This window comes from Neophocaena asiaeorientalis, unplaced genomic scaffold (assembly GCF_003031525.2).
Source record: "Neophocaena asiaeorientalis asiaeorientalis breed wild unplaced genomic scaffold, Neophocaena_asiaeorientalis_V1.1 scaffold129, whole genome shotgun sequence".
In the NCBI taxonomy this organism is placed as follows: Eukaryota; Metazoa; Chordata; class Mammalia; order Artiodactyla; family Phocoenidae; genus Neophocaena; species Neophocaena asiaeorientalis.
In genome coordinates this window covers 3,050,751-3,170,148 of record NW_020172446.1, presented here as the reverse complement: position 1 = coordinate 3,170,148, position 119,398 = coordinate 3,050,751, and the positions used below count along the sequence as shown (strand labels likewise).

The 119,398-nt window shown below is 48.3% G+C and overlaps 2 protein-coding genes across 6 annotated transcripts; one reads left to right on the top strand and one right to left on the bottom strand.

Annotated features, from left to right (window-relative positions):
• The first annotated feature begins 56,151 nt into the window (after window positions 1–56,151).
• On the top strand, window positions 56,152–93,478 carry NOS2 (nitric oxide synthase 2). The gene is made up of 27 exons (XM_024737301.1): window positions 56,152–56,338; window positions 57,456–57,628; window positions 65,130–65,214; window positions 65,988–66,110; window positions 67,147–67,295; window positions 70,692–70,854; window positions 71,608–71,699; window positions 72,638–72,779; window positions 72,871–73,010; window positions 74,333–74,507; window positions 74,601–74,702; window positions 77,797–77,991; window positions 79,061–79,143; window positions 79,655–79,799; window positions 80,668–80,772; window positions 81,722–81,771; window positions 82,097–82,271; window positions 83,016–83,148; window positions 84,025–84,103; window positions 84,891–85,072; window positions 87,216–87,379; window positions 88,349–88,556; window positions 90,175–90,262; window positions 90,633–90,754; window positions 91,071–91,219; window positions 92,193–92,387; window positions 92,988–93,478. Exons 2-27 carry the CDS (start codon window positions 57,519–57,521, stop codon window positions 93,105–93,107), a joined length of 3,474 nt encoding a protein of 1,157 aa, XP_024593069.1. The 5' UTR covers window positions 56,152–56,338; window positions 57,456–57,518; the 3' UTR covers window positions 93,108–93,478.
• Window positions 93,479–94,857: 1,379 nt separating this feature from the next.
• LOC112394493 (galectin-9-like) lies at window positions 94,858–108,258 on the bottom strand. 5 transcript variants are annotated; one of them, XM_024737296.1, is made up of 11 exons: window positions 108,072–108,128; window positions 106,116–106,207; window positions 103,400–103,601; window positions 102,473–102,583; window positions 100,914–101,009; window positions 99,267–99,302; window positions 98,666–98,716; window positions 97,929–97,973; window positions 97,374–97,462; window positions 97,114–97,276; window positions 94,858–95,320 (listed from the first exon to the last, which is right to left on the bottom strand). In XM_024737296.1, the coding sequence occupies exons 1-11, from the start codon at window positions 108,111–108,113 to the stop codon at window positions 95,174–95,176; spliced, it is 1,074 nt and encodes a 357-aa protein (XP_024593064.1). In that variant the 5' UTR covers window positions 108,114–108,128; the 3' UTR covers window positions 94,858–95,173. The 5 variants fall into 5 exon arrangements, with proteins under 5 accessions (XP_024593064.1, XP_024593067.1, XP_024593065.1 ...); XM_024737297.1 differs by having other exon boundaries at window positions 95,157–95,320; window positions 97,929–97,970; XM_024737298.1 differs by lacking the exon at window positions 108,072–108,128 and adding an exon at window positions 108,187–108,258 and having other exon boundaries at window positions 95,174–95,320.
• Window positions 108,259–119,398: the final 11,140 nt, after the last annotated feature.

The window sequence follows — 119,398 nt, the reverse complement described above, 5'->3', positions numbered from 1 at the left end:
CTTTTACACAATGTTGCATGTCAATTATATCTCAGTGAAGCGAAAAAAACCCAAACCTCTGGTCAGGAGAGTGTCTTCTCAGTGAGAGCAATGGAATCATGACGGGAGAAACGAGCCACAGGAATGAATGGGCTCACAGGAGTGAAATCAAGGAGGGTGATGTGGGCAATTCCCTGGCAGTCCAGTGGTTAGGACTCTGTGCTTTCACTGCCGAGCACCCCAGTTCGATCCCTGGTCAGGGAACTAAGATCCTGCAAGCTGTGCGGTGTGGCCAAAAAAAAAAAAAAAGGATAGTGATGTGAACATAGCAGTGAAGAACCCCCAAAGACATGACTGGCTCTCTTCATGGGGAGCAGTAGTAAGGCATCAGACAGCTGAAACCAAGGCCACCAGATGTAGGCATAGAGATGGCTTTGGAGGCTGTCACAGAATATCCACAGTATGGCTGCCTGTGAGACCACGTGGGCAGCCTGGAACCTGGCTGGAGGCAGGAGAAGTACGTGAGGAGGCTGGACGCCAGCGATAGCCACTGTACTCCTCCCTCAATGATTCATCTCCCAACTGGGGAGCACATACATTTAGATTATATGTTTTTGGGGATCACCCTCCCACAGGGTAAAAATTAGCTAAGAATGAAGCACATGGCTGAAGAAATTATTTAAAAATACATCATTTATTACTTGGAACCAATTGCTTTGAATTTCACTAAGGCAACCTTCACAAAGAAATAGCACCAAGGATGTCTTGAGTATTCTCTTCAAAGGGCCCAAACATGGAATACTACTCAGCAATCAAAAGGAACTAACTGTTGGTGCATGAACCAACTTGGGTGAATCTCAAAGGCGTTACGCCAAGCGAGAGAAGCATAGATGACGTGTAACCAAGGTACATAGGTTATGATTCCATTTATATGACAGTCTCAAAAAGACAAAACTACAGCAATGGAGGACAGATCAGTGGTTACCAGAGGTTCGAGGTGGAGGGAGCATGTGACTATCAAGGGGTAGCATGAGGGCCATTTTGGGGGTGAAATGGCTGTTTTGTATCCTATTGTGGTAACAGTCACATGAATCGATACATGTGTTAAAATTCATAGACCTGTACTCTGCCCCCAGAAGTCAATTTCACTGTATGATTTTTCTTTAAATGGCCCAACCATCGTTAATAGGATTTGGGGTCCTTTATGTTTTAGCTTCCTCCGTGGTCAAGAGAGGGTGGTCTCCCAACTTATTCTCTGTCCTCAGGAACAAAAGGAAGAAAGACGAGGCATTGCCGCAGGCAGGGATTTTTGAAAATGCCACCTTTTTAGGTTTTGCAGGGAAAACGAAAGAAGGCAGAGGGGAAAATGGTAGAGGGGAAAGAGGGGCTGGGAGAGGTGTTCTGGAATGACTTTTATGAGTTAATGTATTTTTAATACTTATTACCTGTCGGGCAGTAAAGCTGTAAGTGCTTTACTTAAATTTTCTCTGAGAGGTAGGTGCTACTGTTAGCCTCACTTTGCAGATGAGGGAATTAAGGCCCAGAGAAGTAAAGGAATTTGCCCAGGGTCACACACAGCTGGTGGATGGTGGGGCTAGGATTGAATTCAAAACCAGTGCCCGTGATCCCCATGCCATTAATCCTCCCTCCCAGTTCATGTCATTTCAGCCCCATACCTTTGAGTTCCTTGCTCCCTGGGCTTAAGGTTTATATTTGTTTTCCCTTTCTCCTGAACCTCAGGATTCGGTATTGGATGTGCTCTCCATGTTTTCTTCCATCCCCGTCCCTTGCTGATATATCCCTCCTGGACCGGCCTCTCAGCAGGCCCTTGTGTGATTTGGAAGAGTTACGGGAGGCGACAGCAGCAGCAGGCAGAGGTGTGGGCTTTGGCAGACAGGAGATTTCTCTTGGCCTCCCCTGCGGGTCTCCTGCCTTGTGATGCAGGCAGCCATGATGCCTGGGCACACTTTCCTGCAGTCCCCGGCCTGGACAGCAGGAGCAGCTTCCTGCTCTCGGAAAGCTGGTGGCAGCCTCCCTGACCTTTCTTCTCCAGCTTCCAGATGGATTTGCAGCACTTCATTTCCTGTAGTGAGTCCCTTCTTGAGGTGCCTAGCGTGGTTTCCGTTCTCCTTACCAAAACCCTGGATGAAGCAGAGCCTGGGGGCTCTATCCCCTCAGGAAAACCTTTTAAAGGATTTATTCCTTATGAAATACAATTCTGGAAAATGAGGAAGTGGACTTGGGACGGAGACCCCATGGTAGGTGTCTCTGGGATGTCCTTCCTTGGAGTTGGTTGGGTGACTACCGGCAGTGACTGAGGGGCCTGGCCTTGGGGAGAGGAAGAAATTGACCAGAGGGAGACCTCCCAACCAGGTGATTCTATTCCAAACACGTTTTCCTTTTCTCTGGTTCTTGACTGCCCATTGCTTGTGTGAAGGAAGCAGCAGGAGTTATTATTCCCAGTGTATAGTGAGGGAAACTGAGGCACAAAGAGGCCTGAAATGGGGTAGTGTATGGCAGATCCAGGGAGAGCATCTCTGTGCTCTGTCTCCAAGTTCATCATCTCATCACCAGAAAACCAGAAAGATTCTAGGGGAGGTGAGGATGAGGCGGGAAGATGTATTAAGCACCTATTACGTTCACAGTGTTAAGCGCTTTCCATGCAATAGTTCATTTGATTGAAATTTCACAAAGTCCTGCTTTATGATTCCCATTGATGAGAAAAATGAGGCTCCGGGAGGTGACGTGAGTTGCGGAGGCACACAGTGGTAGACATGAGATTCAAACCCAGCACAGTCGAGCTCCAAAGCCCGTGTTCTTCCTCTGTACCACTACCCTTGGATAGCTGCGGCTGTAGGGGGTGTCCTATTGGTCGTTTTGGGGGCTCTCTCTGCAAAAGTGCCTGTGTGTGCTGGTGGCTGTGTTAGGCTCTATACATAAATGCTTAGATTTAGGTCCTGGCCTCTGAGATCTTCCAGTTTAAGATGAACATCATTCATTTCTAGGACTCTAACTTGCTTTTTTAGTGCTTTACGTGTGTTAGCTCTGATCCTCATAAACCATGCAAAGTGGTTGATTATCTTCATTTTACAGATGACAAAACTGAGGCTTGGAGAGATTAAGTAACTTGTCCAAAGCCACACAGCTAAGTGTCAGAATGCGATTTGGAGCGGACGCGGGTCTGCCTGACTCCAAAGCCTGTGCCCACCACTGGATACCACACAGCCTGCAGTGCAATAAGGGACACGACCAAGTAGACTCTCACATAGTCACGTGATCAAATGTCATGAGGTTTTTAAAAGATGATCATTAAAAATAATCTTTAGTGAAAAGAAAAATGCCTATGATATGAAGCTCCTGAGAAAAAGTAGTACACAAAAGTGTATGTACAGTGAGATCGTTTAACAAACACACCGTCAGACAAACTTGCCTATGTAGAGAAATGGAAATTGGAGAGAGATCCACCAAAATGTGAAGAGTGGTAGTGAAATTATGGGTAGCTTTCTAGCTTTCTGAATTTGTCACATTTTCCTTAATGGAAAAAAACTCCCATATATATATTTTTAAAAGATGGCCACTCCAACATGGATAAAATGAAGCATGGGTCTAATATAATAACAGAGGAAAACCACTCAGACCCAGCCTCAGCCAGCTTCTGACCATCTTTGAACATTCACTGTGGGTACCAGTCTGCGGTGGGCCCTGAGGCCTGTCTGTGTCTCCCCAGCTGTGCTGTAAGTTCCTATGGGACAGATTGGGTCCTATTCATCTTTGTGCCCCCAAAGCCAAAAGCAATGCCCTGTGTGTGGTAAGAACACAATAAGAGCTGAAATAGAAAGACTCTCCAAGGTTGTTTTTTTAGGACTTGTGCCTTGACTTGGAGACCTGACTTGCCATCCAAGCCTCTGGGACTAGACAGGAGCTAGATTTCACAGCATCATTAATGCACCAATATGAGAAGCATCCAAAGGACTCAGTTCTCCTAAACCAGTCTCATCGTTATTCCCCATCTTCTCATTATTCTGCCATCTTCTCTGATTAGAGAAGACAAATGTCTCCATCGTGCAGAGACCCTTACATTTTGGGGGTTTTAATATACGACATTCAATTTTCATTATCCAATTGCTATTAATGTATTGTGTACATGGCCCTTGCTGACAAGAGTCTCGCTATATTGTGGGCCAAACCATGTCCCCTACAACTTAACAATGACCCTGAAAGGCGCTTCTGATCTAGCTTCTTCCTGGCTCTGCCTTCTCTCCCAGGGTTCCCTCCCCAATCCTACTCTGCTCCAGCTGCATCCTGTTACCTGCCCCAGCGGGCCCAGTGCTTTGGGCTCTAGTCCCAGCTTTGTTCGTGCTGTTCCCCTGCCCGGTGTGCCCTCCCCTCAGTCCATCTGCCAAACTCCTCACCCTTCTTTCAAGGCTCTTACAAGGCTCCTCTGCAAAGTCTTTCTTGACCTCTGTCCACAGGCAACTCTGATCTGTCCCTAAGAATTCTACCGTCTCTAGAATGTTTCTCGCACTTACTCAATATCCACCCTTTCTGTGTGTATTTAGTGGGCACTTGATATGGAGCTAGGTGCTTGGTGTATGTTACCTCGAATTCTGGCAGCAACCACGTGAGGAAGCATTCATGCTTCCACTGATGAGGACACGGGCTCAGAGAAGTGAAGGACTGGCCCAGGCTCTCACAGACACTAATGGTAGAACCAGGATTGACGCTGGGTCTGTGTGACTCCAACATGCAGTCAGGTTTTGCCGGGTTGAATTGGATTACTCAGCCAGGTGGTGGCTGCTGCTGTGGGTAGTCGCTGTGCATTCTCAACAGTCCCCTGACAGGAGGGGCTTGGAGTGACAGTCTGATTGGAAGGGAAGCAGCTAAGGGATGGTCTGAAGCTGCATTTGGGCAACCATCGTACTGGTTTTTATGGACTGCATGTTTATGTAAGGCAACTTTAGAGTGGCTTGATAGAAATTATGGAGGGGCTAAAACCGCTTCACAAGCACTGCGGATGGAGTCAAGGAAAATTTGGGGGTAGAGGGCTGGGTCAGGGAAGCAGAAGGCAGAAATGAAGCTGGGGGAAGTCATGCGTTCATATCAATCACCCAACTTTATCATCCACGCTGAGGCAGACCCAAGAGGCGTTTCATAAAGGGTAGATGATACCATCCGTTCTCTAGAGGACTCTCCATTCCAACAGAGATGTGTAAAAGAGGAGATTCTATGGGCATTAATAAACAGCCGTTTAGAAAGCTCTCATTAAACAGCATTCCCATGCCCCTGAGAAGGATGCCGCAATTATTATTTTCTTTTTTCTTTTAAGAACAGGAAAGAAAAAATTAACTGGGCAACGCAAGAAACAATCGCTGTTGTTAACAGCAATAAAATCATGACATTTGAATATAAAACTTTCACCTTTTTCAAAAAGCTATCACATATCATTATCTCATTTAGTTCTCACTTCCATTAAGTGAGCTGTCAGGAGAACTTCTTACTCTTAATCCACAGGAAAAAACAAAAGTTCTCAGTGATGGATCAGAGCCTGATGGATCTTGTGGGGCAAGCCCTCCAGTGCTCATCATAGAAATTAGAACTTACTCAGTGAGCTGTTGTGGGCAGAGAGAGGGATTGGGCAGGTCCTTGTTGCCTGGAAGTGAATTGAACCTTAGGTCCTGGTAGACAGAAACCGTCACTATGAAAAGGCAGGTGAGCTGTGGTGCCCTTTACTTTCCTTGTTGGTCATTTCAGCTTTGTTTGGGTTGGTGAAGGCATTTTCAGTGGTCTTCAAAAGACATCACCAATAGTCCTGGGCAGTACCCTTGTGCACAAGGGAGAGTTCAGCATCCTCTGGGTTGACCAATCAGAGATGAGTAACTTGCTCATTGATGTTTGATCCCTGATACCCATGACCTTCATCTTTTCCTTTCAGCTTTAGTTAATGTCTCCTTTCAGGGTAGCAATAGTTATAGATGCGCAAAGAAACATTGATTCTATTATCTGTTTCTTCCATTCTTCATCCTTTTATTCTTGATTAGATTCTAGGTTCTGGTTTTGAATAGGTCATGGCAAATACAGTCAATAAATAATAGCACATTAAGCTTGAAGGTCATTGTTTCATTGGCGTCAATTTTTCAATTTATCTCGATCCAGTTCAGTGCAATTCAGTGTGTTTTTAAGCTCCTTCTCCTTCTAAAAATCCTGTTAGGCACTGAGGATACAGCAATGAATCTTTAAGTGCGGCTCCTGTTCTTATGAGGCTTACAGTGTAGTGGGAAGACAGACATTAAAGACATAATTATACACCTATTTAGAATAGTCACTAAAGGATGCTATAAGAAAGTGTAGCAGGAAGACCTAACCTAATCTTGATGTGTTGGGTGGGGAATTGACACAGAGGAGATGTCCTGGGGGCAGTAAGATTCCAGCTGAGAATTGAAGGATGAAATTTGTGGGGTTGGGGGGGGTTTGGTGGTGAGGGAGACAGGAAATGAAGAGCATTTCAATGGAGAATACAGCAGGGCAAAGATCTAGAGAGCTTGGCACATCCGTGGGCTTAAAGGAAGTCCAGGTGTTTCGGAGCACAAGGAGGAGAGTCATAGGAGATGATCTAGAAGAGCCCAGGCAGAGCTATGCTATGGATCTGGGACTCTACACCAAGGGACTGGGAAGGCTGGATTAAGTATTTGAGCTGTATTATACCAGGCAGGTGGTAGATGATGGTGATATGATCATGGTGGGGATAATAATGATAACAATGATAGCAGACACTTACTTTGTGCTTACTATGTGCCAGTCATTGTTCTAAGCACCTTACAGACGTTAATTAATTTACATAAAGACCCATTATAATCTACCTCTGTTTTCTGGTACCAGGAGGGCAAAGTCTATCTGGGAAAGTCAAGAGTCAAACCAGAAAACAGAGGTAAATCGTGCAGAGTGGTCTGTAGTCAAGTTCTCAGTGTCTGGCAGAAATGAGCCTGAAGAGAGGCAGGTTGGGAATAATGCAAGAGAGCCAGGTGACTGGCACAGACAGCTTTGGGGTTTCTCGACTCAGCTCAAATGGCAGAAGTTGCATCGCATTCTGAGCCCGGTATGCCAGGCTGGTCTATCCTCGGCCTTTGGTGTGAACTGCAGGAAATAATGGAGGTGACCCAGATGCTCCTGTATAGGTTATGTAGGTGGACAACAGAATCCAAATGCCAGACCAAGACATTAATAAGTAGGAGTATTTCTATGCTAAGGTCAAAGTCTGAATTTTAACTGGTACGAACACTGACAGGCTTGTCACCTGTCAATGACAGTATGGGTAATGTCCACTATGTGTACGTTTCAGCAGTTTGGAGTGGGCTTGGGTTTAGGGACAGGCATTTTTCTTTTTTTCTTCTTTTTCATCTTTATTGGAGTATAATTGCTTTACAATGTTGTGTTAGTTTTTGCCGTACAACAAAGTGAATCAGCTATATGTATACATATATCCCCATATCCCCTCCCTCTTGAGCCTCCCTCCCACCCTCCCTATCCCACCCCTCTAGGTCATCACAAAGCATCGAGCTGATCTCCCTGTGCTATGCAGCAGAGGACAGACATTTTTCAAACCATGTATGGTATGATGAAAAGTACCCTGGACCTTGTCTGAAGAGGTTGGCCTCTAGTGCTAGTTTTGCTATCTTCTAGCCATGTGAGCCGGTGCAAACCACTTGCCCTGCCCCAGTCTCAGTTTTCTCATCTATAAAATGGGATTTATGGAATTGTTATGAGGATAAAATAAATTCTTATGTGTAAGAGCACCTTTCAAATGATAACATGTCACTGTATCAGGGATGATTGGATGCTGAGGAAACTGTGCTCCAAACCAACAAAAACTGGCGTGTTCCAGAATGCCAGCTTCATAATATGGTGTCATTTGGGAAATACAGTTGGCAGATATCTGTGTGTGCCTTCATGGCATTCTCTTCCCAGAAGAGGGGCCCGCAGAATGCAAATGAGGGTCAGATGGTTGCATGTGGCAGGTTCTCGGCAGAGGGGACATGTGTTTGGTGTGGCAGGTTCCCAGCAGAGTAGACAGCTGTGACGGTTGCTGCTTCTGCTTCCCAGCGTCCTTTCCCCATCTCTCTGATAATAACCTGGCCACCTGACTTTGCAGGAACAAGAAGATCATGACTGAGTTCCAGACTATGGAGAATTCCAAGAGGAAGAGATTCACATGGGCTAGAGTGGGCAAAGAAAGCTTTGAGCAGACCCAGGGACTTGAGCTAGACCTTGATAGATAGAATTGGGGCAGTCAGGGAGAGGGAACGGCATTTCAGATGGAGGGAACAGCAAGAGCAAAGGCTCAGAGGTATAAATATATGTGGGGCTGTGATAAGACGCAGACTAGATGGCAGGGTGTCTCAGGAGGTAGTGAGATAATCAAATCGACCACAGTCCCCTGAATCTGGATTATATGCATGGCACCTGCCAACCAGTTTATTTCAAGACTGTCCTTTCTGGGTCACTCATTTTATGATCCAGCATCCCTTGTTCATTTGTCAGGAAGTTCTTCCTTATGTCTCACTCAAGTCCACATTGCTAACATAAGGTTGCTTTTCCTGGTTTTGTCTTCAGAAGAGGCAAAAGACACAGTTTATGGAAAGTCCCAGCATGGAAAGTATGCTGGTCTTGTCCCTGTGGGAAGCTTTTTGCACCTAGAATACCCAAGTGACTGGAGCAGCCAGATCCTGCCTCGGGAAAGGGGCTCTGGCTGCCCTGGGCCTCCTGGGTATTTTCTCTTTGTCTTCTTGACTGATAAAAGGATTTGAGAATCCCCTGTTCAGCTCATATGGATGAACTCAAGGTGAGAAGGAAAGAAGAAAGAAAGAATTCATCTTCTTTGTCTTTGGAATAGAAATAATGTACAGATGTCAAGTAGCACATTGAGATGCAATATTTAAGAGAAAAATGGCACAGGTTCTTAAAAGCTAAATGTTTATTTCTGACTTAAAAGTGAACAGGGACTTCCCTGGTGGTCCAGTGGTAAAGACTCTGCGCTTCCACCGCAGGGGGTGCAGGTTCGATCCCTAGTCAGGGAGCTAAGATCCCACATACTGCAGCATGGCCAAAAAAAAAAAAAAGTGAATGGGCTCTGGTATCAGAGAGCCCTGGGCTCATGCCCTGAGCCGGATGCTTGCTAGTTGTGAGAACTTGGGCAAGTTACTGCATTTTTCTGAGCCTGTTTCCTCATCTGTAGAATGAGGTAGGCAGGGGGCGGTAATCCTTTTCTCCATAGGGTTGCTATAGAAATGATCACATTATAGCACAAAGGGAGACGAAGGGTTGAAGATCCCCACCCCTCACCTCCTTCTCATTCTTTTCTGTTGCTCCTTTTGTTGTTGGGCCCCTCCTAGACCGGCATGCCTGCCTAAGCCTCAGGCCTTCCGGCAGGGACTCCAGGGCAGAGCCCAGCTGCTTTCCTTCATTAGTAGCTGGAGCACCTCCTGGTCCCAGAGGAACAGGGAACTCCTTCTGAAGGTGAGCCTGTTGCTCTCCCTTTAATCCTCCTTATCAAGCCCGGGTGATGACACCGAGCCGCCCAAGACACCAACTCGTGCTGTTCACTGGCCTTTCCACTGGAATTTAATCAGAACTCACAGACCAGCTCTCTGGGTCGTTGCAATTCGGGAGCTCAAGACATTCTGGAATGACCACTTTGCTTTTCTCAGTATTGCAAATAACTTTTAGGTGCTTGTTTTTATGCAGGAAGGCGTTAAATATCAGCCTTTCTGACAAGAGTTCCCTGTGGAGAGGTGATTCCATCTTTTGGGGCCACTTGGCACCTCGGAGACCAATGGCGCAGCTTTTCAGCAAGGAACCTAATTAAACAAGCTTGGCAAAGGCCTCCAACTGATGTGTCTCTGTGGGACCGCATGACAAGCGTGGTTTCAAGGTGAAAGAGGGAGGCCCTTCCTGGAAATTATGCCAATTGACCGGAATATTTTCCTCCCACCCGCCTTTCCAAAGGCTGCAAGCGATCCTCTGTTGGTGGATTCCCCATGGGGACTGTGCCAGGAATTAGGGAAGGGGCAGAAGCTAGGAATCCCTGAAACCTTTTCCTCTAAATAGCAGAGAGGAGTACTGGATGGAAGCCATTTGTTTAATAAATTAGTTTTCTAGTTCATTAGTTCTTTTAACCAATGAGTGCTTGTTATGTGAATTTATTAGTTTTAGAATAGGTAAGATATTCACATGGTTCAAAATTCAGAAGGTTCACTGTAAAAGTCTCCCTCCAACCCACTCCCCGGCCATCCGGTTTCCCTCTCCAGAGGCAAGCAACATTGCCAGTTTCTTAGGTCTCCTTCTGGAGATATGCTAAGCACAGAAAAGCTGTACGTATTTCTTTTCCCTGTGCCTGTTTTTTTGTTGTTGTTGTTTCGGGGTTTTGTTTGTTTGTTTTTTGCTTTTAACCCACACAAATGGTAGTCATTTACAAACTCTGCCCTGACCTTGATTTTTTAAAACTTAATAATGTGTCTTGGAATTCTTTTTTAGAAATGCATTAAAGGCTTCCTTATCCCTTTTTTATGGTTCATTTTAGTCCACTGTATGGAGGCATCACAACTTTTTCAGTAATCTCCTATTGAGAGACATCTGGTTTGTCTCCATTCTTCTGCTGTTAGAAACAACACTGAAGTGAATAACCCTGAGCAAATGTCATTTCATACATGGGCAAGTATATCAGTGGAATAAGTTCTGAGAAGGGAATTACTGGGTGAAAAGGCATATATATTTTATATTTGTAATTTTGAACGGTGTGGTGAAGTTGCCCTACATAGAAGTTGGATCAATGTACACTTCCACCAGTGTGGAAGTTTTCAACATGCAAGCGTGTTTTATTGAGTGTTTATTATGTTCCATGTACACTGGGTGGTTAAAAAGGTGGAACCAACCTTCAATGGCTTCTCTTTGCTCTTAAAGTAAAGAGCAGTCCCCTACTTGGCTGGCGTGACCTAGTCTGTGAGCTCCCTGCTCGCACCCCAGCCTCACTGCCAGCCTCTCCCCTTGCCTGACTCACTGCCACCAGGCACACCCATCTTTTCTTTAGCTCCTCAAACATGCCAAGCTCCCTAACCTCTCAGGGTCTTTGTACAGGAAGTGCCAGGTACCTGGAAGGCCCTTTCTCCCTTCTCACCTAGTGAACCACCTTTAATCCTTATTTCTCAGGTTGGTCACAGCTGCCTCTTGGGAACCCTTCCCTCACCTCCGTGACTAATTCCCTATGACTAGGTTAAAGCTCCCCAGCACCATGTATTTCTCCTTCAAGGCCCAGAAGCTACTATCCATTTCATTTCTGTGATTATTTAGTTAACGTTGGTCTTTCCTGCTGGTCTTTGAGCTCCATAAGGGTGGGGACCATGTTTGTTTTTCTCCCCGTTATATCTCCAGAGCCTAGCACTGTGCCTGGTGCCTAATAGGCACTCAGTAAATATTTCTTGTTTGAATTTATTCGGTAAGATCAACAACTTTTTATTAAGTATGCACTGTGTACAGGAATTGTTCTAGACATCAGGGATACAATAGTGAATAGAACAGAAAATATTCCTGCTCCCATGGTGCTTAATCTTCTGATAGCATTGGGGGAAGGAGTATATAGTCAGTAAGCAAATAAAGACAGACAGGTGAATAGACAGATAGATGGATGGATGGATGGATAGAAAGAATGTCAGATTGTGAGGCATGCTACGAAAAGAAATAAAGTGAAGCAGTAGCACAAGATAGGGTTGGGAGAGCCATTTTAAACAGAGTCTTCAGACCTTAAGAAAGTCTCTTAAATAAGGTGATATTTGAGCGGAGACCTGAATGAAATGGAGTGAGCTTTGTGGATATTTGGAAGAAGAATACTCCAGACTGAGGGAATGGCAAGTGCAAAGACCCAGCAGGTCCCTAATAGGCATGTTAGAGGAACAGCAAGAGGACCAGTATGGCTAGAAGAAAGTAAGCAAGAAGAAGTGGATGATGGTAGATGGGCAAAATTGACAAGGGTGTTCAACAAATGGTGCTGGGACAGGTGGATATCTGCATACAAATAATTGAATCTTGATCTACATCTCTCATCATCTACAAAAATTAAATTGAAATGGATCATATACCAAAATGGAAAGCCTAGAACTATAAAACTTCTAGAAAAGAAAATAAGAGAATATCTTTGTGATCTTGAGTTAGGCAAAGATTTCTTAGATACAACACCAAAAGTATGATCTGTAAAAGAAAAAAATGATAAATTGGACTTCTTCAGAAGACACTGTTAAGAGAATAGAGACAAGTCATAGACTCAGAAAAAATAATAGCAAATTACATAACTGATAAATGACATATATAAAGAACTTTCAAAATTCAACAATAAGAAAGCAAACAACGTAATTTTAAAAGGGCATAAGATTTCAACAGATGTTTCACCAAAGAAGATACATGGATAGCAAAAATATGGATGGCAAGATATATGGTAAGCACATGAAAAGATGCTCAACATCATCAGTAATTAATAAAATGCAAATTAAAACCACAATGCTATGCCTAAAATAAAAAGTAATGACAATATCAAATGCTGACTAACTGGAACTCTGGAAATGCAGAGTAACTGGAGCTCTTACACGTGGCTGGTGGGAATGCAGAAATGCTACAGCCATCTTGGAAAACACCTTGGCAGTTTCTTGTAAAGTTAACATACATCTGTCATATGTCCTGGAAATCCCACTCCTGGAGAAATGAATACTCACAAAACGTGTATGTGAATGTTTATAGGTGTATAATTAGTAATTGCCAAAAACTGGAAACAGTGTAAATGTCCTTTCATTGAAGAAGTAAAAACAAACTGTGGCACATCCATACAATGAAATACTACTTTACAATAAAAAGAAACACATAATAACACATAACATATAATATAATGTCAACTGCCTTGTGCTAGCGAAAGAAGCCAGGCTCACAAGGCTGCATACTGTATGATTCCATTTATTTGACGTTTTGGAAAAGGCAAAACTGTAGGGACAGAAAGTAGATCACTGAGGGCAAACATCTCTGAGATCAAAATGTGAGCCACATGGTCTCTCTGAGCTTCTGTTTCTTCATCTATAAAATGGGGGTAACTATACCCACCTCCTAAAGGTGTTTGTAAAATAGATGTAATATCTAGAAAACTATCTGTGATCAGGAAATGTTCCTTGTCTCCCCTTTCCTTTCTTCTACTTGGGGCAGATCTATTTCAGGTGGCTAGTCTCATATATTAAGTATTGATTTGACTGGTTTACCTCTTAGAGGGACCCCTTATCTTTATATTCTGGAGGTGCCTTGCTTGCCCTCTAGTACCGATTGCTGCCACTGGGTATATGGACTGTGACTTGAGTGGTGATACCAGCTTGAATGCACCCTCGGGTTCAGACATGTCTGAAGACCCAGTGGGATGGCTTTCCAGAACCCTATTTGCATGAAGAATGGAAAAACCCCAAAAGCTTGTTCTAAGTAAAGAAGGTGATACAACCATGGGTAAGAAGGAACCTTTAAGAATAACTGAGGGGGGGGGACTTACCTGGTGGCGCAGTGATTAAGAATCCGCCTGCCAATGCAGGGGACACGGGTTCGAGCCCTGGTCCGGGAAGATCCCACATGCTGCAGAGCAACTAAGCCCGTGCGCCACAACTGCTGAGCCTGTGCTCTAGAGCCCGCGAGCCACAACTACTGAAGCCCACGCGCCTAAAGCCTGTTCTCTGCAACAAGAGAAGCCACGGCAATGAGAAGCCCGTGCACCACAACGAGAGAAAGCCAGTGTGCAGCAATGAAGACCCAACGCAGCCAAAAATAAATAAATAAATAAATTTTAAAAAGAATAACTGAGAGGACATCCCTCGTGGTCCAGTGGTTAAGAATCCACCTTCCAGTGCAGGGGTCGCAGTTGGATCCCTGGTTGGGGAACTAAGATCCCACATGCCATGAGGCAGCTAAGCCCATGAGCTCTAGAGCCCAAGCACCACAACTAGAGAGGAGCCCGCACGCCGCAATGAAAGATCCCACTTGCTTCAACTAAGACCCGATGCAGCCAAATAAATAAATAGATGTTTAAAAAATAAGTAAATAAAAGAATGACTGAGGCAGGGAAAGAGGCCAATGACTGATGATCTCTCACCCAGATTTGTACATCTGCCCAGCCTCCCATGGACTGTTCAGGGACCTTCCCCCCCACCCCCCGGCAACTCAAAGGAGTATAATTCAAAGAACGGCTATCTTCCTCTTTGCACCAGAACCCCCTGCAACTTTCACATTTCAAGGGCTCCTGGGTCTTGGCTGTGACGAGAGATGGTGGTGCCTGGTGGCCATGGTGGTGCCCTGTGACAGCTCTGTGGAGAAGCCAAGGCTCAGCAGGGGAGGACTCAACCACGAGCGCACGTGAAACACTTTGGGCAACTCCCAGAAGTACATGAGTATGTGGCACAAGGGTCAGGGAATTTTGAGTTGTTACTGTTAATGGGACACCCTCTGTGTCCACAGGCTGGTAGGATCTTCTCCCTACTTCTCTGCTACCTTTCCTTCTGATGATTGTCATGTAATGTCTACAGAAGGTTGTGATCCCTCTAGTGTGGCCAGGTATTTGAGAATAAGCCCAAAGGAGGTCTTCATTAATAGAAATCTGGCCACCAGACACCCATTTAGCATCTACTGAGCACACACCATGGACAGAACCCCACTATGTTTCAGTGGGAGGCACCAGTCCTGTCCCTGGGGAGTTCCTTTTATGGGCGAGGTCACACACACATGAAACAACTTTAGAATAATTATAGTATAATAATATACTTGTTCTCACACAGGGTACTATGGCAACAGACTCTAGGTTTGGGAGTTGCTTGCTAACCCATATTACTTGCAGCTGTTTTTATCCCTGGCTACCCACTAGAATCACCAGGAGGGAGGGGCTTGAAAACTCTGATGTCAAGACCAATTCAATCAGAATCTGTGGGTAGAGCCCTGGCACTGATATGTTTTAAAAGCTCCCGAGTGGGACTTCCCTGGCCACGCAGTGGTTGAGATTCTGTGCTTCCAGTGCCGGGGGCACAGGTTCGAACTCTGGTCGGAGAACTAAGATCCCGCATGCCACGCGGTGTGGCAAAAAAAAAGTAATATGAATAAATGTTATGTGAATTAGAAAAAAAAAGCTCCCGAGTGACTTTTTTCCCTTCATATTTTTGTTAGCATTTTCCAAATAATTAAGACAATACATTTTAAACAGGGCACAAACAGAGGCAGATTGAAGAACATTCAGAATTTTTAAACAGCTTTGTAAATATTCAAAGGTGGGATTCTTATCCTTTTAGTGCTATATTTCTAACAGGAAACTGCTTTCAATATAAAATACTGTGCTAAAAAAAGTACTGTACTACATATAACTCAAAAATAAATTTTATGAATATGCAGGTAGATATTTTTAAGATTAGAATTTATATAATGTTAAAATGCTTGCACTTGATTTAGTCTGTTGTCTTATTTATGAGGTTACAAGAATCCTGAGATAATTTAAGACCGAAAAGAAAAAAGAATTTGACAGTGAAAATGATATTTTATCCTGAGACCACAGGCAAAAAATGAAACCATGATCTTCTTCCTAAAAACTTCCTATCCTTTGTGTAATTGAGGTCAACCACCTCACTTCAAAATACTATAATTCACTCCATTCTTCTTTTCATCAATAAACAGAAATATCAGAACAAATAAACTTTCCTGAAAATCTGTTTAAAATTATGCCAAAGATTGTTTTTTAATACTTACATAACTCTTCTATATAATATACATTTATGTATTATATATAATTATTTTTTTGAAGAGATTATCAGTGAAGTTTATCTCTACCTTATAATCTATTTTATATTATCAACATTCTGTTCAATTCAAAATAATAATTCAGTACAATTTTGGTGATTCTGTTTTCACAAGTGCCAGTCAAAATAGGTGCAAAGTCAAAAGAATTGTTTCTACTGAAAGAATTCAACATGTGAATTTGGTCTCCTGAGAATCAGGCAGGGTTCGTAAAATCTACTTCAGTGTGATTACCTCCTTAGGAGATTTATCTTAAAGCATTCTGAAGGTACTTACAAGCACTATAAATAAAGCACCATGCCGCCCGCCATGTCAAAATGGGCCCACCAACAGGAGATGTCACACTGGTGTGCTGGGGCCAGCTGCACTGCCCACTTAGTGCCGATGGTTGAATATTCAGGAACTTCGCGAGCAGGCTGTTCAACCATTGGTAGCTTGAAATCATCCATAGTGAGAGTACTTCACCATGAAAATCAGGGCACCCCCAAGAGCCAGTTTACCAGCACCCGCTGTCTAGGACAGTATTTGTGATTTTACCTAGGACTATCATATTTTGAAAAGCTGTTCCCCCAACCCCCAGTGCTTTGCCTGGGTACACACCCAGCTATGACTTTATGGCCATGACACTGAGCCTGCTGCAGGACCACGTGGCAGAGGCGCAAGCATCCCTCTCCTCCCACAGCTGTGCTGTGCCAACTCCCCCTAGTCCTAGAATGACACCCTGTGGGTCCGTTAGGAGCACTTCCTCGACAACATGTACGCCTGTTTACTTTGAGCCCGGTTATGTAACGTATTTATACATGTTAACTTATTTTTCCTCACCGTGAGTGAACAGAAGATATATAAAGTACTTATCGTCAGGCGTAGTATCAGGTAGGGAAAAGAAACATGAACAGAGAAACTGCCTTATAAGAAAGTCTTTAAATGCCATCGATAAGGCTCACAGATGCAGAAAGAGTCCCATATTTCCAGTTGTATAATGACGAAAGTCTGTGTTCCATTGGTAATTATTGTTCCCAGTAAGAGCATTATTCTGCCTGAGATCCTTATTTGAATGGTGTCTCCAGTGAATAACTTTGTGATCTTGCCAAGTTACCTGGCTACTCAAGTTTCCTCCACTGCTGTGCTGCAGACTGGGTCGATAATGAAATAGAGCTGTGGTTCTCAAACCTGAGAGCACATACAATCACCTGGGGCAACACAGATTGCTGGGCCCTACCCGCAGAGGCTCTGAGGCAGTAGGTATAGGCGAGGCCTGAGAATTGGCATTCCTAACAAGTTCCCAGGGGATGCTGCTGGCCAGGATAACACTCTGAGCACCGTTGAAACAAAGCAGAGAAATGATAACAGTTGCATAATTCTTTGTCTCCCCTGTTCCCTTGACGGATAAGTTAAGGAAAGGGGAAATAGCATTTATTGCGTATCTACAATTATGCAAGTCATCTCATTTTATTTAATACTCACAACACCCTCAAAGTAATTATTATTATCAGTTTATGGATAAGGAAACTGAAGCTCAAAAAAGTTAAATGACTTGCCCAGAACTTTAAAATGAGGACCTGGTGAATCTGGGATTCAAATACGTTTGTCCAGCTCCAAAATCTATATTCTATTTGTTGCACCTTGCTGCCTACCCACAGTGTTTGGCCATGGCAATTGCATTAGCTTAGGGGTTTAATTTTATTCTACTTCCTCCTACATGATAGTTTGTCTTCTACTTTGTCTTATTGTCTTTTTTCTAGGTATTCTGATGTACAGCCAGAGTCCAGTCCACTAGTCTAGAACAAATTATTTGGCTTTTTCAGCCTCTTTTTTTCTCATCTATAAAATGGGGAATCATATTACCCACCTTAGAGCATCGCGGTGGAATTAAAAGTCTGCATAAACCACTTGGCAGACGTTAGGTGCACAGCACTTGATGGCTGTTGTAATCACTCAATGACCTCTCGCTTCCCTTGCTTGCCATCGTCACTAATTTCAGAACGAATCAGATGATGTGTTCTTCTCCTTCTCCTCTTGCGTTAGCCACACTAACTGAGACTTTTTCTGACCATTTGTTTGAATTGTCTTCTCGGTACGTCTCCTGTTGGCACCTATTGAATATATATTGCAGAGTGTTGTGGATATTAAATGAGATAACATGTAAGAGGCATAGCAATCAGCCAGTCAACAAGCAAACGTTTATTGAGCATCTACTCTGTGCCAGCCATGGGGTATAACAGTGAAGCAGAGTCCCTGCCCTAAAGGAACTTGCATGATCATTTTCATTGCTTCTTTTTGGAGGTGGCAAGGATTAAATCTCTGATACTTTTGTAATGCTACTGCTGCTGCCGCCTTTTCAATACTGCTTTGCTTTACTTCCGAGTTGGTTGGTTGGTTGGTTTTCAGTATGTTCTAGGAGCCAATGAATTGGCTGGGAACTTGGAATCCTACTTTTGAACTCCCAGCAGCTCCCTGTCTGTTTTCACACAAATGCACTTGCCGATATCAATAAGATGATGCCTTCTGGTCTCAATATCTACGGTGTTGCAGGTATGGGTGTGACTTGCTGCTGTGACTCCCTAGACAGCAGCAGAAGCTGGAGTTAAGAGCTCAGTTTTCCTCCAGCACCTTCCACATCCCAGAACCTGAAGTTCCGTGCTTGGTGCAGTGCCTGAGAACTTCAGTAATTAGTGGTGCACTTGTCAAGGTCACCAATGGCTGTCACGTTGCTAAATCCAATGCTCAGCTCTCAGTCCCCATCTTAGCTGACCCACCAGTGGCATTTGCAGAGTTATCCCTCTCTGCCTTCTCCCTCAGACACTTTCTTCACTTGGCTTCAAAGACACCACACTCTCCTGGTTTGTAGTTTCCTCCTCACCTCTAGGGAGGAATCCACCATCTGACCTCCTCCCACTCTTGACCCACCTGCCATCTACTCCTTCTCAGCTAAAAGCACCTTCACCCTTCCAGCTGTTCAGGCCAGAGCCCTTGCAGTCACACTTTACTCCCCTCTTTCCTTCATACCCCGCATCAAGTCCATTAGCAAATCTTGTTAGCTCGACCTTAAAATATACCCAGAATCTGACCACTTCTCATCACCTCTGCTGCCACCACCCTGGTCCAAGCCACCATCATCTCTTGCCTGGATTATTATTTTTGTTTTCTTGACCACAATGGCCAGGTTCATTCTTCTCAAGTGTAAGTCAGATCATGCCGCTCCTCCACTCAGAGCCCTCCCGTGGCTGACTGTGTGTCTCAGAGAAAAGCTGATGTTCTTAAAATGGCCCAAAAGCCCTGTGACCTCTCACAGCGTCTCTTAGTACCGGTACTAGACAGTCCTCTCCCTGCCCCTCTTTTGGCCTCCTTGCTCTTTCCTGCCATTGCCAGGCCCACCCCGCACAGGGCCTTTGCACTTGCTCTTCCTTCTGCTCTTCCATGGTCCTCTACCCTCCCCGCCTACCTCCTCCCCCTTGCCCCAGATGGCGGCACGATTTCCCCACTCGCCTCCTTCAATTTCTTGTTCGCCTGTCTCCTGTTCAGTGGAAGCTCCCCTGACCACCGTATTTAAAACTGCAGCCTTCCACACTCCCCAGCCTCTTCCTGCTTTGTGTTCTTCCACGGACCTACCATCTCCTAATAGAGTATGTGGTTCCTTCTTTGTTTCATTTTCACCTGCATCCTCCGCTCTGATATAAGCAGTAGGAAGGCAGGGGGTTTATGTGTTCTGCCCACCATTCATCCCAAGCACCCAGCACAGTGCCTGGCACACAGTTAACCCTGAACAAATATTTGTCAAATGCATGACTGCCTGACATTTAACAAGTTCTTAGTATGTACCAGACCCTGTGCTAACTGCCTTCCTGGAGTCTATAATTTCATCCTCTAGCAACACTGAGAGGTAGACACTATTATTATTTTATAGATTAGGAAATGAAAATTCAGGCTAAGTTGCCTGAGGTGACATGGTTAGAAAGTGATAGAGGTAGGGTTTGAACCCACCTAGCTAAGCCTCCAGAGCCTGGGTGCCTGACCTCTTTGCTGCAGTGTATTTAAGCCTCAATGTGGAGCCTCTGCCTCCAGGGGCCCTTCCTGACCCCCAGCGCAGGCTGGGCCTGATGACTGGCCCACACCGTTGGTACTCACACAGCACCAGGCACCATCTCAGTCAGAGCTCTTCTAGGCGTCGGTCTGTATGTCTGCCTCTCCCTGTAGCTTGTGAGTTCTGCTAGGACAGTGCCTTATTCATGTTTATCTTCCCAGCCTGGCATGGCACATGGTAGGTACCCAGTGAACATGAGTGTAGGAGGTTGGAGCTGCTGTGTCTTCCAGGCTCCATGGACTGATGGCTGCTGGTGCCGAGCAAGGAGCCCCATGACCATCACACGCGTCTGACTTGCACAGGGTGGGGAGATGGGTCACATGCATGCAGTCTGCCTTCCTCCAAGCACAGAATAGACACTCAGTAACTTTTTGTTGGCTTGAGGACAGAATTACTTCCTTAAGGAATTGACTTGAGCCCTTCAGGCCACACGGGGTGGGTGGTGGGGTCGGGATTTTTTAATGTCTCAAGAAGAAGCATTTGGAAGAGATGCATTTGGGCAAAGCTTGTTTTGCTAAGGTGCTCATGGAAGAGACTGCTATGATATCTTGCTCTTCCTGGTTTAACTGAACAGAAACGCATGCTATCTTGATTGACACACCTTTGTGTCCTTTTTAAAAATTATATTGAAAGAGTGCTTTTGCCTTCAGTGGCTAAGGATGCTATAGCGCGTATGGGCTCCGTATAGCAAGGTTGCTTGCAGTTTGTGTACAGACAGCTGTGTAAGAGCTTGGACTAAGTCGAGGATGTTCCTTGGCTATTAGTACTTTTGCTACCTCTCAGATATACATGTAACTTCTTGTAATTTGGCCTTTTATGTTAAAGGTGGAGCACCTACACTTAGGAACTGGATGGATAAAGATTCCAGTTAACTGAGGGCACTAATTAATGAATTGTAGTTGATTGATTTTGTAAATAATGGAACCCTAAGGCAACTTTGTGTTTACTCATCCTATAAACCAGAAACAGTCACACCTCACTGTAACCAACCCTGAGCTCAGTCCAAATATTGTAACTGTTCTGCTACTTTACTAGTTGACAACTGTTCTAATAAGTGGACCTCTTTTAGTTCCCAGGGCTTAGGAAACTTCCCTTCTATTGAGAATGTTGCAGGGCTGCTATTTGATGTAGCAAGGTTTGGCTCAAAGATAAGAACATGGATGAGGGTAGCTGTGCCTTGCAGAGAGGAGAAAAAGTTGTTTTGAGTCACTGCACCTGCCTGTCTCCCTGGGCTGTGATGCAAAACACAATCCTTTCAAACAAAAGAATGTAGGAAGTGACAAGTCATTCAGCCTCACCAATGAACTCAAATCGGCTCCAAGAAAACAGATTCAAATCAGTAACCCAAACCCCACCCAGAGCCAATTCTTTGTGAACAATAGCTGTAACCAACGCCTCACTGAGCATTAGGTGATCAACTATTTTAAGTCGCATGGGTGCTTAACCCCAAAGTCAGGTTTAGTTAATTTTATTCTGCCTTTTTATAAAGAAAGGACATGAGGGGTTTTATAATTTTAAATACAGTGAAAATGGAGAATTTTAAAAGGGACTGGAAGCTGGTTATGGCAAAGTAGGAAATATTCTCAGTAATGTGGATAAAATAGTTTGAGCATGAAAGTTAACACTGAGCTTCCTAGCCCCCAAGGCAAAAACAGAAATGGTGGGCCGTGTGAGTTTCATCATCATTATCTGAAGGAGATGGAGAAGGAAAACAGCTGAGCAGCTGCATTTAGTTTTGTTTGAAGAAGCAAGCATTCACCTGGCATTACATTGTTGGAAAATTAAATTTTGTAGATTCTCATGTAAGGCACTTGAGATACTTGCTCAGAGATGTCTTCGGCTGTAGTTTCACAGGAGCAGAAATGGACCCTGTTTTACCATGAAAGCATAAATCAATGATGGTTCTTCCGAGGAGAGCAGTCATCTCATACTTAAGCTCCACATCTATGCCTAATTCTGTGTCACATTTATTTTTAACTTTGGTGCAGGGATGCGAGGTGGTTGCTCATAAAGAATTGACTTCCAGAAAGATGGATTCTAGAGACACAGCCAACACAGGTAATACAAACAAGTCAGCTTGAACAAACCACCAGAAAACCCTCACGTCTTCTTTTTCCACTGGTTGCTCTATACTGTATTTACCCCTGTGTTATGCTGTCAAGAGAGAGAATGAAATAACCAGGAGAGTCTTCGGGTGAAGGAGACACAACGAAGAGCACTGAGGTCATGCGCTGAGAGGAGTTTCAGCTGTTGGAAATTCCCAGTGAGCACATTTTGGCATTTCCACCTAGAGTGTGGACTTCCTGGGACAGTGGAAGAAAGCCCACCCTGCACTCTGTAGTAAGAGTGTCCCTGCCCAAGGGCAAGTATCCTGGTCATTAGCTTTCCCAAACTGGCCCAGTTCCAATGTTTGACTTTACATACAAAGGCAGCTTTTCTGATATACATTTGCAGGAGATTCAATTAGCTTGTTTTCTTGCCTTCTCTCATCTGGTTCTTTGGAACCATCTGCAAATATCTGCATTGCAAGTGTAAGTGATTAGCACCAGAGTGACCCCTATCGCTCCTGTAAGCCATTTCAGGGCGGTGGTGGTGGTGGGGCTTCCAGCTTCTCTGGATCAGTGAGCAACGTGCCTCACGAGGGAGTAGGTACAGAGGTGAATGGAGCCATTCCATCTCCTGGTTCCAACCCTCTAAATGAGGAAGTTTCCACTTGGGGACGGCCCAGGGATGGATTCTTTCTGGCTGTGCACCCTTTGGAAGACACAGGTTTCTTCCAGGGTGCCAAGTGAATGGCAGGAGTGATGAGTAACAGTCTTCTCTCTAGCACGGTGAGCTGTTTTATGGGCAACAGAGGGCATGAGTAAGCGGTGGGAAGCAAGGGGCTGGGGCTGTCCCCTTATGGGAGGGACATTAAGCCAATGTCAAGTCAAAGGACAGGAAGAGAGCTTCCCAACTTCCCCAGTTTATTAAACTAGTGCATTCTGAGGCACCCAGTTTAGTTCTGAGCATGGCAGCCGTGGGGTTTTCCCTGTCTGGGTGAGACAAGTGATTCAGCTCTTCGGCTAATTCCCTTTCTTGGCTCTTGGCTCTAATTCTTGAATTTGCAGTAGAAAAAACACTTCTCAGAAATAGGCATCACTTAGCTGAGCCACTGGCAAGGCAGCCAGACATCCATGAAGAAATCCTCTAGGGTCCCCAAGAGGTCTAGAAAGTAACAGTAGTAAAAATAATAATAACAGCCATTGCTTATATAGCACTTACTATATACCAGCTTCTGTTGTAAGCACGTCCCTTACATTTACTCATTTGATGCTCTTAAGAGCCCTGTGAGTTTGGTGGTGTTGTTATCCTCATTTACAGGTGAGCAGCTTTGGAAACAGAGAGGTATAGTAACTCATCCAAGGTCACACAGTGGTGAGACGATGTCTGCTGAACACAGGATACTAAGAAAGTGTCATGAGAAAGAGTGGTTTGAGGTAATGGTCTGGGTGGTCTGTAGCCAGCCTGGTGAGGCCTGAGGCTCTTGAATCTTCTTTGGATCCAGGAGCCCTCTGAGAATAAGTTGAAAGCATACACCTTCTTCCTAGAAATACGTACATATGCATTATCATAGAAAAAATTCCAATGTAGCTGCTTTACTTGAGGAATTGCAGCTCAGTGACTGTTTAACAAGGAATAGTATCACTTTTCCTGATATTTGCTGCCATTGGTGCCACCCTCTTTTCTGCAGGTAAGCTTCTGTTGATGAGCAACGAGCAGGACTTCTCGGTCTGTCCCCATAACATTAGTCATTTGCATTTATAAAACAGTCTTTTGTATACTTTACATATGTACAGTTTTATTTGCCAATTATACCTCAATAAAACCGGGGCGGGGTGGGGTGGGGGAGGAAACGGTCTCATTTAAGTTGTTAAGCCTTAATATTAACAATGTTATTTAAGTTTTCTCCATTTAAAAACTTGGATCTTGTATTCACTTCCAAACTTCCCTCCTCCTCCCAGGCCCATGAGGCTCCTTTCCGCCTAAGGGGTGTGTGTGTGTGTGTGTGTGTGTGTTGGGTGAGGTGTGTCTGCTCTCACTCAACCCCTCCATCCTTCTTGGTTACTCCCTCACTGATCTTTGATTGGGTTCAGGTCAGAGGAGGCACCTGCTAAGGGCCTAGCCTCAAGAACCTCAATGTCAACATCACTGTCAAGTGGCATATTGAGGGATGTGTGTGTTGGGGGCACTGTCCATACAGAATTTAAATGCAATCATAAAACTGACAAAAGCCAGTCTACGTTTATCCTCACTATGCCCAGAAAATACTAACCAACATAAGTGACCAAATACTTCTTCCCGCCTAAGCGGACCAACTCCCTTGGTATGCCATGATGTCAGGTGACTTTGCCAGGCCTTGGCAGTCCCTTGAGACCGGTATCCTCAGGCTGACTCCCAGCCAGAAGCACCTACTGCTCATGCCTCTGTGCCCAGCTTGCCTCCTCATCTCCAGCAAACCTGCAGCCTCCCAGCTCATCTTACTCGCCACAGCCCCAACTCTGGCACCTGCAGGTCCTGGTTGCTGGCGGGAACTTGGGGTTGGAGGGAGTATTCTTGCCCTCTCTTGACTATACCACTCCAGTAGCATCAGGGCAGTCCGGTGGCTCTGTGGGCATCAAATAGGCAATGAAGTGTCAATCTCCCCATTGTGCAGATACCAACAGATTTTTATCCACTCTCATCCCTGTTCGAACTAGTCAAAGTCCCACTCTTTCCCCCCATCCCCAGGGAGAGGAAGGATAGAATAACTTCTTTTCACAAACACTCTCCTCCCCCAAGAAGCATCTCCCCACTCACCCTAAACCATCAGCTTTATATTGACCAGGGTGGTGGAGAGAAGGGGGTGTGTCCTTGGTTCTCCCAAGTGTTACCTCTTGTCAGGCCTGGTGGGAAGGTGGCTTGCTTCCAAGCTGGTAGCTCATGGACTTTGCTACGTGGTATTGGGTTGGCCAAAAAGTTCGCTCGGGTTTTTCTGAAATATCTTATGGAAAAACCCAAATGAACTTTTTGGTCAACACAATATATCCAGTTCCTTTGATTCTCAGTTCCAGTCACAGTTTTGGGAAATCAGAAACAATTTCTCTCAGCATCTCAGGCCACCATACTGTAGTTGTATAAAATTTCAGGGGATTCTCAGACCAATGCCAAGATGACACAGATGTTAGAATTACCTGGCAAGGATTTTAAAGTAGTCATCGTGAAAATGCTTCAACAAGCAATGAGACAAATAAAAAACTAGAAGACCTCAGCAGAGAAACAAGTTATAAAGAAGAATCAAGAAGAATTTTTAGAACTGAAAAATACAGTAAGCAAAATTTTAAAACTCAGTTAATGGGCTTAAGAGAAGAGTAGAGAGGACAGATGAAAGAATTAGTGAACTTGAAGGTAAAAAAATAGAAATTCCCAAATCTGAACAATAAAGAGAAATAGACTGAAAAAAAAAGCCACAGAGACCTACGAGACTATAACAAAGGATCATTGGTGTCATTGGAGTCCCAGGAAAGGAGAAAGAGACTGAAGCTTAAAATGTGTTTGAAGTAACAATGGATGAAAACTTCCCAAACTTGGCAAAAGACACTGATTCAAGAAGCTGAGAAAATCCCAGACAGGATAATCCTAAAGAAATCCATGCCAAGACACATAATCAAGCTTCTAAAAAATTAAAAATTAAAGAAAAGAAAATCTTGCAAGTATCAAAATAGAAATGATACCTTACCTATAGGAGGAAAACAATTCAAATGATAGTATATTTCTCAACAGAAACCATGGACGCCTGAAGGAAGTGATATAACATTTTTCAAATGCTGAAAGAAAAGAACTGTCAACCCAGAATTCTGTAACCAGTGTTATAGAAAATATCCTTCAGGACTGATAAACATAAATGAAGACATTTGTAGATGAAGGAAAAACTAAGAGGATTTGTCTCCAGAATTTGTCTACCCTAAGAAATGGCTAATGGAAGTTCTAGAAACAGAAAGGAAATGATTAAAGAAGGAATCTCTGAACATCAGAAAGGAAGAAAGAACAAAGGAAGGAGTAAAACTATGGGTAAATACAATAGCGCTTCCTTCTTCTTTTAAGTTTTCTAAATTATATTTGATTGTTGAATCAAAAATCGTTAACACTGTCTGATGTGGTTCTCAATATATATAGAAGAATTATTTAAGACAATTACTTAACTAATTGTAATGGGAGAGGGTATAAATGGGAGAGGGTAAAAGACACAGAGGAGCACAGTATCATGTCTGTGTTATTCTTTTTTTTTTTTTTTTCTGGCTCTTAAACATAACACTGCTATGGATATTTTTGTATATGTCTTTTGGTAGATATCAGCACTCATCTATCTTGCTTGAAGAATTTCTGCTTCCTAGAGCATAAATATGTTTAATCTAGAAGACGGTGCAAAAATGTTCAAAATGCCTGTGCCAATTTACATTCCTAAGCAATATAACAATTTCTGCTTGTTTAATATTCTCGCTAATGTTGAGTATTGTCAGACCTTTTTTTTTTTTTAACATCTTTATTGGGGTATAATTGCTTTACAATGGTGTGTTAGTTTCTGCTTTATAACAAAGTGAATCAGTTATACATATACATATGTTCCATGTCTGTGTTATTCTTGCCTCAAATGCATGACCTTAATCTAATCATGAGAAAATATCAGAGAAATCAAAATTGTAGAACATTCTACAAAATAACTGACCAGTACCCTTCAAAAGTGTCAAGGTCACAAAAAACAGAGGAACTGAATCACATTGGAAAAATATAAAGAGATATCACAACCAAATGCAATGTGAGATCCTAAATTGGATTTCTAAAATCTTTCTTTCTTTAAAAAAATTCTGTCAAAATGGTAACAGCAGAGTACATAAAGTACTCTAATCTTAAATATATTATGTAATGATTCTTTATATATGGACAAAGCTATGTAACCACCACTCAGATCAAGACATATAATATTTCCAAAAGGAAAGATAAAACATAAGATTCATTTGTGTCCTTTTCCTGTCTATCCCCTCCCACAGAGGCAACCACTATTCTGACTTCTATCATCAACAATTAGTTTTTCCTGTTCTTGAACTTCATATAAATGGAATCTGTTTATGGGCATTTGGCTTGTTTCTAGTGTTTGACTACTATGAATTAAAGCTCCTATAAACAGTTTTGTATTGTGTATTTTTGTTTACACTTGAACTTATTTCTTTGGGTTAATATATAGGAATAGAAGTTCTGGGCCATATTTTTAGCTTTATAGATACTGCCAGGCAGTTTCCCAGAGTTGTACCAATTTACATTCCCTCCAGCAATGTATGAGACTTTGTCGTTCCATGTCCTTGCTAACACTTGGTATTCTTAGTCTTTTGTTTTAGCTATTCTTGTGGGTATGACCCTCCTTTTACGTATTTCCACACCATCACCGCAATCCATCTACTGAACTTTTCATTTTCCCAGACTGAAATTCTGTGCCCATTAAACAGTAACTCCTCATTCCTCCCTCCCCCGAGCCTCAGCAACCACCATTCTACTATCTGTTTCTATGAATTTGACTACTTCTGGGTGCCTCACATAAGTGAACTCATACAGTTTTTGTCCTTTTGCGGCTGGCTTATTTCACTTAGCATAATGTCTTCAAGGTTCATCCATGTTGTAGCGTGTGTCAGAATTCGTTTCAAAGGCTGAATAATATTCCCTTGTAAGTACATACATTTGTTTATCCATCTTTCAATGGATAATTGTGAATAATGCTGCTGCGAACATGGGTCTACAATATCCGTTTGAGACCCTGCTTTCAATTCTTTTGGGTATATACCCAGAAGTAGAATTGCTAGATCGCATGGTAATTCTGTTTAACTTTTTGAAGAACTGCCATGCTTTTATCCACAGTGGCTGCGCCTTTTTACATTCCCACCAGCAATATACAAGGATTGTGATTCTTCCACATCTTCACCAACCCTTGTTATTATCTGTTTGTTTTATTCTATTTTATTTTTTAATAATAGCCATCATCCTAATGGGTGTGAAGTGGTATTTCACTGTGGTTTTGATTTGCATTTCTCTAATAATTAGTGATATTGCTCATCTTTTCATGTTCTTATTGGCCACTGTAAATCTTCTTTGGAGAAATGTATATTCAAGTCGTTTGCCCATTTTTAAATTGTGTTGTGTTGTTAAGCTATGGAAGATATATTAGTCCCTTATCATTAGTCAGAAAAGATTAGAAATGCAGGTAACCACATAACACACACACACACACACACACACACACACACACACACACACACAGAGTCAGATGGTCTCCAACTTACGATGGTTTGACTTAATTTTTCGACTTGCGATGGTGTGAAAGCAATACACATTCAGTAGAAACTATACCTCGAATTTTGAATTTTGATCTTTTCCAGGATAGCAATATGTAGGACAATACTTTCTCATGACGCTGGCAGCAGCAGCAACAAGCCACAGGTCCCGGTCAGCCACGCGATCACGGAGGCAAACAACCGATAACACTTACAACCACTCTGTACCCAGACAACCACACTGTTTGCTTTCAGTACAGCATTCAATCAATAACATGAGATAGTCAACATTTTATTATAAAATAAGCTTTGTGTTAGGTGATTTTACCTGATGGTAGGTTAACGTAAGTGTTCTGGACACATTTAAGGTGGGCTAAGCTATGATGTTCAGTAGGTTAGGTGTGTTAAATGCATTTTCAACTTGTGATATTTTCAAATTACAGTTGGTTTATCAGGATGTAACCCCTTGTAAGTCGAGGAAGATCTATCTATCTATATATATTTATATATTCCATAAGGATCAGAAATAGGATTTGCTGCAATTATTTTCTCCCATTCCATGGATTTCCTTTCACTCTGTTGATAGTGTCCTTTGACACACAAAAGTTTTAACCTTTGATGAATTCCAATTTATCTACTTTTTCTTTTGTTGCTTGTGCTTTTGCTGTCATATCCAAGAAATCATTGCCAAATGCAATGTCATGAAGCTTTCCCTCTATGTTTTCACCTAAGAATCTTGTAAATTTAGCTCTTACATTTAGGTATTTGATCCATTTAGAGTTATTTTTTAAATAAGGTATAAGATAAGGGCCCAACTTCATTCTTTTTGCATGAGGATATCCAGTTTTACCAACACCATTCGATGAAGAGACTGTCCTTTAACCATTGAATGGTCTTGGCATCCTTGTTGAAAATCATTTGACCATATATGCCTCTGTGGGCTGTCTTGAACCTTCATACCCCCTGGTCCATTTTCCACACAATAGATCTTAAAATATTGTAGACAGCTATTGTGACCCCCAGAAGAGTCCACGGATGCTTCAACCATCTTTTGATAAAATTCTTCCATTTCACCCACAGTGCCTAAGTGGTGTTTTTTAGGTTGAATTGATGAATTCATTAATGAATAAATATGACATGGTATCAACTTTCCTAATGATCTTGGTCATCCTTCTTTGGAAATGCCCCAGTGTCCCAATGTCCTTAAAAATGTGGTTTCCTGAACTGGACACAAGGTTTAATATGAGGATGAGTCATCTGTAGGCCAAAGGTTGTCACCTCCTAATTTCAGGACATTCTGCTTCTCTTCATGAAGCTAAGAGTTGTGTTAGTATTTTTGGCAGATGTGTCTGTCCACTGTTGACTCATACGAGGCTTATGATCTGCAAAAGCACCCAACGATATATTAAAAGAATGGTTATTGCTATTTTCCCCACTTGATTATAAAAGAGTGGGACTGGGGAAATGTAGAAAGGTAAAAAGAAGAAAAAGAAATCAATCATTAACTTGTTTATTGTTCATTCTACCTTCTTATCTATTTGTGTTTGTTTAACTTTTTAAAAAAAATTCAGATCATATATTTTATGTCATTATCTATTCTTCAGAACCTCACTTTATAAGAAAGCTATATAAGATCATAATGACTATATAAAATTCCTTCATTTAGTGTGTATTTACCTTAATATTCTATTATATGATTTATGAACCATTTCTCTATTGTTGGACATTTCAGTTGTTTTCACTATCTGTTATAAATAATGCCATGGTGAACATCTTGGTACATAACTCTTTTTTAATCTCTCTGAATATAAATTGGACTTCACGATTTATCCACCAGATTTTACTGTCTCCCAGCCTTCAACTCATTTTTGGCTGGTTTTACTTGATTTTTTCATGTTTGTCAAAATCTCTATGAACCTCAATTTTCTCTCTTAATGTATTAGACATTCTTCTCAGGTTTGAGTCAATATAAGCAGGTGTTAGATCTTCACTTGAGACTTTACTAAAAATATTGAAGAGGGCAAGGCCATATACAGAGTTGTGTAGCTTCCCATTAGAGAGAACTTTCCCTCTGTTGACATTAACCACTTAAGGGGAAGGGGAGCTACATTTTATTATTATTACATTTTGACATTTTTAGAAACTGACATTAGGAGAGGTTATATCTCTTAGCAGCATTATTTACAATAGCCAAAATATGGAGGCAACTTAAATGTCCATCAACATGTGAACAGATAAAGAGGATGTGGTATATGTATACACAATGGAATACTGCTCAGCTATAAAAAAAATAATGAAATTTTGCTATTTGCAACAACATGGATGGACTTGGAGGGTATTATGCTTAGTGAAATAAGTCAGACAGAGAGAGACAAATACTATATGTTATCACTTATATGTGGAATCTAAAAAATAAAACAAACTAATGAACATAAAAAAGAAACAGACTCAGATATAGAGAGCAAACTAGTGGTTATCAGTGGGGAGAGGGAAAGGGAGAGGGCAAGATAGGGGTAGGAGATTAAGAGATACAAACTACTATGTATAAAATAAATAAACTACAAGGATAAGTTTTGCAGCACTGAGAATATAGCCAATATTTAACAATAATTATAAACTTTAAAGTATAATCTTTAAAAATTGTGAATTGCTATGTTGTACACCTGAAACTAATATAATATTATAAATCAACTATACCTCAATAAAAAACACATCAAAAAACAAACAACAAAATTAAGTCAATAAGAATTTGGAATAAAAATGGGAATTATATGCAAAAGAGAGAGAGAGAGAGAGAGAGGTTATAGCACACAAACTCAAGTCTGACTGGAGTCAAAGCCCACTTTAGTCATATGCCACATTTAGCTTTATAATTAGTCTTAATAAGGCGATATCTGGTAATATTAGTCTTTAATTTTTCTTTTCTTCCTCATGATTATCTTGGCCAGAGGTCAGCAAACTATGGCCCACAGGGCAAATTTAGCCCACTGCCTGTTTTGTAAATAAAAGTTTATTGGAACCCAGCCATGCCCATTTGTCTATGTATTGTCTTTGGTTACTTTACATAGAATTGAAAAGTTGTGACAAAGACCGAATGACCTGTAAGTCTAAAATATGTACTATCTGGCCCTTTACAGAAGAAGTTTTCCAACCCCTACTCCTGGCTATTCTAGGTCCTTTGCATATCAATATTTTAAAAATCCTGCTGAGACTTTGATTGAGATTGTACCGACTCTTTAGGTCAGTATCATCTTGCAATACTGGGTTTGCCAATACATGAATATTGTGGCTCTCTCCAGTTATTTATGTCTTCTTTAATTCCTCTCAGCAATGTTTTAGGTTTTAGTGTAGCTCTTGTGCATCTTTTAATAGATTTATCCCTAGTTATCTGATGTTTTTTGATACCATTATAAATGGCATTTTAAAACTTTTTATTTTAAAATAATTTCAGACCTAAAGAAATGTTGAAAAATTACTACAAATAATTCTATATACCCTTCACCCAGATTCCCTAAATGCTAACATTTTGCTACATTTGCTTTACTATTCCCTCTCCTCTTTCTCTCTCACACACACTGACACACACAGAGACACATTATTGGTAGATGGTAATTTTAAAATCTTATTTTTCAATGTTGCTAATATGTAGAAATAAAACTGATTTTTTTTTTTTGAGCACAGGTTCCGGACGCGCAGGCTCAGTGGCCATGGCTCACGGGCCTAGCCGCTCCGTGGCATGTGGGATCTTCCCGGACCGGGGCATGAACCCGTGTCCCTTGCATCGGCAGGCGGAGTCTCAACCACTGCGCCACCAGGGATGCCCCAAAACTGATGTTTTATACTGATCTTAGCTAGTGACTTTGCTAAATTCACTTGTTAATTTTAGTAATGAATTTTTTGACTTCTCTACGTATAAAGATATGCCATCTGTGAAAAATGACAGTTTTATGGCTTCCTTTCTAATCTTATTTCTTTTTCTTGAATTATTGCATTGGCTAGGACCTCTGGTAAAGAGTTGAATATAAGTGGTGATAGTCAACATCTCTGTCTTGTTCTCAAACTCAGGAGAAAAGTGTTCAATATTCTACCACTAAATTGGATGTTAGCAATAAGTATTTTGTTGCTATTATGGTAAAGGATATCAGCAAAATACCTACAAAACCCAAATGCCCATCAAATAAATTTACATAGTGATGAAAAAGAACGAATTACTGCTACATTTAACAATACAGTGAATCACATAGATAAAACAATGAGCCAAGAACACCAGAAACAAGAGTATATTCTGTATCATTCCACTTCCATAAAGTTCAAGAACAGGTGAAACTAATCAGAATAGTGGTTCCTGAAGCAGGGGATTGACAAGGAAGGGACATGAAGGATCCTTCTGGGGAGCTGGAAATGTGTTATATCTTGATTTGAGTGGTAGGTACCTAGGTATATATATGTAAAAATTAATTGAGCAGTATACATATAACTAATGCCTTTTTAAAAAACATCTATAACTAATGCATTTTTAATAAAAAATTTTAATTTCTGCTTAAATAGAAAATTCACGATTCTATGTGTTTTGCACAAAACTACATCGTGTTTCCATCAATAGAAGCTATTGTTATCAGCTGTCCCACACTCCCCCAGCTTATTTATCTATGAAGCCCTTGATAGGGGTTTTATCAAACATCCTTTGGGAGATCCCATCACTCTATGTCTGTGATAGTGCTTCTCAAACATTTTTTTTTCTTTGTCCATGCCCTGTGCAATGATTATTTATTCCAGTTTTTAAAATCGCTCTACCAGACAAGGGGATTTGGTGGAAATTCCCTCTGGAAACTCTGAGGGGTGCCTGCCCACACAGCTTGAGAATCATTGGTCCCCTGATGGGATAATTTTTTTGAAAAAAATAAAAGGACTTTCTTCCAATGACTTGTTCTTAGTGAATTTGCATTGGTCCCAAGAGGTCAAGGCACTAATAGATCATCCATTCAATATCCAGTTTAGAATTTTTCCAGGGTTGGGCGTTAAGCTTCCTGGTGGTGAGAATTACCACCTGCTCTAATTACATCATAAACTCTAATAAAACCTTATCTGGATTTTTACTTTCTTTGGCAAATTCCCCTTTTTTGCTTAAGCCAGTTTAAGTTTGTCTATCTGCTGTTTGCAACTCAAAACATTCTAACTGATTAAGAAACTAACCCTGAGATATTACCCACTGAAATTTAAATCTTAAAACAGCCAAATGAAGTAGATGCTACTCTGCCAACTTATAGATGAGGAAGCTGAGGTTCTGAGAGAGCAGATGACCTGTTGAACCAGCGGAGTCAAGATTTGAATTCGGATCCCAGTCTCACCTCAGTGCTCATGTTCTTTCCACAACTCATTATCTCCCTCTTCACCACCATGCCCAAATATGTTCTACACTTTGTGATTTGAAGACATTCTCTTTGATGGAGACTGGCATGAAAACAGATGTTGAATAGTTCTACTTTCTTCTAATCATGCCTGTTCTTTAATGTAGCATAGCATGTCCAGAGCTATTTTCCATGGAACCCTAATATTTCTCTAGGTGTTAATATGTATGCCATGAAAAACAAAATTGTTTAATGGTCAAATGACTTGGGAAATGCTACTCCATCTTAAGAGTCATGGGTGAATTAGCACTTTAAAGGCTCTGATGAAGCCTGCAGCAAATAACCTGCTTAATTTCACTTAATCAGCATTTCTCAAACTTATTGGTCACAAAACCCTGTGTTGGAGGAACATTTATTAAAATTTTGGTGAGACGTTAACTGTTCATTGGAACAGAGTTTGGGAAATGCTGATGTAATGGACCAAACCCTAAGCCTGGTATCAGAGAATCCATTGTCTAACCCTTACGAAGTCTATTTATCTAAACTTCACTGTATCAAATTAAAATAGGCCAATAGTCACATCCTGTCTTGCACAGTACTATTAGAATTCAAATAAGATACAGGAGCCATAATAGCTAGCATCTGCTATGTGTTTGTTCTGTGCTTAAACAATAATACCTTAATTAATTTAATTCTCACTATATCTTATATGGTAGATTCTGTCATTGTACATGGGGAAATTGATGCTCTAGAGGGTCTCACAGTCTCTAAGTGGAAAAACCAGGATTTGATCCCAGATAGCCTGGGCCCAGACCGGTAACCACGGACCCATCCTGCCTCTCATCTCTTATGCTCTGACAGTGACCAGGAGGCCCTTTGACAGCTCTTAGTGTATTTTCTAACCTTCTGCCCCTTCTGCACGTATTGCTTCTGCCTTGGAGTTCGTTCTCTGAACTCCTACACTGTACTGGAAGAGCTGCTGGAAATCCCATGTTGGTACACCACGGCATTTCCACCCAGGGTGTGGGCACGACCTCAAGACAACACATTCTCACCACAGCCTGTGGAAGAAGTGATGGAGGAGGGAGCAGTGAACAGACTTGGCTTGCTGCCTGTGGGCACCAGTCTGGCCAGCAGGAACCCTCTAGAGCCTGTGCTTGCTTCTTGCTCTGGAACAGCTCTGAACTCTGAACTGGCTTTTCAAGAACCAATGCCCGTCTATTACCCTGTTCCCTCCGTCCTTCCCTCCCTCTCTTCCTTTCTTAATTTAATTTTTTTTAATTTTAGACAAAATTTATGCAGGATAAAAAAACCCAACAGTATCAAAGAATATAGAATAATAATTAAGTCTTACTCCCAACCCTGATTCTCCCTCACACCCAGTTTCCCTTCCCAGAGGCAACCACTGTGCCAGCTTCTTCCCAAAATATGTAATGCATGAAAGTATAGATGTTGCTCCCCTGTTGTTTTTTCACAAGTCATATGATACTATTACATCTTGCTTTTTTTGCTCTTTGTAACAGCTGCTGAGGACTCCATCAGTTTACTTAATGTAATCTATTTACTGTAGACTTGTCTGGCCACATTGTCTGGCTTATTTGGCCTTGTGCATGGTAGTCAGGTAGGGGTCTACACAGGTGTCTGCATGCTCCCCTTCACAGATACCTGCCTGAATGTGGAGGGAGGCAGCTTCAAACCTGCACCTTTTGAAGGACACCAGAGGGTCTGAGGGGAATGACTGACCCCAAGTGCTGGAAGGAGGATGATACCTATTTTCCTGGGTGGTTATCAAATCTGGATGGGACCGAATCTCTGTAGACAGCCTCTTTTCTCATCCCGGAAAGCTGGGCTCAGCACTTTAACACACCTCGGAGGTGGGCACATCACAGCCTAGTAATAAGAACTGGGTTCTTTACAACACTTAGGTGGCGAGATGGAGAACAGGTGTTCCACTACACGCCACGCAGCCAGCTTCATAATGGTCCCCAACCCCATTTCCGACACTCATCCCCATGTTCCTGCACAATCTCACTCACTTCCTCTTCCACTGCCTCTTTCTCTCAGGCTCTCTTTCTTCCCTTCCTAGAGCAATTTGTCTCTTTCCCTTTACACCTTCACACCCCCTACCTCAGCCTGCACAGCAGAGTTTCTCAAAGTGTGGTCTCCAGATCTTCTGTATCAGATTCACCTGCAGGGTTTGTTGACAATGCCACCCAGGACCTGAAAGAACTAGAAACTGGGGGAGGAAGGGCCAGGAATCGGCATCACTAGCAAGCTCCCAGTTCATTTATAGTTGTCCTAAAGTTTGAGGACTAGATGTGGAAGCTTGCCTTTGGCACCATCAGTTGGATCCAGGTAGTTGGAGCCAGGCTGATGAGATCCAGTGGTACTAAGCATGGTGGCCTGTGGATATAAATGCCACTATCCTGGCACGCTCCAGTCAGCAAGGGGCCATGGTGTGGCCGCACTACTACTTAATTCAGTCTCTGGGATGAAGGAGGAAATCCCCCTCAATGTGCTTTGCACATAGTAGACCCTGCTTAGAGGCCAGCATTTTCTCCCCTTTGAAAATTGAAGAGAAGTTACATGTAGTAAAGTACACAAAACCGAATGGTGCAGATTGATGGGTTTTTGCATCATGACACACCTGTGGACCTCCACCCCATCAAGAGATAGAGCACAGGCTCCCTCCTGCTTCCTTCCTTGTACGCCTCTGCCCAGAGGTAGCCACTATATTGACCTCCATCACCAGAGATTAATTTTGCCTGTTTTTGCGCTTTAAACAGAATCATGCAGGGTGCACTCTTGTGTTTGGCTTCTTTTACTCAACATCTTGTCTGTGAGATTCATTCATGTTTTTGCGTGTAGTAGTCTTTTTCATTGCTGTGTACTAGGGGTCAGCAAACTGTTTCAATAAAGGGTCAGATAGTAAGCATTTTCAGCTATGCAGACCATACAGTCTCTTTTACAACTACTCAGCTCCAGCATTGTGACTCAAATGCAGTCATAGACAACACACACACACACACACACACACACACACACACACACACACACACACACCAGGCTACAGGTTGGCCTGTGGGTCACAGTCTGCCCAGCCTTGCTGTGTGAGCTTTCATTATATGAATATATCACAGTTTATTTCGTTATTCATTCTCCTGTTATGGGCATTTAGGTTACTTTGGGATACAATGATTAGCACTGCCGTTTGGTGAACATATGCACTCATTTTGTGGAGTGGAAGGAGTGGAATTGTTAGGTCATAAGATTGGCATCTGTGTAGCTTTGGTGGATATCGCCAAACAGTATTCCAACATTGTTGTACCAATTTGCACTTGGTCAGTAGAGTTTCTTTACATCCTCAGGAACACTTGATATTGTCAGGTTTTTTTAGTTACAGCCATTTGGGTGGGTATGTCGTGGTATCTCCTTGCGGATTTTAATTTACATTTCCTTGGTGACTAATGATGTTGAGCACCTTTTAAAATGGTATTTTTGGCCATGTGAATATTCTTTTTTGTGAAGTAAAAATTTTCTGCTGTTTCTAATAATTGAATTATTTGTCTTGTTGATTTATAGAAGTTTGTTATATATTTTGGATACAACTCCTTTGTTATAAGTATGGCAGCTATCTTCTTTTAGTTTATGGCTAGCTTTTTTACTTTCTTAATAATGTCTTTTGATGAACAGAAGTTTTTAATTTTAATGAGGTCCAATTTATCAACTTTTTCCTTTTACAGTTAGTGCTTTTTGTGTTCTGCCTCAGAAATCTTTGCCTGCCCCAAGGTCATGAAGATATGATCCTGTGTTTTCTTCTAGAAGCTTTATTGTTTTACCTTTTCACCTATAGGCCTGCAATCCATTTTGAATTAATTTTTGTGTTTGATGTGAGGTAGGAGTCAATGTTCATTATATTCCATGTGGAAACCCAACTGTTCCAGTACCAGTTAGTGAAAAGACCATACTTTCCACCCAGAGTAGGAGACTTGCACTTAATCTGGAGATCTAGTCTTTAAAAGGGATCTGGGCACCTGTAGAATGTTCAGATCAGAGGAGGGTCTCTGACCTATGCCTCAGAAGAAAGAGATGAAGGGGCGGGGAGTCTAGATGCTCTGTGCTGGAATAGTATGGAGCCATCAACTCTAAAATGGACAGGACATACAGGGAAAAAACGTTAGTCATTTCCACTTGTGAAATTCTGTCTCCATAATGCTTAGAAGGTTGTTGTACCAGGCCAAGATTTTTTTAGGTGTTGCTGGCAAACAGGATTTCCAAGAAATTACCCTCGGAAAAAAGAAGCCGGCTCTGCATTTTTAAATATTTTCATTAGTCTTCATATTGCCCAGGCCAAATTTTTGCTTCCAGCGGAGAACAGGCTCTAAACTGTGAAAGACTAAGTAAACCAGTACTGGCAGCAGCAGTAATCAGGGAAAGTCCTGAACATTTTGAGACCCAAAACTGTTTATTTCTGTAAGTGAAAGAGTGTCCCGGGCTAAGTTTCTGCAGACATCAGACTGAGGACTAATATTTTCCAGATGGATGACTACTGTCCAGAGCTTTCCTGGGCCACTCCCCAGGGCCTTCTCCCTGGCTACGTGAGCCCCAGCAGCCACTCTGCCATCTGCAAGGGACAAGAAATCTTCTGTTGTATACTTCACTCTGACACCCTGAGCCAGGGGCACAAGGGTGCTTGTTATTTCTCACCATTTTCAGAGTGTATGGGATTCGGATCTGGCTGGTGAGCACGGAGCCAGGGAGTGGACATGGGGCTGAGGGCTTTGATCCCTGAGTTGATGCTGGAAGAGTACTTCATTCCCTGACTCATGGTTTATACGCGAGAACCTGGAGTCTGCAGGTACAGCTGCACCTGGCGATAAGGCACCTTTGGATCAGTAGGCTCCACCAACCCAGGATTGTTCTTGGGCTCCACTCTCCTTGGAAGGTGATAGTGATGGCAATTAACAAATAACTTATTCTCTGCCATGTTAATCGATGCATTCACCCAACAAATATTTCTCGAGGCAGGCATGAGGCTAGGCACTGGGTATATACATCAATGAACAAAACAGGCAAATTCTTGCTCTCGTGTGGCCTTCATTCTAGCGGGGAAAAGCAGACAATGAACAAACAAATAAGTAAATTATATAGGATGTGAAGTTAAGTTCTGGGGGAGATGGATAAAGCAGGAAAAGGGGGATCACGAAGGTCAAGGTTGGGGAAGGACTGTAATTTTAAATAGGGGTGGCAGGGTTGGCCTCAATGAAAAGCGACATATGAACAAAGAATTGAAGGAGGGGAGGAAGGGAGTTATGGGGTTATCTGGAGGAAAAGTTGTCCGTGCAAGGCTTTGACTCACCCCCAGATTAGGTAAATTCTAAATCCAAGGCTTCCTCCCTCCCTCCCTTCCTCCCTTCCTCCCTTCCGCACACATTAATTGAGTGCCTGCTGTATTCCGGATACTCTCTCAGCCCCTATAGCTCTCCTCTCACTGAGAAACAAAGGATAGATGTGCTCAGTTGCTGAGAGCTCCCCAGGCCTCTTTAAACAGAACTTGGACATCTTCAGAAATGGCCCCAATATGGCAGGACAGATGGGAATTTAATGATGGATTGTCTCTCTAATATTGGAACCTCATAGAAGCGCCCAGAATGAAATTAAATTTGTAATATGTTCACTCCAACAATTTTTATTTCATTCCAACTAACCCCTATCTTCTGAGGCCTTTGATGGGCATTTTAATTAAATCATGAAGAGCCCTTTGTCTCCTGAGAAGGACGATTAAATCCCCCACCCACCTCCCTCCCACCCTGACTGCTGAGGAATGTGCCTTGTTCCCAGCAGGGTGTTGGGATGGCAGGACCCACTTGTGGATGCAGTCTCCACCTGGACCCCACTCTCAGGTTCAGAGTAGAGATAGTGGCAGTAACTCGTGGTTGGAGCAGTTGCCGGATCCTGGGTACTTGATTAAACGCTGTTGAAAACAACCTGCCCCTCAAACCCTGTGTGTCTATGTGTCTCCTTGCTCTGGCCTATTATAAGCAGTTGTGACTCTCTTCAACTTGACACTTCAGCTTTATGGCTTCCCTGATATGACTGGCCAGAGCTTTCTGCTGCTCTGCTCTGAATGTTCTTGCCTGGGGTGGGTCCTTCATCCATTCATTCATGCATTTTTTTCCATTTTGCAGTCATTCATTCATTTCTACCTTCCTGTTCCATAGGCATTTCAACCTTGAGTTCCTGACCTTATCCCACCCCTAGACCAGCTCCTCCTCCTGTTTTCCTGTCTCAGTAAGTGCCATCTCTGCCCCTCAGTCACAGCAGCTAGAAACCTGGGAGTCACGCCTGACACCTGTGCTCCCTCATCCTCCATGTCCCTCAGTCAGCGAGATCTGTTGTTTCCATCGTCAAAAGTTTCAGTCCTACCTCTGCCACTCACTACCTGTGTGGCCTTGAGTAAGCGGGTTAACCTCTCTGTGCCTTTCCCCATTGTAACATGGAGATAATATCACTACCTCAGGGGATTGTTTGGAGAGAACAGGAGTTAATACATATAAAGAACAGCATCTGGGACGTAGTAAGAACTAGATACATTTAGCCAACAGAGGTGATGCTGTTGGTTATGTTCTTATCCTTTAGCCAGATGGTAGTTCATAATATTATCATGCTTTAATGCTACATGTTTTAATTTGAATGCATGAAATATTACATTAAAATATAACAAAGGAAAAAAGTTAATCTTAACTGAAGAAATGATACAGTAAAAGAATAATGATATGGAAAAGTGTTCACAGATATTATTGTTAAGCAAAAACAAATAGCATGTTATAAAACAGTATGTATGACATGATCTCATTTTTGTAAAAAAGAAAATTATGTGTATATGTGTGTATGGATAGAAGAACCAGCCCAAATGTTAATTAGTGTAACCACCCTCTGGGTGATAGGATTACATAGGGTTTTAGCTGTTTTTTTGTTGCTCTGTGTTTTTCTACAAGAAATTTTTTAAAATTAATTAATTAATTTATTTATTGGGTCTTCGTTGCTGCACGCGGGCTTCCTCTAGTTGCGGCGAGCGGGGGCTACTCTTCGTTGTGGCGCGTGGACTTCTCATTGAGGTGGCTTCTCTTATTGTGGAGCACGGGCTCTAGGCGTGTGGGCTTCAGTAGTTGTGGCATGCGGGCTCAGTAGTTGTGGCTTGCGGGTTTAGTTGCTCTGTGGGATGTGGGATCTTCCCGGACCAAGGCTCAAACCCGTGTCCCCTGCATTGGCAGGCAGATCCTTAACCACTGCACCACCAGGGAAGTCCCTCTATAGGAAATTATAAATAACTCATTTTTAAAAGTTAGCCAGAATAAAAGTAAGCAGTCGCCATGTCCTTTGGTAGTTCCCTCACCTATAAGATGAGTAGTCTACACTCCTTGGCGTAGCATCCAAGAGACTTGGGATCTGGTCCTTCTATGAGCCAGTCACTCCCTCCTGCCCACCCCATACCCTACATGCTCCTCTCCAGCATATCGAACTGCTTAGAATTCCCAACCCTAGCCTACTTTTTCAGGCCTCCATGACTTTGCACACCCTATTCCCTTTGCCTAGAATCCTTTCTCCTCTTATCAGTCCATTGGATATGTTCATCAAAACCCTGCTTAATGATCCATAAAAAACAAAATCAATAACACTTTTGCTTTGCAAGGGCCCTTTTAAGAAATTGAAAAGACTGGGAGAACATATTTGCAAGCTACATATCTGACAAATAATTTGTACCCAGAGGCTATAAAGAACTCACAAAACTCAACAGGAAGAAAACAAACAACAAATTTTTAAAAAGAGCAAAAGACTTGAACAGACACTTCCCCAAAGAAGATATACAAATGACAGATAAGCACATGAAAAGATGCTCAGCATCATTCGTCATTAGGGAAATGCAAAACCACAGTGAGATATTCCCTCACACCTGTTAGAATGGCCAAACAAACAAAAGCCTGACAATACCAAATCCTGGCTAGTGTGCGGAGCAACTGGAACTCTCATAATTGTTGGTGAAAATGTGATATGGTACAGCCATTCTGTTTTTTTGTTTGTTTGTTGTTTTAAGAAAGAGATGACATCTGTTTACATTTATCTATTTATTTAGGCCATGTCGAGGCATGTGGGACCTTAGTTCCCTGACCAGGGGTCGAACACATGTCCCCTGCGGTGGAAGCATGGAGTCCTAACTGCTGGACCGCCAGAGAATTCCCAGTATAGCCATTCTGGAAAACAGGTTGGTGGTTTCTCATACACTTACCACATGACCCAGTGGTCCCACTTCTAGGTGTGTAACCTAGAGAAATGAAACTTATGTTCACATACGAAGCTACACGCAAAGGCTTATAGCAGCTCTCCTCATAATTGTCCAAAACTGGAAACCACCCAATATCTTTCAGTGGGTGAATAGTTAAACTGTGGTTCATCCATACAGTGGACTCCTCTTCAGCAACAAAACAGAACAAACTTTCAAAACCCAACAACATGGATGGTGCTCAAAGGCATTATGCTGGGTGAAAGAAAGAAATCAGTCTCAAAATGCTACACACTTTACGATTCCATTATTTGACAGTTTAGAAAAGACAAGACTACAGGGACGGAGAACTTAACAGTTCTCAGGGGTTAGGGTTGGGAGTGGGGTGTGACCACAAAGGGGCAGCAGGAGAGAGTTTGGGGGAGGGAGGCGATGGAACTGTTCTGTATCCTGAGTATGGTGGTGGTTATAGGAATTTACGCAAGTGTCAAAACTCATATACCTGTGCATCAAAAGAATTTAAAAAGTCAATGTTAATTAAAACACAAAGCTCTGTTCAGGAATTACCTGTCCTGGGAATCCTCCCTTATTCTCCTGACACTTGGATTCATCACACTGCGTTACAATAGGAGAAGCATCTTCAGACAGACTGCAGATCGAGTGTGTGGAAAGTGGAGTGGAAGCTGAGAAGCTCACTGTAGGTTTTATTGACTTGAAATCAACAGGCTGCCAGATATTTCTCCAGCAAAGATGGGTTTATTCAGGATCAGCAGAGAATTGCAATTCGGGGTCCAAGAGCCATGTGCAAATCTCTGCAAGGCAAGGGAAAGAGACCACTTTTATAGAGGGGAAAGGAAGTTGGGAGGGCTGTGTAAACTAAGCGTCCATGGCTTTTCATTGGCTGAGTTCTTACCAGGAAAGAAGAGGAGTCTTTCTTCTTCCTGTTGGTCTCTGCTAGCTGCACAAGGCATGGGAGTTCCCCATCTGGTCCCCCGACTCTGTTTAATTGAGGTTTCTGTCCATTAACTTTTTACTGTTTCAACAAGTCAGGTGGTAAATGCCGTGTAACTTCAGGCAAGCATTTGACTTCAACTTCACGGCGAGAAAGTCCGAGCTTCCATATTCTCCAGGGGGGACAGATGGGTGCACCAGGCAATTATAAAACTGGCCTTCATTAAAGTCACTAGTAGGCTGTGCAAGGTTGATTGCTTTCCAACAGGAACTTCGGCAAAGCTCTCTGCACCCCAGAGCCTCAGATGAAGCAGTATCCGGGTACTTTCCAGCGTTGCACCTTATCAATGTTTAGCTCCTCTCCTTTCTCAATCCCTGGTAAACAATTTGTTTTCATTTTTACTTTGAAATAGGAGACTTCCTCAATTAAGCAGTAGTACCCATGTTAGGTTCTGTTAGGGAGCTGCAAAAGTGCAAGCCCTTCACACAGGCTCCTTTGGGGAATAAAGAGTTTATTGGAGAATATTTTGGGCAATAAGGAAGTTGGAAAGCTGGGCCACATGGCCTGGGGAGAGTTCGGGACCCGGAAGACAGTTGTGTCCAGTACCTGGAGTTTCTCCCCACTGCCCGGCCAGGGTATCCTGCTCCTCCCCCGGCAATCTGCCCTCCACTCCCCACCTCAGGCACCTGCTTACTCGTGGCTTCCTCTGCCCTCTGGTTCACACCCTCTACTTTCTCTCTGGGGGTCTTTTGGAGGTCTACCCTGCTATCAACTGCTGCTCCTATGTCTCCAGTTCAAACCCTCGGAGACAGAGAGTCCACCTCCGAGGCCACTGGCTGCCCCAGGGTGATGGGCCCACCCTTGTCCAATCGACTGGGAGGGGCACATGATACAGAGCAGGGAAACAGGCCCCGGAAGTTCCTCAGAAGTGGCTGGGCCAGGGCAGATGTCCTGATGCTTCTAGGAGTCTCTCCAGCTGGGAATTAAGTATTAATGACAAAACAATTAATACAGAATTACAGACAAAACAAGGACCTGGGACAGGTTGCAGTCACAAAGCTGCCCCTGTTTCTGTGCATTTTCTCCACCTCTTCCCACCCATTGCATGCTTCAGTTTTCTCTTCTGGTAAAACTGAGAACATATATTTCCCCCATATGCACCTTTATGTTCTTGATCAGGGTCCGTCAGATCATCTGGCAACTTAACCAGCAGCCTTGTGAGGTGCGTGATCCCACGTTACATGGAACCAGGGAACCAGCTTCACTGGGAGTCACTCAGATGGGTCAAGAATCTCCCAGATACACGCCTGGCTCTAAAGGCACTCATGGCCTCTCTGTGTGGTAGCGACAGCCTCTGCCCGAGTTTCCCGTAAGCCAGACACACCATTCTGAGACGTGCTAGAGCCTCTGGAGGGCAGCTAGAGCCATGAGTCAGAAGCGGTAGCTGATACCACCTTTGACACTTCATCAATTTATTTGAATCTCTCCTGTTTCTCTCCTGACTTTCAAGTGCCCCAACCAACAAATTACTTAGGTGACATGGAAACTGTCCAACACAGAGTTTACCTTATATTGGTCTAGAACAGTAAACATGGGTCATTACTCTCACCACGCCCCACACCTGTGCCGGGGGCAGATACAGCTACTTCTTCCTACTGAGGCTTAAAGTACAGAACCTTAAACTCCTTGCTGTGAGGCTCTGAGTAATCATTACTTATCTCTTAACTTTGGCACAACAGATAAAACCCATTTGCTATCTTTGATCTCGGCATCTGGATTGCCCTTACGTGAGGTTTGCCTGTAGACTTGCAGTTGGGTTTGAATCAGCACTGCTCAGATGCTCCCCGCCTCAAGCTCCCCTCCCGCCCCCACCCCGCCCCACCCCGCGCCACTGCCTTTCAAGGGCCGAAATAGAAAGCTCAGGGATCTGAAGAGTCAGAGTTCTTGAGGATACAAATGACTGCGGGGAAATGCTCTTTGGAAGCCTGTGATAATCCTCCCAGGATTGTCTGCGCCACCCACCTACTCCGTGACTGGCGGCTGCCCTCGCTGTAGCTTCCTGCCATCTGTAAACCGCTTGCCTTTCTCCCTTCCCCCACCCTTTCCACTGTCCCCCTCTTCTCAAGATCTTTTCCAGTAGTTAATTAGTGAAGTGACATTTATGCCCATACTGGGCAGACCTCTGAGAAAACAGACTGGAAAAAGGCAACACCCATTATGTGCTGTGCCCTGTGCAGACAATTTGTGTGCATCCCCTCATCCTGCAGTCATCCCACAGGCGGGCTTTATTATTTCCATTTCACAGAAGAGGAAACTGAGGCCCAGAGGGGTTACAGAGCTAGCCCCATCCAGAAACATGGGCCTAGGGAAGTCCAGGCCACTTGCATGCTTTAAGCCACCCAGGACTGAGGCAGATTTGGTGTCTGGAACCACAGTTGGGGGCAGGCTGCAGATTGCTGGGTCTCCACTCAGTGCAGACCAAAACACACCACGGGATGCAGCCCCACCCACCAGAACACAGGCACCAGTCCCCTCCACCAGGAAGCCTACACAACCCACTGAACCAACCTCACCCACTGGGGGCAGACACAAAAAACAAGGGGAACTATGAACTTGCAGCCTGCAAAATAGAGACCCCAAACACAGTAAGTTAAACAAAATGAGAAGACAGAGAAATATGCAGATGAAGGAGCAAGGTAAAAACCCACCAGACCAAACAAATGAAGAGGAAATAGGCAGTCTACCTGAAAAAGCATTCAAAGTAATGATAGTAAAGATGATCCCAAATCTTGGAAATAGAATGGAGAAAATACAAGAAACGTTAAACAAGGACCTAGAAGAACTAACGAGCAAACAAACAATGATGAACAACACAATAAATGAAATTTAAAATGCCTAGAAGAAATCAGTAGCAGAATAATTGAGGCAGAAGAATGGATAAGTGACCTGGAAGATAAAATAGTGGAAATAACTACTGCAGAGCAGAATAAAGAAAAAAGAATGAAAAGAATTGAGGACAGTCTCAGAGACCTCTGGGACAACATTAAATGCACCAACATTCGAATTATAGGGGTCCCAGAATAAGAAGAGAAAAAGAAAGTGTCTGAGAAAATATTTGAAGAGACTATAGTTGAAAACTTCCCTAACATGGGAAAGGAACTAGTCAATCAAGTCCAGGAAGCGCAGAGAGTCCCATACAGGATAAATCCAAGGAGAAACGCGCCAAGACACATATTAATCAAACTATCAAAAATTAAATACAAAGAAAAAATATTAAAAGCACCAAGGGAAAAGCAACAAATAACATACAAGGGAATCCCCATAAGATTAACAGCTGATCTTTTTTTTTCTTAAGGATTTTTAAAAAATTAATTAACTTATTTATTTATTTTTGGCTGCGTTGGGTCTTTGTTGCTGCACGTGGGCTTTCTCTAGCTGCGACAAGCGGGAGCTACTCTTTGTTGTGGTGTGCGGGCTTCTTATTGCAGTGACTTCTCTTGCTGTGGAGCACAGGCTCCAGGCATGCAGGTTTCAGTAGTTGTGGCACATAGGCTCAGTGGTTGTGGCTTGCAGGCTCTAGAGTACAGGCTCAGTAGTTGTGGCACACAGGCTTAGTTGCTCCGCAGCACGTGGGATCTTCCCAGACCAGGGCTCAAACTTAGAATTAGAAATGAAAAAGGAGAAGTAACAACTGACACTGCAGAAATACAAAGGATCATGAGAGATTACTACAAGCAACTGTATGCCAATAAAATGGACAACTTGGAAAAAATGGACTGATTCTTAGAGAAGCACAACCTTCTGAGACTGAACCAGGAAGAAATAAAAAATATAAACAGACCAATCACAAGCACTGAAATTGAAACTGTGATTAAAAATCTTCCAACAAACAAAAGCCCAGGACCAGATGGCTTTACATGTGAATTCTATTAAACACTTAGAGAAGAGCTAACACCTATCCTTCTCAAACTCTTCCAAAATATAGCAGAGGGAGGAACACTCCCAAACTCATTCTACAAGGCCACCATCACCCTGATACCAAAACCAGACAAAGATGTTACAAGAAAAGAAAACTACAGGCCTATATCACTGATAAACATAGATGCAAAAATCCTCAACAAAATACTAGCAAACAGAATCCAACAGCACATTAAAAGGATCATATACCGTGATCAAATGGGGTTTATCCCAGGAATGCAAGGATTCTTCAATATATGCAAATTAACAATGTGATACACCATATTAACAAATTGAAGGATAAAAGCCATATGATAATCTCAATAGATGCAGAAAAATCTTTTGACAAAATTCAACACCGATTTATGATAAAAACTCTCCAGAAAGTAGGCATAGAGGGAACCTACCTCAACATAATAAAGGCCATATATTACAGACCCACAGCCAACATTGTCCTCAATGGTGAAAAACTGAAACCATTTCCTTTAAGATCAGGAACAAGAAAAGGTTTCCCACTCTCACTGTGCACTGACATATATACACTACCAAGTGTAAAATAGACAGCTAGTGGGAAGCAGCTGCATCGCACAGGGAGATCAGCTCGTTGCTTTGTGACCACCTAGAGGGGTGGGATAGGGAGGGTGGGAGGGAGATGCAAAAGGGAGGGGATATGGGGATATATGTATACATATAGCTGATTCACTTTGTTATACAGCAGAAACTAACACCATATTGTAAAGCAATTATACTCTAATAAAGATGTTAAAAACAAAAAAAAAGTCCATTGACTACTGCATACCCATTAGGAAGCTACTGTATAATGAAAAAGACAGGCAGTAGCAAGGGTTGACAAGGATGTAGACAAATCGGAACCCTCATGCACTGCTGGGTGGAATGTAAAATGGAACAGTCACTTTGGAAAACATTAGGTCAGTTCCTCAAAAAGTTAAACATAAAGTTATCCTATGACCCAGCGATTCACTCCTCTTTATAAGAATTGAAAATATCTTTCCATACAAAACCTGTACTCAGATGTTCATAGCAGCATTATTCATAATATCCAAATGGTGAAGGCAAGTCAAATGCCCATCAACTGATGAATGGATAAGCAAAATGTGCTATGTCCATACAACAGAATATTATTTGGTCGTAAAAAGGAATGAAGTACTAATACATGCTACCACATGAGAAAACCTTGAAAACATGCTAAGTGAAGGAAGCCAGACACAAAGGGCACATACTTCATGATTCCATTTATATAAAATATTTATATAAAATATTCTATAATAGGCAAGTCCATAGGGACAAAGGGCAGATTAGCAGTTTCCTAGGGCTAGGGGGAGGAGGAAATGGGGCGTGACTGCTAATGGGTGTGGGTTTCTTTTGGGAGGAATGGAAATGTTCTGGAATTAGATTCTGGTGATGGTCGCACAGCCTTGTGAATATAAAACCCACGGAACTGTACACTTTTCCGGGGTGGATTTTATGGTATGTGAGTTTTATCTCAATTAAAAATTTTATTGAGCATCTACTATTTGCCAGAGAGTGCTGGTGCTACAGAGATGTGTGAGGTGTGGCCTTGGCCTTGGGGAGCTTGCATCTAGTAAAAGAGACAGAAGAGTGAGCCCACAATGAAAAGAGTAGGATCAGTGTTGAGCTGGAGGGGAACCCAGGGAAGCCTGGGGATAAAGGGTCGGGGGAACATTTTAGAGACGACGGTATCATGAAGTGGAGCAGAGAGGGATTAGAGGGCTGGGGACGGGGAGCTGCTGGGAAGGGTATTCCAAGCAGAGAGAACAATGTGCGCAAAAGGTGTGGCTTGCTGGGGAGCTCCCAGAGAAGGGGAGAACCTTGAGGTTGGGACCGGGATGAGGCAGGAGAGGCAGAGGTGTCAGATGCCAAAGGCCAAGTTTCCCTCCTACAGTAGCGTGGCAAGGCAAGAAGAAATAAAGCATCAACCTCCTCTGAGGGCACCCCTCCAGGTCTGATTTACACACACACAGCAAACAAACTCCCCGTGCCCGTGCCGCGCCTGTAATTCCCACAAGGAAAATACGAAGAAGGGTAAACAAGAAAGCAATGATCACCCTTATTTTCACCACTCTTAATATTTTAATATTTTTTCTCACAGTTTTTTATGACTTTACATGATGGGGATTATTCTGCACTATAACCTGATGTTTTTACTGATACATAAACATTATTCCTTGTCTTTAAAAAAATTCTTAAAATGCTCCACCATAACCTTGGAGCCTAAAGCTGGACCAGCATGCCTTTCTTGAATGACGATCATTTAGGTTGTTTCTGAGCCTTACACACCATGATGCCTCGAACATCTTTGTGGCCAGAGCCTGGAGTCACACGTGCCTGGTTATTGCTGCATTCTGCTTTTTTGGCGGGCACTCTGGCCAACAAGGCGACTCTCCCAAGAGCACCAGAGACAAGACATGCATGAGCAGGAGAGACTCAGAAAGCCCAGATATCAGAGCTGAAAAGGCTCCAGAGAACCTTAATTGAGAAAACAGAGGCCCAAAGGGCTCACATGGCCCAACCAAAGATGCAGAACTATTTAGGGAAGGATCCAAGAAGGTGAGGTCTGGGTTCTACACTGTTTCCTAGATTTCTCTGTGGGGTTGAATTCCAGTTGCCTGTTGTGGTAACTGGCTTAATAGCGCACACGTCATGGCTTCCTGACCTTCCTCACTCCCCTACTGATGTCTCCTGCACAGTCCCAAGACACTACTTGCACCAGAATCCTTGACCTTTGAAGTACCACACCTCAGGACCTGCCAAGTATTAATCCTGAACCCAGGAAGTAGTGTGGAAGGGCAGAAAGGGGAGGATGTTCTGGGAGGCGCTGACAAGAAATTGGGCCCTTAAAGAAAATTCCTGGCTGGCCTGCCCCCGAGAGCTGGTCAGGTCCTCACTCACTGTGCCCACCCTGCCAGTGAAGTGCCAGGCCTGCGCCAGCCAGCGTAAATCATGTTCCAGGGACTCAGCCATCAAAGCCGTCTATATCCTGGTCCACCGTAGGTCTGTCCACCTCAGGTGACAACTGGGGCATTTCCAGCAAAAGTCCCTCTGCTCTGTCACCTACAAGTCATTCAAGGTGGGACCAACCCAGGTGACCTCAGCTACTGAGCTGCTGGAAGCTGTGTGACTCATGCCCTCCAGTGGTTACTCAACAAATGACATGGGGCTAAGGGACAGGGGTCCTGTGTGAGACGTAGCGTATAAGAACTGGAGGATCCTTAGAAATCCTCTTCCCAACGCCTTCCTGTGACAGGTGAGGGGCATGAAGCCTAGATAGGGCAAGTGACATCACAGGTCACACACAGGCACAAGTGTAGAGAAAGAGCCAGACTCGCATGTCTTCTAGTGTACACTCGTAGTTATTTGCATCCTACTTTCATAATTTTTGTCACACCTGCATACCACCTACCTTATTATTTGCTTATTTTCCCCTTAAATTGACTCTTTTTTAACTTAAATAAATGTAATTCTAAAACCAATTTTTATCATTTCCCACAAGTGGAACATCAGTAAATGGCCACAGACAGTAACCACATTAATAAGTACTTCAATTATTAAAATTAAAAAATGTTATTCCGGGTACCGCCCCCAAAGCCCCTCTGGATTGACCACACTTTGGGAACCCTGTCATTTGACTGAAAAGAGACCCCAGGTCACGCATATATGGACCTTTAGCATCATCAGCAAGGGCATCTACTGAGCGCCTACAGTGTGCAGAGCACTGAGGTTATATGTGGGGGGAGAGAAACCACGTCACTATCTCAAAGGCGGCGGGTGGTACCAGGGAACCTGGAGGAGGAGGAGAAGGGCCTGCTGGGCATAAGGGAGGTCAGGGGCCTGCTGGCCTAGAAGAAGCAGTCCAGCACGAATTGCTGTGAGACCTGGGAATGAGCTACTCTTGGCCTCGGTTTCCCCATCTGCCAGGACAGGAACTCCTAGTATCCACTGAGTGCCTGGCACTTTGAAGACAGGATCTCATTTTATCCTCAGGAAAATCCTACAGAGAAGTTCTTACTGGTCTCTTTTTGCAGCTAAAGGAACTGAGGTTGGGGGTGGGGTTAAGGGATCTGGGTTGTGACCTCACAGACCCACGTGTACAGGGGGTCAAGATAAGCCTGATTGTCGCAAGCCTTGCAAATCAACCGTTGCAGTGCTTGCCCGAGGCTGCCCGGCCCAGCTGAAGCCGGGGGGCTGCTCCTAAATCCTCCAGGCCACCCTGAGGGCAGGCAGCACATGCCAGGTGCCAAGGATGCTGAGCTGGAGCTTCCTGGACGAGAAAGGGAGTTCCCTGGATCCAGAGACATAGGGCATCTCCACTGTGGAGAACGGACATTTAGCATCAGTGGAGGTTTAGGCTTTTCCCCTGGCCTAAGATGCCCTCCTCTGTCCCTTCACCCCACCTAGTCCTTCTGTCCTTCAAGTGACCCCCTCGCCTGAAGAATTTTAGCCTCCTTGAGCCCCTATCCCTGAAGGCCTGGTGCCCTCGGCATCTAAGCAGCACAGCCAAGCACTATGCAGAGTACTGGAGTCAGCACAAAGCCCCTCAGGGGAGAGCTCCCTGTCCTCAGAGCTGGGAAAGGCAAGTCTGCATTTCTGGCTGTCCAGTTTTGATCCATGGGTCCTCGAGCCAGTGGGCCGCCTCTCTGAGCCTCAGTGCCCCTGCTGCAAAATGGGAACAATGACACTTTCATTGCAGGGCTGTCAAGAGGTAGGGTACAGTGCCGTGCACAAATCCTCCATGCAATCGATGTTTGAGCACCTACTGTGTACCAAGGTAATAGAGCAATAAATGTGACAGAGCCCTCCTGTCCTTATGGAATCTAGGGTATGCTGTAGGGTGGCCCTCCTTCCCTTATTGTGGGAGTGAGGAGGACAAGGGCTGTGTCTTGGGGATCACCCCTTTGCCACCAGCATGCTGAATCCTGCCTAACAGGCACCCCATAAACACATGGCATAGGGAGAACCCACTTTTGGGGTCTGACAGTTCTGGGTGCAAATTACAGATTACAGTAACTCCCTCAAAGAGCTGGTGAGAGGATTCTAGGGGGGCTTCTGTGAAGCAGAGGCACATGGCAGGGACTCCTCCTTCCTGGGGACTCTGTGCCAGCCTTGTACTGCACAGAGCTGGCACCAGAGGCTGGCGGCTGTGGGGGGAAGAACATTCAACCCCAGGTGACCCTCAGCTCTTACCTTGGCCTGTTTCCCACCTCCTTCCTGCTACTTTTTTGCCTTGTTCCTGGGGTGTGCTCGCCTGCAGCAAAACGGGCATGCGCACAGGGGCACACAAGGTGGGGGGGGGGTCATCTGGAACCCAGTGCTGACCCCAGGCCAAGCCTCAGCCCTGCCCCTTACGAGCTGAGTGACAAGGAACTGGTTTCTCAGCCTTTCTGTGTCTCGTTTCCTTACTCGTGAAGTCAGCATAAGAACAGAACCATGGCAGAGGGCTGCTGGAGGATGGGCTGAGATGACGACTGGAAAAGCTCGGGCCAGCTATAGTTGTGAGCAAGTGCTTCATCCACGGTAGTTGCAATTATTCTTATCACGGAGAATTATTATTACAGGAGGGTGGGGAAGAAAATATTTCAAGAAAGGCAGTGGGATATGGTGCAGGACCCTTGCTCCCCCAGGGCTGTGTCCTGGCTCTGTCCCTCACAGGGGGTGGCAGGATGGAGGGGGTAGAAAGGGGGACTCCAGGGTTTTAGCCTGAACACCACCTGACTACGTGATCTAGGACAAGCCATTTAACTTGGCGCTGAACCTCAATTTCCCACCTATAAAATGGGGCTGATGATAATATTCACCTCACAGCCTGTTGTGTGGATGAAACAGTCGATATATACAAGCGCCTTGCTTAGTAAGTGTTCTCTCTGATCATTGTTTCTGTAGAAAGAGCTTCAAAGTTGCTAATTCCTACTGGCCAACTGGACTGAACCATGTCTACAACCTGGTGTAGAAACAGATCAACTTTATTTGATGGAAAATCAGTCCCAGGATGATGAGGCTGAGAAATTCCAGTGCTGCTTGCTATCGGCGTGGTGCCCATGATGCGCCGGAAAGGTAGGGGGGAGGATATTTCTCCACAGCAGCCTTGGAACCTCCATCTGCACCCTCCTGGGGGCCCACGTGTCCTCTGACTGCCCTTCAAGGTGCTCTTTGATTTCTCCTCTGCAGTATTCACCTGCCACATCTGTCATCAACAGAGGCCCAGGAATGTGGCCTGTTGGGTAAGCTGGGCCAAAGGTGAGGCAGACCCAGAAAGCACAGGACAAGGAGAGATGGAAATCCCTGACAACCTCCAGGATGGGGACCAGCCCTAGATCCCGCAGACTAGAGCTCTGGGGTGAGCATCACTGTTTGTGCCAGATCAGAGACTGCCTGCTGTGTGACTGTGGGTAATCTCTTAACCTCTCTGTGTGTCACCATCCTTACTGCTATTTTTACTCCCCTCTTTGCTATTTGCTAATTAAGAGAGTATTGGGATGGTGGTGATGGTTACACACAACATTGTGAATATAATAAAAACCACTGAAGTGTACACTTTAAAATAGTTAAAATGGTGAATTTTATGTTATATCCGTTTTATCCTAATAAGAAAATACATAAATGAGTGTAATGTTACAGAGAGAAAGAGAATTGGGAATTTAAAAGCAAATGTTTGTAGTAGAGTGCTGACCCGTGTGAAGAAGGGAACTTTGGAAGTCAGGTCATGTCACCTGCTTGCTCTTTGTCAAAAAGTAAACTGTTCCTCTCTGACCCATAGCAGGGACCAAAATTCTTGTGTGGCCGCCATTTTGCTCCATAGCTCAAAGCATGTTTTTGTATCACATTTACTCACTTTATCTTGGCCACTGTTTCTTTTTTTCTTTTTTTGAATTTTATTTTATTTTTATACAGCAGGTTCTTATTAGTTATCTATTTTATACATATTAGTGTATATATGTCAATCCCAATCTCCCAATTCGTCCCACCACCACCGCCGCCCACCCCGCTCTCCCCCCTTGGTGTCCATTATGTGAAAAGTCAGGCCCAGGGAGGAGAGGTGACTTTTCTGAGGTCACACGGCAGCTCAGTATCAGAGCTGTCACTAGAACCCAGGACATCTCAGGCTAAATTGCAGCCACATTGTCAAAGCCTTTTACTCAGGTTGGATAGTCACTGCTGACCCAAACCCTGCCATGAGCCAAGAACATCATGCTTGGTAGATGCTGGATTAGAGGTGAGATAGCCGCCTTGAAGCTCAGGCTAGTAACCTGAGCAGAATGCAAAGGAACCGGAAAAGGAAACAAATGGTTACGGAGCCCTAACTCTGGGCCAACTACTCTGGGGGCCCTTGACTGGCGCCACTCATGATTCATTCAGCTTATGCTTCTCCAGTGCCCACTCTGTGCTGGTCAGTAGGTGTTGGGGATATTGTGTGATGGGGACAGCACGGTCCCTTACTCCCAAGGGCTTGTGATTTAGTAGGGAGACAGTCAGGAGATCTGGGTTCCTGCCTGGCTCTGCCACAGATTCACCTGAGACTCCAGATGCCTTGGTTTCCATACCTGTCCAGAGAGGGAGGAATCAAAGAAGACAGTGGACACACAGGCAGCTGGCTGGTTATAAGCATGACATACTTCAGGGGGTCATGTAAAGGGAGGCCCCTTGCAGAGGTAAGCTGACAACAAGATAATGAGTACATAGGGACACTCTCCGGGGACTGCATTTGCGAGCGGTCCTCTTCATCAGGGTGGGAACATCTAAGAGAGTAAGCCAGGGCACCATCCTCAAATGAAGGGCAAGACACGTCCTGGGATTCCACTGCCCATGCATCCAAAGCCCAACTGTCATATGTCTGATTGATTAAATAACTGAATAACTGCATTTTCTGAAGCAAAACCAACCAGGTGTTCTGAGGCCAAGCAGATGGGATTCTAGAGGAGTCCATGAATGCCAAGTAGTAGTACCCATCTCACAGGATTGGTGGAGGAGTTAAAGGAGTTAATACATGTATTTGCTGCAGGTATAGTCAGAATATGTGGAAGCAGTTACAGGGAATAGGGTTAGAGTGAGGCAAACTCCTAGTCATCCCTCAAAACCCTGCCCTGGTGTCCTCTCCCCTGTGAACCTTCCCTGAGCAATGCAGTTTCAGCTTCTTCAGGATGCCACCCCTCCAACACTGCATGTGCCACTTGATACAATAATTATCCATTCTTTTCTCTAAGCTTTGTACTTCCTGAACCAGGACTCTGCATCTCTCCTCAAGCAGTATTAGTTTCCCTGAACTGAACTGGCTAAAGCCTAAATGAAGAATGGCTTTGATATATTGCAACTCATCACAGTCTACTCCTATTTTTCATTCATTCATTCACTCAAGAGAGATCTTTGAGCTCTTCTTCATGTCTCTATTTGGTTTTTTCTATCTTAGGCAAATTCAATTTATTATAATTCTGCATTTAATTTGGAAAATGAGGGAAGGAAATGAATGGATTGTGACAGCGATGTGTTAGGATGATGAGATCAAGGGTGGGTTTTTTCCCTCCATTTTTGACTCTTACCTAACATAGTTGTGTTTTACTTTTATAATGGAACAATTCATCCCATATAGGAATACTGTATTCGAGGTACTATAATAAATGGAATTATAAGAAAGGCTAAAGAAGTCAAAATGCAATTTCTGTTATAAGAAAGGATTTTTTTCCCCTGTAGAAAATAACTCTACCTGCCATGCTCCCCTAGTTTACTCAGAGCTGAAGCGTGAGACATTAGTGACACCAACATCTGAGAGGTCTCTCTGTGCCAAGGGCTTTCCTTCCCTTCCACAAACCTCAAGCTGAATGATTCAGGGACCTGTTGGGAACACTACATGACCCAGCATCACTGGCCTTCTGTAACCTGGGCATTTTCCAGTGTGTTCCGTATTGTCAGTATTTCTCAGCTTCATGGACTTCTGCCGTGAACTGGAAAATTGAGAGTCTGGACAGAAATTAACCAGAGCACTCCCTACTGAGGAAAAAAAAACAAAAAAAATCCCCCAGAGTCTGAAAGTGAGAAAACATGGTTTAGCTAAATAAAACCTGGCTCCACGGTGACTCCTTGATTGGACCCACCACCCTGCTGGTGAGCCGCTGCCTTGGACCCTGGACCAGGAAGAGGTGCATTTACTGAAGGTGCACCACACGGAGTGATGTAACAGCAGCATGAAGTCACTCATAGGCCAGGATTCCCAGTCATAAATTAGCTAACTGTACACCCAGCTGGGGACACTCCCTTCGGAAACAAAAAAAAAAGAGACTTCTATGCAAAAACGGCTCCCTGGATGCCATGGGCTGGGTATAAATACTTCTTAGCTGCGGTATAATCATAACTTTGCAGTGAGTTGAAGACTGAGGCTCTCTGGCCCCAGGGAATTCAGCATTGGTGGTTTAAAGCCTCTCAGCCACCCTTGGTGAGGGAACTGGGCAGTTACAGACGGTTCTGAAGTTCTCAAGGTGGAGGTCCCCCCAAGTTTGCTTGTCAGTACCCTGCAGAGGCAGCACAGCCAGCTGCAAGGTGAGTTGTCTTCATTTCTGGGGAAGCTGCTGTTTTGAGAGGGTTTTGCTTCTTCCTGTTTGGGAAGGCTCAGAAAACTGGGGGACTTTTCTGCCTACAGAGATAAATTGGTAGAAAATCTAAGAAACGCCAACATGAGGTTTGGCCATTTGAACAGGGCATCTTGTTCAGATTTTTTTTTTCTGCAAAATTTGCTGTAGTTGCTACGTTTCAAGGCAAGACTTTTTGGAGAGTGGGGAGTAATCTACTGAGAATTCTTTTTTATATCGATGATACTGTCCGGTCCTTATGACATGTACCTTTTCCCTCCCAAATAAATTTTGTTAAGATAACTGTTATTAAGCCCCTTTTATGGAAGAAGAAATGCAGCTTTTAAATAACTTGACCCAGGTCATGTAACTAGTAAAGCTAGGATTTGAACCCAGATTTGGGAGGTCCTAAGATTCTTACATGGGCCACATCATCACCACACTGCCCCCCAACACAAAGCCTTTTTCCATGGAGGAGGCATGCTGGGGACAAGCCCAGACCAGTCCTGGGCCTGGGTCTTCTTTTTTGGTCTTTTTTTTTTTTTTAAAGGAGATGATCTCAAATATTGAGAATTAAGCGCATTTTTCCCCATAAATAATTATGCCTCCCCCATAATAAAAAAGGAGCAGATGACAGCATTGACAACAACTGCAAAATCTGAAAAGATTTAAGGCAGCTATGACTTGAATGCTTTCCCCAGTGACAGGTGCTAGTTAGATCCTGCAGGGACCGGCAGAGGTGCCCATATTTCAATGACCAGCAGACTCCTCCCCACCTTGCCTCGGGTCAGCAATGAAGTTTGCCCAGTCAGGTCCCATTCAGAAGGCTCACAGGGTTTGTACTTTGTCCTCATGAAGCTACGTGGTTTTCCTTTAGGGAGTTATGTGGCTCTGTAGAATTAAAGTCCATAGGATCCCCACATGCCACACCGAAATAGGAGCAGAGGTTTCAAAGCCCTGATGAAGTGGCTGTTCAAGACTTACATTAGCCTCTGTACTGATTCTTCAGCAAACTAACCACATTGAGAAGGCCCAGTTCTGTAAACTCTTCCTCAACCTCCCACCTCGGTCTCCTCCTCCTTCCTCAGTCCACGGAGAAGAACCTCTGAGTTTAAATCCAGAGAAGTGACGTGCTTTGCAAAACCGCAGAGATGGCCTGTCCCTGGCGGTTTCTGTTCAAGGCCAAAGCCTATAAGTTTGATTTGACTGAGGAAATGGATATCAACAACAATGTAGACAAAGCCCGTCAGCCTCCCTCCAGGTAAGCTTTGCCCTGCCGCCACTTCCTGCTGGTCTCCTCTGGGTTTCCATTCCCCGCTCTGCCAACTCAGAATTCCTCTCTGCTCCTGGCTTCTCACCAGAGGTCTGTTCTCGCCAGATGCTTCTTGGATGTCCCTATTGGAATTGGATGCAGCCACTGTTTATTGGGCACCTCATTGCACCTGACACTATGTGAAGAAGGAAGGGCCATGGCACAGTCCTGTGGGGAGAATACAGGAAGGGGATATGGAATACCTGACTTGAGAATGGAAGGCAGTAGAGCCCAGTGGTTAGGACCAAGGTGGCATCCTGGCCAACGTCCCTTTTTTTTTTTTTTAATATTTTTTTTTTGATGTGGACGATTTTTTAAAAAAAATCTTTATTGAATTTGCTTATTGCTTCTGTTTTACGTTTTGGTTTTTTGGCCGTGAGGCATGTGGGATCTTAACTCCCCGACCAGAGATCAAACCTGCACATCGGATCATCAGGGGAGTCCCTCAGCGTCCCTTCTGATTCACCAGTGCACATGCCTCACTGGTGGTTAGATATTCTGAACATCAACCTGGTGAAGGGTGCCAGGAATTTAGATAAACTGTACCCAAACCCTGTGCTGGGCCTCACTCATTGGCTCTGAGCTATCTCTCGCTGGCTCTGTGACCTAGGGCAGGGGAACCTCTCTGAGCCTCAGAGGTTCTCATCTGCGGTCTGGGGAACCAATGTAACCCATCTTGTAGCATTTTGAGGATGAAATGAGAGTGGGCACGTAGAGCAATTAGCGGTGTGCCCATGCAGAGCAGGTGCTCAATAAATGCAAGGTTTATTGTAACCAAACACTCACTTTGGGCCAGGGCCATCTAGGGCACTTCACAGGTTTTGCTGCTCAACTGACCTTCACTGGGGCTCTGTGAAGTACAAGTTATTGTCTCATTTTACAGTTAAGGAAACAGAAGCTTTAAGTAAGAGTGGTGTGACTTCCCCCAAAGTTACCTGACTGGTAATTACAGAGTTAGAATTTCTTCCACCCCCTTGCACTTTGTAGGAGAAGCAAGCCTGCGGTAGAACCGAGAGAATTACCTGGCCAGCCTGCCAATCAGTGGACAGGCTTCCAGAGCTAGGAGAGCTCATGGCCTTGGTCTCGAGGTTGAGGCTTACTCCAGTGGAAAGACAAGTCCACCTGTGATAACACCACAAGAAGAATCAAACCAAAGCCCCAGGCCACACAGGGCCACCACACAGCCTCCCAGCCCCACGGCCCCAGAGGAGCCTTTCCCCTGGACTACAGTGGGCAGGGTGCCCCTTGCAGGCGGGCAGCCGGGCAACCCAGAAAAGCAGCGCACGTAAGCGCATGGGCTTGGGGATAAGCAGGAGGCTTTACTACTTAATAGCCCTGGGAGTCGGCGCCCCATAAATGGTACTTGTTGCAGTCATCAGTGTTGTTATTGCTATTGGCAGTAGGACGAGGTTGAGCAACGTCAACATCAAACAGAGCGGCCTCTAGGAGCTTCACAGGAGTGAGCGCCTCCGTGTGGACTTGGAAGGGTGGGTAGAATGTGGGGAGGTGAAGAGAAGTAGCGAAGACGTTCCAGGAAGGGGGCAGGGTGGGCAAAGTCTCAGAGACAGAAGCAAGCATGACTGTGCTGGGGCCTGGGGTGGGACTTGGGGGCTGGGATAGGAGAGGCCAGGCCAGAGCCCGGGGGATTGAATGCAGAGCAGGGGATTTGGATTTTCTCTGCTTGGCCACGGGGAGCCATTGTAGATTCTTTAGCAAGCTTGTCAAGGTATAGCGTGTGGGTTGAACGAGAGGAGAGAACGTTTGAAACCAGGCGTTCTGGGCTGTGGTGGCCAAGGTGGCCAAGAGACCAACAGATGAGAACGTGGGGTTGGATGGCCTCTAGATGCCCTCCCGGCACTGCAGACTCAAATGCTGCAGACTGACAGCAGTTTCATCGCTCCTCCTGGGGTCTCTGGAGGGCCTGAACCCCAGGAATCTGCTTTGACTCTTCTTGGTCATCCCTTCCTTCTCTTCGCCTCATGACTGCAGCCCCGGCCGACTGGCCTCCCCCAACTGCGGCCCCCACACTGGTTCTGACCTCTCTCACCCCAACTTGACTTCTAGCAGGTCATGCTCCTGCTCTAGAGTCTGCAGTGGCTCCCCATTGCCCGTCACCACACTGAGGCTTGACTGCAGGGTTCTGCACGATCACCCTTCCCAGACAGAAGGTCCGTCCCACCTGCCCAGCCCAGCCTTCCTCTGTTTCCCAGTGCCTGTACACGGCCCATTCCTCCTTTGATTCATCCAGACCCAATCCATCCCCTATCTTTCAAGACCATCCTGAATCCCCCTCCTCCCCTAACCCTTACAGGGTGGCCTACAGCCTTCAGCTTTGAATTCCAGACCCTTTACTAGCACTGTCTTGTGCTTTGGGACCATTCAGGACACCTGAGCTGTAGGTTGACCTGAGGCAAACCAGCTGACTTACCCCAAATTTTTAAGCTGGGCTGGGCTGGCAGAAGTGTTCAAATCAGATATGAGAGGTGACTGAGAGAAAATATCACACGTCAATTTATTTAACAGTCCTCCCAGCAATCAGTGAGGAAGGAACTTTTGTTATCCACCTACTGTAGCAATGAGGATGCCGAAGGCTAGAAAGTTTAAGTAATTTTTGAGATCTCACAGTTAGCAAATGACAGAGCCAGGAGTCAAACCCGGGCAGCCTGACTGATGACCACTACACTGGCTGCCCTGCTTTTAGTCCTAGGCATGTTCCAGCCCATTAACAATGATTTGCTGAGGGCCACTCCTCTGGCACTGTGCTGGGGGTCATGGGGCTGTCGGTGAAGCCCTTCTATCTATCAATTAAGTAAATAATAAATTGATCCACTTATTCATTGCATAAACAGCAGCTATAAAGAACAGGTAATGTTTATAAAGTTCTTATTACTGTGTCAGTAATGAGGCAGGAACTGTGATTAGCCTTATTTTACAAGGTTGAGTGACTTTCGAGGTCAACATCTGAAAGTGGTAGAGCTGAGGTTTGAACCAAGTCTAAACTCATAACCTCTACACTCTATGGACTCTCTCTGAGGGCCTGCTGTGTGCTGGGCTGAGAAAGGTACAGAGAAAAGAGATCCAGGTCCCCCTGTCAGGGAGGGAATGGGGAAACGATACCTTCCTCACTGGTTTGGGGAGGAATACACAAAAATTGGGAGTGAGGTTGGGGTGGTACAGAGAGGTAGACAGGAGTTTACAGGAGAATTTGGGGGCACTGGGATCTATTCTGGGGATGCTGCAGGGGGCCTGGCCTGGCTGTAGTGTGTGTAGGGGGGGAGCAGGGGTGGGGAGAGGGCTTTAGAGAGGAGGTAGGCCCAGCTGGACTGCACCCACAGTGGGATGGGGTGGGGGGGGGAGGATGTTACTGGAAGAGGAAGCAGCAGCACAAAGGGGATTTTATCCTGAAAGCAGTGGGAGCCAATTAATATATTTTGATCTTGAAAAGTAATTTTAAAATCCATTCAGGTGTAATAAGACCAAGAACTTTATATGGGAGTAATGGTTCCATATTTTGTGTAAACAAATGATTAGGAAGTGAACGTGGGGCATGTGTCTGTGTTTTACAGACAAAGGGAAATGTTGGGAACAGCTAGGTGAAGGTAAATGGAATTTGGGACAAAGTCAAGCTGGCTTGCAGTTGGCTCAGAATAAATATGTACCCTCTTTCATTCCACGTTAATTTGGGTTTAGGATTAAATATGCTGGAGTATGTGCAGGAGGGCTCCTTGTGCTCTGGGGTCAGGGCTGCTGCCCTGTCCCCGTCTGGACCCTAGGAGTTACCCTGATCCCAGTGTGAGAAGCAGCGTACAGATGGAGCAAGGTCAGTGGCCCTGTGCCTTCCAAGTAATATGGCTCAGGAGCCTGAAGGGACCTGAGGGGGCTCCTGGTCCAACTGCCCAGCCACCCCGTCTCCCACTGAAAGTCACCCCCCAGCTGCGACCTTTCTTGGGCCTTCTTTCCTGGAATTGCACTGAACATGCAGGAAAGAAATAGCACTTCCTAGGGCATCCCTGTCAGGTGAGAGAGCTTGGGCTGTGGCCCTGGGGCTGCTGTGTGGTCTCAAGCAAGATCCTTGACTTCTCTGGACCTCTGTCTGGCTTCCTTCTCGGTCAAGTGGGGATAACAATATCGAAGTGCCTTCTTGACTGGATTTAGTAAGGGATAGATGAAATGACAGGAGAGCTTGCTTCGTAAACTATAAAGCACTGTACAGTAGGAGTTATTATTATGAACATTACTGTTTTTTCATGGGGAATGACAAACCCAAGGCCGGCCATACCTGCCCCGGGGTCTCAGCCCAGAGAAAGTCCAGTGGCATCCAGAAGACAGACTTCCCTGCGGACGCCAGCTGGAGCGGAGGCGCGGGACGCGGCGGCCGCCTGCGGAGCTGACACTCTGGCCGGGGTCCAGCCTCGGGGTGAAGCCGAGTTGGGCCGCTTCTCCGGCTCGCTCCGCCCCGGGGAGGGGGCTGCTTGGTCCGGCGGCGATAAAGGGGCCGCGCGGCAGGGCGCAGGGCGCCCTCCGAGCTGCGCCCACGCCGGGGCCATGCGCGAGGGGCTGGGCGCGGCGTGCGAGGCTGCCCGGCCCCGACTCTGCCGGCTCCTTCGCAGGATCCTCCGGCCGCAGCGAGCCTGCGGCCCCCGCCGAGCCAGGTACTGCGCCGGGCCGGGATCCACCCTGGGAGGGAGGCGGGCGGCACCGCGCGGGGCCCCGGCTCGAACCCCGGCGCGCACTGCCCCTCTCTGAGCCTCGGGTTTCCGGGGAAAATATGAGGATTGGAATGTTCGCTCTGTAGGATTCCGATGAGGATTTACTTAAAGGGTTTTCCTGGTTTAGAACGCTTAAGGGGTTGCAACTCAGTAGCCACAAAGACCCAGAGAAGCCCCACATGCGCCCCTCAGAGGCGTCTGTACGGGCTGGAGTAGGAACTGCGGATGTTTCAGCACTTGGGAGCTTTCTGGATTTTTCAGCCCTGGGGCTGCTACACCCTTTAGGATAGATAGGGTTAAGAGAGCAAAGAGGTTCTTGATTTACAGATAAGATCCATTTTCCAGAGCGCCTCCTTGCCCCCGACCCGTGGTGTATGGAGAGGTGGGAGCATGTAGCGGAGTGCGAACAGCAGGGGAATCAGTCCCCAAACGAGCCACGGACTGCAGCTCTGACCTCAGCGTCCTCTCCCTCAAGCACTTGTGGACAGTGCTGGGTCTCAGCAAGAGCCACGCTCCAGCTCTCCTTTTGATGGCAGGTCCTTAAGGGTCCCTGTTGCCGTGGAGGGCCAAGCAGGACCAAGCACAACTGTGGGTTTAGCCAAATTGCACGTGTCTGGATGGATGATGTAATAATTTGGCAATGCAATAATTTGGCCAGAACCTTAATATGCTCACCGGGCTTCTGGGCACCCTATCTTCCAGCAGCTAACCCAAAGAAATCACTAGGGGAGAGAGGACTGTGTGCATAGCTTTGCGTTCATTTTTTCAAATTGAAAAAAATTTCCCAATTATGAAAGGAATTCATGGTCACTGAAAAAAAGTTGGAAAATGCAGACAAAGATAAAGAAAATTCAAATCATCTGTGATCTTATCAATTAATGCTAGTCACTGTTAATATATGCTAGCATTTCCCCCAGGTGTTTTTCTATGCTTTTGTACACACACACACACACACACACACACACACACACACGCACGTACGCACGGAGCCAGCATCAGACCATGTATACGGTTTGAGGCATTATTTATAATAATGGAGAAACTGGACACAATCTAAATATCCAGCCCTAAGCGGTGGGGTCAGGCTCACTATGGCCCATCTGTAGAGTGGATTTTTAGGTAGCTTTTTAATATCTGGGAGCAATAGTTACGCTAAGTGAACAAAGACATTGTTTCTCAATCTAAAAGTTACTGTGGACTGGTAAGCTTCTCAAATTCTCCAGTTCTATGGCCAGAAGTAAATGAGAGGAAACATGAATAAGAATGGTGGGGCTTGGGGGTGAAGGGTGATGGTAAAAGATTGAGAAAGGCAGTAAAGCATTGCCTCCCTGAGGACCCCAGCCTCAAAGCATCTTCCCCCTTAGGCAGCCCCATGATGACTGCTCAGCCATGGCTTACCTGTTCTGAATGTCCAGATGACCCTATATTGGCTTTTTTCTGGTGGGGCACACCAGACCAGAGGGGTGATGACGGCCAGTCACATGGAGGGTGCTTTACAGGGCCGCTGAATCACCTGATTCAGATAGAAGTTGCTTTCTGATACATAGTTACTTTCTCTTAAAGAGACACTATCTCTTTATAGTTATAAATCATATAATGCAACTATATAACGTATATAGTTAATTATATAATACGAATATAAATGGTCATTACTTTTTCCAATGACAAAAGCAACACACGCTTATTTGTTATTTTCCGACATCACAGGTGTGTGTAAGGTGGAAAATGAGCGACCTTTGTAGGACTCTCTAACCGCCTTTCCCTTTGGATGTGTATGCGCCCCAGAAAATACTGCAAAGAACATGGGACCCAAGAAGCTTTCTTACTGAGATGCCCCAGGAGGAGGCATGTGTGGGGTGTGACTCTTGGATGGATGCTCACGTGTCTTCTGTTCTCTGTAGCATTTACTGGGAGAGCGAACCTGAAATCCCAAACCAGAACCAATGGTTTCTGAATGACTTCAGACTATTAGGGCTTCTTCTTCAAAGGATAGGCTGGATTCTTTTAAATCTGTTGTCGTCAAGCAAATAGACCCATATATTTTTAAAAAACGTTCTTCTCTTCCAGAAATACTGAGATATTTAGGCATGACGTGAGGTCTCAGACTTGCTTTAAAATGAGAGTGGGGGCTGGGAGAGTAACGTTGAAATAAAAGTGACCGTGGGTTGATAATTGTTCGATTGGGTTGAATCTGGGTGAAAGGCTCATGGGGGTTTATTACACTCTTGTCTCTAATTGTGTATGTTTAACATTTTCCATAATAAAAATTTAGAATAAATAGACAAACCAAGATAAATCAAGTGCTTTAAATAAAAAAGTGTTAAGTCCCAAAGAGGGAGAGGCTGGTGGACAGTACTGCTGGCCTGGGAGGACAGGGTTGAAGGAGCCATTCTCTGCCAGCTTAGCCCTATACCATGTTTGTACTCGGCTTTGGAAAGGGGCATCTTCGCAGAGCTTCTGTGGGTCACCCTTTGGGCTGTTCACTTTGGTTCAGCTCCCCTCCTGACTTTTTGGCTTTGTAGGGGGCAGGCAAGGGAAGAAAAGGAGGAGGGAGGGTGGTGATGGTGCAGAGACTGGATGGGCCAGCTGCCTCCCTCACCACATTGACTGGAAACGCTGACGTTCACTCCCACCCTCTAGACCTCACCCCCCCCCACCCAATGAGCAGCTGGCAGAGGGAACTCTGAGATCCGTCTCCGCCTTCAGATACCCCATCTCATGATAGCTGTTTCCTTTTGCAGTCCAGTGACACAGGATGACCCCAAATGTCACAACCTTGGCAAGCACCGGAATGAGTCTCCCCAGCCCCTCACGGGGACAGCAAAGGTCAGTGAGTCACTCGGGCGTGGGAAGCCCCTTCCCCGCTCGCCCAGGTACAGCAGCCTGGTGGAAGCTGAGGTCTGGGGCGGTGAGTAGAGACCTGGGGACACAGGTGGGGACGAGGAAGAGCTTTGGGAGAGCGGGATGAACCATGGTGACCAGGAGTGGTGGCCCCCCAGGTGCGCAGGCACCTGGGTGACTTGCCTGTGTGAGTTGGCAGGCCTGGGAGAGGGCAGACCACTCATGGAGCCAGAGTAAGATGCTCAGAAATAATCCCGAACTCAGCATCTGAGCCTCCAGCCCCAGCCCTAGCCCCTAGCCCACTGGTTCCACCTTCCCTAAGTGCTTTGGCCCTCAGTGTTCCAGAGAGGTGGGCAGAGAACTGGCTTTCATATTCTTAAATGCCTTCATGGAAGGCAGTGATACATTCTCCCTGTCCTGATTTCTGTTCTCAGGAACAGTGGCTGTGACAGTAATCTCTGTCACTTCTAACCTTAGTCCCTCCTGTTGCAGTTCCCCCGAGGGAGCATTTGGCAGGCTCTTGGATGAGGAGAGAAGCCTGGCCAGTGGCCCAGCACCTGGAGCTCTTAGCAGTCGCTGGCCCAGGTGGCCAGGCTGCTGGAAAGGGAGGAGGGATGTGGACCGACACTGGGACGTGTGTGCCCACCCACAGCTCCTCAGCCACCCAGAGCCCAAGCAGGGCCTAGGGCCTGGGAAAGACCCATGAAGTCCTGGGGTTGGAGGCATTTGGAAATCCCTGTTGTTTTGCTCCCTCTTAGCAGTCTCCAGAATCCCTGGTCAAGCCGGCTGCACCCCCATCAGCCTGCCCACGGCACCTGAGGATCAAAAACTGGGGCAGCGGGATGACTTTCCAAGACACACTTCACCACAAGGCCAAAGGGGTGAGAAGTCTGGGGCTTCTGGGAGAACCACTTTTGTCCCAAGTCAGCGAAGCCATCAAGGCCCTTAATGGATCAAACAGATGTCCCCTTGGGCAAACCAGACACGCATCAGCTTGGGCAAAGGGTACTGGGAACAGAGATGCTTGTTTCTCACAAATTACAGTGGGAAGTATATGATGCTAACTCCCTGTTAACTCCCCGATGGATGACGGATAATCCAGAAGGTGAGATAAGCAATTACAGGAACAAATGAATTCTTTCTCAGAGAGACAGATTTCAGCATTGTATTAGGGAGAATTTTCTACCAGAACTGTCCAAAGCTGAACTGAACTATCCAGTCCAGTCCCGTAGTGAGCTCCCTATCACTAGAAGGATTCAAGTGCTATTTGATAGGGAGGTGGGAAAGGGGTTCAAGCCTCCAGTGAGTAGTTGGACTACTTATTATCTTCTAAGTTTCTTACTCTAACGTTAGAATGTATTCTGTGATTGTTAAGTGGGAAAGAATTGAAAATTTCAAGGCCATGAAAGCAGGGTCATTTCCCACACCTTCCAGAAATGACCACTGTTAACCTTTGGGTGTATTTTCTTTCAGCATTTTTTCTGTGCCATCCCCTGGCTTTGGGATTTGCACCTTCTCAATTCATTTTGGCTGAAAAGCAATAGTTTGTCCCCAGGAGTCATATCAGCCTCTTTAAATGAGAAGGTAGTTGAGATCTTCCCAGGGATCGAGCTGTTGACTTTGGGTGTGGGGCTGGCTCGGGGGCAGGGCCAGAGACTGAGCCCAGCGTGGTGGGAGCAGCCCCAGCCCATAGCCACTGGGGTTCAGCCAGTAGAGGAGAGGAGATATGAGTCGGGGGAAAGCCTGGTAGACCCCAAGGAGGAGGTGCCACAGAGGTGGAGAGGGGTGGCAGGGAACTGGAGCAGCCAGAGTGGAAGGAGGTGGCCAGGACAGCTGGCTCTGGTGGAGGAGGATGGCCATCAACGCCTGTGCTGAGGGGCCAGGCAGCCAGCCTCACCGTCACCTCTCTCTTTCCAGGATCTCGCTTGCAAGTCCAGGTCTTGCCTGGGAGCCATCATGAACCCCAAAAGTTTGACCATAGGACCCAGGGACAAGCCTACCCTCCCAGACGAGCTTCTACCTCAAGCTATTGAATTTGTCAACCAGTATTATGGCTCCTTCAAAGAGTAAGTCTCGCTTCCTGCAGCATCGCTGCCTCCCCCTCCCCTGAGCTCTCCTGTCTCCTGCCCTTTCCCTCAGACCCCAGACCCCTTTCCTTCCCAGGTTTGCAATGGACCGAGGGCTAAAACGTAGTTTTTCAGGGGAAAGACCCTGGACACGTTCTCAAAACCATAAGACAAAGAGGCATGGCAGTAATGGTTGAAAGTGTGGGTCGGGTATCTAAACGTTTGAGTTTGAATCCTTCTCCACCAGTAACTGGTCCTGTATCCTTGGGAAATCTGTTTACCCTCTGTGTGCCTCAACTTCCTCACAGGTCAAAGCAGGGTCGTGATAAAACCTGGCTCATAAGATTGTTGCGAGGATTAAATAAGTTTGGAACGGCGTCCTGGCACAAAGTAATGAGCTGATATACAAAACCTTTTACTATGAAATGTTTGAGATAGAAAGGACCTCAGAGACCACCTAGCCAAGCCCTCCACCTGCAAGTGTGAGCCGGGAAGCCCAGCGACAGCTAGAGTTCAGTCCCAGCTAGAATTTAGGCCACCTGACTTGGAGAGAGCTCTTTGCACTGCACTCTGTGGGGATCTCTATTGCTGAGTTTCATAAAATATATGGCTATTAATTTAGGTCCTTTTATATCTTTAAAATAAAAATGCACAAAGGGATTGTAAGGCAGAATGGCCAAGGGAATGGATTTGCTGTTTTATGGGCTGGGAGGGGAGTGTGGCTTTTATGGTGCAGCCCCATGTGGCACTTTACTGCACGAAGTGAGCCACAGAAGTAACCTGGGACACCCCCTCCCCATGGCAGAAAGAGTGGCTCCTGGTGATGCCACGTCCCCTCTGCTCTGACCTGCAGTGTCTGAGCTGGAAGGGGCCTTGAGTCTATGAAAGAGACCCTTAACTTCTGGGGCTGTGATCCTCTACCCTGGCTGCACAGTGGTCGCCATTAAGGACTTTGCAAAATACTGGTGCCAGGGTCCCCTGGGCTGGGGGCATCAGCTTCTCGGGAAGTGTGGAGGGAGCGGATACCCATGTTCTTTAAAAGCTCCCAAGGCAATTCTAATGTACAGCAGGACCGAGAACCCTGTCAGGGGTTTGCTGCTCTGTGTGCTGTATAAATAGAACCTCTGCAGAAGTGCTTTGTCACTAGGAGGTCCAAGGTCCTTAAGCTTTCAACTTGGTTGTTGACTTATGAGCTTTTCAGGGTCAAGGAATTTTCTTGATGGGCTTCACTGGACCACTGTATTGAAGCTGACATTTACTGAGCGCTAGGTATGTTCTGGGCTCTGCCTTATGTAAGGCTCACCATGACTCTATGGGACTGGTACCATTATTATCCTCCCCACACTGTACAGATAAGGAAACCAAAGCCTGTGGAGGAGATGTAACTTGCTCAAAGTCACACGTTCTGAAGTTCCAGAGCTGGGATTTGAGCCCAAGCAGTTTGGGCCAGAGCCCCTGCTTTAAACCTCAATGTTCTAGCATCCAGCTCTTTGACTTTGAAGGTTCTGACTCCATGCTGGACCTGGGGGTTCCTGCTGCTGTATGGAAGGGAGTTGGGTGGGTGTTATAGCCCCAGGAAGCTACAGGGCTGCTCTGGCTGGCTGTTGAAAACCCATTTACTTTTCACAGAGGGAAAAAGTTCCACTCTTCACAATCACAGATCCATGGCTTGGATCCCCCAAGAGGTCCTGGGGGTGTGAGTGACAGGTGGCAGCCCATCCCTACAATTACACTAGCAGCCAAAGGCATGGACAGCTGGGCCGGTTCAGTCTTTCGTGAGTGAAGGATTGTATAGTTAGAAATTGTAACTTGCCGAATGTTCTGTCCAAAGTCAGTGCACCGACGCCAAAAGCCACTCCCTCTTTTCCGAACTAATAGGCATCATAGCATTTTAGTGCCTCAGAAATGTGACTATTTGAAAACAGTGGTAAAATGTAAAACGCTAAAGGAATTGGGTGAGAACATAAAGTAATCTTTTCTTACATAGTCCCACGTTAACACCAAGTATGTTGGAAGCATCTGCGTTCTGGTGGTCGCTACTGTTTTCACGCTCAGATGCAGAGCAGGGAATGTTGCTAGAAGCTTTGTTTGGGGAAGGAGGGCTGCCGGTGGGGCAGCCTCAACCTCACCCAGCAGGTCTGTATGCCAGGAGTGTCCTTGAAGATAAATAGCACCGAGTGTTTTGTCTTTGAGCTTTTTTCTTTAATCAGGGAAGAGTTGTCAAGACACTCTTCATCCACAGAAAGGCCATTTTGTCTTGAGTTGTCCAATCTCCTTAATCAGGAGTTCATTCCTTAAATAGTTTTGTTTGTTGCAACTTGAAATGTCTTTGGTGCCCATTGGAAATCTCAAGGTTGCTGTGTGTGTGTGTGTGTGTGTGTGTGTGTGTGTGTGTGTGTGTGTTTCAAAACCTTCCTGGCTATGGGATATTTTTGAAGCTGGGAGGGGAGGGGAGAAGCCAGTTTGGAAATCTCACAAGGGACAGCTGGCCGAACGGCGCGGGGGTTGAGAAAGCTCGCTGTAGACAGCCTGTGACGCTGGACCACACTGTGGAGGGCTCCTCCTTGAGCGGCCCTGGGGCCCTGCAGGCTGAGTCCTGAGGGCAGTTCCCCGTCTGGGCCTGACCAGGGAAGCGTGGGCAGTCCCTGCATATCTCTGGGCTTGCAATCCCTCCCACCCAGTGTGGAAGGTAGAAGGTTAAGAGCCTGGGCTTGGCATCAGGACAACCTGAGTCTGAGTCCTGAGTTTCCTCTTTACCACACTTCTGTTCCTGGGCCAGTACTTAACCTTCCAGATACACCGACTATAAAAAGGACACAAAAATGCCTCCCTCACAGTCTCAGTGGGACCCTGACTGTGGGTGGCTTCGCCCAGTACCTGGCTCACAATGAGTACTCAGTACACAGGATCTGCTGTGGGAGGGACTGATTCATCTCTTAACCAAGGGAAGGTGGACGGGTGCTCCCCTGGCTGAGAGGCAGGACGGGGCTGCGGCTTGCTGGATGCCGCTCCGGCTCTCGCAAGTGTCTGAGAAGCGCTGCACTCCGTGCTGAGATGAATATGCTTTGAGAAAACACTCCTAGAAACGACAAGGGTGCTGGTGGGATCAGGACCAGCTGTGTAACGTGCAGGACCCAGTGTGGAAATAAAAACGTGGCTTCCTGTTCACAGATGATTAAGAATTCAAGACAGCAGAGCATTAAACTCAGCATGGAGCCCTTCTGAGCTCAAGGCCCTGGTCACATGCCCATGAAGCTGGCTCTGGAGGGGACGGTCTCCCTGAGAGACATCTTGCCCTCCTGGTGTCCTAGTTCAGTTCCTGCTTCTGTGGATTGAATCGGTCTCCATTTAAGGTCATCTCATTGTTGATCTTCCTGATGCCTTCCTGTCCCCCAGGGCAAAAATAGAGGAACATCTGGCCAGGGTGGAAGCGGTAACAAAGGAGATAGAAACAACAGGAACCTACCAGCTGACGGGAGATGAGCTCATCTTCGCCACCAAGCAGGCCTGGCGCAACGCCCCCCGCTGCATCGGGAGGATCCAGTGGTCCAACCTGCAGGTGGACTCCCTTAGCAGGAGAGGAAGCTGGGAGCCCGGCGGGCCCTGAGCAGTGGCTCCCAGCAGCCCGCCGAGCTGTGCCCGGGGCTCCCTGCGTTCTCTCTCCCCGGCCCTGAGCTTGAGATGGGGGCTCACGGCCACCCACCCCCACCGCCCCAGAGTCTAGAATCCGATCTCAGCACCAGGATTTCTAGCCGATCTTTCTCGCTTGCGTTAAATTTCAGAGACTAAACGCCAACGTGAAACCAAACGACCTTGCTATTATAACAGCTGAGGCCCTGGTTGTTTACCTCGACTGAATTCTTGGCTTTTAGAAAACATTTCCTTTATCCTAGCCTCCTAAGCTGTCTTTACGTTTTATTGCTGGATAATAGTGAAAGTACTTGGACAGATAAAGAGATAAGAAATGCCAATGCAACCAGCTCTGGCTGTAATACAATGTTCTGGAGGCCATGTGTAGCATGTATAAAGCAACTAGGCTGTGGGAATCCTGACTCATGGTGCTTGAGAATCAGGTTTTCTTGGGGGTTGGGCTTTGATACGGTCTTCCAATTGAGGGCTCCTGGGCTCCCCTAGGAGAGCAGAGGAAGGATGAAGGGGCAGAGAGGAGGATGCGCTCCTCAGCGAGGCGTTCGGGTCGTGGGGTTTGGGGCCACTCCCTCAGTCCCCGTGGCTTAGCTTTTAAGATCAGCTCCAAGGCCTCTGTCCTCATGGTCCTTGACGGGCATGGTCTGGGTGGGCTGCGTGCACGCAGGTCTTCGATGCGCGGAGCTGTTCCACGGCCCGGGAGATGTTCGAGCACATCTGCAGACACCTGCGTTATGCCACCAACAACGGCAACATCAGGTGGGTGTGCTTTTCCCGAGGCTACGAGGCTATGCTGGGGCCCGCCCTGTCCCCAAGTCTTAGCCAAGAGATGCAGATGAGTTTAGGGGAGGCATCTGGGCTCCAGGAGAGACTAGGGAGAAAGAAAGGAGAAAGACTCGGCTTCTTCAGGGAGCCCTCGCAGTGAGCTGGCCTCCGTGAGCTTAGTGCCTCGTCAGTGGCCCATTTCCTTGGTTTCTTTCTGACTTGTAGCCATTTGGAGGTGATGGGGGGGATCCTTAAGAAGCAACTTCTCCACTCTTTGAGGTTAACGCTCCCCACTTTAGAGGAGATGAGAAGTTGTTTTTGCAGCCAATGTGGTGATTTTCTTAGAGGTGGGGGAGTGGCTGCCCATCAGAACCACTCCTGCCTTACCTTCCCCTTCCCTTAGCCAAGGAGGTCAAGGTCAACTCATCTGGTCCTTCATTCATTTTTCCTTTCAGCAAACACTCAGTGCCCACCTGATGAGGACCTAGCACAGGGCTAGGCATGGGGGTGGGAAGTGACTAGGACCCTAAGACGAGGCTCCAGCCCACTATGAACCTATACCTTGCACTAGACAAGCGTCCAACTAACTCAATGGCAAAGAGAACTATGGTGCAGCTAGGGAAAGGGTTGGGCAGCTAACCGTGCCCGAGGGGTGGGGAGGGTTCCCTGGAGGACGTGGTCCCTGGGCTGGTCTGGAAGGTAGGAGCTGCAGGAAGAAGAAGGAAGGAGAGGGTATGTCAGGAAGTGGACGGGTTACACAGAGGCCAGCGAGAGCTTGGCATGTCTCAGAGCTGCAGGGGTTTGGTTCAGTTAGCTCGGGTGCAGAGGGCTGGGGAGTGGGAAGATAGGAGGGGGCAGGGGACCTGTTGGGGATGTCTGGAAGCGCACACCGAAGCTGGGTGGTAAACAGCACTGTCCTCACCTTGGGGAAGGTCGGCCATCACCGTGTTCCCCCAGCGGAGCGATGGGAAACATGACTTCCGGGTCTGGAACGCCCAGCTCATCCGGTATGCCGGCTACCAGATGCCTGATGGCACCATCAGAGGGGACCCTGCCAGTGTGGAGCTCACCCAGGTACTAGATCCGGCTCTGGGGGGTGACAGTGGAGCCCAGAGGGGTCAAGGGACTTGGATCTCCAGACTCACTTGGCCTGTCTTGTTTTCAGCTGTGCATCGATCTGGGCTGGAAGCCCAAGTACGGCCGCTTCGATGTGATGCCTCTGGTCCTGCAGGCTGATGGCCGTGACCCTGAGCTCTTCGAAATCCCTCCCGACCTTGTGTTTGAGGTGCCCATGGAACATCCCAAGTAAGCAGGCTGTGGGTGCCGGGGGTGTGAGTTCACATGCATGCCCCCTCTTTTCCTAAGTGAGACCTCAGACCTCAGGACCCTCCCTGCACCTCCCCCCAAACCCAGCCAGCAGCAGGTGATACCCAGAAGGGCCAACTTTCAAGGCCTGCCTTGTCGCCCTTGTACAGCAACTCTGCACTTGCGTGTCGGGCCTCAGAATTATAATGAGATGCTGATGGTGACAGGAAAGCAATGGCTTAGACAGACTAGGCTCTAGCAGCTTGGGAAGATGTGACCTCAGGAAAGGAATCCTTGAAAGGCTCTGAGATTCTCACACTGTGCAGCCCAGGCCTCTTTGACCTTCCTGCCAACTCTCTTAGCCATCCCTCTCCTGACTGATGACAGTACTTCAAGAGCTCATCTGGTTCAGCCCCTCCTCCAGGCAGCTCTAATAATTACAAAACTACCTGCATACATTGACACTCACTATGTAGCAGGCATTAGGCTGGGCTCTTCTTTTTGTCCCTTGAATATACTGAACTTACTTCTACCTCAGGGTCTTTGCACTTGCTCTTCCCTCTGCCTGACATGCCCTTTCTCCAGAATTTTGCAGACTTCATTTCTTCTTGTCAATGAGGTATTTCCTGAATGTTACCCGTTCTGAGAAGCCTCTTCTGAACACCTAATCTAGAGTAGGCACCCTCACCCTTCATCTGACACATCACCTTGTCTTTATTTTCCTATTTATTTATTTGTTTACTTACTTATAGTCTGTAAGGTACTTGAGAATTAAGGATCTTGTCTTTCTTGTTCGGCAATATATCCCAACACGTAGCAGGGTGCCTGGCTCATAGTAAGTGCTCAGTTATAAATATTTCTGGAATGAATGAATATACAAATAAAGGATACTATTATTTTCACAATAATCCCATAAGTTTGATGCTCTTATCTCTATTTTGTTGGTGGGGATGCTAGGGCTCAGAGAGGCTAAATAATATCCCAAGATTACACAGCTAGTAATCAGTAAGGCAGAACTGGAACCCAGGCTTTCTGACACTGGAATCCTTACGTGCTGTGTTATGTTGGGTTCTCAGCATTTAGCACAGGGCCTGTCAAATACTTGATGCTTAATATGTTTGCGTGAATGAACTTGGAATGAATGTATAATTAGCAAATGACATGTGGTATGTCAATTCACCTCTCCAGGTGGAATGAACTTAGAGATCAGCACTTGGAAAGGAGTTTTCTTGGTGCACTCTTTCTTTGAAGGTTTTTTTTGGGGGGGATGAGTGTGGGCCAAAGTGAAGGCCCCACTGCCACCAGCTCTGCCTCCCTACCAGGTATGAGTGGTTCCGGGAGCTGGAGCTGAAGTGGTATGCCCTGCCGGCTGTAGCCAACATGCTGCTCGAGGTGGGTGGCCTTGAGTTCCCAGGGTGCCCCTTCAACGGCTGGTATATGGGCACGGAGATCGGAGTCCGGGACTTCTGTGACGTCCAGCGCTACAACATCCTGGAGGTAACGAAGACCGTCCAGCTGGGCCGGCTGGAGGTGCGGGCCTGCAGCTGGGATCCAAGAGACTGACTCACCCCCATTTCTCTGCCTTTGCAGGAAGTGGGCAGGAGGATGGGCCTGGAAACACACAAGGTGGCTTCACTCTGGAAAGACCGGGCTGTCATTGAGATCAATGTCGCTGTGCTCCACAGTTTCCAGGTATGTCTGGTGTTTGCGGGTCTGAAGCCTTTCTGGTTAGAAGGTCATCTGGTCCAGCCGCCCATGTCATGCTTGATTTTCCCCTTACGGCATTGCTCATTTATTCACGCATCAAACAATGTTGAACACCCTGTTTTTGCCAGGCACAGTGCTAGGTGCTGGGGATAGAGAGACCAGCCCTCTCAAGTCTGCTAGCGTAAACCTGAACGCTTCTAGCAACAGGCAACTCCTTACCTCCCAAGGCTGGTCAATCCCTGCGCTTGAGCACTGAATCCTGTCCTCTCTCAATTTTCAAGGACTTTACTCCTGAAAATCCTCCGTGCCCTCTGCCCCGTAACATTGATACCTCCTTATCCACTGGATCATTCCCATCAATGATCAGTAAGCTGTAATGATTCCCATCTCAAAGAGATAAATGGCTAGCTAACCAAATACTCCCCGTACCCAGCTACTACCTTGTTTCTCTGCTTCCCTTTAACGGCAAAACCATTGAAAGACCTCATTGCACGTCCTCATCCCCCAGCCGCCCCAGTCAGGCTTTTATCCTCCACAGCTCTGCCAGTGGGATTCAGGCTGTTGTTCAAACTCACCAAGATGCTTCCCCCCTAAGGGCCTTTGCACTTGCTTTTTCCTCTGCCTAGAACACTCTTGCCACAAATCATCCCGTGACCGGCTCCTTCCCTTCATCCAGGTCTCAACTGTCACCTCTTCAGAGTAGCCCTCCCTGACGACACCATAAACAAAGGCATCCTCACCCACCTCCTTCCTGTCTTTCTTATTCCTTTAACCTTTTCTTTCTTTTCCTTCATAATCCTGATTAGCTCCTGACATTATGGAGTCTATCTGCTTCTTTCTTTGTTTCCCCCATTAGCATGTAAGCTCCATGGGGCAGGGACCTTGTCTCTCTTGTTCACTGCTCTACCCCTGGAGCCTAGAAGAGTGTCTGGCACGTGGCAGATGCTAAAAAAATATATGTATTGGATGAATGAATGAGAGGCCACGCCCACCTGAGCAGTTGTTGCTGTTGCTTCCCTATCTGAGCAATGGCAGCCACCAGACACAGCAGGTTGGCTCCTGTGTGGGACTGAGCCCTCCGGTCCATCTGCTGCTCTCCTGTAAACACTCCCCTTCCTTTGAGGAAGGAGCCATGGACGTGTGAAGCTATTACTTTAGAAGCTGGGACCATGTCCACAAAGTTGGCAGGTGCCCTGGAGGCCAGACCGCAGGGCAGAGGGTCATTCATTCATTCAGCAAAGTTTTATTGTGCATTTTCCATGTGTCAGGCCCTAGGCCAGGCCAGGAGTGTGAGCGGTGAACAAAATAGACAGAAACCCTGGCCTTGTGGAATGTAGTGGGAGCTGACATTAAACACCCAGTAAATACATATTATCACACACTGTTCCCCAGAGCTTGTCAGGCTGTAGGCATGTCAAGCTTGTGCCTGATTTTGGGGAGTGGGGGGGAACGGGGCAGCTCCGAGACAGGACAGGAAGAGCCTCCTGGGGCTGACCCAGCTCGGGAAAGCCCCACTGGCTGTGGATCACACATCCTGACTCCTGCAGGCTCCCAGCATCAGCTCTGATATTGGCAGGATGCGGATATGTCCCAGGAAACCGCTGACCCTCAACTGTCTCCTGACCATTGCTGACCACGTCCCTCCACTGCTTGAGAGTCTCCAGGACTTCCTCATGACCCTCCTTCAGGGTCAGCTTCAAAAGACTTGGCCTCATTTCCTCATCTGTAAAATGGAGATAATAATGGTACCTCCCTCGCTAGGTTACTGTAAGGATGAAATGAAAATGAATGCAAAATATTTAGCTGCATTGCCTGACCCATAGTGATCACTCAAAAAAACATTAGTTTCGTTGTTATTTTTATTTATTACTGTTACAACTATTCTCACAGCTCTCATCATTCATCAGCTCCTGCGCCTAAAACCGGTCTGGCACCCAGTAGTGGCGGTGTGTGTATGTATAGAATTTTAGAAGGCATAGCTGATCCTACTGGAGCCCACTGGCTCCTCTCCTGCCTCCCGGCCTTGACTCATGCAGTGTCCTGCTCCGGGACTGCCCGTCTGCTGCCTAACTGGTACCCATCTCTCAAAACTCACTTCCTCTTAGAAACTGTCTCTAAAATCCCGCATCTCTCCTCTGGGCCCCTGTGTGAGCTAAGCCCTCCCTTGGCCCTCCGTCAGCACCTGCACTCACCTCCATCATAGCTTCTATCAGACCATGTGAAATGACTGACGTCCTTCTGCCTCCCGCAGTTAGAGTATGATCCAATGCAGAGAAGAGGTCACGTCTTTCACCTCAGTATGCAATACCTGGTAGATAGAAATAATAATAGCGGCTAACGTTCATTGAGCACGTTTTATGCTTTACTTGTATTATTTTATTGCATTCTTTCAACAACGTCATGATGTAGGAACTATTACCATCCCCATTTTACAGATGAGGAAACTGAGGTTAAGGAACTAATAGCTCAAAGTAACATGGCTAATAAGAGGCCAAGGTTTGAACCACTCCATGAAACCAATGTCTCTTGACTACATGAGTTGCTCCAGACGATGTGGCTGCCCTTGTTGGATCATTCCAGGAAGGCTCAGACCCCTTGGCTTCTAATTTTAGGATGTGGGACATTGTGGTGATTTGTCTTCCATGCACTGTGGTTCCCCCCAGTGCTTCAGTCCTCTTCCAAAGAACCTAGTTCCTCCTTGGCTGAGACAGCCACATCCTTGGGAAGGTGACTCCTGGAACTCTTTACCAACAAGTGACAAAAAGCCACTGTGGTTTGATTCATCGGCATCCAGAGAGCAATTTGTGAGAGTCCAGGGAGACTTGTGGGCCTGGGAAGCTGGACACTGCCCGCAGAGGGCCAAGCGGGGGCAGCGTGTGGCCTGTGGGCTGACCATGGCTATGGTGACTGCTTGGGTTCCTTAGAGGCTCTTAGTATTTATTTTCAGCAGCGAGAAGGGGGCCAGAGGAGATTGTGGTCCCATTTTACAGATTGCCAGGCCCTTCCATAGTCCATCTGGGAGCCCTGCAGCCAACCGAACACTCTCCTCAGCTCCCCTCTTGGCCTCCTTCTGATTTAGAAGCATAATGTGACCATCATGGACCACCACGCAGCTGCAGAGTCCTTCATGAAGTACATGCAGAATGAGTACCGGTCCCGAGGGGGCTGCCCAGCTGACTGGATTTGGTTGGTCCCCCCAATTTCTGGAAGCATCACCCCCGTGTTCCACCAGGAGATGTTAAATTACGTCCTGTCCCCTTTCTACTACTACCAGGTAAGAGAGGGGCCTTCCTCTCCTTTCTGTCTTGGGAGCTCGGGGGTGGAGAGAGTGTGTGTGTCTGCACGTGTGTGCATGTATGTACACACGTGTGCGTGCGTGTGTGTTTGCATGTGCCTGTGCACATGTGTGCTCACTAATGCAGGATATACGAGGAAGGATCGGGGACACAGAGGCATATTTTTAATGCTTTTCAGGCTTCACTCAAGGATGCTTTTGTCCATTTCTACAGAAGTGAGACTGAAGGGAATACCTTTTATGGTACCTTTAGTAGCCCGTTGCTCTGATGGAGTTTAAGCTCCTGAGGGTGACCACCATTGTGCCCGCCTGCACGGGAGGGCTATAGACAGTCACATGGCATAATGGTGAAGAGCTTGGCTCCCAGGTCAGATACATCTGGGGGTGATTCTCCCACTTCCTAGCTGTATGATCTTGGGTGGGTCATTTCACCCATCTAAGCCCTGATTTTCTCATCTCTAAAAGGATGGTCATCAACTCCACGATGGAGGAGGTTGTGTGGATCACATGAGCTGGTGTACGTAACAGCTCAGCCCAGTGTCCAACCCAGAGTGCACTCAGGAACCGTTACCCAGTGAAATGATCTCATTTTTTGTCAAAACCTCTTTGGTTAGATTTGGGGAAGAGCTTCCTTGCTCTAAAAGCGAGAAGTAGTGTGACTGACTGCCTGGGATAGTTTGTGCCTGTGGTCATAGCACCTTCGTCTAACTCTCAGGGGTATCCCAGGGCAGACTATGCATTATATACAATCTGTATAGCCTTCCTAGTGATCAGACACCAAAAGGAAAGAGATGTGCAGCCTCTTCCTTCCAGGGGGACACTAATGAGTGAGTCAACTGTTCGTGTGCAGGTTCTGTGCCGGACATGAGCTACAACTTGGAGGGAGACAGACAGATGCAGCCCTTCCCCTTGGGGCTTTCAGTGAAAGGGTGGGGACAGGGCCTGCTCACCCCCCCAACTCACGAAGGGCATGAAGGGCCTTCTGTCTCTCCAAGCCCAAGCCAAGCCGGGGCCCACCTTGCCCACATATCTGCCCTCTTTTCTGAAGGTGGAGGCCTGGAAAACCCACGTCTGGCAGGATGAGAGGCGGAGACCCCGGAGAAGAGAGATTCGATTCAAAGTCTTGGTCAAGTAAGTGGGAGCAGCCAGTGTTGACATCTGACCCTCAGCCCTTCCTTCTAGGCCTTGAAGGGCAGGGAACAATGAGAAAGGGTTTGGAGGGACTTCCCTGGTAGTCCAGTGGCTAGGACTCTGCACTTCCACTGCAGGGGGCATGGGTTCGATCCCCCGTTGGGGAACTAAGATCCTGCATGCTGCACAGTGCGGCCAAATAAATAAATTAATTAAAAGGTATATTAAAACTATAAAAAAGAGAGAGAGAAAGGGTTTGGCTCCCAGAAATCCAGACAACAATTCCCAGGGTCACCTGCCACCTCTGTCCCAGCCTTCTCTCTCCTCCATTTTCCCAAAGGGGCTGAGTGGTGGGTGGAGTGGGAGAGAGGAGGAGAAGGGCGGTGAGTCAGGGTGGACAGCTGATGAGAAACCTGGGTTCTTCTCCCTCGATCTGCTGCACTTTAAATGCTGGGACCCCGTCTTCCTCTGGAAGGAAGACTCAGCACACAGAGTATGTCTGTCCCCACAGAGCCGTGCTCTTTGCGTCAGTGCTGATGCGTGAGACAATGGCTTCCCGGGTCAGAGCCACGATCCTCTTTGCAACAGAGACAGGAAGATCAGAAACACTGGCCCGGGACCTAGGGGCCTTGTTCAGCTGTGCCTTCAACCCTAAGGTAGCCGACTCAGCCTGTGCATGGAGAAGTCTGGGGCAAGTTACAATGACTGCTCTGCTCCTGCATGTCCCCGAGCCTTGGGAATGCTGATGTACATTGAAAATCTGTGGTAGAAGGAGAGAGGTGTGGCCAGGGATTCCCAAACTTACCTAGTAAATAAGCTTTTCATAGTGTTCCAGGGAACACAGTTTGAGAAACACCTTCTTAATGATGCCAAGTCTTAATATCCATGAGGTGTTCTAGATGGATTTTATCCGCATTTACAGAACACCTCCTATACAGGGTGCAGTGCTAAATGTGAAGGGAGCGGAGGATGAATAAGATGCAGAGAAATAAAACAAAACTCCCAAGGGTGACAAATTCCTTCCACCAGTGTTGGAGTTGATCCTCCATCACTGAAGGCCTCCTGGGTCAGGTAGGCCTGGGTAGAACCGCGAGGCCGTGACACATGTCACCTGAGATTAGCTTCAGGCAAAGCATTTGAGTCCCCGAGGTGCCAGAGGAGTTGTCATTTTTGTAAACTGCTCATCCCGTTTTTGTGGAAAATATGTCCACGCACTCAGAATTCAAGATAGCAATGGAAGCGGTGAGACGTGCTCTGATTTGGGACATGCAGTATTTTGGAGGCAAACCCTCCAGGGCTTGCTGATGTGTTCGCGTGGGAGAATCAAAGAATCGAGGATGCTGTGTTCAAATAGGTTCAGTAGACAGGGATTTGTTAAGTACTCACCTCCTCTGTGCCGGGCACCAGGGGACCGAGATGATGAAGGGGACTCCCGGCCTGAGTAGGGTGAGGAGAGCGCTGGGAGTCTGGGGAGGGCGCCAGCCTGGGAAGCAAGGGCTGATGTCCACCCTGGGTGCCGTGCAGGTTCTCTGCATGGACGAATACAGGCTGAGCCATCTGGAGGAGGAACAGCTACTGCTGGTGGTGACCAGCACGTTTGGGAACGGAGACTCCCCCGGCAACGGAGAGGTGGGTGGCCTGAGTCCCAGGGGTCTGGGGTCTGGTAGAGCCCAAGAGAACCAAGGAAAGGATTTGGGGACTCAGCATGTCCTAAGGAGGGCACTCGGGAGTGAGAGCTCGTATCACTCTGGGTCGCCCTAAGGTCAGCCATTGGCTGCCTCCTTCATAATTTCCTCTGTGTGTGTGAGCTGCCTTTCCTGTGACGAGCTTAATATATTTCAGTAAATTGACCTGCCTTTTTAAATTCAAAAATTCATGTTTAAAGGAAACTTTCTATCACTCGCACAAATGGAAAGCCAGCAGAAATTGGTCCCAGGTAAATCCAATGAAAGCCAAGCAGTTACTGAATTCTAGCTGGATACTGTTGCCTAACCATGGCTTGCTTTGTTTTTTAAAAAGAGTAATAAGCAAGTATGAGAGAAGTGTTAAGTCTCCATTAGCAGCAGTCTGAGATTTTCTCCCTAGTGTTCAGGACAAAAGAATGAAATAATTGAAACAGGAATAACTATAAAAAATTAAAGAAGAAAAGAATACTTTCTTACCATGTGATCTGACACTATTTTCCACCTAAAGTTATCTTGAGTTCCTGGGAAATCAGGGTTATTTCAGAGAATACGGGACCAGTTGTCACTCTGACAAGAAGAGAGGCTCATGTCCCATCAGGAGTCCCTCTGGAGATGCCCTGCTATAAGGCAGGCCCCCCTCTGCCAGGGCTGGATGGGCTGGGGGTTGGGCTGTCCTCGCCCCCCACCAAAGGTCAGGCCCACATGAGTTGCTAAGGCTGAACTTGTCCCTGAGTCCCAGCCAGGCAGCCCCACCTAAACCAACTTCCCTGCGAGCACCTTGAACTTTCTCCTGCCAGATATGTCCAGTTTTTAAATGAGCCACCAGAAGAAAGGGAAAAGTGGTGCTTTTATTAATCCTGTCCTGGGAACTCTGTGGTTCTCTCTCTTTCTAGAAACTGAAGAAGTCCCTCTTCATGCTGAAAGAACTCACCAACAAGTTCAGGTGAATCTCTTCCCCACTCCCAGAGGCTGGGTTCCAGGGACGGAGCTGGGTGTGTATAAGTGGGAACTTCCTGGGATGTCCAGGCCCAGAGACAGCCTGTTCTCAGAGGTGTTGTGGGTCAAAGCAGGGACACCAAGTCCCGTTCACAGTTCTGCAGGCCAGGCATGGGGTTGGTCGTGGGAGTTGGAGACGAGGCTCGGGAACCAGGGAGGACAGGAAGGGGCTGTGCACTGGCAGTCCTTGCCCGGCTGGGGCGCGAGGGTCAGAGGCTGGCCTGTGGGCGGGGTCAGCTCACCCAGGCTCCGTGCGTGTCCTCCTCGGGCAGGTATGCCGTGTTTGGCCTCGGCTCCAGCATGTACCCTCAGTTCTGCGCCTTTGCTCATGACATCGACCAGAAGTTGTCCCAGCTGGGGGCTTCTCAGATCGCCCCAACAGGGGAAGGGGACGAGCTCAGCGGGCAGGAGGAGGCCTTCCGTGACTGGGCCGTGCAAACCTTCAAGGTCAGTTCACAGCCGGAGCTGCCGCACAGCACCGGGAGGGAGGCTGCGGTGCACTCGTGCCCAGGACACCTGTGCTGGGCATCCTGGGTGGCATGACCCCTGCTGGCTCCTGTAGGCATGGTCCCGGGTGTGGGCCGGGATCGCAGGCCTGAGAGCTCAAGTCGCTGCTGCTTTCCCACAGCCCCCGGAAGAGCTCCACTTGACACGTCCCTGCCCTCGGGAAGCTGTGGTTTAAGATCTTTCCCCCTCTGATTATCCAGGTCACCTCCTGACATCCTTGTCTTGTTTCAGTGTCCCAGCCACAGAGAACTTGGGGACAGGGATATCTCAGTAGGTCTTTATCACCTGTGGCTTGACCCCACTGACTGAGAGAACTCCCTGAAGCAAAGCGTTTCACCCAGCAGTGGGGCTTACGAACACCACCTTGAGTGGGTCCGACATGGTTCCCAAGCCCACGTCTCCTCCACACGATTCCACGTCAGGAAACTGGGAGTAGTCACACCTGTGTCATAGTGTGGGCATGCGGATAAAGCGAGATGCTGTCATTATTAATATTCATGATAACAGCAATAGCTACTGTGCGCTGGGACCAGCCATGTTTTGGGTTCTCATAACAGCCCAACCAGATGAATGTGCTTAGTAATTACACAAGGCTCTTAGCTCAGCTGCAAGGACTTAAAAAATGGTAGCTACTGCTGATGACAGGGATGACGGTTAACACCAGTCGGCTCCATCTTTGTCCAGGCAGCCTGTGAGACGTTCGAGGTCCGAGGCAAACACCACATTCAGATCCCCAAGCTCTACACTGCCAATGTGACCTGGGACCTGCACCACTACCGGCTCGTGCAAGACTCACAGCCTTTGGACCTCAACAAAGGTATACCTGCTTCCCCGCACCACACGGAGCTTGCTTGCCCTTCCTGCCGGGGTGGGTGTCTCTGAGTCCTGAGCCTAGGGTCAAGGAGACCACTAAGACCCTCTGAACAGAGGCAGCTAGTCTGGGGCTACCAGGCATCTCTCTCTTGTTGGGTCCAAGAGCCTGCTGGGATGCAAGACTTGCAGGCGTGCTTCGTCTCTGAGAGAGGCGGTTTAGGAGGAAACCCTGGGAGGGCAGTGGAGAGAGAAGGACGCTCCTATGTGCCAGGCACTGTGCTGGACTCTTTGTGCACCTGCTCTAAGTGACCCCTGACACTCATCCTGTGAGAAAGGCACAGACAGAGAAACTGAAGTTCAGGGAGGTACAGCAAGTTGCTAGCAGATGGCCCAGTTGGGATCTGGGCCCCAGCCTTCCCGCTCTAATGGCAGCCAGGTATTATGAAGAACATTTTTCAGAGGCAATTCCAGGCTACAGTCTGGGAACTCTGAACGGCCCATCTGGATGCTGTGCTTCCTCTTTTCCTATACCAGGACCACAGAGGTCCTACACGTTTCCTCATGCTTAGGATATCCCCAGCTTCAACTACGCTCTCCTGTGGATCCCAAGCCATGGGATGTCCTAGAAATTCCCATATTGGGGCATTTGCATTGCATTTCCCAATACCTAGCAGCGGCACAAGCAACCTCCGTCAGACCAAGGGTCTTTATCTGTGATTCAGAAACACAGTGGGGAAAAAAAGAAGGGAAGGAAAACCCCAGCACCACCACAGTGAGACGCCCCAGGGTAACGTCTGGGTGTAATTGACTCGGCACATGGAGGCTGCCCCACCAACACTTAAGAGCCACATTGCCGCTTCACTGTCTCTCTGTCCCACAGCCCTCAGCAGTATGCACGCCAAGCATGTGTTCACCATGAGGCTGAAATTGCAGCGGAATCTACAGAGTCCAAAATCCAGGTAGGGCAAAGGAGAGGGCTTCTTGGGTGACGTTCCACAGATTTTATTTTAATCCAGGAAAGACCAGAGCAAGTCAGTCTTAGAAAGGAGAGGAGGGAAGTGTCCACTGGCATTAGCTAAGATGCCACTGGTAGGGTCAGCTTGATTGTTAACCCCTGTGGCCACCAGCACCTTTACATTGGGTCTCCATTAACCGTGGGCCAGTTTTCCAGCTTGGGAACGAGGCACCTGCTTCACTTCCTGTCCTTTGTGACTTAGCTATTTCACCAAAAGGGGAGGGCAAGAAAAACTCAAACTATTTGGCTTTCTTAAGAACTTTCAGGAAAAGTTTTGGCAGGGAAGGACCTTTCCCCGCCAGGTCAGCCAGCAGTGTGGATTCTCTGTAGGTTTTGTTTTTCTGTGCTGTCCTTACATTCATTAGCGAAAGTGGGCTGTGTTCTAATAAGAACCAGATTTGTGCTAGACACTAGGAAAGGTCTGTCTCAATGCCCACATACCTCCTAGTGCGATGCTCTCTTTAGGCGGAGTCTGTGGTCAAGCTCTTGAGGGCTTGGGAGGGCTGCATGGGAGGATTCCTGTCCACCCTCTCCCCACGGAGAAGCTGCAGGCCGGGTCAGCCCCGGGCCCTCTTGAGCACCCCAGCCTCAGGAGGCCGGCAACCCGTGCTCATGGAACCGGGCAGGAAAATGAAAATAGGGCACGTTTCCTGGGGAAACTGACCCACCCATCAGGGAGTGCTGGAGGAAATCCTGGTGGCGTAACCAGAGGCTTCTTTTTCCTTCTGCAGCCGTACCACCCTCCTGGTGGAACTCTCCTGTGAGGGCAGCCAAGGTCCAAGCTACCTGCCGGGAGAGCACCTCGGAGTTTTCCCAGGCAACCAGCCAGCCCTGGTCCAAGGCATCCTGGAGCGAGTGGTGGATGGCCCTGCCCCCCACCAACCCATGCACCTGGAGACCCTCTGCGAGAACGGTGAGGCTTCTGCACAAAAGCCTCAGCTGAGGCCGCCCCCAGCATCCTCCCACCAAGCCCCAGCCCCACTGATGGGCTGGGCCCGGACCTGTGCTGCAAACGGGCAGCTAACCCTGTCCTTCCTGCTGAGTGGTGGGCCTCTGAAGCCCGCGCCAGAGCAGCCTCGTACGTAGTCCTCGACTGGCCGCCGGGCCAGCAGGAAGGGCTGCTTCTTTGGGACTCTCTGCCCAGCACCAGAGGCTGGGCTATCTTTCCCCTTCATTCTTTGCTTACCCGGCCACTTTTGTTGGTTGACTGATTCATTTTTCCATCAAAATTTTAACTACTCACATCTTATATACCAGGCAGGCCCTGGGCTACAAAAATGAATGAGACTCCGTGTCTGCCCTCAGAAAGCTCACTACCTAGTACAGGATGCGGATATGCAAAAATAGTCATAATTATTATTATAATAATAACAGTAGCAGCCACCATTTTGGGGGTAGTTACTTGATGCCAGCATTTTATCAATACATGCATTGTCTCTTTAGTCCCACAACAAACACGCATGTGCAGCTTGCTTGGTGACATGATAGAGAAATGTGGAAACTATGAAAATGGTGAGCTTTGAAGATTCAGGTCCCTGATCCATCACTTACTAGCAATGTGACCTTGGGCATAGGAGTTAACCCCCCGAGGCTTAGTTTCTTTGTTTCTAAAATAGAGATAATAGAGCCTTCCTCGCAGGGCTGTGGTGAAGAACAGATGAGTAGATACGTGTGTGTACAACCTTCACCACAATTCCTGGCACCAAACAAATGCAGGAATGGAGGAATATCCATTTTCCATGGGCTAATCGACATTTGTCCGGAAGGTCAGAGGAAGGTAGTTTAATACACCCTGAAAGTCTCTTTGGATCCCGAATTTTATGTTTTGGAATTTATATTGCATTTTCATGGCATTCTAATTTCATACTGCTTCCCCATCGAGGGTCTCATTTATGCCCACCTTCTGTGGGCAATGGGCAGGGCCAGACCATGGGTGACCAGGAGAGCTTGGCTTCTCCTGGCCATCCTAACTGGAGAGATGAGGCTGTCCTGGGGTGGGGTCAGAGTCCCCGTGGTGTGCTAAGGCGAGGCTCTCAGCCTATGTGGTGAGCACAGCACTGGGTGACAGGCACTAGGAGAGGAAAACTAATGAAATCAGTAATCACGGGCCTTCCAGCCCTTTGGACTAGCTCCCTGGCCTTAGCATTCTCTGCAATCATGATACCTCCAAAAAATGTGTCCCCCTAAAGAGAGTGGCCAAAATAGGACAGCAGGAGCCTGAGAAGCAAAGTCTGGCATTGTTGCCCACTGTCCAGGAGTGTGTGAGAGAGCCTGCACCTCGGGGATAAGGGGGCAGAGACATCCTTGTGACTGTAGGGGGACAGATGTGGCTCCTCAGGCCTGGGGTCTAGAGGAAATAATGTAATACCAATATTTTTACCTAATACGTGTACTGTTTCATTCAGTCCTCATGCAAACTCAGCAGGACAGGTTTTATTATCACGTCCATTTCACAGAGACCGAACCCAAGTTCAGAGGGTTCAGTCAGCCTACTAGTAAGTGGGGAGCCAGAGTTTGAACCCATGTCTACTGGCTCCAGCGTCCATGCTGTGACCGCCCTGCGTACGGCCTCTTGGCACTCCTTGAGACTTGCCACCTCACTTTGGGCTGAGGGCTGCTCACGCAGTCACCCCTGGAGACCGCAGTTATGGGCTTTTCTCTAAATGAAGAACTGGCCTCTGGGGTGTACATCAGTCTTTGGTGAATTTAGTCATGGTGAGTCTGTAGTTCAGCTGTGTGTGTCCTGCTGAAGTTCAGGTCTGGGCCAGAGAGCGACTGGACTCTGGTACATAGTTAGTTTTGCAGGACTGTGTCAACTTGGGGGCCCTTTGGAGGGCTGTTGACCAGCCTTTCCTGGCAGCCCTATCGCTGGGCACCATCTTCCTGCACTTGAGTTGGGCACATGAACTCTTTTGCTGTTCCTGGAACCAGAACTCCAGTGTCTTCTCTCCCCTGCAGCTGGAGGGTAGAGGGTGTCTATCCCAGATGCCTCATCACTCTTTGGGAAACCTAAATGGGGCCTTTTTCCCATCCTGACTCCTTTCTTCCCTATCCAGGCAGCTACTGGGTCAGGGACAAGCGACTGCCCACCTGCTCACTCAGCCAGGCTCTCACCTATTTCCTGGACATCACCACCCCACCAACCCAGCTGCTGCTCCGAAAGCTGGCCCAGCTGGCCACGGACGAGGCTGAGAGGCAGAGGCTGGAGACCCTGTGCCAGGTGAAGGTCGGGGCTGGTGGGTGAGGCAGGAGCAGGGCCCCAGAGTCGGGGACATTCTGAGCCTAGTGCTGGTCTTTAACCTCCAAGGGGAATCCACCCCAGCTTCCCAAAGTGCGATTTGTCAAAGGCTGGGAGGAAGCCAGGCATCCTCTCCTGTCCCATCTCTAGGACGTAGTTGTGTCAAGTGAACTGAATTGTTTTGAATGTCTGCAGGATGAAACCAAAGTGCACTTCCTCAGAAATGAGCTAGAAAAGGAGAGCCACTCTGTCTTTTATTCCCCACACCTGGAACAAGCCTGGAATTTAGGAAGTGATGGAGGATGGATGGTGTGGATGAATGGATAATGGACACAGTAACAGATGGGTAGTTGAATTCATAAATGAATGAGAGAATGCCTTAACTCACCTGCAACTTTCTAGACCCACGTCTTTGCAAAAGGCACTGAATATCATTATTACCGTCACCATTATCGCCAATTATCTTGATTCCAGCCACCTCCACTGCCCTTATCCTCTGACTGCACTGCACTAACCCGGCACACATTTTCTCACTTAATTCTCACAACATCCCCATGAGGTAGGGGATGCTATCCTCATTCCACAAAGGTTAAGTAATGAGGACGAGATCCCACAGGTAGTAAGAGCGTTCGGCCAAGATTTGAACCCAGGTCTGTATGATTCTGAAGCCCTTCCCCAAATTAGATTAGAATAAAGATTTGACTCCTGCCTGCAAGTTACTGACAGTTAAGTTCTAAGCACACAAGTTAGGGAAATGCTACTCATTGGCCTGAGCTCCTCCAGGACAGAAACTTTTTCCTCTCTAGCTCGGTGTTCTCAGCACCGTGGACAGCACCTGGTCCTTTGAAGTGTGTGCCGTGCAAGTGGATGAATGAATACTGGATTGTGACAGCCTCTTCCCTCTGTGTGGGGCAGGCGCCCTGAGACACTCATATTGCCCTTGGCTTTCAGCCGTCTGATTACAACAAGTGGAAGTTCACCAATAGCCCCACCTTCCTGGAGGTGCTGGAGGAATTCCCGTCCCTGCGGGTGTCCGCCAGCTTCCTGCTCTCCCAGCTGCCTGTCCTGAAGCCCCGGTATTACTCCATCAGCTCCTCCAGGGACCACGCACCCACGGAGATCCACCTCACCGTGGCCGTGCTCACGTACCGCACCCGAGGTAAGGCTGGGGCAGAGGCTGTGGAGCGGCCCAAGTCTGCTACTTTCTGGGCAGCTGTTCAACATCTCAGCTTTGGTCTCATCATCATTAAACACCCACCTTCCTGAGCTGTTAACAGCGATAGGAGGAGTATGGGAGAGACTACCATGAACCAGGCACTGAGCTAACGTCTTTGTGTATGTGTGATCGGTAACCATGTGAGACGGGAGCTGTGTGCATTTCACGGGTGAGGAAACTGAGGCACAAAGAGGTTAAGCCACAGGTTCAGAGTCACCCTGGTAGCAGGTAGAGAATGGAGATGCAAACCCAGGTAGTCTGACTGCTGAGTCCAAGTTCTTAACCACCATTCTCCTCTCTACTGTCCAGCTCCTGTTGGGACAATTTAATGAGATCAGATGTGGAAAGTACCCAGTACTTAGTGGGCGCCCAGCGATTCTTAGTCTTCCTGATAGTCCAGCCTAAATACAGGGGTGATTCTGCCTTGATGGTTCATTCATTCACTCACTCATTCAGCGATGATCTATTTCATACCTCTTTATGCCTGGCACCACGGTGGGTGTGGAAATACAGCACACGTAGACCCTGCCCTCATGGAGCTTCCCATCTAGAGGGAACAATGAAGAGAGATCATAGAAACAGACAGCTGTTATTGTGTAGGTGCTAAGAAGGAAGGTGCAGGGTGCTGTGAGGGCAGAGGACGGGGGATGGGCTGACATACACTGGGAGGTCCCCCACCTTGTCCAGCTGGATGAACCATGCCCCTGCCTTCTCTCCGTAACTGAGCATTGCCTGGGTTGGCAAAGCTGGGGCGCTGGCTCACACCTCAGAGCCCTTTGTGCTCTGAGAAGCACAGTCACACGGTTCCTGAGAACTGGGCAGAGACTCTCTTTGCTCTGCTAGAGAACATCTGCAGAGGCCAAGTCTCAACCCTCAGACCAGGAGCGGAGAGGCAGGCACATCCTGTGAGAGCAAGGTTCCATCCAGAGGAAAGCCAGCGGGACTTCTCAAGTTGGTTGAAGGTCCCCTTAAATGCTGGGCCATTGGGAAGGGAACCTGGGGTTTCCACAAGCCCAGGAGGGGCCACTGGGGGAGACAGAGATGGAAGAGCAGACTGGAAGGCTCAGCAGCTTGTCCATCACCCACCCAGGGTTCCTACCAGCAAGGGCTGTACTCCTGAAGACACTGCGAGGAAGTGACTGTGGTCACCCTGAGGGGCCACTTTGTGCTACTGTCATCGGAGTTGAGTGATGGGCTGGGAGGGTCCCTGGAGAAACTCTTGGAAGGAGCATCGGAGTAGGAGTTAGGGAAGCTGAGCTGTGACCTGACTCTACTGCTACCCGAGTGACCTTGTACAAGTCACCTTCCCTCTCTGAGACTCAGTTTCTGCAGTGGCACAAGGAGAGCCTTGCACACTCTCTGAGTCCCTTTCAGCTTTTGCTAGCTCTGGGCGAATAGAGGGTGGAACTCAGAACCAGGAGAAAAACATTCCTTTGATTAAAGCCTGCAGAGTGCCTGAGCGGGCAGTTCAGGGAGGTGAGTCAGTGTGGGAGGAGCCACTGAGAAGGTTCACGCAGGGGTGGGAGGGACCATGCTCTTCAGGTGTGTGCTGTCCTTACAGACGGCCAGGGTCCCCTGCACCGCGGCGTCTGCAGCACATGGCTCAGCAACCTGAAGCCCCAAGACCCGGTGCCCTGCTTTGTGCGAAGGTAAACACCCCCTCCACTGTGTCCATCACGGGACCACTGGCCGCGGGGAGTACTGGGTTGAAAGGGAGGAATCCGGGGTTTAGATGCCACTCTGGGCCCCTTGGCCCGTAAAGAAGGCACTAGGGTCACGCTGGGCCTCTCTATTCTAACCCCCAGTGGTAGAGCATGGCCAAGTCTCTAGCAGGGACAGAGGTGGCAGCGATGTTGGGGCCCAGAGTACAATGAGGCTCAGCCTTTCTCAGAGGGACCCCAGGGCAAGGTGATGGTGCGCCTGGACAGGGGACATGAAGCAGCCCGCGGGACTTGGGAAATCAACTTTTCCGACCCAGGGTGTCTGAGGACGGGGCCTCTTTCCTCCTGTCCCCTTCAGTGCCAGCGGCTTCCAGCTCCCCGAGGACCCCTCCCACCCTTGCATCCTCATCGGGCCTGGCACGGGCATCGCCCCCTTCCGCAGCTTCTGGCAGCAGAGGCTTCATGATGCCGAGCACAAAGGTACAGCTGGAGGGTTTTTGGGTGTGCGGAGGGGGTACCAGGTGGTGCCTAGCACCTGCCTGGGAGTAGAACTGAAGCTGTAGCCACCCCGCAGATGTTTCCTGGCCCCTCTCCCAAGTTTGCCTCAGCCTGTATGGACAAAGGATGTGAATGCCCTGGGCCTCAGTTTCCTCACCTGTAAAGTGGGGACAGTGCTAGATAGAACGGGAGGATGAAATGGAATTCTAGTTGGGTGCGCAGCTCGGCAGGCCTTGAAGCATGGCCCACCCGCCCTCTGGTGGTCATTCTGGTAACTGCAGCCTACTGGGTCTTGCAGGTCTCCAGAGTGGCCGCATGACCCTGGTGTTTGGGTGCCGCCGCCCAGATGAGGACCACCTCTACCGGGAAGAGATGTTGGAGATGACCCGGAAGGGGGTGCTGCATGAGGTGCACACAGCCTATTCTCGCCTGCCTGACCAGCCCAAGGTAAATGCTGCAGCTGCCCGCGCAGTGGGTGGAGCATTAAAAGCACAGACTATGGTGGGTGCCTGGCTCCCCACAAGCCCCTCACTTCTCTGAGCCTTCACCTCCTCAGCTCTAAAATGGAGGCGATTATACAGTCACCAGAGTGGCGCTGTGAAGCGATTATGTTCACTCTTCCAGGAGAAGAGATGGGCCCTGAGACGTTCAGGGCTAAGTCAGAGTCACACGTGAGCCAATCCCCAGTGCCCAGCCTGCTGAAGGTCCTCGGCCGGCATGTACGGCTGTCGGTGGGGGGGAGGTGGTCCAGGTCGGCTTCGCGCTCCAGCACAGCATGGCTGGGGGGGCAGCCGGTGCTCCCAGCACGGCCCGCGGACCGTGTGTGCCGGGTAGTACTTTGCCCCATGAGCCTGGGGGGTTGGAAAAGACTGTTGGCTCAGCCTTTGTGAACTGATCCCATTGGGCTCCTCCCAGACCTGGCACTCCGTGCCCAGTGCCAGGGTCACTGGGCATCTTGTGTAGAGAAAGAGGAGAGAGTCCCCCGTTGACTCCAGGACTTCTGTGTAACTGGGGAGCCCTGCTCTGAATTACACGGGGGATCTCGAGGACAGAGATTCCCTTTTGTGGGGTGTAGGCAGGTGGGCCTCAGAGCTCTGGGCAGGGTAAGTGGCTTGATGGATGCCTCTTTGAAGCACGGCGAATTCAGAGCAGATCAGGGAGCCCCACTAGAGAGTCAGCTCCTCAAGGGCATGGCTGTGGCCAGTATACACCTCTCCAGCCCCAGCCTGGGCCTGGGCCGGGCAGGGCACCCGTGCACCTCCTCATCTCAAGCCTGGTCCCCGTGCAAGGCCCTGGCCAGGAGGGTGCTCACCCCGCCACCCCTCCCACCTCCTATTCATCTCCCCGTGGCCGGCAGGCCTGACCGCAGCCTTCGCCCCCAGCACTGGGGGCCTGGACCCACCGTCTCCTCTGGCCTCAGGTCTACGTTCAAGACATCCTGCGGCAACAGCTGGCGGACGAGGTGCTGCACGTGCTGCACGAGGACCAGGGCCACCTCTACGTCTGCGGGGACGTGCGCGCAGCCCGGGATGTGGCCCGCACCCTGAAGCAGCTGGTGGCCACCGCGCTGAGCCTAACTGAGGAGCAGGTGGAGGACTATTTCTTCCAGCTTAAGGTAGGGCCGCTGGCCTGTGGGCTCGGGATGCAGGCCAAGGACATGGGCCAGGGAGCCAGGGCCGGGGGGGTCAGGCTCACAACAGTCTGGGCTCAAAGGAATCCTAGAGGTGGCGGGAGGTCAGAGCTGGTCGGGCTGTTAGAAGGCCTAACTGTACATCCTGGTCTGGCTGCTCACTTAAACAAAGGCAAACATGTTGATTTCTCTACAAGACTCTCAGAGCCCCTGACAGGCTGCTGTGCGTCGTGGCGCTTCAAGACTGGGAGAGAGTACACGGCATTTCCCAACCGTATTTATCCCAGAGCCCACATTTCCTGGAGCCCCTTGTGAGACAAGCACTGGACAGGCTTTAGCGTCCATCAGAAAGCTTGGAGAGATGCATTGGTGGTCCACGCCAGAGCAGGTGTTCATGAGGGTTACATAGTCTAAGTGAGATTCGAGTATAATCTAAGCATGACAGTTGGGAAGGCAAATGGCTCATGAGTGTAGGTGTGATGGGGAAGCAGGGGGACCCTTGGGGCTTGGCCCAGCTTGGACCTGATGAGTGAGAGGTGGCTGCACCAACAGAGCTGACACCTTGGTCTCTGTTTTCCCTTAAAGAGCCAGAAGCGCTATCATGAAGATATCTTTGGTGCTGTATTTCCCTATGAGGTGAAAAAGGATGGGGCAGCGGGGCTGCCCAGCAATACCAGAGCTCCAAGCACCCACAGGAGAAGTTAAAGCTGCCACTGTAGAATTTAAGGATGGCGCCAACTCTCGATTTTCTGAGGTCACAGGACTGGGGATATATTGGAGGGAGATTATATATCCCCAAGCCTCACATCTTATTTCCCCATATCCTTCCCTCTCAAATGCTTTACTTGACCTGCTACCCAGTAGCAGCCTGGACTGAGTGAGCCCCTTGCCGGGGTGATGGAGAGATGGGCCTCCCCGGTCCCTTGGAGACTAGATCTGCAGTGCCAGGCCTGGCCAGTGGGTGAGAAGGATGGAACTTCCTTGATTGCACCACTTGGGTGACCACCAGGAGGCGCTGTCACGTCACTCTGTATTTAGCGGCCTGTGTACAGTTATTTATGCCTCTGTATGTAAAAAAAACAAACCCCAGTCTGCCTCTTGAGCCTTCCTTGTATGACTTCTTGATAGAAATATTTATACGAGATGCATTTTATTTTAACCACATTGTATGTGCGTGTGGGTGTTTTGGAGGGAAAGCAGCCTTAAGCTGTATAGAGTTGGGGACTGAGGGGTGCCACAGCCTGGACAAAACTCCCCCACAAAGGGACATATCAGCGTGGCCCCATTGCTCCTCTGAAATGCCCACCGGGTATGGGGACAGCACACGGAGTTCTGTGCACATCTGAAGACCCGTGATGGGGGTAAGGAAGCACAGCCCGGCCTGCGGGCATGAGCTGCATCTCAGGAGGCGTCTCACATGGGGTGTGGCAGGGATGCGAGGCTGCCAGGTCTTTAGCGAAGGCCTAGACCACAGCCCGGTCTTACGCAGTCACCGCCTTTTGCTCTGGGGCTGCCCGTTTCGTGAAAGTTTGGCCAGTAATGATTTGGGCCCTGGGTGACAACACAGGCGAGGCTGGGCTGCGTGTCAAGGACTTGGCAGTGAGGGAAGGACACACATCTTTCACGGGGAAGGCTTCTCAAGGGACTGAGCCCGGTGACAGCAAGGAAAGAACTCAGCCAGGGGCTAAGCGAGGGTTTGGCAAAATCTGGCTCCCGGCTTGGGTTGGGCCTCTGTCTCACTGGCTCCCCGGCCCACTTCTCCCCTCCACCACTCCTGCTCGGGTCCGGTAGTGGGGGAGAAAGGGGCATGCGACCTCAGCGTGCAGCAGACCACCTGGGATCTTGTCACGTCGCAGGCGCTGAGGAGGTCCGAGGCAGGGCCGGGGATTCACGCCCCCAGGTGCTGCTGGTACTGTTGGTCTGAGGACGCTCTGAGCCCCACCCTGGTTCCCGAGGACAGGATTCTTGGAGCTAGCAGGATGCGTTGGCATCATGGGGACACAGAGCCGGTCCCCACGCCCTGGCTCAGTGACTGGCAGAACCCCGCACGCTGAATCTCTTTCTCCCACGCACACCCTGACCCCTGACACCAGGGGACCCACAGCAGAAGCACACAAACAGGCCTCTCTTCCGAGTCGGCTTCTCGGGAGCCCAGCCCAGCCCTTGGCCCATCTCAGAAGCATGGGGCCATTTCCTGGGTTCACCTCCATCGCCAAGCTTCCTGAGTCAGCGATGCCTGTCCAAGAGGCCTGAGCTTTTTCCCACACCCTTGTGGGGTTTGTGGAGGACCCGCTGGGAGCAGGCCCGGAGGTCAGGAACCCCCCGCTGATCCAAGTGAGCCCGTGCTCTCTCCCCCCTCTTCCCTCAGCCTGGACCTCCCCGATTCCAGAGACTCCAGAAGGTCTCCAAACTCAGTTACCAAACCATGGCCATCCCAGGCACACATGCCAACAAGCATTGTTCTTTCTTTCTTTATTCGAAGGACACTGGGAAAGGGGAGAGCCCCCTGCTGAGAAGGCTCCTGTCCGTTGGTGGGGACCAGTGGGGTGTCATCAGAGTAGCTTTCCGGGAGGAGGAGAGGTTAAAGATTGGAGGAAGGGGAGGGGCCGAGGATACAGCCTCCTGCGTGAGTGACAGCTAGCGGCGTGGGACGAGGTGGACTTGGCCAGAAGCAGAGCCAGCCAAGGACGTGGTCTCTCCAGCAAAGCTCAGGATCCGGGGCAGGTGGGGGTGATGAGCAGAGCCAGCCAGCAGCCCAGGGCAGGGCTGGCCTATGTCTGCACGTGGGTCAGCTGGATGTCGCCCCCCACCTCCAGGCTGTTGATGGCGGGCAGGTTCTTCAGGCGGTGGTAGTATTCACACAGGTGCTGGCCATCCACAGCCAACTTGAGGCAGGAGCCTTCACACATGATCCACACCTGGACGAGAGGCCCCGGCATCTGTACCCCGCCTGGACTGTCCTCAAAGCCAAAGGCAGCCTCACGTCTGCCTCCCTCCTTCCCACCTTCCCCAAACGTTAGTTAAGCAAGACCCACACCTGCGTTCGAGCCACACCGAAGGATTCACTCTTCCCCGAACACGCCTCATGCTCTCCTTCCCTGTGCTTTTACATATTCTGTTCCTCCCCCCAGAATACCCGTCCCCCTGGGCTCCCCGCTCTGCACACCTTGTCCGCGTGGATCACTGCTACTCCCTCTTCAGGACTCACCCTCCTGCAGCCAGCCTTCCCGGCCTTTCCCCAACTCCTGAGCCCCTCCTAGCTGAGTCAGGCGCTGCCCTCAGGCTGTGTCCCGCACCCCTATCCTTACCCTCTGGCTGGACCCTGAGCCTCTAGGGACACAAATGCTGGCCTGTGTCATCCATGCCCCTAGGACCCTGCACACAGGAGTGCTGAGCCTCTGCACTCCTGCTGCGGCAGCCTCCTAACTTGTCTCTTCCACCCCGACATTCTCCCAGAGGCGGTGGCAGCACAGCTGTTAAAATACCATCGTCCCCATCACACAGCTAACAGCAGCAGCAGAGTCACGGCGCACCGGGCACTGTCCTAAGCGTGTCACAGACTCGATTTCATTTCCTTCTTCCATCTCTGTGAGATCACTGTTACTAGCAGTCCCATATTTTAGATAAGGGAACGGAGGCACAGAGCTGTTAAGACACTTGCTCAAGGTCACACAGCTATCAAAGTATATTGCTCTCTGGCTTGAAACACACCAACACCCTGGGCTAAAATCCAAAATCCATGACCCACAAGGCCCTACATCGGTCATTTTCAACCCTGGGTGAGGAGTATTAGGGCACATTTAAAAATACGGGTGTCCAGGCTCACCCTCTCGTGGGCCTGGGGTGGGACCAGGCATTGCTTTTTCTTTTTCAAGCTCTCAGGTGATTTGAGTACGTAGTCAGGTCCGAGAACCCAGCTCTGTGTCGTCCGGGCCGCCAGCAGTGCCACCCGCCACCTCCCCATCCTCGCTCTCCCAGAAGCCCCGGGGCCTCCTGCTTCCTAGACAGGCCACGACCATGACCCTCTGCCTCGGCGATAATATCAGCTCCCTCTGCTGCCCCTTAGAGTTTTTGCAAGGTGGGCTCCTCCTACCACTGAGGTCCCGCCTGTGCTGGGGCCTCCTCCAAGGTCTGCCCCCACCTAAGGAAGCATGGCCCCTGCCCAGGGCTCACTTATTTCTTATTCTACTTTGCCCTCCACGTAGTACCCGTTGCTGTTCTGCAGCGATCTGTCCGTACATTTGTTTCCTTGTTCCTCCCCGACCTTGATTGTAAACTCCATGGGGGCAGGACCTGGACTGTTTCCTCATTGCCCCCCAGTACCTGGGGTGCTTGCTGCTCAAAGTGGGCCTGGATGAAATAGCTGATAAATGACTGTTGAATGAATGAGTGAGTGAGTGAGTGAATGGATGACACCTCATTCTTGAGTTCGATTTGGCACTGATTGGCTGTGTGACCTTCGCAAGTAACCTGCACATGTGAGTTAGTCTCATCTGTAACAGCAGGTGGTACCTGCCACCTGCCTTATGTGGGACAGTGACAGTAAAATGATAGTAGCAGTAATTTGGGGAACACTTTCCCCTCTTCTGGGCCCTGTCCTCACCCCAGAGGCGTCAGCTCCTGTCTCGATCAAGGTGCCCCCAGATGACCTCCACCCGCTCCTCCACTGCCCCTCGAGAGCCCCTCCCAGCTCGGGGCTGCAGCATCTCACCGAGAAGCTCTGGCCTCGGAAGAAGGGCATCTGTCGGGGCAGGCTTCGCTCCTCAGACCCCCAGCAGCTGTTGATTTGCGTGTTGCGGACCACGGCATTCTCATCGAAGCGGGGGTTCAGGTGGAAGGCGATGTCTCTCCCGGAACACAGGTTGATGTAGAACCTGGGGATGGGCCGCTCCCATGGACTCTCTGCCCCGAGCTGGGGGAATGGCCCGAATGACCTTGGGGTGTCTCTTCTCCCCAGGAACCCTGTCTTACCTCTGAGCACTGGGCAGGACGGTACCCGACACCATGATGCTCTTGGAGGGGTACAGCCCACCGGGGATAGAGGTGAAGAAAGGTATCGGCTGTGGGGAGGAGGGGGCAGGTCAGACGGCAGCGGCCAGAGCAGCCGCCGCTGCAAGAGAAACTTCATGACAACTTCTGTGCATTTGGACTGTCAGTCGACAACTTAACTGTGCTGTATCTTCAAGAAAGAACTCCATGGTATCTTTACTTGGCTCAGTAAACGGCAAAGGAAAACTTTCCAGCATTCCTCAAATTAACGGGCATTTACTATCATGAAAAGAGCTTTGGTTGGACACAAAGGATGCTTGGGCTGAGAAGGGAAGACCGTGTAATATGCTCATGGTGAAGGGACGATTTTCAAGGTGAAAGCCCCTTTCCTGAGTCTTCTAAGTTACCTGGAAGTTTCCAGAACTTCAGTTTACTAAGGGACTGCTTTTCATTTTGTAAGCTACCCTCCCCTCTTCCCCTAACCCAACCCTGCACAACACAAACCAGAACTCCACCCCTCCCAGAGAAACCACTTACATAGGTTGGGTTGGGATATGCCATGGGTGGGATCATGGGATTCTGCTGAAGAGAGATCGGGAAATTCAGTACGGGAGTGTGCGCACACGCGCACGCACACACGCACGCACACGCGCACGCACACGCACACACGCATGCACACGCACACACACACACACGCACACGCCCTTGCACGTTCTAGAGGCGATGCTCCAATGGGAGACTGAGGTCGTGAGGCTTCAGGCGTTGGATTCTCCCGGTCACCTTCCTCCCCATGTCAGCCTTGGCAGGACTCCTGCTGTGTTCCTGGATCCCATCATGGTCACCTGCCCCTCATCCCCTCCAAGGGCAGCCCCACTGACTCCAGGCCCCCCGTGTGCTTTGCACTGGTGCAGGAGGAGGAGAAGCAGCCTCAGCCTATCAGCAGTGACATCCTGGGGGCTTGTCCTCAGGATGGAGGGTCTCATATCCAGATACTGGGACCACTGCACTCCCCTCTCAGGGACAGAAGGACCGGTTTTCCTGTTGGTCCCTAGGGTCCTATTTCTTGGGTCGTTGGGTAAATCCAGCCTGATCCAGAATCTCTACTGTCCCAAGGAGAGTTTTACGTGCATTTCTCCTAAGCAGAGGGCCCAGCCCCAAATGTCCCCATCTTCCTTGCTAAACTGCTTTCTTCCTGACTCTGGGCCTAGAGAATTCACTCCTTGGGAAGGGGGCACGTGGTGGGGCTGTGAGCTGACCAGAGCGTTTAGACTTACAGGGAACATCTGTCCAGGGGTGCTCTGCACCGTGTGGATGACGGTCTGAGTCTGGAAGAAAGAAGCCCCATTATTAACCGGCTCTCACCGGTGTGAAGACTGCCACCTGCCACCAGAGGGCACCACTTAACACACTCCTCTTAGGTGAGGTCATCTTGAGCTAGTAACCAGCCCCATCAGCCTGACCAGACGCCCCAAAATTGGCAGGTAGAGGTGTTTCTTCTCTGGAGAAGAAACATGGCTGCATTTGTGGCCTGTGGCCTGCATCTTTCTCAGGGGAATCTCTCTAGCACAGCCTCGCTTTGCAGAAGGAAGAAGTGAACGTGGGGCCTTGGTGTCCCGTGGCTGCCCACAGAGTGGCAGGGCCTTGAGCAAACCAGCGGCCACTGGGGCTCCTTCCCGATTCATCAGGGCCAGCCACCCCTCCCCGCACCCCGAACTCCCTCCCACCATCACCCCAGCCGGGCAGATGGCCCAAGGGTCTGGCCTTGGCGGCCCTTCCCTCCAATGGGAGAGGCTCCATGCTTGACTCCGCCTCCTCCTTTTAACCCACAGGAAAAGCCGAAGTGAAGAGATTCCGAAGAGAGAGCAAGACACTTACAATGGGAGCCGAGCCAGCCGGCCAGATCCTTGGAGGCTGAAGGGGATGAGAAACCACAGTGGTGGTTAACGCTGGTGCCACACGAGGGTAACACGGTGGTGGTAAGAAGCTGTGGTAAGAAATGCCTCCCCACACGCGGCCTCCCTCCTGAGCCTTCTGGGCGCCCAGATTCTCACCCAGCATCCCGGTACACTGTGGTTATGCAGGGGTGTTGGGGAGGGGGAACATTCCCATTGGCTCCTTCAGAAGGAGAGGAGGGTGTGTCTGATGCAGACCATTTAGCTCCCGGAGGCCAAGCCATTACTCCCGATGCCACATTTCACCCATAAGGTGAAAACTTACATTGGCTGAAGGCCTGCTGTCTGCCAGGCTCTGGCTTCAAGACTTTACAATAAGGGAGGCATCCTTGCCTCCTATTTTGCCGGTGAGGCAACTAGTCTCAGAAAGGTTAGGCAACTTGCCCGAGCTCACCCAGGTAACAAGAGAGAAAATCCAGCTGGTACCCAGTTCTGCTGATTGTATCCACCACACCCTGTCCTCCCCAGGCCAGGGCCAAAGTCGGGCTGCCCTGCAAAGGCTGCCTGCGGCCCCACCAGTCCTGCGTCTGCATGGCAGAAGGCAGGTGCCCCAGCTGCGCCGTGCTGGGCCCGGGGAGGCTGGGTAAAGAGACGGCCTTCCTCCCAGTCCCTGCTGCTCAAGTGGCCAAAGAAAGGGCCAGGCCTGCTCCCCTTCCTGTCCGGGCCCCAGCCTTCACCCGGCAGACTGTTCCTCTCGCAAACCTATTCCACATTCACTAACCGAGTCCCTACTGCATGCCGGGCACTGTGCAAAATGCTAGGGATACACAAATGAACCAGCTACAATCCCAGCCCACAAAGGGCCTGGTGGGTGTAGGGAAGGAGGGAGGAGAGTGGTGAGGAGACACACATAGACACAATGATAGCAGGACGTGGTGACTGGAATAGCACAGAGATATCCAAAGTCTGTGGTGACTCAGGAGGGCATCCAGCGATCTGCTCCGGGGACGGTGCTCCAGAGGAGTGCCACTTAAGGAGAGCTGTGAAGGGCCATTTGGGAGTGGCTGGATGTGGGTGGCAAAGGGTGCTTTCAGCACTGGGACAGCATGTGCAGAAAGCACGGTGGCCTGAGAGAGCCCCAAGTGAGCAGTGGAGGCTGCGTGAGCTTCCTGGGTGAGGGATGAAGCCGGGAGGGAGGCTGGAGCAAGATTGGGGAGGATTCTGCAGGTCCTGCTATCTGGACTTTATCTAGAGGGACTTGGGGCCTTTAGGACTTTAAAGCAAGGGGAGGACGTGATCAGATTTGTGCATAGGAAGGTCACTGTGGTGGGTGAGTGGGGTGTGGGGAACCAGGCCGTGGTCGGAGTGTTGAGGGGGCAGGTGGCCTGGACCAAGGCAGTGGCTTTGGGAAGAGAGGTACTGGTGCCCTGGAGAGATAAGGAGAGAAAGGAAGAGCCAAGGACAGCTCCCAGGTCCCCAGCTCTGGGCCCGGGGCTGTGGATGGAGGCAGGGAACCTTTGGCCATGACAGGCCCTGGAGACCCTGGCTGGCGTGCTGGCTGGCCCAGCATCTCGAGTGCTCTGTCCTTCCTGCTGACAGCTCAGCCTCCCCAGGCCTCCACTGAACTCACTTTCGGTTTGCGCCCCTTGGGCTTGGGTGGGAAACAGGCAGCCTGGGAGAACTGCACCGTGGAGAAGGCGGGCGGGATGAGAGCTGCGCCGGTGTTCTGTTAAAACAAAAGGTCCCATGGGCTGAAGAGAAGCACTAACGGAAGAGGGGAAAAGCAGAGGCCACAGGCAAGAGGGAGACAGACAGGCAAGCAGGGGGAGCGGGGGTGTCCAGGACGGGCAGAGGGAAGGTTAGGCTCCAGGGAGTGACGGCAGGCTGGCTGTCTCTCTCTCCACCTCCGTCTCTCTCTCCTCTCTCCCCAACCCCACAGGGGGAGTTAGGGAGGGAAGGAATATGAGAGATGAGGACCAAAGAGAAAGGGCCTCATATCTGTCAAGGGCCTGCTATGTGCCTTCCCATCTCAGGGTACACACTCAAATACCAAAGTGGTGCTGATGGCTCCCAACCAGCAGCCTGGGGCCCTGCAGAATGTGGGCCCAGCATACCCCAATCTTTCCAGTTTTCACAAAAAACCAGAAATCCAGATTACCATGTGCTATCGCCTGACCTTTTTTTTTTTCTAAACTGCGGTGAAATGCACATAAAATTGACCGTCTTAACTATTTTGAAGTGTATAGTTCAGTGACATTAAGTCGACTCCCATAGCTGGGCAACCATCACCACCATCCAGCTCCAGAACTTTTTCACCTTGCAAAACTTCTGCTGAGAGACTTCACTGGTGGTGCAGTGGTTGAGAATCCACCTGCCAATGCAGGGGACAGGGCTTCGAGCCCTGGTCCAGGAAGATCCCACATGCCGCGGAGCAACCAAGCCCATGCGCCACAACTACTGAGCCTGCGCTCTAGAGCCCATGTGCCACAACTACTGAAGCCCACGTTCCACAACTACTGAAGCCCGCGCGCCTAGAGCCCCGCTCAATGCAATTAGAGAAGGCCCACGTGCAGCAACAGAGACCCAACGCAGCCATAAATAAGTAAATTAATTAATTAATTAAAACAAAACAAAACAAAAAGCTTCTGCTGACCTTTTAGATGCTGGTAACACATTCAAAAATTTTAAAGCACAGAGAGGGTCAAATAGACCCAAGTGTGGCCCACGCAGGCTGTTCTGTGACCTCTGATGTGTATCGCCTCATTGAACTCACACAAGGACCTATGGGGTGGCAGAGACACTGCTCCTTCCACAGGTGAGGAAACTGAGGCTGGGAGAGGCGAAGTCACTTGTCTAAGATCCCCCAGCCCATGAGAATGGCAGAGCTGGAGATTTGAGCTGGATTCAGTTTGATTCCCAAACCTCGGGTCTTTCTAGAACCACACAGCCTCCTAACCAGGGTGGGAATGACAGAGATGAGTGGCCTAGGAGCCCGGGAGACTGAAGCAGGTGTCCCAGACAGAGAGAGCGACACAAGAAGGACAGGACGGGGGAGCCACAGGTGTGTCCCCAGAGCCACCTGGAAAGGAGACTGGCTGGCACTTTGGGGCCCACGCAGCAGGGCCTGGGCACAGTGGACCGGGCCCTGCACCCAGCCCCTGGGGGCGGGTGCCGGGTGGACAGTCTGACCTGAAAGCTGATGTAGGACAGCTGCACGGCGCCCGTGACGCAGATGGTGTTGACGCGGTGGAAGGGCACGCGGTGTGCGTACTGCATGAAGAGGTTCTTGTTCACCATCACCTGCCGAGATGAGTGCATGTTCCAGGAGGGGGTCCCTGGCCAGGTGGGAACTCACCCAAGCTTCTGGGACCCCTGCTTCTAGAAGTTTAGACCTGTGTCTAGTTTTCACATCCATCCCCTGTAGGTCGGGGGCATCAGCCTTCAGAGCTGCGCCAGCTACAGGAACATGCTTGTGATCCAAAGTGCATCCAAACACCATCCCTACGTGGCTCTGGTTGTTGGCTTTTTAGTTCTTATGATTGTTTGTTTATTGCAGTAGGTTTGTCTTTCTAATCTTAGGTCACCTGGGGTGTTACTGAAATATGCATACAAATGTTCCTGGGGAGCAGAGGAGAGGTGACGTCAGGTTGCATGTTGAGGGGTTGGGAACATCCGTGTTCACACAGAGAGGCATAGACACAGATGTACTCACCCCTTCTCCTGTCTCCCCAAGCCCAGAGACACTGCGCTGCTTGCAAAAGCAGTTTGCAATGCCCTGCAAAACTAAGTCATTAATAACACCTGGATAAAGGCTGCAACAATGTAACGAAAACAAATGTTACCAGGGTCCTGGAGTGGAGGAAGGGCAGAGGAACGGAAATAATTTGGACTTTAAAGACCCAGGAGGCCAAAAGGCACCATGGTGACTTATCTAGTGCTTATTTCCGTAGTAAAAGAAGCAACAGGTGCACGTGTAGGTGCAGGTGGAGGTGCTAAGGAGACTGCATCCTTGCAAGCAACAAAGGTGTTGTTCACGTGACTTTAAACGCTATTCACTGCGCCTGATAGGGCTGGGGGACAGGCAGCTGAAGGGAAGAGAGGAGAGTTCCTGCTCACCTTGAACTCCGAGCTCTGTACCAGGAAGCAGAGCTCAAAGGGACACCCCCTCTGGAAGGGCATTTGCATCTTCCTTTCCTCAGCCCCCCAGCTTCCTTTCTGCTTCGTGTTGCAGACCACATATCCGCCTTCTTCAAACCGAGGGTTGAAGTGGAAGGCAATGTCATTGTCATTGTGGCCGGTCTGAAAGTTCACAGCAAACCTAGGCCAAGGGAAATCAGACAGTGCTCTCGGTATCCTGGTTTACTGCCAAGGGTGGGAACAGGAGGGTCTCACGCCTTCGACTGACATCCATCTGGCATCCTGCCTACAGCCTGCGTGGCTGGTTTGTACCCATCCTTAGTTGTTGCCATCTTTTTTGCTCACCTGATTTGCACTTAGTATGTTTTCGAGCAGTTACCACATTTTGCCCTTACAGTGTGATTTTCTAAAAATAAGTAGAAAATGGGTAAAGAAATTTATCCAAGATGGAAGTCGAGAAATGTGCCTAGGAGTGAGAACCTTTTGCACCAAGTGGTCGCTCATTGGAGGCCAGCCCACGTCTGCTCAGTTGAGAGAGAAGAGGACAAGTGGGAAGAACACGTGACATTGATGGGACGCCTATAGAGATGGTGTCTAAAGGGGAGGCATAGAATAAACACTAGCTCTCCGGGCGTGGGGACCTCAGTGTGCGCGTCTGTCCCCCTGTAGAGGTTAGCGTGTGTCCACCTGACCTGAGTGAGGTCAGCAAGCCCGGACCCAGACCCCAGCTCTTCACTGTTTGTCATTTGCAATGAACCCACACCTCGCTACCCTCAAGCTGCCACACCCTGGAAAGGGAGGGGCTGCCTTCCTTGGAGGATGATGAACAAGGCGGCCAGGGGAAATCCCCAAGCAAGCAACTCTTTGTTCCCATCTCTCCTCGGAGGAAGCTCCTCACCATCCCAGCTTCCTTTGGGTACAGCCTTGACTCTAAGGTGAGGACTGAAACAAAAGAATCTTCCCAGGGACCTGGCTCACAAAGTGGGCGCAATAAATGTTTGTTCCGCCTCTTCCCAGACGGAGCTCACTCGTGTCCCCAAACCAAGTTCCAGTCTGAGGTTCTGAGGGTCTCCAGCGAGGACCCTGTCTCTAACCGCCTTCCCTGAACTCAGCACCAGTGTGGTCTGCAGCCTGCCTCTCGGGGTCACTTTGGTCTCCCCAACAAACACACAGCAGTCAGAGAGCACGCCTCGCTCCCATGTCATGCCCCACAGAGCCAGGCACTGCCCTGCACCCAAGGGTGGCCCTCGATGGACAGAGCCCCTACCTGCATAGCCCCTCCACTTTTTTTTTTTTTTTTTTTTGGCCGCATAGCTTGCAGCATCTTAGTTCCCCAACCAGGGATCAAGCCTGTGGCCCCTGCAGTGGAAGTGTGGAGTTCCGACCACTGGATCGCCAGGGAAGTCCCCAGAGCCCGTTCTCTTTCTCGGTTACGGGGGTTGTGTCCTGGATGCCGTCCTCAACACCGGAGCACGCCGTGAACCCTCAGCCAGCGGGGCCTGCGGGAAACTGGCCTGGCCCTGAGCCCAACCGCCCTCCCTCTGGGAATACCAAAGGGAAAGGAAGCTCCAAGTGACTCTGGAATGAGAAAATCTAAGTCCCTATTCCGCTTAAAGTGGAGAATAGTGTTTCTGAAATATGTCTGGGTGTAGTTTTCTCTTTGCGGTCCTCCGGCTTCATTCCTGTGTTCCTTTGAAAATTCCTGCCCCAGGGAAGGGAGAGAGCAAAAGCTCCCATTGGAAGGGGGACCCTCGGAGGTAGGGAGAGATTCTATTAGACAGGGTGGGAGTAGAAAGCCCTCCTGCGTTGGGAGAAAGGGTAGGCAGAGGAAGTGGGAGAGAGAAAGCAATGGAAGTTCAGAGTCGAGGTCTGGGACTCCCATGCTGGCAGAGTTTTAGGGGATCTGGGTGCCTCACTTCCCTCCGAGTGCCCTGGGGGCACTTAGGGCTCTCAAAGTCCCATGGTCAGTGTGGCCATGTCCACCTGGAGGGGAAACAATGGCAGAGGAAGTCATCTAGAATCTAGATGCAGGGGTAGGGCTGGGCCTGGGAGGGGCCTGAAAGGATCCAGGAGGTCCCCAGGCCCCCGAGCCACCCGGACCTCAGCAGAGGTCAGCCAGGGCTCCGTGAGCATCCGAGGACCCTCCTGCCTCTGAGAATACGTGCAAGCTCTTCTCTTGGGAAGCCCCCTTGGGAGCTAGGAGGAGCGCTGGAAACAGCGCTAAGATATTTATTTTTTGAATTGACTTAGCATTTTCCAGAAAAGAGCTTGAAACTGAAAGAGACCAAATCACAACTTTGATGGCAAGTTTAACTATTTCCACGTCAGACCAAGTGAGGGTTCCGAAGTAGATGAGGGCAGCTATAGGAAATGAAGGAAGGTGTTGTTTTTGCAACTCTGGGTCATAGCATACAATGCTCAGTCCTAGAACTTCTGCCTCTGGGCTGGCCTGCTTCCCTCCTTAGACTGGGAGCTCTCATTGGCCCCTCCCCCGTCTTTGGGGAGTCTGGTTAATGGTGCCCTGGGCGCTACTGGCAGATGGCAGGAGTGCCGTGCACTGTTGGCAGGGGCCGGGCCCTGCTCAGCCCTTGAGCCAGGTGCGGGCAGCTCGGAGGATGCTGGGTGGACCAACCTGAGCTGAGAGCGCCTTGGTTCGCTCAGGGGCAAGGCTGCGAGAAACAACAATTCCAGGTACCTGTTTCCGTTGGAATATATAACGGTCCCATTGATGGTGATCTGAAGTCCGTCCTGGAGACCCCCTTGGATTACCCCAGTGAAGGGGATGACCTGCGGGAGGAGACAGTGGTCAGCGGGCCGGCCTGCTTCTCTCCATCCCCTTCAGCACTTGCTGGGGGCTGGCCTGGGTGTCGGGCCCTGGGCTAGGGGCCAGGTGCAGCTGTGAGCAGGACAGATTGAGGCTCTGCTCCACGGACCTTCCAGGCCTGCACCGAGGAAGTCACACAGACGTTCTGAGGTTGTGAGAAGGAGATCCCTCCGGCTCTGAGAGGATGTGACAGGGACAGTGTGACGGCTGCTAAGAGGAAGAAGTGGCATGTGCACAGCCCTTAGATGGGAAGGAACCAGGGGAGTGAGGAGGGGGCTGCTGGACCCCAGGCCAGGTTCCTAGCAAAGTCCCCTGGCTGGGGACTCAAGGGGCCCCAGGGACCAAAGAGACCCACCAACCTGTTCCCGAGGATAAACCTTCTGCTCACCTGAGCAGGCCAAGAAGAAGGCATCCTCCCCTCTCCTGCCCATCCCACCCTGAGAACAGTGGTGACCGTGACCTTTGCCCTCCACCTCCTCAGAAAGTGCCTCTTCCCGGGTGCTCTCTGCAACCACGGGGCAGCCCCCTCTTCTGTTCCTGCTCCCGGGCTCCCATTCCTTCCCCCAGGCCCTTGGCATCCTCCAGAATCCTAATGTGACATCTCTACCCCTCCTAGGCCCCGTGACTTTGTCACATCCTCTTTCCTGAGCCTCTATAAAGGATCCATGGTTACTGTGAGGGATGCCTCGTTTTAGAGCCAGGCATACTCCAGATTTAAACCCTAATTTAGCTCCTTGTTAACTTAGCGGCCTTGGGAAGTTTATTTAACTTCTCTTTGCCTCAATTTCCTCATCTGTGAAATAGAGATGAATCCCACCTTCTGAGTGAGATTGATGATTGAGTGACAAAAAGCCTGTGGAAGAGACTGGTACATAGTAGGTTATCTCTATACTGCCCCTCTGCTTCCTTCCACCTTGGTCTCTCTAATCAAAATTCCTAAATTGTTTATGTCTCAAGTTTCAAAGCTTCCTTCCTGAATGCCTTTTACCTAATGTGGTTCTACAAACTGCCTTAAACACAGTCCTAGCTCCTAGTCAATTTTCACATTTTTCAAGTTGTTCAAGTCTTTTCTACCTTCTCCTTTAAGTGAATTCCTTACAAAAATTAAATGTGTGGGAAGAGATATGGGGACATATGTATAACTGATTCACGTTGTTATAAAGCAGAAACTAACACACCATTGTAAGGTAATTATACTCCAATAAAGATGTTAAAAAAAATTAAATGAGTACAGGAGCCAGGCAGGTGAGGTATATAGGTGAGCTGGCCAGGTAGGGTACAATAGGGAGTGGTAGGGACTGAGGCAAAGTAGACATCATGTTCCTTATCTAAAGAGGCAGTGTCCACTCAGCTGTAACCAGTGATTACCATCCAGGTCCAGTGTTGGCAGAGCTTCCAAGTCTTTAGGAGAAGACCAAAATCTGGAAATTTTTTTCAGTAAAACTTTCTAATTTCTGGGGGAAAAATCCCTTAAAAAGGATTGTAGAAGAGTTCCTTTGTTATAGAGACATATAATGAAATATTTGCAGTGAAATGATATATCTAGATTTGCTTCAAAATAATCCAGAAGTGGAAAGGGAAGTAGGGTTGGGTAGAGATGAAGCAAGATAGGTCATGAGTTGAAACTGAATGACGGGTATGTGTTGTTTATGATACTATTCTCTCTAAATTTGCTTTAGCAACGAGTTAAAATAAACACTGTGCAGGCAAACAAAAAACACCCACCAGCCCAGTTCAGTCCTAGCCTATGTCCTTGAGTTGTACAACCACTCAGGATCCAGAGAAACCCCTCCTAACTCATGTGCACAGCTCGCCCTGGGAGATAACCTGTAACACCAGGATCCCATTCAGACAGACTCTGCTCTCCATGGACCTTTGGGAAAGGTGTCTCTTGTGGCACTTCAGGTTAGGTCTGAACTCTGCCATTAAATACTTTGGTGACCTTAAGCAAATCACGGCTTCTCCACATCTCTGAGTTCTTTCTGTTGTCTCTGTCCATGCCAGTGATTTTGAAGAAGTAGAATCAGCCTGACACAGTTATAGACCAGCATGCCGTACTTCCTGGAAAAAGAACCCCGTCATTTGTTTGTTGAAGCCTGAAGTTCTCTTAAGAGCCTTTCACACCATCATGACAGGGCTTAAAATGCATACTCCTGGCAAGTGTGGGCCCTTCCCTTAAGCATATTCACACTAACGTATAAAGAACTGAAAGCACAGTGTGTTGGGATGGGGTCATCAGAGCACAGAAGGAGGCAGAATGGAGGAAGCCATGTGTGGATAATGGGGGCGGGCAGTACAGGTTAATCTTAAGGAAGGATTTCCCCCAAGAAAATCTTTGTGAGATTTTGTTGTCTTAAATGGTGCCCTCAAATTCTGAAACACAAGATTACTTCATATTGAGTATAATCCTAAAGGCAAGATTATTCACTGCCACATTATAATTGCAAAACATTGGAAAGAGTCCAAAAGTCCACCAAGAAGAAAATGGTGAAATTAATTACGGTATTTCCATACAATGGATTCTATGGAGGCTGAACACGAAGAGAAGAGGAAGAAGGGGACTTTGAGAACTGATACAGAATGATGCCACGTGTATTATTTTAAAAATGGGTTGGGGAGGCTATATACATATATTTACTTATCATGAATAAAACATTTCTGGAAGGATTCAAAGAAACTGCTAACATTGGTTGACTCCAAGGAGGGTATGGTAGACTAAATGATTACCACCCTCCCCTCTGTCCCACCAAAAATGTCTACATTCTAATCCCTGGAAGTTGTGAATATGTTGCTTTACACGGCAAAAGGGATTTTGCATATGTAATTAGGTTGAGGATCTTGAGATGTAGAGGTTATCCTGGATTATCCAGGTGGGCCCAGTGTAGTCACAGGGTCCCCAAAGAGGGAGGCAGAAGAGGAGAATTGGTAGTAGGAGATGTGACAACAGAAGCAAGAAGCTGCTGGCTTTAAAGGAGGAGGAAGGGGCCACAAGCCAACGCAAGCAGGCAGCCTCTGGAAGCTGGAAAAGGCAAGGAAACATTCTCGGACTTAGCACAGTGGCTAAGAATCCGCCTGCCAATGCAGGGGACACGGGTTTGAGCCCTGGTCCGGGAAGATCCCACATGCTGCGGAGCAACTAAGCCCGTGCGCCGCAACTACTGAGCCCACATGCCACAACTACTAAAGCCTGCGTGCTCTAGGACCCGTGCTCCACAACAAGAGAAGCCACCGCAGTGAGAAGCCCGTGCACCCAGAAGCCTACGCACCGCAACGAAAAGTAGCCCCCGGCTCACAGCAACTAGAGAAAGCCCACGCGCAGCAACAAAGACCCAATGCAGCCAAAAAAATTAATGGGAAACTGGCCTGGCCCTGAGCCCAACCGCCCTCCCTCTGGGAATACCAAAGGGAAAGGAAGCTCCAAGTGACTCTGGAATGAGAAAATCTAAGTCCCTATTCCGCTTAAAGTGGAGAATAGTGTTTCTGAAATATGTCTGGGTGTAGTTTTCTCTTTGCGGTCCTCCGGCTTCATTCCTGTGTTCCTTTGAAAATTCCTGCCCCAGGGAAGGGAGAGAGCAAAAGCTCCCATTGGAAGGGGGACCCTCGGAGGTAGGGAGAGATTCTATTAGACAGGGTGGGAGTAGAAAGCCCTCCTGCGTTGGGAGAAAGGGTAGGCAGAGGAAGTGGGAGAGAGAAAGCAATGGAAGTTCAGAGTCGAGGTCTGGGACTCCCATGCTGGCAGAGTTTTAGGGGATCTGGGTGCCTCACTTCCCTCCGAGTGCCCTGGGGGCACTCAGGGCTCTCAAAGTCCCATGGTCAGTGTGGCCATGTCCACCTGGAGGGGAAACAATGGCAGAGGAAGTCATCTAGAATCTAGATGCAGGGGTAGGGCTGGGCCTGGGAGGGGCCTGAAAGGATCCAGGAGGTCCCTAGGCCCCCGAGCCACCCGGACCTCAGCAGAGGTCAGCCAGGGCTCCGTGAGCATCCGAGGACCCTCCTGCCTCTGAGAATACGTGCAAGCTCTTCTCTTGGGAAGCCCCCTTGGGAGCTAGGAGGAGCGCTGGAAACAGCGCTAAGATATTTATTTTTTGAATTGACTTAGCATTTTCCAGAAAAGAGCTTGAAACTGAAAGAGACCAAATCACAACTTTGATGGCAAGTTTAACTATTTCCACGTCAGACCAAGTGAGGGTTCCGAAGTAGATGAGGGCAGCTATAGGAAATGAAGGAAGGTGTTGTTTTTGCAACTCTGGGTCATAGCATACAATGCTCAGTCCTAGAACTTCTGCCTCTGGGCTGGCCTGCTTCCCTCCTTAGACTGGGAGCTCTCATTGGCCCCTCCCCCGTCTTTGGGGAGTCTGGTTAATGGTGCCCTGGGCGCTACTGGCAGATGGCAGGAGTGCCGTGCACTGTTGGCAGGGGCCGGGCCCTGCTCAGCCCTTGAGCCAGGTGCGGGCAGCTCGGAGGATGCTGGGTGGACCAACCTGAGCTGAGAGCGCCTTGGTTCGCTCAGGGGCAAGGCTGCGAGAAACAACAATTCCAGGTACCTGTTTCCGTTGGAATATATAACGGTCCCATTGATGGTGATCTGAAGTCCGTCCTGGAGACCCCCTTGGATTACCCCAGTGAAGGGGATGACCTGCGGGAGGAGACAGTGGTCAGCGGGCCGGCCTGCTTCTCTCCATCCCCTTCAGCACTTGCTGGGGGCTGGCCTGGGTGTCGGGCCCTGGGCTAGGGGCCAGGTGCAGCTGTGAGCAGGACAGATTGAGGCTCTGCTCCACGGACCTTCCAGGCCTGCACCGAGGAAGTCACACAGACGTTCTGAGGTTGTGAGAAGGAGATCCCTCCGGCTCTGAGAGGATGTGACAGGGACAGTGTGACGGCTGCTAAGAGGAAGAAGTGGCATGTGCACAGCCCTTAGATGGGAAGGAACCAGGGGAGTGAGGAGGGGGCTGCTGGACCCCAGGCCAGGTTCCTAGCAAAGTCCCCTGGCTGGGGACTCAAGGGGCCCCAGGGACCAAAGAGACCCACCAACCTGTTCCCGAGGATAAACCTTCTGCTCACCTGAGCAGGCCAAGAAGAAGGCATCCTCCCCTCTCCTGCCCATCCCACCCTGAGAACAGTGGTGACCGTGACCTTTGCCCTCCACCTCCTCAGAAAGTGCCTCTTCCCGGGTGCTCTCTGCAACCACGGGGCAGCCCCCTCTTCTGTTCCTGCTCCCGGGCTCCCATTCCTTCCCCCAGGCCCTTGGCATCCTCCAGAATCCTAATGTGACATCTCTACCCCTCCTAGGCCCCGTGACTTTGTCACATCCTCTTTCCTGAGCCTCTATAAAGGATCCATGGTTACTGTGAGGGATGCCTCGTTTTAGAGCCAGGCATACTCCAGATTTAAACCCTAATTTAGCTCCTTGTTAACTTAGCGGCCTTGGGAAGTTTATTTAACTTCTCTTTGCCTCAATTTCCTCATCTGTGAAATAGAGATGAATCCCACCTTCTGAGTGAGATTGATGATTGAGTGACAAAAAGCCTGTGGAAGAGACTGGTACATAGTAGGTTATCTCTATACTGCCCCTCTGCTTCCTTCCACCTTGGTCTCTCTAATCAAAATTCCTAAATTGTTTATGTCTCAAGTTTCAAAGCTTCCTTCCTGAATGCCTTTTACCTAATGTGGTTCTACAAACTGCCTTAAACACAGTCCTAGCTCCTAGTCAATTTTCACATTTTTCAAGTTGTTCAAGTCTTTTCTACCTTCTCCTTTAAGTGAATTCCTTACAAAAATTAAATGTGTGGGAAGAGATATGGGGACATATGTATAACTGATTCACGTTGTTATAAAGCAGAAACTAACACACCATTGTAAGGTAATTATACTCCAATAAAGATGTTAAAAAAAATTAAATGAGTACAGGAGCTCCTAGTCAATTTTCACATTTTTCAAGTTGTTCAAGTCTTTTCTACCTTCTCCTTTAAGTGAATTCCTTACAAAAATTAAATGTGTGGGAAGAGATATGGGGACATATGTATAACTGATTCACGTTGTTATAAAGCAGAAACTAACACACCATTGTAAGGTAATTATACTCCAATAAAGATGTTAAAAAAAATTAAATGAGTACAGGAGCTCCTAGTCAATTTTCACATTTTTCAAGTTGTTCAAGTCTTTTCTACCTTCTCCTTTAAGTGAATTCCTTACAAAAATTAAATGTGTGGGAAGAGATATGGGGACATATGTATAACTGATTCACGTTGTTATAAAGCAGAAACTAACACACCATTGTAAGGTAATTATACTCCAATAAAGATGTTAAAAAAAATTAAATGAGTACAGGAGCCAGGCAGGTGAGGTATATAGGTGAGCTGGCCAGGTAGGGTACAATAGGGAGTGGTAGGGACTGAGGCAAAGTAGACATCATGTTCCTTATCTAAAGAGGCAGTGTCCACTCAGCTGTAACCAGTGATTACCATCCAGGTCCAGTGTTGGCAGAGCTTCCAAGTCTTTAGGAGAAGACCAAAATCTGGAAATTTTTTTCAGTAAAACTTTCTAATTTCTGGGGGAAAAATCCCTTAAAAAGGATTGTAGAAGAGTTCCTTTGTTATAGAGACATATAATGAAATATTTGCAGTGAAATGATATATCTAGATTTGCTTCAAAATAATCCAGAAGTGGAAAGGGAAGTAGGGTTGGGTAGAGATGAAGCAAGATAGGTCATGAGTTGAAACTGAATGACGGGTATGTGTTGTTTATGATACTATTCTCTCTAAATTTGCTTTAGCAACGAGTTAAAATAAACACTGTGTAGGCAAACAAAAAACACCCACCAGCCCAGTTCAGTCCTAGCCTATGTCCTTGAGTTGTACAACCACTCAGGATCCAGAGAAACCCCTCCTAACTCATGTGCACAGCTCGCCCTGGGAGATAACCTGTAACACCAGGATCCCATTCAGACAGACTCTGCTCTCCATGGACCTTTGGGAAAGGTGTCTCTTGTGGCACTTCAGGTTAGGTCTGAACTCTGCCATTAAATACTTTGGTGACCTTAAGCAAATCACGGCTTCTCCACATCTCTGAGTTCTTTCTGTTGTCTCTGTCCATGCCAGTGATTTTGAAGAAGTAGAATCAGCCTGACACAGTTATAGACCAGCATGCCGTACTTCCTGGAAAAAGAACCCCGTCATTTGTTTGTTGAAGCCTGAAGTTCTCTTAAGAGCCTTTCACACCATCATGACAGGGCTTAAAATGCATACTCCTGGCAAGTGTGGGCCCTTCCCTTAAGCATATTCACACTAACGTATAAAGAACTGAAAGCACAGTGTGTTGGGATGGGGTCATCAGAGCACAGAAGGAGGCAGAATGGAGGAAGCCATGTGTGGATAATGGGGGCGGGCAGTACAGGTTAATCTTAAGGAAGGATTTCCCCCAAGAAAATCTTTGTGAGATTTTGTTGTCTTAAATGGTGCCCTCAAATTCTGAAACACAAGATTACTTCATATTGAGTATAATCCTAAAGGCAAGATTATTCACTGCCACATTATAATTGCAAAACATTGGAAAGAGTCCAAAAGTCCACCAAGAAGAAAATGGTGAAATTAATTACGGTATTTCCATACAATGGATTCTATGGAGGCTGAACACGAAGAGAAGAGGAAGAAGGGGACTTTGAGAACTGATACAGAATGATGCCACGTGTATTATTTTAAAAATGGGTTGGGGAGGCTATATACATATATTTACTTATCATGAATAAAACATTTCTGGAAGGATTCAAAGAAACTGCTAACATTGGTTGACTCCAAGGAGGGTATGGTAGACTAAATGATTACCACCCTCCCCTCTGTCCCACCAAAAATGTCTACATTCTAATCCCTGGAAGTTGTGAATATGTTGCTTTACACGGCAAAAGGGATTTTGCATATGTAATTAGGTTGAGGATCTTGAGATGTAGAGGTTATCCTGGATTATCCAGGTGGGCCCAGTGTAGTCACAGGGTCCCCAAAGAGGGAGGCAGAAGAGGAGAATTGGTAGTAGGAGATGTGACAACAGAAGCAAGAAGCTGCTGGCTTTAAAGGAGGAGGAAGGGGCCACAAGCCAACGCAAGCAGGCAGCCTCTGGAAGCTGGAAAAGGCAAGGAAACATTCTCGGACTTAGCACAGTGGCTAAGAATCCGCCTGCCAATGCAGGGGACACGGGTTTGAGCCCTGGTCCGGGAAGATCCCACATGCTGCGGAGCAACTAAGCCCGTGCGCCGCAACTACTGAGCCCACATGCCACAACTACTAAAGCCTGCGTGCTCTAGGACCCGTGCTCCACAACAAGAGAAGCCACCGCAGTGAGAAGCCCGTGCACCCAGAAGCCTACGCACCGCAACGAAAAGTAGCCCCCGGCTCACAGCAACTAGAGAAAGCCCACGCGCAGCAACAAAGACCCAATGCAGCCAAAAAAATTAAAAATAAAATGGAACAACCACTTAAAAAAAAAAAAGATGAAAACATTTGAGATTCAACAGTTGCAGAAAAAAAAAAAAAGGAAACATTCTCCCCTGAAGCCTCCAAAAGGAAATAGCCTTGCTGACACTTGGATTTTAGAGTTCTGACCTCCAGAACCGTAAGAGAATAAATTGGTATTGTTTTAAGCCTGGCTGGCCAAGGACCCCTCCGTGCGTGTATGTGTGCGTGTGCGTGTGTGTATGTGTGCGTGTGTGTGCGTGTGCGCACGTGTGCGTGTATGTGCGTGTGCGTGTGTATGTGTGCGTGTGATCTCAGCAGGAAACAGCAGCACATGCTTTTCCACGGCATGTGGGATCCTCCCGGACTGGGGCACGATCCTGTGTCCCCTGCATCGGCAGGTGGACTCTCAACCACTGCGCCACCAGGGAAGCCCGGAGGATGGATTTTTATGCTGGATTTATGGTCCCACAGCTTGGGCTCACCTTCCAGCTCCCTGTGCTGGCAGCTCTGATGTTGAACAAGTCACTTGACCTGCCTGCACCCCAATTCCCTCTCCGGAACAGTGAGACAATAGCATTGCCAGCCTGGCAGTGTGCTTAGGAGGATTAGGTGAAAAGCTAAGTGGAAAGCCCTTGGCTGGAAGGCCTTGACAATAGCAACTGTCTGCATAAGGATGACTTAATCTTTCTGCTGGGTCAGAACTTGCTCTCAGCTCTGGGCTGTGCCTGGAGGCTGCGGATTTTTTCCTCCTCTTCCTATCCGGTCCAGAAAGCAGAGTCAGGCCCTACAGGCCAGAGGGTGGGCAGCCCCCTTCTGGAGGCCCAGTGTCACAGAGGCCACCCAACCACAGCTGACACAGGGGGCTCACCCAGAGGGGGCAGCTTTTAGCCAAAGGGACTGCCGCCCTTCTGGTGGCCAATCTTCCCCGTCTGTGTTATCTTGTTATCCTCACAACGACCCTGGTCATTATTAGTGCCACATTTACAGATGCGGAGATAGGCACAGGAAGGTTGCATAACTTGCCCAAAGCCACACATGCTTTTAACCCATGCTTTTAACCACCACACGGTCTGCTTCTCACGATGAAGCCCAGAACATCCTCGCTCCTGGCTCACCGAGTGTTCCCCTGGACCAAACAGCGAGTCCTGTCCTGACTGTGACACCAGCTGCCCTCCTGGCCCTCTGGGGGCTGGGCCAGATGAGGCCGGCAGGGCGTGGGTGAGGAATTGGGGGGGCTCCAGAGGCAGGTCCTGGGGGCATGCCCTCCTCAGCAGACAGGCAGGGCAGAGGACCTTCCCACTGTATTTTGGAGGAAGTGAGGTCCCAGGTACTCAGGTCAATGGCTGGCCTGGGAGAGGGTGGCTACGTGGGCTGGACGGTGCTCCGGGTGCCTGTGAGGCCTGCACCCAGCCTCTTTCTGGCCTGGACTCTTCCAAGGCCCTGTTTTGACTCTCTGCTCCCATAGAAGGAGTTTCCTTCTGATTTAAAACCTTTGGCTTTTGAGTCCAAGGGTTAGAAAGTAAAAACATGTCATCAGAATAATAAAACGTCAGGGCCTGGAAGGGACTGCGGGTTGCCCATCTGACGGAGCAAGAGGCCCAGGTGACACGTTCTGACCCCGAGGCCATGGTGGAGGCACCTACCGGGTGGCCCAGCTTCCTCCAGCCCCACCCTGGGAGCCCTCACGAGATGGACGGAGTGGCACTTGGACACTGCCCAGAGCAAACAGGCCACGCCGGGGCCCCTGCAGAGGCGGGCTTGGCCTGTTTGCCCCCCAGCAGCTCCCCAGCACCTATTTCCGCCCACCCCCGCTCCCCACGAAGGGCTCCGTCAGCCCACCTGCCGGCCTCTTGGGAAGCAGAGGCCGGGAGAGGCTCCTACTGCAGGGTCCGGCCCAGGACACAGTGACCACAGAATCCTCCTGGGCCTCGGCTGCCTCCTGCAGGCCCACGTCAACCCTCAGTGCTCTCTCTGGGGCACCTCCTTCCTCTGGGGCGGGGCGGGTGGTGGGGGAATCAAGACACTTCCCTCCTCGGCCACTTACCATCTGGGGACATTTGACAAATGGCCACCGCCTCTCTGAGCCTCAGTTTTCCATGTGCGACACAGGGATGATAAGGGTTTAAAAAGGCCGCCTGCTACAGGGGCTCCCCAGAGAAAGCAAAAAGGCAGAGAAGCAGCCCTTTGCACCCCACAGTGCAGGGGCAGCCCCGCTCCCCCCCTAACTCCAGAGATGGTCCCTCTCAGACACCCTTGACCTGCCCTGCCTTGTTCACTCACCCCTCAGGGAGCAGACACCTCCTTGGGAGGCCTTCCCTGCTGCCCCCAGACTCGTAACAATTCTAAACACTTCCAGAGCACCCACAGTGGGCCAGACACCATTCAAGCTCTCTCGACGTGCTGCCCCACTTAATCCTTACCTCAGCCCTGGGCAGTGACTTAAGGATTATCCCCATTATACAGATGCAGAAACGGAGGCTCAGAGAGGCAAAATAACTTGCTTGAGGTCACCCAGCTAGTAAATGGCTGACCCCAGAGAGGCCACCTTCAAAGTAAATGCCCTTCACTGCCGTGCTGGGTTGTTAATCTCCCCAGAAGCCCTGTTTACTTCTCCCTTCATGCAAAAAAAGCCATCACTTTTCTAGCTGTTACTTAGGCCCTTCTTTCCCCCAATGAACACCTAGAACAGGAGAGGCACCCGGAGAGAGCTCAGTAAGCGTTTGTCGGACGCACACATCCCGGTGATGCTCACCCCCTCCAGCCCTGAACGGCACCAGGGAGACGGGTGCGGAGCAGAAGTTGTGTCAGGGTTGCCCCAGCTGGCATTTCTGCCCTTGTGGTGTTCTCTTTGGGATGCCACCCACTTCCACCTGCACGAGCTGCTTCCTCAGAGCCCCACAGCTGTTTCCCCCTGGCTGAGGCTACCCACGGCCCCGGAACTCACTGGGCTCAGGTAGGGAGGCTGGGCGCCGCCGGAGGCCATCTCTCCACCGTCTCCGTGGCCGCTGCCACTTTGCACACTGACAGGGCAGTCCTCTGCACTGGGGAGGACTTAACAAAGAAATAGAAACCAAAGCAATTTGGCACTTATTCAATGGGGAGGAGCCAGGAGCAAGAGGAAGTGGGTTTAGAGAAAGGGAGAAAGGTAGGTTGCCGAGGGAGGAGAGTGGAGGATGATACTTGGGAGAGGGAGGTGGGTGATCCTCACCCCGTGCCCTTTCCCACAGAGGTTCGTGTAGGCTCAGAGATCCTGACCACATTCACACTGCCGCGAGCTACCAGACGACACTATCCGTGAACGTGTGGCTATGTCACGAGTGTCCAGAGAACAACGGTGCTGCCTGTGCACGGGTTGGTGGTGGAGCTGGGAAAGCCTGGTTATACCCATTTTCCAGACAGAGAAACTGAGGCTCAGAGAGTCTTGAGGGTCATGCCCAAGGTCACACAGCTCACTAGTGGTATCCCGAGCCATATGAGGCTACTTAGGTTCTCAAAAAGGCATTCTTCCCCTTTAAAATTCTATTCCTCATATAAAAACATAATCACGTAGGGACTTCCCTGGTGGTCCAGTGGTTAGGACTCTGCTCTTCCACTGCAGGGGGCATGGGTTCTATCCCTGGCTGGGGAATGAAGCTCCTGCATGCCGCCGGCACGGCAAAAAAAGAAAAAAAAAAATCAGGACTTCCCTGGCGGTCCAGTGGGTAAGACTCTATGCTCCTAATGCAGGGGGCCTGGGTTCAATCCCTGGTCAGGGAACTAGATCCTGCATGCATGCCACAACTAAGAGTTTGCATGCTGCAACTAAAAAATCCTGTGTACCGCAACTAAGAAACAGTGCAGCAAATAAATAAATAAATAAATCTTTAAAAAATAATCATAATCACGTAGAAAGAAATGTTTTGCAAACAGAAAACTTCGTAACAGAGTTACCTTATCCTTGTGTATAATGATGCCTTGGGAGCTTCTGATCCCTCCTCTCTATGAATTTCCCCCTTCTCTTCTCTCCCTTGATTCTGGGCTTTAGAATGGGGAGTGGAGAAGTCTTGGACGTAACAGAACATTCCAAGTGACCTGGAGGTGGGGGCAATATATTGAATAAACTGTCTTTAATTGGCTCCAGCACCTTATTAAAGGAAATGATTGACTGAAACAGAGACTCAGGATCAGCTGGGTCGGGGAGGGGCGCAGGGAGGAAAGACATAGTGACAATATACTTAGCTGAAGTCAAGCAGGTTCTCAACATGTGCTAGAGACAGGGCCCCGCAGTCAAGCCTGGATGATCAGCTAAGGGTCCTACAGGCACCGCGTGGGTAGCAGGTACCCTGGGGCCGTGCACATGTCTGCACCTCTCTCCCTTCTTGTGCTTGCCTGAGTGCCCCAGAATTTGCAAAGACTGACTTCTTTGAGATGTTCCCATAGACTGAGGCCACATGCCTCCTCCGTCTACCCTCCATCCCCACTAGATGCCTGGAATTTGACCAGATTTAAGGGACAGATGGCACAGTTGGAGCAGAAAGGAGGAAAAGAAGGGGAAATTCTTTGCAATCCTCTTTGACACCAGGGACATGGGGACCGTTTCCTCATTAACTGGGATAGGGAGCAACTGGAACTCTCATTCATTGCAGGTGGGAGTGTAAAATACTACAGCGTTGGAAACAGTGGATCGTACATAGTAAAGTCAAACATCTATCCCTCCTGTGTCCCAGCTTT

Bases quoted from the DNA above. Each gene is read 5' to 3' on its own strand.
- LOC112394493 (XM_024737298.1), bottom strand. From the start codon at position 108,243: ATGGACAGAGACAACAGAAAGAACTCAGAGATGTGGAGAAGCCGTGAT. The intron at 98,717-99,266 runs GTAAGTGTCTTG...TCTTTCTTCCAG, and splicing joins CGGCTGGCTCGGCTCCCATT to ACTCAGACCGTCATCCACAC. The intron at 95,321-97,113 runs GTGAGATGCTGC...CCTCTCGTCCAG, and splicing joins TCCGAGGCCAGAGCTTCTCG to GTGTGGATCATGTGTGAAGG.
- NOS2 (XM_024737301.1), top strand. From the start codon at position 57,519: ATGGCCTGTCCCTGGCGGTTTCTGTTCAAGGCCAAAGCCTATAAGTTT. The intron at 67,296-70,691 runs GTAAGTCTCGCT...CCTGTCCCCCAG, and splicing joins TATTATGGCTCCTTCAAAGA to GGCAAAAATAGAGGAACATC. The intron at 79,800-80,667 runs GTAGCCGACTCA...GGTGCCGTGCAG, and splicing joins GCTGTGCCTTCAACCCTAAG to GTTCTCTGCATGGACGAATA.